This window comes from Gavia stellata, chromosome 20 (assembly GCF_030936135.1).
Source record: "Gavia stellata isolate bGavSte3 chromosome 20, bGavSte3.hap2, whole genome shotgun sequence".
NCBI classification, from domain to species: Eukaryota; Metazoa; Chordata; class Aves; order Gaviiformes; family Gaviidae; genus Gavia; species Gavia stellata.
This window is the reverse complement of record NC_082613.1, coordinates 8,735,439-8,879,617: the sequence shown is the minus strand read 5'-3', so window position 1 is coordinate 8,879,617 and position 144,179 is coordinate 8,735,439. Positions and strand designations below refer to the sequence as shown.

The 144,179-nt window shown below is 44.9% G+C and overlaps 1 protein-coding gene across 1 annotated transcript; it reads right to left on the bottom strand.

Annotated features, from left to right (window-relative positions):
* Positions 1–58,969: 58,969 nt before the first annotated feature.
* NFATC2 (nuclear factor of activated T cells 2) lies at positions 58,970–118,918 on the bottom strand. The gene is made up of 10 exons (XM_059827415.1): positions 118,768–118,918; positions 109,339–110,365; positions 107,801–107,969; positions 91,240–91,442; positions 88,901–89,073; positions 78,156–78,296; positions 63,083–63,138; positions 62,024–62,150; positions 59,777–60,472; positions 58,970–59,151 (listed from the first exon to the last, which is right to left on the bottom strand). The coding sequence occupies exons 1-10, from the start codon at positions 118,916–118,918 to the stop codon at positions 58,970–58,972; spliced, it is 2,925 nt and encodes a 974-aa protein (XP_059683398.1).
* Positions 118,919–144,179: the final 25,261 nt, after the last annotated feature.

Sequence of the window (144,179 nt, the reverse complement as noted above, 5' to 3'; positions counted from 1 at the left end):
ATGACATTTTCTGCACTGTATTCTCCACTTAGTAACATAGCAATAAAAATAAGTTATAAAATTCCAGGTGTCTTCCCCTTGTACCGCAGCAGGGAGCTTTGCCACTTCTGGTGTGCGGTAGCGGTATTTTATCTCTCTTCAAGAGCTGCCGTGTTTGCTTCAGGGCGAAGGGAAATATTTGGGGTGAATTGCTTTAAGTTATTTAAATTATAACTAAAAGTCATGATCTATATCAACAGTTAGAAACATTAGATTTAAAGAAAAGCTGTTTTGCATTCGTACTTTTAAAATACTTTATTACATGTTGATCTTTATCTGTTGGATTTATTTTGCCTGTTCTGTCTGCTCTCAGAGAGAAGACTATAGATAAATGTTTAAGCCATTCTGCAACTCAGTAGGCATTCATTCAGATTATCAGGTTTTCTATTTTTATTACGTTAGAAATGGTGACAAGCATATATCATTTACAGGGTGGCTGATTTCATTTCCAGTTTCTGTGAAACTGCTTTTGAATAAAAACCTGAAATTTAATCTAAAAATAAAAAAAAGGCAGCAGCTTAAAAATTATTAGTTAAAAGCTGTCTTTAAATACTTTAGATGCATCAGAAAAAAAAGCAGTAAGTTTATGCAAGCATGTTTGACGATTAAGACGAATGCATTTATGAATGAAGGGAAGTAAACTGAAGCTGCTGTTTCTTGTCAACGTATCTGCCGAAGTTTTGGAGCTAAGGGGGCTCAGCCTCTCACACCTCCTTTGTATGTGTAAATTGGAAGAAGAAAACAAACTTTCTTGTTTTTTCAACTGCTAGCTGGTTTCTTGATGTTAAATGACCTACTCTTGAACACAGATACACGGAAACTCAAATACACTGAACATTCTTTTCTCTGTGTTCCTACAGAAGAAACAATTACTACCCAAAGTAGAGCTCATTTACTCATTTAACTGTCCAGCTTCTGGGAGAATAACTGCCTTCAGGCCACTTGCTTGACTTTCTTTACAATATCAGCAGCAAAGACATGCTCTTTGAACATCATATAAATAATTTATATAAAATTTAAAATAACTGATATTAAATTTATGCCTCAATATAATTTGTTATTATTTCAGATTTACTTTTTAAATTTGTTTCTTTTTAAAACAAACACATGTGTTAAATAATCTGCTTTTTTTCTTAAATCTGTGTTTCATCTATTGTAGAGACACTGAAATTCCAGGAAATAATTTGATCCTGGGATTTGAACTGGACCTACAAGAAAACAGTAAAAGTTTTGGATTCAAGGCTATGATCATGGACAACTCTCAAAAGGAAATATAGAAAAATGTAGCTCAGGAAAAAGGCAGCCTGAAATTAGAACTGTTGTTAATACAAATATAATAGAACAGATTTAGATTTTAGTCTTATCCCTGGTGCTATTTTTGTCTATAAAGAAGCTAAAATGGGAAGTCTTTTATGTAATGAAAATCCAAATATAAACAATTCCTTTTTGATTTCTAAAGTAGATTTTTCTATTGCAGAAGGCATGATTTTCAAATTTGGTGTATCTCTATTATTATTATTATTATTATTATTATTATTATTATTATTATTATTATTATTATTATTATCTTTAAAATGAGATGCATTTGGCCCAATTTTTTGGCACATATAGTAGAACTGTTCACTTTTAATTACTAGTCTGTGGAACTAAACCCTGTCATTTCCCCTGTGTTGATTAGATCTATTCAAAAAGACCTGAAAATGGGATGGAAATGGAATTGGTCTATGAATCAGAGCAAGAACAGAAGAAGTCACAGCACTTGTGTGAGTATCAGTTCCCATATCTGATGAGAACACGGGTTGCTCTATTCTTGTGTCCTGTCTTTGGCAGCATTCTGCATGGTACCATTTTGTACCATCGTTATATTTGGACTTTCAGTGGTGTCTTTCCGGAGCTGAGGTACCTTCGCAGGGCAGTGCCACCGGGGAACTGAGCACTCCTGTTCATTCACAAAACAGAAAAAATCTGCAGATTTTGGAGCTGGAAATATCCCCAAGTTTATATGATGTGTTTAGTCCGCATGCATTATGCATGTCCTTAGCTGCACTGAGGGCTTCTCAGGAGATGCAGCTATAACTGCAGTGTAGCCAACTATTTATTCTTCCCTCTGATAAACAAATATATTCCAGAGAAGGCAATTTCAGCCTGCTGCCTGTGGACTCTCAGCCTGATCTGAGCAAACACTCCACGAGGAGTGAAGGACACTTGAGGGCTCTGTCTGTGCGGTTTGCAGCTCACCCCGGAGAGCTGCGAAGGTCCCGTGTTAATCCCCTGCCATCCAGATTAGAGCTTTTCAGCTCCTTTGCAGATTTTATTTTTTTTTAAGAAGCAACTTGTAGAGTTCTCTAATCACTACTGAAAATAGAGAACAGCAGCCTTTGGTGATGTGAGAGGTTGGAATGAGGGCCGTGCGCTTTCCTTGCTATGTGCAGGGAAGAGCTGATACACAGACCACCCTTGCAGAGCAGATCCCTCCCCACCCATTCCCGCTGCTCAGCATCCACTCCAAAAGCTTTTTTTTGGGGTAAGATGATGTATTATGATGGAAAAATTTCTTTACTGAGAGAGTGGTGAGACACTGGAACAGGCTGCCCAGGAAAGTGGTGGACTCACCATCACCGGAGGTGTTCAAGGAACGTGTGGACGTGGCATTATGGGACATGGTTTAATGGGCATGGTGGGGTTGGTTGATGGTTGGACTTGGTGATCTTACAGGTCTTTTCCAACCTTAGTGATTCTGTATTTAAACCTTCTAGCTTGCAAGTTTGGTCTATACCATTTCCATAACTTAGTGGATTCTGAAGAAACCTCCAGACTATCAGTATGCAAGGATGCGGGAGGCGATGGCTGCGAGAGGCGATGGCAGCTGCATGATAACCTTTATTCCTTTATCCCTCTCCTTTGTGTCCTGCCTACGTGTTGCTCTTGCTCTGACCAAGTGGTGCTCCACCCAGCACACATCAGGCCTTAGCGGGAGCCGTGCGTTAGCCAAAACCTGAGCAGGAGCTGGGTAAACAGACACCGAGGTGCCTGTGACTTCAATGAAACTGCTGCCTGGGACCGCAGGGAGGCCTGAGGCTGGCATGGTTTGTGGAGTTCTGCTTTGTGTTCGCCTCATAATGCTTTGTAAAGAGTAAAAACTATGTGTGCTTGCTATCTTGTTATTGCGCATAAGATAACCAGGGCTCCTCCGGGTGAAATGAGCTTCAGAAATGCATGCTTCTTTTCTGCTCACATTTAAGCAATAATAATTTATGAATCTAATTAGGCTCTGGTTTGCAAGAATGATGAATATTCACATTCTAAATAGTTAAGAAATATTAAAAATGTATGACAGCTTTATTTGTTCCAGCTCTGAGGATTATGGGTGAACATTTTCCTGAATGAGCTTTCTCAGCATCATTCAAGTGCTGAACTAGGAAAAAAAGGTCTGCCAGGCAGACCCGTGTGCAGTGCCCTGCAAATGCAGTCCATGTGCCCGCTCCAAAACCAGCAGCGACAAAATTGTGGCATTGTGGATTTTAGAGTCTCTGTGACAACCTGTTTCATTGCCATAGCTGATGTCCAAGTCATTTTCTAGTACATGTATTTTTAGGAACTGGATTTCTTAAAAGTGAAGTTAATGTTTTCCTAATAACCTCTCCTTATTTCTTATCTTTCTGGTACCTTTGGAATTTGTGTATTTGAGCTGGAAGGATTTGATAATTTGGATTTGGAAGGATTTGGATTTGGTTTCCAGAAATTACGTACGTACAAAAGGAAAACAAACATTTCTGCACCCCAGGAACTCTGAGCCTACTATTTATGAATGAAAATTAGATCAGACAATCTAGAACTCAGAATTTATAGATTTCAAATACCTTGGACTAAAAAATTGACAGCCATGGAAACCACCTATCTGCAACTTGAAAACAGAAAAAGAATACCACTTTTCCCTTTACCCTGTTTTTTTCTATGGTTGTTGTACAGAGGGCTGAGGTTCTGGATAAATTTAAGAAAATTGTATATTTTACTGGCTTTGTCCATCGTGTGAACCGCTTTTTCTCAGAACAGTAATTTTCTCACACTATGGCAGCTTGACTTCAACACTCTGACAGAGATGCAGCAGCATTCCCATTAGAAATTCCCATTAGAAACTGCCTTTCCAGTGTGACACAACTGGTAGCAAGCCCTTCGCACAACAAAGCTTGGTTTATAGGGTCTCAAACTGGAGCAAGATGCCTCGTCCAAAAGGGTGGAGCAATCTCTGAAAACCATGTTATGTTGGGCAAATCATGTTGACAGCGAGTGCCGAGCTGACCAGGTCCCTCTTGGCTGGTCGACGCTGGCTGGTTAGCATCTATGAAACGACAGGCTCTGATCTGATTAATTTTTCACCTAACTGGATCAGACAGACAAAATGGGAGCTTAAGGAAGGGTCATTATCCCTGTTCCATGGAGTGGGAAATGGAAGACAGTTACTCATTGAAAGTCACACAATAGATGTGTGGGTGCCAGATGCCGTAGATGCCAGAGTGGGATTTAAACGCAGATGTCCTGAGTGCCAGCCCAGGGCACTAAATTCATAGTTATCCATCCTCTCAAAAATCCAAGAAGGCTTTCTGATTGATTCAGTATTTAGAAAATTTTGGCTGCCTTAAAGTGATGCTTCAGAGAACCCTATAATTTACTAATGTAAAAGACTGTTTTTACTACCCCGTTCATCTCTTTAGGAATGAATTAGTTTAGCCTTCTATAAGGTAAGAGAATAACAATTAGGACAACTTTTCAGAAGTAAAAGTTACAGCACATGTCTGAAGTGACTTGCCAATAACACCTGAGATGTCTATTTTAGAAGCAATAATTCTGTTTCCACTCTGTACTGCAGAGATTTTCAGGTATCCTTCATTAATATTTAATTCCTCCGTTTTCCTCCATTCTTTGATGCATTTTTTTAACTTTGCAGATCATTAAAATTGTATCATTTTCAGATTGATAAAAACACTTCCTTATGCCAGAATAAATGGAGCGTCTCTGGTGGATACGATTGAATTGATTTACTAGCAAATCAAAGAGCAAAGGAATACAATTTAACAAGGAAGCCACTACCTTCAAAAAAATGGGAAAAAAGAAATCTGTAATTCTGAAGACTGCAAGTTTTGGAGCATAAATAACAATGGAAGTTTATGGAGCCTTTTGGATTAAAACGAAGGCCAGCTCCATTAAACCAAATGGAGCATTCCTAATCTGACTTGTTGACAAGGACACCCCTGCCTATTCCAAAAGGGAGTTTCAAATGAATCCAGATTTATCTTATGTTCCCAATAGGGGCTGGGCTGGCTCCAAAGGAAGTTATCCAGGCCAAAAATAAACAAGATACACATGAAGCGGTTTGTGCCACCAGGAAATCTTCCAGGGAATATGTGGAGAGGAGAAGGAAAGCCAGCAGAATCACAGCTTAAGATCTCTTTCCTCTCTCCTCATTATGTTCTATCTCTTCAGAGAACGTAAGTCCAGAGTTTCTTCCTCATGAGACCCCTTCCTCTTCTGTTCACTTTCCTCACCCTTGCTTCCCCAAGAAGAGGGCTTCATGTGCTCCTTCTCCCCAGCACTCAACTCCTCCCTGTCCTGCAGCTGCAAGGAAGCACCTACAGAGATCCTCAGTGCTGAAATGCTGATCCTGCATCTGCTGATATTCGTACTCACTTACCGACTTCTGCAACAGCAGGCTGGAGCTGAACAGCCATGCTTTTCCCAGAATTGTGTGTGTATAATTTGAATTATGTAATTCTAGAAAGCAAATTTAGCCTTTTCCAAGTGCTTTTACTGTGGCAGACACATAGTCACAGTAATTGCAAATATTGGGACAAGCACCTTTTGCATTTACATTTTGCCAAACTGGGACCAAGCTTTTAATTTGCTGAGAGACCCCGGGAGAGCTGTCCCGGTGGCAAACATTGTTCACTGCACCAGTCTGACCAGAGTCTGACGTGGGCTTTGTAATTTGCTGGAGCAGAGTCACTAAATTACACGCTGCTGTGAGATATATAACCCCACGAGACACAGAACAGCTCCTTAATACAACAGCCTTCAAAGTGGCATGAGCTCAAATACCACTGCAGAGAACACAGCTTCCCAGGGTTAGATACGATATTAGAAGTTCTACCCCATGAAACATTATAGACTCCGTTTTCAAAGGAAATCCAAGTTTGTGCCCGTAATAATAGCATGTTCAGAACTTCCTGCCAAAGAAATAGTCTTTCTAGCTACGTACAGACAAGCATCAGTGCATGCAAAAAGGAAGGCTGCAGAGTGTCTACTTTACCAATGCAACTCTAGGGTTTCAGAAGTGTATGCTGGACACAGGCAGGATGGAGACAGTTACAAGCTGTTTGACCGTGAGGGCCAGGGTATAAAACACGAGTCTTAGAAGGTTGCTTTATAGCCTGAACTGTAGATTTTGCGGCAGCCTTTGTATTCTGTTAGCTATATTTTGGAAATCAGAAATCTGTTCTAGAGGCGTGTGTTGCCTTCCATCTAGTATTAACATTTAAATTTTGTGTGTGAATCTCTCGTCATCAAAATGACAGCAGTCCTGCTTGTCCATGCATTGTGTCATTATCTCCAGTGATAACTGGATGATAATGGCCATATTCTTATAGAGCTTGATACTTGAAGGAAATATGCCAGCAGAATTAAATGTGAAAAATAGATTACCAGTGTCTCTTGCAGCAGTGAAAACTTTTGCAAAGAGATGGTGTAGTATATTGCTACAGTGTAGAAAATCATTGAAACACTGAAAATAAAATAGGTAAGTTATGATCAATGATTGTATGTGTGTATTCACCTCAGAGTCACATTGGCTTTAATAGCAGTTGTATGTACACAGGCACAGAAGAGTTTTTATCATAGATATACATAAATAGATATATTTATATATCTATATATGAATATGTAGATGTGTGTGCATATACGTATAAAAACACACAAAACCACAGCTGCTGGGTCTTCTCCTTTTGCTAGAATGTTTAAGAAGTCTGATAGAGATTTTTTCTGATAATATTACAGTATATCTCTACATGTACTGAGTTTTCTTTTGTTTGTTTGGGGTTTTTTGTAGGCACGAGGAAGGTAATAGGTAGCTGGTTTTGGGGATTCAAGCAGATGCAAAAATCTGAGGCTGGCCAGATCAAGATTTCAGCTTGAGAAGTGTGAAATATATAGCTGGATCACTCCAACAGTTCTAGTGCAATGATTTTGTTCTTGTCTGTCTGTAAGATGTCTTTCGACTTGCTCTCAGTCTTGGCAAGAAGCTCACATTTGGGGCTTTGGCTCTCCTTCCAAGGAGGAATATTTAGGCCAATACGGACACTTGAATCTCCCAGCCCTTGTAGGAACTGACAAAATTACGGGCAAGTTCCATTAAATGATACTGGAGAGTTTTGTTTTTAAAATTTATCTAGAACTAGGTCGTGCACGTGGAACTTAGGCTTGGTAGTCTGGAGGGGAGCAAGGAACCTGCATGCCTGGGGAGCGAGTTACCTGCTGGATTGGAGATGGGGGGTCACCACCCCTACGTGCACTGTCCGCAGCCCAGGGTTCACAAACTGTTGCTAGCTTTGGCCAGCAAGACATTAGCCTCTCCCCGGGGAGGGACGGTGACTCAGAGGGGTGTCTGAATCATCGGGGCTTCCCCTGGGCGAGGCAGGACTCCGGCACACCGCCCTGCCGCACGTCCGGGCAGGGGGGATGGATGGGGAAGGAGCTTCTAGCTCCATAGACCTGCAGCCCTGGGAGCAATCTCCCTCCTGAAGGACATTACACCTGTAGAGTGGCCACAGGTGAGAAACAGGATCAAGGTGACACATGGCATTTGTAAAAGTTGTTCCTATGACTTTTTTTGGTGTATTTGCTTTCAGGGTCTGTTTTCAGTTCACCGGGGCTACAAACTACGGCAGCTTCCCTGCAAAGTCTGCAATAATGTGAAAACAGAAATAAGCAGTGAGTGGCTGTTGCAAACTACACTGGCCTCCTGGCATTTTCGGCTGTTTTCCACCCACCCTTGAAAATCATCTCTGGCCCAAAATGGAACTGTGAGCTGTACCACATGCTCTAAATGAAGTGCTAATTAAATACTTCTACTTAATGTAGACAACATTTCTTTGAAAAGACTGTAATGTATTGCAGATGTCATAATTCCCTTAAGGAATGACGAAGGGAGCAATGTACACATTGCATCCCTCTCTAGGAGGTAGGGATGTAACCTGGGTGGTTAGCACTGATAAGGCCTAATGCTGACACAGCACTTGTCTGATCCAAGTTCCCACACACGTTCTCTCGCAGTGACCGTGGTATCAGGAATACTGTGGGTGCTTCCATCTGGATGCACTCTTTGATACACGGGAGATAAATGGTGGAGCCGTAGAGCTTGATAGATACTCAGAGTCTAAAAGAAAACAGGTAGGAACTGGCAGATGTTGCAGAAAGGAACCTAAATCTCTCTGGGTGGAGGCTCCAGACATGCTAGAGGAGCTGGCAAGTGGTTTCTGGCTCAGGCTGTCCCAGTGCAGGACAGAGCTCCACAGCAAAGGAACTGAAAGGCTTTGGTTTTAGCACGTGCACTAACGTCCTTTCTGGCAACAGGAGAAAGGCTGAAAATCCAGGTCCAGAGTAGCTGGAAGGCTCTGCTAAAGTTATTGCCATTGAAATCATGGTCGATCTTTAGGTTTCAGGGTCAACAGCCATCAAGCTCAGAAGAGCCAGATCACCCAGCTTTTGGGATATGCTTATGCTGTTAATGGACCATATGTTCAAGTCCATTTCCAAGTCCAGACTTGCCTATGAGCAGCTTGCTTTCACGCAAGCTCTGGCGCAGGCTCAAGTCAAGCTCTAGCTCTGTCCTGAGGGAAGAGTTTGAGCAAAATGGGTGTCTTTGTACAGACCCAGGCTCTCATCAGTGCAGTCTGGGTGGATTAGACAAAAGCAGGGCTGTGCATACAGGGGTTCAGTTTTCCAGCATGAATCCTAAACTTGGATGGAAGCACTTTATATGTATACCAGACCCAAATTACCACCAGGCCAACAGCTAGCCAAATGGAGAGAAGCGTGTCACAGAGCTTGTCCCCACGTGCCTGTGCTCATCACACACATGGCCTCTGTCCTCAGGCAGGCTCTGAGATCAAGCCCTCCTGGGTCATCTTTTGGGGGAGGCGATTTTTCTCATAATCCACAGGACTAGAAACGCAGATTGTCCTTTCTATGACAGTTTAACCCTTCGGGTATCTGAGGGGCTACCTGTGAGATGCTGGCACTTTGCCTGAGCTTGGTCATGAGGGATGGGTCAGAGAGAGGTCCCCGCTGCGTGCAGTGGGGCAGGAAAGGCAGCTTTTGGGGTATTTCAGCTGCAATGGTCTGAATACACCCCACACGCAAACAAAGCAAATAGGATGGAAAGAATAAACTAGGAAATCCAGTTTTCACGCAGTTATGGTTACTTACAGGGTTGGGAAAGGTCTCTGATGCTCCAGTGTCAGGATGGGGGAAAGAGCCTGATTAGGCAGAGATTCCAGTTGGGAGAGGAAGGAGTGTGAGTCAGGACTCCTGGCTTTAATTAGTTTGTGCTAATGAGCCTTGTTAGTGGCTTGCCTACTGATGAACCAGTTTGCTCTTCAAAATGGATGGTGCTACCCTATCTTGCTGAGATCAAATAACTAAGGTGTGTTAGTGCAGGTGAAATAATATTTGTGTAGGACTTCCAGGCCAGCAGATGAACGTTGCAATAGTGCCTATGTTTTGGGGTGTCAGTGCTGATGAATTAAATCTTACATTAACACTGGATGTGTGTAAGTGCAAACTGGAGAAGGAGCTCAGCACTGAAAAGTTAACAGGTGAAAAAAAAGTCCAGTTCTTTCTGTTTTCATTCTGACACACTTCGCTTTGAACTGCAGCCAGCGTGAACCACCTCCACCCTGATCCAGCCGTACCTCCTCACTGCACTCACGGAGCTTTTCCCCCCAGGACTGTGTCCTGCAGGTCTCCCCAGCAGAAACGAAACTGAGTATTCATAGATCCCTAACTGCAAATTGAACTCTCTCTCTTTTTCTTTTGAAGATTGCAGGCTTGTAAAGATCTGAAGCTGGTTTAGCAACCATTCTCTGCAGCAGGATTGTGCTTATTGTGCAATGTTGAAACAGTTATTTTTATTAAAAGAGTGAAGTCAGCATGTTTCCTTGCTGGTGGAAGGACCAATGTGGACCATAGTATACTGACTTTCTGCCTGCAGCGCCCAAAGTCTGCAGAGAAGGATGTCTGGTCGCCCTGGCAGTGCTGCTCCTGTCACCCTCTGCGCACTGTCCCTGGCCTGTCTCCACCCCAGCAGCTCTTCCACACCAGGCAGTTACATCTCAGCTGTCTCCATGCCCACTTTCACCTTCTCATTCCCAGGTACCGTGTCGGGAAAGGTGTGTCCTTGTGCCGTTGACAGCAGCCGGTAGAAGGCATGGACACCCTGGCACCCTGATGCCGGGACCAAACCAGCCTCTGGCAGTCCCACACTTGGGGCACAGGGAGCAAGTTGTTCCTTTGTAGGAGATCTGGGGGTCTGGACAGTTTCTAAACAAATGACTTGCAAGGTGCTTGGTGGCTCTAAGTGAAGAATTAAGGGTACAGCCACTGTAATCAATTTTTTGGAGTAGCACAATTCATTTATCATTCATCTCTTGGGGATGAGAAGGCAGTTTCAAGGTGGGATTCAAGTGCACAGAAGGGTCAGAGTTGCTTTGGTAGCTGCAGTAGGCACCAGCATGAGCCCGCAGGGAGCTGGGGCTCTTGCGGTTGTACTGTGTGAAGATACCCCAGGAGACACCAGAGTCAAAAGCAGAGAAAATCTTTGTTTTCAGAGTGACACAGCAATTAGCATTAGCTATGGTCTTCTTTTGCTGGGGCTGATGGCTCAGCAATATGGAGATAGCTTCAAAGAATTTCTTTACAATAAGAAATATGCAGCATCTTACTCTGTAGAGTATGAAAGCTGATCCTGTAAAAATTCATAGAATATTTCCACATTTCTTTCAAGATGGTTCTGCAATGTTCTAAGTGCTTTTTTGGGGTTGGATGCTCTCTTGGGAGAAAAAGAAGGTAGGAATCCAAGATGATGAAGAAACAAGAAAAAGGGGGAAGAGAAAGCAGATGGCTAGGTGGAGAGCTTTCCTTAATAAAGTATTATACAGTGAGGATATGAATTCAATTGCCTGTTGCTATTTATCACGACCACGTAAAATTCAAAGTACTTTGGTATTTAAATAGTTATAGATTCAGAGATGAGTCATGAAGCAGAGCTGATATTTTATCCGTGGCCATGTTGGTGAATGGTTTTCTAATGCAAGGATCTTATTTCCACTCTCTCTACTTTAATGGTATTTCTGTTCTCAGATTATTTTGTTGTAGATAAACAGGACAAAATGAAGAAAACTAATGCTTCTGGGGCTATCTATTATTATAAACTTAATTATTTTCATTTAAAAAACATACTGCTACACTCTGTTGCAGAGATATTCCAAGTTCTCACTCTCCAGAGAGAATTAATCAGGAAAGATACCTTCTGGCTCCACTTCTGTAGGAAACTTTGAGGGGAATTTTTGCTGCTGTTGGTGAGCAGGTCTCTGAGTCAAGACTCATTTTGTGCATCTTTTTGCCAAAAGACAATGTGTCATTTGTGTGATAGCCACTGCAAGCATCCTGCACAAGGGAGGGGATGTTTGGGAGTGCAGGGGAGTGTATCCAGTGGCATGAACCTAAAAAAAAGAAGAATCCCGCAAAGTTCAATTCTGCATGTGGAAATGGATACGATTTTCAATTTTTCAAGTTTAATTCTCTTAGTATTTCTGGGTATGGGAAGCTAGAATAGGCTGAGGTTTGTATAATAAATAGGATCATTCACATCAAATTTATTTTGATACAAAATGTTCTCTCTTGCCCTGAAGACAACTAGCTACTCAAGCAGCCCCTCCACCCCTAAAAGAATTTGTGCAGTGGTAGTTTTCTCTTCCCCCCAAAAAAAAATTTAAGTTTGAGAGAAGACAGATCCTTGTCCCAGGGAAAGTATTGCTGATGTTAAGAGTCAGGGACCCCAAACAGAGGCTGCTTTCGGAAGATGCATGTTGAGGATTGTTAATGCTGGAGAGGGAACTGACTCATCACATCATCAATTCTGCTCCTCTGCCAGTGCAGCACAAAACATCTTTTATCATCACGCTCTCTCTTTCTTCTTAATTTCTTTTTTAAAGGAGTTTAAAACTGTTCAATGTTCTTCTCTTCCCCTTTTCCAGCCTGTTGCTGTTCTCTGCCTGGTGGTTACAGTCTGGGGTGATGGAGCCCCCATTTGCCCTGTGCAAGAGGACTCTTCCCATCCAGGCATTGTTAGGGACAAGCCAGAGGATGAATTTCTTGGCTTATGCTTTCACTCCTAGCACTGAGTTGCACACATACCCCTTAGCTGTAAGAAAACTAAGCTTTCCCATCTGAGCCCTTTTTTCTTTTTGCTTGCCTTAATCCCTCCTTTCTCTTTGTTGCGGAAAGCACTGTTTATCTTTATGGGGACAGCAAGAACACTCTGGCCACATAATTGCCACGCAGGCTACAGCATGGTCCAGACGGTACCAGTTTGCACTGATATTTTTCTGGAGCATGCCAACAACAAGCGGCTGCTGTGAGAGCTGAAATTGCTGCTTTTTTCTGTTCACATCTGCATTTGATTTTCAATCAAGACTTGGTTGGTGAAAAGCCAACTAATCTACAGTGCTTAGGGGGTTTTTTTTGTTTTTGAGGGGCTGGTTTGAGCCAAGTTTAGTACCACAGAACTATTTTTTCATAGATTTTTTTTTTCCTCCTGAATTATAAATACTTTTGGATACAGACTGTTTCAAATGGATCTTATGGGGAAATTATTATTCACTGTTGTTTCTTTGTATTAGTATCTTATATATGACTGCTATGAAAGGCCAAGACTTTTCTGTGCCAGGTGCGTTACAGCACACAACAAAATGGCAAATCACATACCCAGGCCCTCATGGCATCAGGGGTGCTGCTGGGGCGATGGGTGCCTCCAGCTTTGTGCTCTGGAGCCAGGGAATCGGAAAAGTTTGACTTTTGTGAGAACCAGGGGAGAAATTTCTGCAGGTTTTGCATGAAATGCCTGGCATTTTGTTTGTGCTGGTGTCCCATCCTCTTCCATCTGCTGCTGTTGTGGCAGACAAAGAATTGGTTTTGTATTGAAGATGCGTGAAAAGTGGCTCTTTAATCAGAAACTTCAAAGGAACTGGAAAAGGATCCATCTGTGCTTCACCCATCTTAAGCTTTGGGGAACAAACCTGGTACCAAAAAAGAGGAAAAGGTCTTGGATCACAATGTTCTCACTTTTTTATGGCAGTTTTTCTGTGAATTACAGTAACAGAAAGCACTGACCTGTGACTAACACAGTCTATAGAAGGACTTCTAGTATTGCTTGCTGTCCTTTCTTTATCCAAGGCTCCACTTGATGCATAACACACTTTTAATAGAATTTTTCAAGCTGAACGTACAGTTACTGTTGAAAGGTGCTGAACAAATAACACTCTGAAACTACAGTTTCCTCTTAACGTGGGGAAAATTGGTTGGGGGCGTTGGCTGGATGGGAAGAAAGCAAATTAATCATAGTGACAAAGAAAAAGCATAAAAGGTAAAAGTAACTAATGTAACACAGCAGTAGTACTGTGAAACATTAACACCCACATCTCAGCACTTTGTACCTGTGTTTGAATCTGTGCTAGTGCAAAATCAGCGTAAAAATCTACCTCGGTCAGCCTGTTTTTATATTATCCCCTCTGCGACCACACCAGCATGGCACGGAGAGCCCAAGGCACTTCGCGGGGACCCAGAAACTGCGCTGCCGGGACCTCCCAGCCTGTGCGAACATTGCGATGTGACACGATGTTAGGAAGGAGGCAGTGTTCAGGAGCTGGGGGCTGCTCGAGGGGGCTGTTCCCCTGTGTCCCAGCGGAGGGGTGCCCCCCCCGCAGACCCCAGTCCTTATGGGCTGTTCCCTCTGGTGGTCTCTTTCCCATGGGATGAATGTGACCTTTCAACCTATAGGAGTTATACTCCTTTTTTTCATTGTTTTATGCAGATTTTCTATAGCTGGTGATTTTCTGACTGAAGGTGCAGGCTTTAGTGATGAAAATCTGCGGATTCCATCCCTCCCCTGCCTTCCTCTGCTAGCAGGCGTGATGTGCTCGCTGCAATAGTTCTGGCTTGTTAGAGAACCGGCCTAAATAGTTGAAAATACTAAATGAATGTGCGGTTGAAGGACAAAGTACAACCTTCAGCAGTCTGTGCTTTCTTCTGCTATATGGCAAAAGCTTGAAAGGGCCTTTAATAATGGACAGCTCAGAGCTAAAAATCTAGCATTCTTTTCTGGTTAGTTGTCTTTTAGCCAGCAAGGATGTTAACTACGTTCTCTGTATGCAAAACCTGCTAATTTCCCACCTACCTTCAATTTTCTGGGTCAGTCCCAGTGGACCAGGTGTTTAAAAATACGTAATAGTTGGAGGCTGAATGTGCGGCTGCAGTGTTTTTGTTTAGCCAGCCAACTGATGAAAGTTGGCAGCCTTGTTTGCACGGGGTGTTAAATACGGAGAGGAGCTGGATGCGCCAGTCAGCGCTGCCAGCAGCCGTGGCTGTGCCTGCGTGCTTGGGGCTGACGCCGTCCTGCAGAGTGACAGGCTCTTCTCTGCCTTACGTGGAAAACAGAACACAGGGAATTTTAAATCGTTACCTGTCTCAGTATTTGGGAGACAGTTTTAGGGAGCTTGGATAGCTTGATAGGCCTTATGCGGTGTACATGGTGGCATCTATCGCTGCCTTCCCTGCAGCGCCTGAAAACCTTCCTCTTGATATGGTTTGTGCTTACGTCCAGTGTATTTGCCTGCATATCTTAAGTAGGTACGAATGTAGGATGAGCAATTTTAGGTTTTTAATTGAAATTTCTTTCCTTCCTCCATGCTTGGCCTAAAATGGTTTTGGTTTTTTTTTTTTTTTTTTGGAAGGAAGGAAGGAAAAGCATTGAACTTCTGTTTACCTCATTTTGTTTGAACAGAGCCCTGTGTGTTAACCCTCCTCCGCACAATGAAACTCTGTACAGTGAAAATTGGCTAAGTGGGTCCTTATTCAGGACCATTCATCACCATGGCACAGCCTCGTGCAGACATGGCAGATTTACATCAGTGAAACTGAGGAAGAAAAGCAAAAGGCCCGTGATCTGAAGGAAGGGCTGGCGTTATTTATGAAGCGCCAGTAATGTGCTGAGGACTAGATGAAGATCTAATCAGCCTCGCTCTGCAGGGGTGCTGGTGGCAGGGTGACACACCACCGAATGCTGCAGCAAGGAGGACGATGTGTTCAGCAACTCGGGGCTCCTTAAAGGCACGTCGTGGTGTGTGTTTTGCACACTAGACTCTTCCCTCCAGAAGATGAGGCACACGTATGGGAAGTAAAGTCTCATGGTGAGTACAGACAGTAAAATTAGTTAAAGGAAATAGTGTTCCGGTTGCACTTGCTTGTTTGAAGCCTCAGGACCTTCACCAGGCCAGGAAGCCACAGTGGTAGTTTCAGATCCTAGTTTGCTCATTTTGTCCAAGCAAAATAAATGCCAACAACTGTCAGAGGGGATGCAGAGATGAATGGAGAACGTGCTTCTTGGAGACAGCAATTCGTCCTTCTTGAGGGGCTCAAATACATCCCTTCCCTGTCGTCCCTCTGCTGTGTTCCAGTGAGGGACCTCTGAAGTTGTAACCCAGGAACCCAGACCCACAAGCCAGGCTCAGGCTGACTTCATCAAGAGCATCGTCAGGATGCTCGGGGCTGGGTGCAGAGTGCGCGGTGTCAGCTGGCACCCGCTGCTCGTTCACAAATTCTCAGCTCTTTCATAGCAATGGCAATCCTCGCTCCACAGCCAAGTGCCAGGCCATGAGCAAGCCTTCTCCCACTCCCTGTATCCTGGTGGTTTTTGTTAAAGGAGAAATTGCATCTCTTGGCACCGGGCGAGATGAGAGTTGTTCTGGTTTCCGAGGCGTTGCTTTTCGGTGAGTGTCTCCAGCTGCTGCACTCCCCTTCACTCAGGGCACTGACTCATGCTTTTTGCCATCACAATCAGTCTGTTTTCATAAACAAAATTAAGTGCACTGTGTTTATTCATTAGGGAGATGTGAAGTCTCTCAGCAACCAAGAAATATGCTTCACGAGATGAACTCCCCCTCCCTCTTCATCCCTTTTCTAACAGCTAAGGGAAAGAAAAGGTTTGGGAAAACACTGGCCCAATGCTATCAGCGGGCTGATTCTGTGCCTGCTGATGTGCAACACCACGACTGCGGAGAAGGTATTGACTATTCAGCTGGGGTTTGTACCTCTCGGAGACAGTGCTCTAGAGAGAGATATTTAAAATCGCACAAAGATGAACAGGAAAAAATAGGACAGGTTAATGAACTAGTCTTTAAACAACGCTCCAGGTATGCACAGCGCAGATGAGGGGTCCCAGCTTGACAGCCAGAGAGAGAAGATTGTCTGGCCTGTGGATGGCTGTGTGCCAGCGGCTCTCTTACAGATGGTTTTGGGCAGGACTGCCAGGGCATGGGCAAAGCCAAGCGTGGCAGGTTGCCGGGTGCCCCAGTGCCTGTGCCAGAGCCCTGGTGGCACAGCTGCTTCTGCTGCTGTTATCCCTGTCGTGTCATCTCACCCCAGCTCCTTCCCACAGTGGGAACACAGCTGGACCAGCCCCTTAGCCTAAGTCGGACAAAATTCCATTTGCCTATGGTGCTGATAGGTTTTGAGCCAGATCTGCAGCAAGGTGAGGGGCTCAGGCAGCCTCACCATGCCAAGACTCCCCACTTCTGGGTGTCACTCCTCCCTGCTGCCAAGGCTCCTGCAATTGCTGTCATCTGGGATTACTGATATACTGGTGACACTGACGTTTCTTCATTAAGGACTGGACTAATGCCCGCAGTATAATTTGAGAGAAAAGAAAAATCTTCAAATAGTTAAGCCTGAAATAAAATTAAATCAGATGGAAACTGTATGAGTGAGTTCATAGCAACAGGATGGATAAAATGTTGGGACTGAAACAACCCCTGTGTTCTCACTTAGAACAAGTGTAAAGGCAAGTAGCAACCAAGAGAGGGCATTAATCATGTGAAGAGTCAGAATCCAATTAAACAAATAAATAAGCCCCCATAATTCATACAAGTTTTAACTCAGGCATCCAGATCAACAGATTCTGCACCTTGGTCAGCCGCCGTACTGCAGTGGGAGAAGTCCAAAATGCCAAGTTATGGAGCATTATTAAGATAGATGAATTCTAATGCGAGCTAAAGAAAATTAACTGGATTAGAATCAGTAAGTCTGTGCAAGGACACGTCTTGCTCATATCAGCCCACCAATATAAATTTACTCCCTAATGTACGTTGCCTATTACTGTATGATTTCCAGTGTGCCAGCGTGACGGGGTACCCGCTGGTCCTTTTGAAAATTGGTTTATGTTATGGAACCCAAACCAGAGACTTGCAAAGCATCTCCCATATGGAGTGCATACTTCCATTCAGATAGCTTTAATCCTGCAGAAGAGAATTTAGAAGAAAGAAGTAATCCCCAAACTAGTGGGGAGCAGCGAGGGAAGCTATTCAATTGGCCAGGTATAATGTCAATACAAGCAGAGTGTAATCCCAGCCTCTAAAATAGTGAGATCCGGGTTTGAACATTGATTAATAAAACCATATTATTACAGAGTGGAAAACTTACCTTGAATTTCCACTCATAACAACTACCCAGTGACTTCTTTATTAGTATGCAAATTTTATACCCATAGAAAAGCAATAAAGGTGGAATTTGCTGCCTTTGCAGCAAATATAGAAGGTATTTTGGCCATTCTTGAAATCCCACTTTCTACCACATACCATAAATGAAGTGAATACCTTTCACTTGTGCTTTAGAGGGATCCATAAATCAGAAACAAAGGACAGCAGAATAACAGGGTGGTGTTTCTCCTTCTAGTGCACCAGATACCCTGTGCCAACAGCAACAATGTCAACGTGATCTGCGGTTTCCATGCCAGACGATTCTATGGGACCTGAGCGCGGTGGTTGCTTACCTTCCAGTGCACAGAGCCAGCCCTCACTCGCCGGCACCCAATCTTCCTCAGGGGTCATTCCTCAGTAAGAGATGCTGGCAGCCACCTCAGGCTTCATGAATTTGGCGGGGTGGGAGCATGGATATTGATCTGGGCTTAGACTTCTGGTAACTGGATTCCGTCCCCAGTTATCATCGCAGTTGCTGGAGCTGGGACTTTGGATGAGTCCCTTCCCCGTGCCTCAGTTTCGCCATCTGTACAAACAAGGTTATAATATTTCCTTGAGAAATTTGTGCTGTGTGGATGAAAACACATTGGATAAACCGAAGGAATTTTGTAATTTTAAAATGTTTAAAATTTTGGAATGTTTTGATTTCTGTGTGATTGACAGCAAGCGCAGGGGGTCTTCTGGCTTAGGTTCCCACATGGAAAACTGGATACACTGATACGTGTAGGAGTTTTTTGGCTAGAAAAGCACCATGTCTTCAAAAGCGTGACCTGATGGACTGTCCTGCTAAATAGTCAAAAGCATGTGACTATGCATAATTCTTCAGAGGTGACATCTTGATCTGCAGCCATTCTCTCACCGGTGTGTCTACAAATACTGTTTCAGTACTCTTCTATTCCTGTTGCTCTTGGATTCTTTCGCCACTGAAAAATGCTCTGGGTAAAGTGATGGCCAGGCGGAATGCATAAGTCTAATTTTCAGCTCCCGCCAGGTCAACCTCCGGCTCTGACTGCTTATAAAACACCTGAGAGAGCTCAAACCTATGTGTCACATATTTGAACCACCCAGCTTTGGAGGAGGGAGAAGCCTCGTGGTTATTTCTGTCGCTGCATTTTTTTTCCTACCGAGTCATGATGCTTATCAGGCATCCTTGCTTAAAAAAAAAAAAACAAACCCAAAACACCCTTGTCCTCAGATTTTATTTTCATCCACCATACTGCCTTAAGTTCTCCTGATGGAGATCTCACTATGGGTAAGAAAAATAAAACAGCTAAGCCTTCATCATTAGTCTTATTTCAGAGGGCTTCAGGCTGGCCAGAAAGGTCTGGATTTGTCTGATACTACTTTAGGAAAATGGTTACAGTCCTGGACTGTAACCAACACAAAATGGATCTTGTTTAGATGTAGCTCCTTAGTTATAAAAAATAGATATTTAGCTTAACCCGTTTCTAAAGAATGGAGGGGTAATTGAGAAACAGTTAATTGTTGCCAAACCCACTCCCTGTTGCAGGAACCAGAGAAACCATCGGGGCTGTGGTCGGAGAGTATCAATTCATGCAGGGTACGATGATGCCATCCTCACTCTGGTTTCCATACCGCCTCTGGAGGCCGCGGCCGGTCCCCAGCCGGCTGGCCAGCTGCTGTTTGCTATGTAGGTTTGGTGGGGTTTTCCCAGCTGTGAAATGGGGCGATTGGCTCTTGGAGACTAACGGGAGTGTGCCATGTCAGGGAACGAAGAAAAAGGCCGGGAAGTCACGTAGCCATCGCAGCAGCTGCGCAAAAACTGGTTTAATACGGAGCTGTTGCAATTAATAGAAAAGGCGTCGTCTATGAACATCACCCGCTGTCCGGTGCATGAAGCACGGTGGCAGAGATCAGCCCAGCAAAACTCCCTGCTTTCTTACGAGAGATCTAAGCAGCACAAGGTGAACCAAGCTGCGTGGAAGGCTGGAAAAAAGAGGTTTTCCAGACAAAACAGTTTTCACAATCATGAAACGCTTCCTAGTCTTGGCATAGCTTTGCCAGAGCTGGGGAGAGATGGCTGGGAAGCCCCGGAGGGGAGGGCAGGGGTGTCTGCCTGCCCTGTGTCTTGGTCTCAGAAACGCTGGCCAAATCGCCCCACGCTTGGAAAAGTGTGTGCATGTGTCTGTCTGTTGAGGGGGGTAACTGCTTCGCCTGGCAGCGCTTCTTGCTGTCTTTTGCTGTCAGAGTGGGGAGGATTAGGGGAAGCAGCAAACTCTTCCACCAGCAAACGCAGCCCGATCGCAGGCCAATAGTGCAACATGCGAGGATGCGGCACGCAAGGGTGTGATGTGGGAGGGTGTGAAGTGCAAGGGTGCAGGATGTGACGGTGCAGGGGGTCTGCTGCCAGCGGGGCCCCTGCCTCCCTCTGCCCTGACTGCTGAACCCACCTGGGAAGCGTTGTCCATGGCCAGGACATCTCCTGCTCCCTCTGGCGCTGCAGCTCTGCCCGGCCAGCGCGGGGGTCTCCGCGGGGTGGGCTCCCATGTGGGGCCATGGGGAGGGTCTCCGTGGGGTGGGCTCCCATGTGGGGCCGTGGGGAGGGTCTCTGTGGGGTGGGCTCCTGTGCGGGGCCATGGGGAGGGTTGCAGGATCCGTGCGGCAGCGGGGAGCGCGCTTTCCCTGCAGATGGCAGTGATATTCTGTGCTGCAGCAAAACCTCTGCTGTATTTCCCCAGACTTTTTTTCTTGCTAAGGGAAAAAAAAAAACCCCAACCCGCCATTCAGCCTAAAGAGCAAATTTTGTATAAACTTTGCTTTGGCCCCAGCCTGCAGCCTAGAGGGAGCAGTGCCATTGTGAGGCAAGGTATTACATAGCCCATTCCCATATAAAAGCCTAGAAAATGCAAGATCTGTGGGCATGATTCAATTACATTTATTCCTTCAATTTATTTACGTTATACGATCTTTTTAAAGGTGAATGAAGACAATATGATTTCTTGCAAGAGCTCTGTATACACAACCATCATGAATCCTGATTTATAGACCTGTTTGAGTTTAGAATTGGGAAAAAGCAAAGGTGTAAGGAAAGAAAGGCACTGCTGCGCTGATGGTAGACTGAGCTAGTCACTGGAGACTTCAACTCAAAAAAGAAAGGTCTCTCCCCCCTTTTCCTTTAGTGAAGCCTAACGTGAAAAAGCTTAGAAATCAAACATCTGTTGGGCTTAGATTTCAGTGGCTTGCTTGTGCTGATATAATCAGGCATCTGACAAAGCTTTCATGATAATATTTACCTTTCAATAAGATTATATAAAGGGTCCATGAAAAATTTACTCAGGCCAACTTAAACCTTCAGGACTATTTGTCTCACCAGTGACGTAGCCTTACCAAGTATTTGATATATCAAGAGTGTCAGGAGCAGGTCAAAGCTGAGACCTTACTATCACTCTAATGAAAAATAACCTGCCAGTCAATGAAGCTTCACTTCTTTGACTGAATCATAGCCAGTGGCATAGAAAATATATAAATTCCCATCACTGTCATGTTCATGTACTCTTTCCTAGCATGGCGCAGAGATGGTATAGCCAATCTGTCACACTTTGTGGGGCCCAACAGACTCCCTGTGCTGATGCCTGGGGTTATTCCGCCCCAGGTGCAGTTCCCTACACTTGCCTTTGTTGAATTTCATAAGGTTCCTCTCTCTCCAACTCTCCAGCCTGTCCAGGTCACGCTGAAGGGCAGTGCAGCCTTCCGGTGTGTCCGCCGCTCCTCCCAGTTTTGTGTCATCAGCAAACTCTATTCTTTCATCCAGGTAGTGCTGTGCTGCAGTTGAGGTCCCTGTACGACACCTGAACAGACTGCTGTGCTGTTGGCTGGAGACATTAGAAATGCCTGTGCTGTGAAGCCACTTTATAAATAAGCCTGGAAACTTTTGGGAATTAACAGTAACACTCCACAGCTCTCATGGTAAGTCAATGAGGCCCCATTTCCCATGGATGTTTTTCTTATGCTGGAAACCCTTTAATTTTCATTTGGGATGGGGAAAGTTTGCTGGTAGTTGCAGTAAGCCTGCAACGTGTGTTCATCGTTCCTGCACACATTTCCAGAGAACAGATGAAAACTCAGTCCCGCTCCTTCACTTGCCATGCAGCACACATGCGGTCATCACTGCTGACTAGCATTCTTCCTCAGCCAGTTTGTAATTCTTCTTTCAGCTACAAGCAGATATGTATTTTGGTATGTAAAGGGCAGTGTTAAAGCAAGTGGCCTCAGGTGCTGTAGTCTAGATTAGGGCAACCGTTGCAAGGAATCAGGCAATAAGATGTGAGGTCTGTTATAAGGTTGGGGGCGGGGGGGGGGACACACATATACTTCCGAATGTTTGATGGCTTTTGATGCCTCAAGTTTAACTGGTGTGAACAGTTAAGGCACATGAGTTTGTGACAATTTCTGACATTGTCAAAAAATGTAAATTAAAGGCGGGGCGGGGGGGAGCATGTAGCTGGCAAAAAAGTCATTGATATTATCTGTCAAAACTAGTAAGAATCAAACTTGACTCCTTCTGTGATTACTCCTAGGCTATCATTAAAGGCCTGCCACAAAATCACAGCATTCATCTCTGTTCTGCTCTGCCGGCACAGAGGCTGTAATATTTTCCCCTCAGCCGCACTGCTTGCTGCTACCCTGATGGCTCCCACCGAGGGCTGGGAGGGCGTGTTGGTGCAGGCAGTCGCTGCGGCTTTGCTGGAGGGAGATTTCCGAAAGCTGACGTCCTAACCCACTCTAAACCTTCAGCAGTATTTCGGAATAGGCATTCTCGGTTGCTGCTCTCAGCTAGAGGTGGTGGATGGGCTGGACTGCTCCCGGGGGGACCTTTGAGTCATATTTCCTCTGCTCTTTCCTCGTGGCGCTGCTGGAGAGGGCTCGGGGCAGCAGCGGGGCTCCCCGCACGGGGCCGGCACAGACCCAGCTGTCTCTCACCTCTGACGGAGGCAGAGAGCCAGGATACATCCAGTGTCAAGCCCAGAGGTCTGAGGAGTTACACCGCGGTTTCTTACTGCTGGTCACTACCTGGAGCCCAAGGCGCAGCCTAGCCCTTAGAGCAGTTAATGGTGCCAAGAAAGAACTTCTTTAGTTGCATACAGCTATGGAGTTGTGCATAAGTGCTGCACTTGGCCAAGGAAGGTTGGTTATGCTTTTAGCTTGGTTTCTGAAGAAAAGAGGCTGGTGTGGTGAATGCTGGCTGCTTGCTTCCCATACCCCATCTCTGGCCTGAAAGTCCATTTCATCCAAAATCCCTGAGCAGAGCAGAGCTGAGCTCTCACAGGTAGTTAGACAGCTAATAGACTGCAATGCTCAAAAAAATATAGCCTTTTACTATTAATATTTCGCTATATGTGAGCAACAGATAGAGAATGTTTTTATTTTACATGCCTGCCTTCCTTGCTCTGGTCTGCCTCCATGCTCTCCCACTTGATTTCAGCTACAAGTTCGGTCCTACCGCCTACTGAATAAAGAGGTGCCTTTGTGCTGCAGTCACCTCTAGTGCCTGGATTTGGCCAACACGCATGCAGTGCAGCTCCTGCCAGCCTCTCCCGCCTCCCCTTCCCCCGGGCTTTTAGGTTAAGTGGTTCCTCACAACCTCAGCGATTTTGCCGTGCCAGCAGTCTTGTCCTTCGGTTTAGCAGGAGCTCAAATCCTATGCAGTGGTCTTCCCTAAATAAAACTATTTCAAGCCCCTCTACAACACGAGTTCACTGAGACAATAGCTGCTCGCAGGCGCAGACGGTCCAACTACGGCACAGGAGGTGAGCAGGGCTAGGGAAGATGAGGACAGTGTTGGGTGGGAGCTCATCTTTCCTGCAAAGCCCCCTTAACAGCAGCCCAGTCGAGCGTGGCCACCTGGGCAAACCAGTGATGATGTATTTAGAAAAGAATCTGGTATGAAGCTGAAAGGCGGCTTCTTAAATTGAGTAAATTACATTTGTATTAAAAAAAAAAAAGAACTTGTAAATCGCATATTTACACAATGGAGCACGCGAGCAAGCGAGCTCTCATACGAAATCCAGATGTTCATTAGAAACATGAATTTTTCTTCCTTGCTGCTACCATGAGAAGTAAAACTGGGGAAAAAAAATCAGCTATGTTGAAGGGGTATAAAGGAGTGAGTTAAGTCTGAAAAATCCAGGAAATTTCCCGTTAGGACTAAAAAGCTGGGATACTGTTGTAGTCTTTTAATTTGGACCCAAGATATAAATTAAAGCCAGAATATCAGGTCAGGTGCTCAAGTTCTCAGCCCTTAGCTGTGGAATTTCCAGGTTAAGTTACTTAAATTTTCCTGTTGCTGAATAAAGCTAAAATCCTGTGTGCCATATATTTGCTCATCATAAAATGTTCTCTCCTAGCCAGTAACAGCTTCTTTGCTGGCGAAGCCTGTCTGGTTTATGAGCTTCCCAGCCTTTGTACAGTGTACGGGGAGTTAAGAACTTCCACATGGCGCTTGCTCTGAGGCTTTTGGGAATAAGCAAAGCAAAGCGCTTGCTCTATGTCCAACAAATGCATCAAATATGGTTTGAATTCTCTGTTTTTAAATGCAAAGGATAATATTGATTTTGTTAAGGTAAATGTCTTTAATTGTATGCTATATAAACTTGACTCTTACTGAGACATAATGGGCTCTGGGCATTCTTCCAGCACAGCAGTATGAAAATGTATCTTTTAGTGTCTCCAGCAGAGAAATGCAGAATTAAGATTTAGATGAACAAAAATTAAATGGAGTACTCCCCACTTTCTAAAAAGCACATACTGATGCAGAAGGATGTTTACACAGATGGAAATTAATGCTATATTAAGGCCAAAACTCTGGAGTACCTGTTGATGTGGATTGTTTAGTGCTTTTTATTGGGATGGTGCTGGTGGGAATAGAAAATTAAATGAGGGAAAATAGACAATAAGAGAAAATGAAGTTCATAAAATTGTCACTGCATGAATCAGTCTATCATCTCATCTACAGAAACTGAATGGGATCTTGATGCAAAGGGGTACTGGGCATCTCATTAACAAAGAAGTCCTCCATGCTCCGAAATCCTTACGCACATCCCATTTGTGAGTCTTTAGGAGTGTGATGAGGACAAGACGACTATCATCAAGTGTGTGACTCACCCACTTGTTATTAGTTTATCAAATGCGATGAAGGTATTTAAGAATGGAGCAAACACTCATGCAGCAGATGATACCCTTTCATTTATTGCTAAACTACCATAGTACAGGCAATATATAAAAATATTTTACAGATAGCGAAAAATCATTACATTGGAGGTTAACAATGTTGTTGTAGGAATGTGAATGGTATAAACGCCTTTTCAATTCTTAAAGTTAGGCTTCTGAACATACAGTTTGATTAAAAAGACATCTGTTTTAGGATGATTTGAGTGATTATTGCTCACTCGTGTATCTATTAACATATGGTTTTACCTGAACATACAGCGTAGGGATTCAGCAAGGAGGCTTGGACTTCACTGAGGGGGGGATCACTTCATAATTACACACACACAAATATATAAGTCCCAATTAGGCCACCATTATTAAGAGACTGAGCTGTACCTTGATTCTCTCTATTCCCTGTCTCACCACACGCTACTTGTGTACTGATCAGCATCAGTAAAATGATGGCAGTTTAATCCTGGAATAACTGATTATTCCAACAACACATCTGTGGATTTCTGGGCTAGTACAAACACATAAATCATTATTCATTTTTGTGACTCAGTCATTCTAGAACTTTCTACCCAATTTTGCTATTTTATGAGAGTTACTGAAAAAAAACCCCTCAAAATACTAATTTTTCCCCAGACAACCACTTGTCTGCAGCCTATATGGTCTTTTACAGTACCAGCACTTTCATTTGAAATTTATTGCAATGTGGGTCAGGTACCAATTTATTGTTTTTTGTACCCCAGGAACAATGAAAATGGCTAAACAAATCTTAAACAGACCATAGTAGATTAGATACTGACTGGCAGTTAAACAAATTGCTATCAGCTATCACCCGCTGCAGTTATAAAGCAGCAGACATTAAAAAAGACAGACGTCAATCTTGCATCAAACGTTCAAAAAGTGGATTATTCATTCTGAACTGAGATGAATAAAGAATTATAACTTTCCATGTGTGATGGCAGATAGATACCTTACATTTACAGGTAAGAAATCACTGCAATGTAAACAACGAAGAGAACAGTTGATTTCTGGAGAATTTGCAATTCACCCAGTCTAAACCCAACATTGGCATCTCTTCCTGTTGCACAGGAATACGAAACATAAATAACAAACACTCAGAATTGCAGATGAACTGGAACATCAGATGATTTTAAGTGGTGCAAAATTTATGAAGATCTGAATCAATTTAAGATTTGAAATTAAAACAGTCATTTTCTTGAATCCCATCTGGCAGTTAATTGTTCCCTATTAAGTAGCAATTTGGAAAGGAATGCAGGGGGAAAAGTCAGACTGAAATATTTAGAAACATATTTCTGAAACCTTTAAAGCTGTCTTTGAAGTCTTTGGAAAATTCATCAAATACATCTTTTTTAGGACAATAACAATTCAACAACAATTGCATAGAAAATTAATACACTCAGAAAATGAAAATTGATCCTTTATAAATACTATCCTTAATCCAAAAGTTGTTGCATATTTGGTCAGACAAAAAGCATAGACACTTTTTTGTAAAGATATGGATTACAAAATATACTTTATAAAACATGCTAGCTATTTTGAGAACTGTTTTAGATATGTTATTAAGCAGCAGCATTTTATACAATAGAGAATAACATAGTGCTGGTTTTGGAAATATTCTACATTCAGAAAATGCTGTATTCCTACAAGAAGAATGGAAGTGATACATATTTACATGGATACAAACAAAGCAAGTGCAAAAACCATGGCTCTTCTACATTCTTTCTACCAATAAAAACACGTACATTAGACACTTTCATTCCATCGCTGTTGTTCAGGTGTTACATTTTGCTCATTCTCATGGAGAAAAACAAAAACGGGACTTCATATTTCATTGCAAGTATCTTCACGAGCAATTACTCTCCTGGCAAACTGTACTTCCAACACTCATAACTGACAAAAAAAATCTTCCTGATATCTGTCCGCTCCCATTCCACTCTCAGACTGTTTATGTATCATGAACGATGATTTTATTCTACGTATTCATATATTTGATGCAGAAGTTGTTTATAGAAGCTCATCCTGTATTTGCAGCCAAAGCTTGGATGGAAAAATAAAAGTAAAAAAAAAAATGCACACACACACAAAAAAATGAGAGAGATGAACTTTGAGTTCCAACAAGCCCCGTGTACTTCTCATGGTATAACTTTGATGGAAAATGCGTTAGAGTTGTTCACCCTGTAGACAATATATTTGGAGGCCTCTGGTACAATGGCAGGAAGGCACTGTGGTGAAACATTCAGATAACTGAGGAAAGACAGAATTTCCTCATGTGCAAATATGGCTATTTTCCAGATAAAGTGAGAACAAATTACTCACAAAACGGTATTAACTCTTCCAAGGTTAAGCTAATGCTTCTACAGAAAGAGAGCAAGTTGTATTAAGTAACAAAATATTAATACTGGAAAAACACTGCCCAGCAAGAACAGGAAATAATTTAGTACTGTATATTTTGAAGTCCTTCAGCCTAGCTATGTAATTTTAACATATCGGTTTTCTTTTAAAAAGCGACAACAATGCGCAATGCTATGTCTGAGGATACTCCTTTTCTCCAGCAATAAATATAAAGTTGGTTAAAGCTGTATTATTTAGTTAACGGTTGCATGTAAAAGCAGATAGAGTAACACAGCCTGACCTCATGTAGCTGTAAATAAAACCACTAAAATGTAGTCTATATTATATACATCTTAGGAACCCTCGATCCAGTAGCTGGCTTCATGTGCCTGCATAAGTCTGGCTGACTGGAGCCAATTATAGGATCGTGACCCAAGTTTGTAATGGGGTGTGTGTGCGTGTTCATGGATAATCATATGTATATAATATATCCATATAGAGATATATATGGTTATATTATATAAATATACATGTATATGCACCCACACAAACACACATACAGATTAATATCTATGCATTAAAAATGAGGAAGAAATACAGCTAATGTAAGCATGAGTAAAGCACTTGTAGCACATCTTAAAAAAAAAAAAAAAATCCTCTGCCCCCCTCTATAGCAAAATGCCTGAAAGAGTATGTAAAAGAGCAGTGGAAATCGTGTCTTTCAGTTAAAGAGTGCATGTTTCATGGGCGCATCCTGCAAAGCAGCTTCGATGGAGCATTGCAGGGGCTCAGGGGTCTGCCTGCCTGGGTCCCTTTGAAGGTCGAAAAGCCTTTGCTATGAGTCCACATTTTTCTTGTCTGCTTTATACATTTATGCATTATAGTGAAAAGGGGAGAAAGATGCTTAAATTATCAGTTTGGGAGAGTGGAAAAAAAACAAAAAATAAACATCAGTCCACATCACGAACATGCATACTGCAATGGCAACTGCAGGAGAAGGTTGCTAGTGGATTTGGTGCGCAGTTATCTGACTTTGAGATCAGCCATTCATCTGTATACAGAGGACTATTGACAAGCAGTTGCTATGGTCAATCACCAAATAATAAGCAGCAATATTTTTAGACTACATCAGTGCGTCTACGGATTTGAAAATAAGTTTGTATTGGATATTCTATTTAAAATCCAGCAAGAGAAAAATTTCTGTCAGTTATTTATTTGGGGATTTTTGGTTTTCTGTGAATGGGGTTTTGGTTTGTTTTTTAAATTTTGCCTATACGTTACAGGTTAGATCAGGGAAAATAATAGATGGTCATTTTTGGTACTTCCAAATGTGAATTCTGTGAAACCATGAGACATGTTTGGTCTGTTCTTTTATTCAGCTGCAGCAAAGAACTTCTGACAGGCAACTTTTGGCCTGAGGAATCTTTCAAAATTGTCCAAAACATTGGGCTGCATTAAGAATCCATAATATATGTCAGATTCTGGCAAACTGGCGGTTTTAAAACAATCCAAAATAGCTTATTGGAGGCATGTGAGCCAGTCAAAGTTCTATGCAAGTGCTGTTTAACGATCAGTAATTCCCCTGCACAGAAGTCATTTCAGCTAGTCCAAGCCTCAGTTTTGTTTCTGTCAGTAATAAAAAAGGCCATTTTGACCTCTGCAGGTAACAGGCTGAGGCTTGGCTATCCCGACATTCGTACTGATGCAACATGTGGAGCTCACAATATGAGCACCAGAATGAGGCATCCTCAGCCAGTGACTTTTTGGTGTTGCTGAAATGGGATACAGGGGACTCATTTTGTGACAGAAGATTTGAATCTCACGAAGTGGGCTAATGCCTGCTACCACTCACCGTCTTACACTAGCGCTGCCAGTGTGTGCTAGCAGTACTTCAACGGGAAAAGCAGCAAACTCCCCAAGCTGTGTTATTAATGCCAGTTTGGGATTTGCAATCGGGAAGGGCTCTGTGCTGGTTCTGGATCTGGGTTTGGTTGAATCCAGAGCTTAGAGCTGCTCCTGTGAAATTCAGATTTCAGTTTAAGACCCAAGATTATAGGTGAGACCTAGGTCAGGTGTTTTGGAAACTCTAATGCTTCTATCTCTAACTCTAAAACTGAAGACCTTGCAGAGTTTAAGTGCCAGCTTTTACTGGCAGAAAATATATACTTCTCAATACTCCTGAAAAGACTGCTGTTGAACCGAGCACATACTCTGCAGGGTTTGTGCAAATCTTTCTTGCACTATCGGGGAACCAATTATGCAGCTGCTCCGCTGGTCTGCTGTATTCATATAACGTAATTCCTGCTGTGAGCATGTGGGCACGCTGGTATTCAGCAAAGTTTACTGTGAAACAACTGACAACAGGATAGACTCACTGTGTTTTCTAGAATAGAGCTCAGGCTCTGCACTCTTAAAAATATCAGTGTTCCTCATTTACAAAACCAGAAAAGATTACTATGTATTTCCTACAATATTATGGCTATCTTTTACTGCACATTGATTATCCACTGATGATGCCTCTTTATCACACTGTGGTAGCAATGACACACCAAAATGTTATAAACTTGCTAGCTGTACAACTGCAGATGGCAGCGGTTATCTCTTATCATGATAAGCCTGTGTCAGTACAGTATATTCTAACACACAAAGCAAAACATAACAAACATACTAACTCACGTGGAAATTTAACCTTTCCAGAAATTGCTGGTAGCTCTGCAAAGCTAAAGAGACAAGGTGAATATAAGTAAGTGTATACTTTTTCTGGAACATATGGCTTCTGTAAGATGCAATTATTTTCCTTTGCAGCTTGTGTGGTTAAGTGTTACAGCTGCTAAATGAGACAAGTTATGAGCCAATAGCAGGTTCTATATGAAAAGAAACAGCAACCATTTATTAGAGAGAAAATATCTAAGATGTGTTCATACACTGCCTAAATATTAATAAGGATCAATCATAAAATCTTTGGATTTACTGTGACTCCTATATATTAATCTCTGTTTTATCTGAGTTTATTTTACCTTGGGACAGGTGTTACAACTGCTGAATTGCTCTTTCACCGGTTGTCTGTGAGCATCCTTCTCCTTCAAATTCCTATCCAGTCTGACAAGAAAAATGAAGAAAACTCCAGGATTCAGCTGACATCTACTGTTTGAAATACTGATCACAGTGCTCAGAGTCAGAAAAAAATGGCTTTTGATCCCAGGTCGGATAAAGGCCGAGCAAGCTTGGGTTGCCTCAGTTTCCTACAACAATAAAATTTCTCAGAAGGACTTTGAGACCTGGAGGGCAAGTCATTGTTAGTGAACCGCAAAATGTCATTATTCTTTTATGGAATATATTACTCTTTCTTCCCCCATTTCCCACCCCACCCAAATAAGCACTAATATATAACCTCCCTTGCTTTGTGCGGTGTTCAGGAGTGACATCTCACTTCTCCCTTATTACTAAGATAGATCGATACATAGATAGATATTTTGCAGCAGGCTTGAAGAGTTTCCTCAGACAGATGCTCTGTTATACAAGAACAATACGATCTTTGGACGAAAGGAAGGGTGTCCTTCTCAATGTTTACAGAGAGAGGTGGCGAGTTGCTTAGTCAAGGCTGTCAGCTTGATGCCAATACATTGTTCCTTGCATTGAATTGGTGCCTTGAGATGAACAGTTAAGGAAGCAGGAGGTTGCAGGGGCACTGGAAGGATCTAAGAGGTCAGTTATGGAAGGATTCGGTAAAAGTTGTCTCACAAATCTCTTCTATGTCTGATTTCTGGCAGGGAGTCCAGAAAACTCCTTCCTGATAATTTCATTAACTGTGAAATAAAAGCAAGAGGAAGAAATGTTAGAGCACTTTCAAAATCACAAGAAGTAAAAGCAATCCTTGGGCAGTTTGCTGTTAAGCTGGAAACATCCCCTCTGTATTTATAACATAATTTTATTAGAACTTAAAACTTTTAGTCTTATTTACCCAGATTAGGTATTTTTGGAAGGCCAGGGGGAAGGAGCAAAGAGAGGGGTTTTACACTGTGTTCAGCATGCTTCAAGTACCATAAAAACACAACTGAGAAGCTGTACCATGTGTCCAGTACAACCCTTACGTACACAACACTTGCCCTCTTTCACAGACATTTCCTTTACCCGAGGTTAAAAAAAATATAAATCTTTAAGTATCTGAGCATTTTAACATTTTCACTAAGCTGAAATAAGAATATTTTGAAAAGAGAAAGGCCAGGTTTGGAGGAAATATCGTGGACAGTGCTGAAAACACAGAGTTTGCAATTCAGGTGAAAAAGTTGTTGGTTTTTCTGTGGTTTTGTGGGGTTTTTTTTAATCTTGCTGTAGACCCTATCTGCTTTACATTTTTGTTATAGTTTGTTTGTAGATTATAGCACAAGCAAACTTCCATGCACCACTCTAAGAGTCTGAGACAGGCTTGTTGTTAATAAAGCTCAAGAGAAGACACTGAAGAACTTTGTTCTCTGTTTAAAAAAATGAACAATATTACATGTTCTATACAACAGCCATTCTCTCCTGCCTAAAGCACCCTTTGGTACCTCCTGGAACAACATTTCTTTCTCTTGTCAGTGGTTTCATTAGGAGAGACATGAATGTTTTGGTGCAAAACTCCAGAACTGCTTGTTTTGGGGCTCCATTTCACATGTAGCTCCTTGGTGTTGTATTCACCAAGGGGGTCCATGGTTTGGAAACTGTTTATCTACTTTGACAAACTGGCCTTAAAACCAAAAGACCAAATTTGCTAAGGTTTCAGAACCCAGATGTAAATTATTTCTCCCTGTTGATATTTAAAGGGTTAAGACAAGGACTAATTCAAACCAGAGAAGACCCTCACTCAAAACTGATTAATTCTCAGGTATGCAGCTGTTAAGACTTCCCCATAGTTAGGCCCATTGCTAACAAATGTTTAAGAAAAATTTTAATTAACATAGTATTTCACCACTTCCCATCAATTAAAAACATGGTACCCAATCTCTTATTGTGTCTGGGAAGGGGAACACATGTATTAATTTTTAGTAGTTATGACTAGTAGTTTGAAAGCTCCCTCCACTCTACATGCAATAGAATTTATCTCTGAGCAGGTAAAAAATCTATGTTTTACGCAAAGCTCCATGTTATTACTGTACAGATGTTTGCTGTGGTCAGCTATACTCCTCAAGGACTAAGTATTTGTACAGAGCACGGCACAGGTGCTTGACGGGAGGAGCAGGGAGCCAGCCCTCCGCATTTCCAGGTACAGTAAACTCTCCCAAAGGGACCCCACAGCATGTGCCACACAAGGCAGTTTCCATCCCTCCGTGCTCAAAAATCCCACTAACAACCCAGAGTTTAGCTCTTCCTAATTCCAGCCAGGAAATGCCTGATATCAATCAGATGATTGGTGCCTCTTGGAGAGGACATGGGCAGAACCAGCATGGCTGAGAGCAGAACTGTCCTCTCCTGCTGCCCAACTTTCTACCTGCCACCATCACCTGCTGGCTTCTAACAGCCTTTTGGGTGAATTCTTGCGAATAAAGCACATACGTGGGGTATTTGGTTTGTTGCTGCTCTGCAGTGCAAGCAAGCAACCAGTGGGAGGTGAGGTTGGTCCACTTTCAGGGAAAAAAACTCCTTCAGCTCAGTTAGAAGAGCTTCCTGTTTGCTCTACCCAGGAAATGAGAGGAGCAGGTCTTCAATGGAAATTTTTCACAGCCTCAGCTAAAAATAGCAGTGAGGTAAAAGAAGTGGGCACCCACTCTTACAGGGTCATTTCCTTTCTAAAAACAAGTGGGCTGAGACTGCAGGCCGATTTCTTTATCGACACATTTGTTTGAGCAGCCAGTGTACCAAAAATACCGTGTACGTTTCCTTTCATTTAATACAGCCACCACTTGTGGAAATATCGGAGCCAACAGTCATCTTCACCTAGGAAGGGTTAAGCATTAAGTGAAAAATGAGCAGATAATTAAATGGAGTTTACTAAACCTACAGTCTTTTGAGGGGTCCAGTTTTGGTTCTGTTTCCCAGCCTGAGCTTTAGGCAAAGTGAAATCCGTCGTGCAGCACCAGCAGACCGCGAGCCTGGAGCTTGGCCAGCGTGGGGACCTCCGCTTGCTGGCTCCGGGCAGGTTGGACAGTGCGGTAAAGGGCTTACTCAGCCTGCAAACTTCACTTTCCCTCCTGTGTGCTGCATGGGAGGTCAGCAGTGGGTTTTGTGGGCTGAGGTTATAGGGGGACTACAATCTGTAAAGAGCTAAAAAGTTGCAAGGGAACAGTATGAAACATTAACCCCATAGATGGGCTGCGGGACCATACTCGGGTACAGCTGGATGCTCTCTGTGTGAGCTCTTACAGGCGGCAAATTGGATTTTTGTTGTAAGCATCTGAATGACAAGGGAGCTTCTTGTTATCAGTTGGCCTGAACGTCCTGTAGTCACCCTGAATTTCACCTAAATCCATGTGGCGAGGGGAGTTCGGTGCAGTTTAAGCTGGGCAACACTAGTCTGGAAGCTCTAAGGGAAGGATGTGCAAGTCAATGATTGTCCCAGCACAAAAAGTCCTAATCTACAACCAGAGCCCCTAAATCTAATGAATATATAAACTTAACAGGAATGGATCCCAAAGCAAATATCTCTCTCCCAGCTTGGAGTCACCTCCAGACTGAGTCTAGTGAAATCACACATCTTGGTGATCTGCTCCAGATTTGGGAGCACATGGATCCAGATCCAGGTGTAATCTCAGTGACTTGTGTTTCAATAGTAGGGTGAACAAAATCAGCAAACTGAGACATATGAAAACTTCAGAGGAAGCTGAGATCATGTGCTGAACTTGCTATTCTGAACTCCCATCTATCTTTTTTTTGGTAGCATGGTTAAAATGTATCTCAAGTATCGGTTCTCATTATTTGCTCATTTCTAGCTGAGAGGAAATGGAGATGATGTGATTAATAAATAAAATATTGTTATTTAAGGTGCCTGGCATGTGGCAACCCTGCAGCACACTGCTATTGATCCATTTAATAAGAAAGAACTGATTAAACGGGGCCATGAGGACATATGCAAAGATAATAAAAGATTAAATCATAAAAAAAGGATATTGAAATTATAGCTGACATCAGCCATCCAGACCAAGGAAATGCCTGGGTAGGCCTGAATCCCTTCAGCATATCCTCTGCTAGATACTGCTGTTGTACGAGTATTACAACAGCCCCGGTGGCTGGAGATCCCCAAGTTAGCTGAATGCAAGAGGCTGGCTGAAATCATGGGAGAATGTCTATGTCCTTCTAATCACTCAGCTTTGATGAGTTAGAGTCAGTCTCTCAGGCTTCAGTCCTCAAAGACATTTAAGACTCTAATTCACATCCTCTCAGATAGAAGTCTGGAGTGTATTCACTTGTGGGATGATAGCGGGTTATATTAAATACCAAGCTTCAACTAGTAGTCCAGAGACAGAAAACAGTCTCCAATTTTCGCTGGCAATGGGACAGGCTCCTTGTAATTGATTATATACACGCACACACACTCATATGCATGCGTGCGCACACATTCACACACGCATCGGAATAACAGCTTTACTAGCGTTATTCCATGTGTATGTCTGGAATAACACCGATGAAGTCAATGCTGCCACAGCACTACACCCCTGGCAGCGGCTGGGGTCTTGTGCCTTTTGGGGATCCTGCAAGAGTGAGGGTCTCATGAAAGGAGGCAAAGCTCAGCTCCAGTGGGCTCCTCCCTGCACCGGGCAGGGATCCTCCACGTTCCATGTTTGCTCCGCTGACGCGGCCAAGAGGTGTTTTATACGCGAAGCCAACACAAGACACACAGGGAGGAACTGATGGCTTATCAGGGACTGAGGAGGAAAGTTGAACCCTGAATTTTTAGTGTGCCCTCAAAACGTGACCAGGCAAACCATAGTCCTAACGTGGTTCTAGCTGCTGCCTTGGAAGGACAGGATGCTTTAGCCCGGCATGCACAACCCCATCTCTCCTTCCCTGCCCACCAGGCCCCAGCTACTTCAGAACAGCTCTGTGGTACACAAGTGGGGAAGAAAAAGAATGAAAAAAAAAATTAAATTAAATAAGATTTTAAACCCTCAAGCCAAGTAAAAAGGGGCATGACTTTTTAATTGAAAAAAAAAAAAAAGAAGAAAAAAAGAGAAACACACAGCTGGAGAAAAGGCAGAAAAATACCAATTACCTTTCTTTTTGATTGCTTGGATCAAAGATCACAGTCATTCTTTTTCATATAATGTTTTGTATCCAGCTAAGGTGTGTATCTATCAGCTCTGAAAAAGATTTGCAAAACCATTTTTGAGAAAAAAAAGTAACCTTTGACCTGTGTTGCAAGGCCAAATGTTACAGTTTTCAGCTACTCTTTCATTTTGTAGTTTAATTTATTAAAAGGACATTTCAGCATATACAATACATAAGGCAGAACCTAACCGCTGACCTTTCTGTTTGCTCAGATCCAGCACTAGATTTTACTTTTTTCCCCTCTTTTCTCAACTGATATTATCTAAAAATAAGTATGCAAAAAATTACACTCCTAAACTGATCACAAAACATATGCAAAATGCTGGTAATTTGATCTGAGACTTCAGAGGCACAGGAGGTCCATGTGTCTTGTAAGTCAGGTCAAAGACTAGTCACTGCCTTTTGCAAAATTCAGTTGTATTATCATCTTAGAGGCCCAAATAAAACATGACACATTTATGCCAGATCAAAAGTCAGTCCCTTTTAAATAAGAGATCTAACCACAGTGGCTGTGTAAATTAGACTTTGCGTTAATTGTAAAGAACAGCAAAGATATGTGCAAAGAAATTATGAAAGTTACAGTCTTTGCTTCAGACACAAATAAGGTGAATTTTTTTTTCTCATAAAATGGCAATATTTAAAATTCTGTTTCATTTTTTTTCTGACTGATTTTTTTAGATTTCTTTTGAATTCATCATGAAAGCATTTGGCACTTCTGCAAAACCATGTGGAAATTAAAAAAAAATAATTGCAATATTAAGGAGGAAAAAGTGCTTCTTAAAAACTAAGTTAGTTTTGAGTGCAAGATTCAGACGTGTCTTTGCTGCTGGATTTCAGGTGACTATATATAGAAAAGAAATATTTTACTTGGCTCCCAAAGACCGTGCAGCCACGTATCGTACACTGGAACCTACCGCTCAGTACACAGCCTATTTTATATTCTGCATCCTGGAAAATCAGCTTTTGCACATGCAAGCAGAGCAACTAATTGACTGGTAAATACAAACTTAGGTGTACCAGGCACAAGGAGCCCAAACCCAACAAACTGTTTTGGGGAAAAATACTGGGGGGGTGGTGGGGGTTGTTTTATAAATCAACAGCAATGAAAGGCTTTTTTCTGGAAAATGGGGACGTATAACTACTAAGAGGTTCTTAGCTGTAAAGCTTTACTTTAATTACACGTCAAAAAAAGGGTTTACTCCTTATTGAAACAATGCCAATAGATGCACCCTGCCACTTTTCTTCCTTGTCCTGCTTGTAATCTATGCAGCCTGTGTAAACTATAAACCTCTTCAACACCATTCAGCCCACAGCAATCAGGTCATCTCCATTAATTAAGCAAACTCTTGGAAGAAGTTACTGATCTCAAACTAAGTGACAATTCAAGTCCCATGATGCATTTTCGCTATAATAGTTTCAATAGACTCAAAACCCATCAGCATCTTTCCATTAATTTAACATCATAATACAGACAGCTGATGGAAAACAGAATCTAAATAAAATGCATATTTTTGGCCAAAGCCTGTCCCAACTGAAATCAGTATCTAAACTCCTCGTGATTCACAGGATCTGGATTTCACTCACGACATTTAAATGTCCTTCCCTTATATTTCAGTATAGTTCCAGAGTGAGGTGCAAAAATAAAACAATCAGTATCTATGGTACTATCCTACCCAAAATCTTTAACAGGAAGCTGGGTGTGCCTGTAAGAAAAGAGCAGAAAATAAAGATAGCATTTCTGCTAAAAAAAAATTCAGTGTCCTAAACGCACTGTACATCAAAACACAAATCTGTCTGTGACACTACCCCAGAAATTTTAAGGATTTTCTAAGTACTTTCATTATTGTCAGTGTGCTTCCAGAAAAGATCAACAACTTACGACTACAAAACAACTGTGTTAAAACTGTCAGGAAAAAGCGTGACCTAGTGGTTAGAGCAGAGGACTGGAGAGCGGGACTCCGGAGCTTGGACCTCTGCTATATCATCATCTTGCCATATGGCCTTGGCCAAGCCCAAAGGATCCCTGAAGGACCAGATTTATTACACATTTGCTTTGGTCTGAAAAATGCAGAAAGACTGTGAAGTCACACTCAGGGACCTTAAATAATACATGCCTTGCTAACAGAAAAAAGCCTGAAATGATGATGACCTGCAGAGAATGAGCCTATACTAAGTGTGTGGATGTAGTAGAGCACAATCATTCGCAAAAGTCCCTACAGAGGGATGTTTTAAAGTCCTTAGGTAGTTTAGATCCCAAACTACCAAAGGCATGAGGTGCTGAGCTCACTTAGGCGCTCTAAAAATCCTAATAGGCAACAATTTAAGTTACCAACCTAAAACCTTTAAACCCATAAATGTCAGTCAACATTAGAGTGCTCAAAACCTCTAAAAATTAGGTGGTAAGTATTTCTATTAGGAAATTGAGCCAACATAATAGGCAACTGAGAACACTTTGAAGACAGTGACCTGTTCTGACTGTGTGGCATCTAAAGTCAGGAGAATAAGGAGCATCCCTCAGCCCTCGGGATGCCTTGTTCTGGGGTACCATTTGTGAGAAGCTGCATGGATGCTTTCTTCACTGACTGTGTGGGAAGTCTGGAACTGGTATCCTGAGACAGTTTGTAGCCTGAATAATTTCTTTTAGACGAGCAACCTTTTGGTTTTGTTTATTCACACGTACTCTTCAGACAGAGGTTGTTACTCTGCAAACTGTTCCCTCCAGCTGAGTTCTCCTCAGTGGTACAAAGCGAAGTGACCAAAGATACAAGGGAAGGAGAACAGAGCAGTTTGCAGCAGTGGAGATAATGAGAAACCTGCGCTGCTCTCCCTGTACTACCTGCCACGCACGGAGCTGTTGGGTGCCTGTCCTGTTTTGCCATGCTTCATTTCAGCTTGTTACACAAATGGTTACAATCTTGTAAATCAGTAATAAGTTGCACCTGACCCTGTAAGTGATTAGTAAAAAATCATTACACTTCCATGGCCAGAGGACTTTCACACAGTTAATCAGTTAAGAAAAGCACTCGGTGTTAACTGGTTGTTTAATTCCCTGGAAGGCCAGTTTATTGAGACCCTGTAGCAAGAAGACTGAAATCTTATATGGAAACAATATATGGGAGAATTATATTGCTTACAAATGACATACTCTCCTGGAGAAACAAGTGCCAAATTTTGCTCTAAAATGAGCTGAGTGGAGAAACTCGAAGGCTAAGCAGGTGCCATTTGTGTTGCTTTCAGTTATTTAATCCATTTGATCCCCATTTGAATTTATTGGAAATCAATGAGTTAAGTTTTCTAGGTGCCTGTTCCATGAACCAGCAAACTGGAGTTATGTGATATTTGCCGAACACACATGCACACACGCACAAGCTTTCTCATCCTGGGTTGTTGACTGGAACAGCAAGAGAAAGAGCAAGTTTTGCTCCAGAGCGTGATTTCCTGTTTGCTTGATGGATTTCAGTATTTAGTGGTCAATTTTTTATCAGAAGATTCTAAGACAGGTGCAAACCCTGCCTACACATCGACTGGAGGAAGAATCCGCATCATCTGGCAATCTGGAAAGTGCACGTTGAGGCACAATTTCATGCCCTTTCCCTCCTGCCCCGTTAGGCTTCCGCACATCACTGTGGGAAGCCCTTGCAGCTCACCTGCAGGCTCAGTCCCCCTGGTATAAAACCCCTGGAATTTAGAGAAGCTGCATCTTAGTCACTGCATGACTACAATGGGAAGAGGCACTCCATCGAACTTGGGTGTTTCTTTAAATCTCATTCTCAGCACCCTTTATCCGCCCGGTCCACAGCGCTGCACATACTGAATCTGAACCTGAGGGACGGCGCTCAGGGCGGCACCCAGTGCCAGGCGCTGCCAGTCTTGTTCACGGGTTACCTGACAAAGGACTGGCTCTGAATATTAATGCTGACACTGCCAGAAACTATATGAATATGAAGAAAAACTCTTGTATTATTAAATTTGCTAAGACTACGATAAATATCCTGTTTATTTATTAGATAAACCCTTTAAGTCTGTTTAGTCACTACATGTAAGGCATAAAGGGACTGGAACAAGATCTGATAGCTTTGTGCAGTTCTTCTACGAGTGTCAGCAGCTGCTTTGGGAAGCGTACCTTGCAAGTGGAAAAGTAGATCGGCCTGGGTGTGATGAGGAACTCCAGGCCACCGTGGATTTGGTTTGTAGTAGCTTTCCATAACAAAGTCTTTTTTTAACTGACTTTCTTTCTGCTCACATATATTTAGATATGACTTTCATTCTGCAGTACTCTGATGCCAGATAGTTTTGGCTGAAATTGTAAGGGAAGGGACACGTGTTTGAGTCATGCAGTTGGCTTTCTCTAGTTGATAGTTAGCAAGTTACTGAGAAAATATGAAGTTTGTGTTTAGTTTTAGTTAACATGCAATGAGACCAAGTAAAATATTCCAAGGAGAATACGCACATAATAAATAAATATACAAAAACTTATACCAGAAGAGGATGGAGTTCATTTTCTTAAACCACATTAGTTGGCTAAACCAATACAGAAACAGGCTGATGGACTGAAGCTTAAGAAACACAAGGCAAGAGCCTTCATTTTGTCACTCCTAACTCTTGATCTAACTCTGCGGCAGCTGCTGTTGCAAAGCACAAGGGTGAAATGTGCTCGCATCTATTTTTGTGTGCGTGGTTTGGACCTTATGAATTTGCTACATAACTGCTGAGATAAGCAGTGCCATTTGGTATTAAGACATATTTCTTTTAGATTAAAAACAGCAAAACCAAAGGAGGTTGTTGATGATTTTTTCCTACAGTAGCTTGCACCTCATGGTTTAAAAGCTAATGAAATTGGTAATAGATACCACAATGCCTCTAAAATAGTAACTGCCGGCAGGAAAAGCATACAAGCGATAGCACTATTTATTCACATGTCACTTTGCAGTTTCATCATTCTCCTAGACTTAACCTATTTACTAAGAGGCGACATGAGTCATTCAGCGAAGTGTTTCAAAATCAGAGACAGAAGAGAGAATGGATGGGAGAAAGCTTTTTTTTACAGGAAATAATTGGGGGGTAGGAACCAAAGAACAGTTACAGCATGTTCAGGATTAGCTGAAAGTAACAAGAATAGGCAATGCTGCTGCTTTTTTTATTTCTGACACAAAGGAACTAGCAGAACAAATATTTAATTGAGGGGAAACAAACCATTTAACAAATATTTAATTAAGGGGAAACAAACCATATTACCCTTCCCTTCGGGCAGTTTTGCAGGGGATGAACAGTCAATAATGTAATCTATTTTCCTCCCTTGAGCACCAGCGCTTATGTCTATTAATCCACAAAAATATTTACTGGCTCTAATTCTCTGGCATCTTATCTTCTGCTGTGTCTTAACTTTGCAAGCATCCCTGCTGAAGGGCTTGTGGATTCTTGCAGAACCCAGGCCTCTCCAGCAAACCAGGTTTCCCTCCAAACATGTCTGAACTGAATTTTGAGCCTGGTTCTCAGGAGAAAGCAGCCGGCAGAAAATCACTGTCCCAAGGTAACAGGGAAGATGCACAAGTGGCCTACAAACAATTTTGCCAGACAGACCAAGCTCTCCTCTGGAACAGGCATGCAAATAGCCTTCTGCTTGCAATTACTCTGCTTTCACAAACAACTTCAGAACAGCAAGAGCAAAAAAGGCATATGTTTCTTATGTGCCTTATTTTAAAGAGGATTATGGGCAGTAGGCACACTGTAGTGAAAAACACTGAGCAGGGGAACACATGAAATCACTTCTGCGTACAGATTATTTTTCTATCATGACTCCATACCCTTCAGCAAATTAATGTTTGGGGCCAGATTCTTCCCCCCTTTGTGTTAGGCACTGAATGGTGAGGGCTGTTTTAGGAGCCCTGATATCAGGACCTGCCTCTGCAGGTGACAGAAAGCGATAGGCAGGGCTAGAGAAGTCTGCAGGTCTTGAAATGCGAGTCCAGGACAGCTGAGTGCTTAACTTTGGGGCTACAATTATGAGTCCCAAGGTAGCTGGAAAGAATCCAGACCATTAAATATTTAAGTAGTTATTGACAGAGTGTTACAATTCACATATAACAATGTCAAGGAGGTGCCACATACAAGATACTGCATGTCTGCCCACATCCATCTGTTTGCTTTTATTTTGCACTTTGACTGGAAGTCCTTTGAGGCAGGAAATGCTTTTTTTCCTTTGGAGTCAACACAGCATCTGCCACAATGGAGTTCTCATCCATGCGGGGGTTTCTAACATAAAATAATGTAATAATAAAAATACTACATAATACTATGGAGTATATGTATAAATCAGAGACCATTATGAACCAAGAGGGAGAGCTAATTATAAGAGACACCTATAACTACAAAAAGGAGTGCAAAAGACTATGGGGAGCAGATACTGTAACTGACTTTGCATCTCACCTCAAGAAGGCCAGCAACCTCTGACAGTAAATAGCTTGAGAGAATAAGAAAAATGTATATGCATCATCCAAAGACTTAAAACTTTCAATTTGACTCAATGGCACAAACGATAAAACTTTTGTTCTCAGTATGAAAAGAAAAGAAAAGGGGGGATATAAATTACCAGAAATAGAACTGAGCTCCTCGATGCCCAATAGCTGTTGAGGTGACTATCTTTAGCTGAAGCGCAGCCGGCGCTATTGAGGTTGGGCAATTCCCAACCTCACCACAACAGCAATAACCTACATTTGTTCAGAAATTAGCCCTCAATTATTTGCAGACCTCCCATCCCAATTCCAGATCAAGATGTAGGAACAACCACCCAAAGAGACTGCCCCAGGGAATCCTTCCCAGGATTTAATGATGAGCCATCCCAAATTTTCCAACTATGAGGTCTGAGAGCTGTGTGTATCCCCATGCAAGCCAGGCAGGAGGCGAAACACTATGCTCACTGCAGCATCTCAGGGGCATGCTGCAAGATGCTGCAAGTACCTAGCAAGACCATCCTAATCACTCCCAAGTTCTCATGAGCTGTAGGACAACATTCTCCTTTATACGTGAGTTTGCACAGCCAGCTCACGAGCTCTGCATTTGTAGCTCATATTGAACCTATTAGTTTGTATTTAACCATCCATTGCTACACTTCCTGGGTGAATTCCAACCAAACAATGAAAGCTTTGGAACTGCATCGTGATAAAACACCCTCTTGACTAAAATAAAGATAAAACTTGCTTACGTTTGATATGATCTCATCTGACTACAGAACACATTCAGAAGCAATTGGCAGGCCATCCCCTCGGCTAGGAACTCGGATTGAATGGGAATACTGTTTGTCCTCCAGTTGGGGAACTAGCCACAGACAGCTGGAAGACACACTAGTAGCAAAGTTGAAGGCCAAGATCACTAGAACTCTTTCTGAGCGGTCTTGGAAGGAGAGCGACTGCCAACACAAATGAAATGCCCCAGCTAACACACACAGCGTAATAAAGCTGTATGAAGCCACCGGATATCTTCTGCAAGCCAGATTTTTAAAGGTAGCTAACTCTCAACTAAATTACTGTGGATTAGACACCTAGCCACTTTTTAAAAAATCAAATACACAAAGAGACAAGCATGCATCACCTCTCAGAATGTGTCCCAGACTGCACCCAGCGTTTCCCTGACAGACAAGATGGAACAAGCGCTGGGGAACACCAGTAGAGAATGGTCTACGATAGGAACTGGGGGTTGTCCTTTGGAATGCCGAGTAGAGATGGGAAGGTTTTTGTACTAGTAAGAGCTGACTCACCAGTGGGGAGGTAATGCTGACTCCTTGCACGCTTCTTGCAGCATCATCAAGAGGAAGGCTCACAGCGTGTCGATGCAGCACCATGATGTGAATTCACCATCGTCACCACCATGGAGCGACACTGCACAGAGCTGCCATAATCTCTTCTCTAGGACATGGGAACAGCTCTTATGGCTGACTACCACCAGCTGCTGTGCTTTGCCCCAGGCTCAACATGGAGGAGAAGGACAGCGGAGCAGCCATGGCGGGGAGAAACCCAGCTGGAGCAACAGGACGTCTGTCCATCCTAACCCATGCTCCCCCATAACTTGTGAGGATTGGAGACTTGGCTGTGGGCTGTAGCATGTGCCGTAGAGCCTGTCCCAGCCAGCTCTAGCTCCCACAGTGTTCCTCGGCACTCCAGGACTGCCTGGCAGTGAGTGCGGCTGTAACACTTCGACCCACACAGGAATTGCCTGCTGGCCACAGCATCGCTGAGCCCAGCAGCAGCAAAACAGGCAGATGCATGGTAAAGGGAGGGAATATTCTAGGTACTACAAAAATGCCACATCAAGAGACCTAAAAATGAAAGTAATTTACTCGTGGGAAAAGATAAACTATCCAAGAGGCTGGGTCTTCCCCCTTTTCAGCCAAGAAGTTAAAATGCACTCAAGTTTAAGTGGGTGGTTAAGCCATGGTGGCTTCAGAGCAGGCTTATGCTACAGTGGGTGCTGGAAGAGGGCAAAAGGAGCATCACAGAACGGAAAACTCCCCCATTTTGTGCTGACAGAGACCAGTGACCTTGGGAGAGCCCCATCAAGCAGAGATCGGTTATGTCTCATGGCCAAGCCAGCAGCCAACATCCCTGCGGGGCCCGGCAGCATGGAGGGTGGGGAGGGAGCGTGCTCTGCCTCAGCTGTGCCATGGGTCACACAACAGGGCTTTCCTCTCAGGGGGTCCCCTCGACATGACTGTAATCAACACGAAAAATAATAGCACAGTTTATATTTGGGCTGCAAATCACCACTGTTAATAGTGACAGCCAGCAGAGTCTCCAGAAAGGGTCACTGCTGACCCTGGAGGAGATCTGAAGGATGATCAGGATAGAGAGGGCTGCAGCCTTTTGGCCACATCTCCAGTGGGCACTCCCCACCTTCTCATCACTTGTGCTAGGTGCCCCAGAAACATCCCCCAGTTACATTTCTTCACCCGCTTGTGCAAGGCACTCAGCCTGGCCCTGCCGTTGCGTAGGGGCAGCATTGGAAGAGGGGCAGAGAGTAATGTGAGAGCAGCTGGTTTCGTTTGGACTTTTTTTTTTTAGCTTGATTCAGAAATGTCATCTGCATCCAGCTGTTAGTAGTTTGGAATCTGCTGGGTTTTGTTTTCCTCGTGTGATTCAGCACGGCTGATGCTCCAGCTGCAAAAGCCTCAGCAGTCAGGGAGCTTGCTTAAAGCAACTATACATGAAAGCCCATGTCCTGGCCAGCACTTCCTCTGCTGGGAGCACCTTGGGACTCCTCTTGGGGCCTGGGAGCAGCCTCCTCATCACTCTCAAGGGAACAGTGCTTGACTCCATCACAGCTACACCAGATGAGAGTGTGGTGACCAGGAACTGCACAAAAAGGTATCTACATCAAATGATGTGGCAAAGAAAATACTTTAGTTGCAGCCAACAGCATCCTGCCCCCACTTCTGTTCCTTCTGAAAGCATGGCAATGCTTAAACCTTGAACTGCAGCATAATAAATACACTATAAAATTATAAACTTTCAAAACACTATGGCATTGCTATCCGCTTTCAGGTTTTCTGCTTTTTTGTAGAGTTTGTTTTTTAAAATCCCATACTGTCATGAGTATAATCTATGTTACCTATAAAAAGATGGTGATTCAGCAACAGGGCAGGTTATACATGAATAAGGGTAATGCCTTTACCCCTGCACCTTTTCCTTCCAGTATGCTTCTCCCATGCTCATTCCAGTTGCCTGCTCTCTCTCAAGGCCACAATAATCCCCTCTTCTTTCTCCATACCCCAGAGCAGGCACCCCTGCTAGAGGTGGAGAATGGCTGGATCCAGAGTGCCTTGAAAGAGCAGGAGAGACTGCAGCGTGTGATGAGGAGGTTGGGGCTCGCTGAGACTTATTTCCAAGGAGCAAACTTTTAATGGGGTTTGGTTTATACACGCGAAAACATGGTGATTAAGTAAAGTTAAGGGACGAGGCTTTTTTACTTAAATAATTTTTCTGTTTGACAGCTGAATCCCAAGTCCCCCATTTTTATCCACACAACTCTAATTCCATGCTCACTCAGTGACACAAACAAAATCACCCATTACTGAATAGTCAGGTAAATACAAACCACCACTAAATGTAGCCTGATCACGTAATTGGCCTTTACATGTCTTTCCCCTCCTGATCAATGATGGAAACAACGTTACGTGATTAATAACCCCTAGTGATTATATTTACCAAATAAGCTATAGAAGAAAGTATAAACAACACAAAAGTGTATTTGCTGCAGCAGAGGTGTTCAGTGGCGTGCTGGGGGTGCTTCCCTGGCAGGGCTAGGACAGTCCCGTGAGGCAGTGATGCAGTGCAGGGCCGTGCTCCTGCGACCCAGCCTCTGCGTGCCCAAAGCCCTGGGGGGAAAGGGGTAGACAAAATCCTCTTTAGAGAATCCCTAACTCCTGCAGATGATAAGCATGTTGTAGCTGAAGTTAGACAAAGAAGAAAAGAAAATATATTGTGTGGGCTGTTTGTAAGGTCACTAAACCAGTGGAGAAGGGATTACTTTAATTTCTCTTTCACCTGGAAAGAAAAATAAATTGAAAAAACAAAATAACCCCACCACCTCTTTAAAGGGTTGGAAAAAACCTGTCTGAGAAGGGAGATAGTTGAAAACGCCTCGTTGAACGCATGCTGTTTTCCATCCCCCATAAGCAGGCCTTAGTGTGTCTTCTACCATGGCTGGCCTGGATGCAGGCGTTTCACAGCGTGGGAGAGGCGGGACGAGGAGCAAGAGGATGTGAAGTTTGCTGTGCTGTCCAGAAGATGAAAACACTAGTCCTGTTTATAGAGGGAAACCCAATTCGTCAGCCCAAATGAATTCCTGTGCTAATCCATGCAGGCTTCATGTTTTCCACCAGCCTCAGCCACTGTAAAGACTATCTTTAGGAGGCACAGTGTGTTTGGAAAGGAGCAGCTGGAAAGAGGGGACATTTATGCCAGCTTGGAAGGCTTTCTGGTATGGAAAAAGAGGAATGCTCTCTTGGGTCTCCCCACAAAATTAAAGCATCTTCATCCAGAGCAAAACGATGCCAAGCACAACAAACAAAAGCGGCTTTCCCCAACTCTCCTGGGCAGCCTCACTCCAGGGTTCACAATGGTTTCCATAGAACTTGTTTTGCTATCATAACAAATTCGATCTATCCAGGCGTGATGGCGCGCACTGTTTTCTAAAGAGAAGAAAATTAATTTCCTCGTGTATTTGTCTGCCAAAGCATTTTTGTCTAGGTGCCACAGACAGGGAGTCCCCAGATAACTAGTGCATCTGCCTGTCGGCTGAATGCAGCGTACATCTTGAAAAGAAAAAGCCTCAAGAGGTTTTGGTCCGTGTGGCATGATGCAAGTTACCTTTGCTGCAGAGGCTGGGGGAGAGGCTGCCCTTGGCTAATCACTTTCTCGTTCCTTGGCCTCTGATCCTCCAAGCTGAGCTAGCCTCAGCGCAGTGTGCCTGTGGGCGGCAACACGAGCTTCCTGTAATAAACCAGCCATCAACTGTGTGCATCTCTCATTGCATACATGGGAGGAAATGAATGTCTTCTTATATTGACCACAATCTGTTGAAATGCTAGTAAATATTACAGTCTAACTCTGATTAAGGGCTAAATTATTTGCACGGCTGGGGTATGCTCCCCAAGACCAAGAGCTGCACTGGAATATCACATGCAGGAGAGGTTTCTTCCAGCCTTTCTGCAGAGACACGCGCACTCAGCAGTGTTTTTTGAAAAGCAGAAATGTTTTTCTGCATGACAGAAAAAGTTGGAGGAGCATGTAATGCTACATCTAAAGCAAGACCATTATCAGAACAGCCTGAATTTTTGGAGTCTTAATCTTGATCTAAAACTTGCACTAGTTTTGAAGATGGGAAGAGCTGTGAAATGTAATCAAATATAAAACAGAGGTCCATAGATATTAATTTCTAAGACAGACATAATAATAGTTTTGTGTGCCCTTTATTTTGATAATAGCCTATAAAATTTTGTGTGCTTTTTATTTTGATAATAGCCTATAAAATTTATACTGAAGAAAAATCTGTATTAAAATCAATGGCATTTTTTTAAAAAGGAAACATATCTGAAAACATAGTAGAAGTTATCTGAAGACATGAAGCTGCAGGATGACCTCAGAAGAAGAGCTCTCATGTAACCCAGCCTACCTAGCTGAAAATCTCACCCTAAGGTTTGCCTGGATCAGTATCTTGGGATGCTTTCCAAGGAAGAAGACAGCACCCCACTCAAAGCAAATGAACATTTGTGAAGAAGAAACCAGACAAGAAAAAATTAAATGTAATTTTAAGGAAAAAAGGCCCACAAAACACAATGTAATTAAAAAATATAGCTGCTAAAAGTCCTCCTCCGATTTGCCTAGGTTCTGGTTTAAACCAAGCCAGTTTGCTCACTGGACCTGCCCAATGCCTAGAGTGGCCAGTGTTTGCAGACTATTTCCAGCCTTTGCAAACATCAATTTGTACAAAATTATAATTACTTCATATCATAGTCACTTCATAAGTGACTTGAACTGGGGGACTTCCCTAAGCCCTAAGGACAGCTTCCTGGGTTGGTGATCATTTACCTTCAGAAATGCTGGGCCTTATTTTTAAGTGGCTTTGGCAGACCCATGAAACATATGATTAAAGCACAGGGACGGCAATGCCCTGTGTGCCCCCAGCAGTGCCCCTTACCTAGGAAAGCAGCGGCTGAAGCCACTGTCTGTGGGCAAGCTGGATGCACCACAACCGCACAGAACGTCTGAGGGCAGGTGCCTTTCAAAGTTGGGACCTTCACAGACACTTTCAGAGAACAACCCTGCTGCCTCCTGGTAAGAATCGGAAACCCAAAAGTGGCTGATGAAGACCCAGCACGAGCACCGGGAGGTATTTGATCATAAAGGGAATGCAATGTCTGGTACATCATCCAGCTTCCTCTGGTCTTGTGGCTACGGAGTCTCCTGGAACTGAGCTCTTACAAAATAACCAACGCTGTGTTGCTCATAATGACAGATATTTAACCCAGGGAGGTTTAACTGTCACAATACTTTCACCATTGACTCCCATACTTCTGAAGTGGCTCCCCCTTCATTTAGTCGTTCTCACTCTTTCCAAAGAAACTTAGAAACCACCTAAATAAACCAGCACCAATTGAGACATTGCAAATGTCATAAGAGTCATTCATGTGTCTCAGTATTTGTCCTACATTTGACTCGATTCATTCACGGATGATGAAGTCATTCATCATTAAGAAACCAAACCAAACCACACCACACCACAATTTGGGAATCTTTGACTAGACTCCCCTGGCAGAGATGATCAGAGGGAATGATTGCAAACTCACACTCCTCTAATTTACTGCTGCTTTCACCCTGGCCCAAATTATTCTTTGCACGTTAAAAATTAAGGTTCAGAGTCCTTGCACAAAGGCAGAGCAAGTCAACATGTAAGCACTGAAAAAGGACTAAACTATGGTGTCACTTTGCTGTGATGTCATCCAACTATTCCTGCAGGAACTCAAGGTTTTCTGGTCATGCAGTACACACTGCTTTGGTGCACAAGCAGGTCTGGCACGTGACCGCCGTGCTGCCAGCACCCTCCCACCACCCACGAGTCAAAGCATGCCCAAATGTACACAGCTGGGTGGAAGTAAGAGACAATCTGCTTTGACCTTTACTTCCACACCTGACAATTATCCATGCAGAAAAAATTCTCCCTCAGATGTAAACCTATCACTCACTTCAACATCCACGGGCAGAAGTCAGTAATACTCTTCTCACTAAATCTAGTTCAAATACAATTTCACTCTAAAGAAATCATGTTTGTTCAGCTGAGGGCAGAGTTTAGCCTATGTTTTGGAGTGCAAAGTTTCCAAATTAAAAACCCACAAAAGGACATGGCTTGATTAAAATGGGAACTGTGTGGATTAGGAGAACCTGCAGGAAGATGGAGAGTATTAGACCAGTTTCTCACTGAGTGAATTAGTGTTGCCTTGCTGAGTCACATGGGCATCACTGTTGAAGCCCTTTGATCCTCAGTGGTTTTAGTCTAGTTAACAGTAGCTGAAGATTTAACTCTTTTATACCTTACAGTGGTTAAATCCAACTCAAGACCAAGTTTTCAAAGTCACTGTTATCAGACCATTAGTCATGCAAATACAGAGAGATCAGAGTTTTAATTGCCAAATAGACTAGTATTTCTAGTAGATGCGCACCTAAACTGGAGAATATGAATCTTTGCAAAGTTGGGAGCATTTGGATTCAGGGTTTTTGTGCAGACCCCTTTTAGAGAGAGGATCCATCTGTGAAATTCACAGCTGGATGTATGCCCAGATTTCTGTGCTTGCAAAATTGAAGCATGGGGACTTGGAGTGATGATTCAGAAACAACTGCATTGTTTATACATTTTAGGTTGGCTTTTACCTTCCTCTGATTTCTTCTTGGTAAACATAGAAAAAGTTGTATTACAGAACAAGAAAGACTGTGAAAGCCAGCTGAAAATTCAAATTAGGAGCTAATATGCTGAGAAGGGAATTGTACGGTCTTCAAGTATTTGCTCTTCTTCCCTATCTCTGACTCTCCTGCTGGCATGACTACAGATGTGCTGCTTGTTTTTCAAATCAGAGAAGTAGGAATGACCTATTAGGTCATCTAGTACCTCTTGTAGCCAGTGCAGGATTATCTTCTTGTACATTGTCCAGTCTGCTTTTAAAATTCCTCTAAAAACATACTGCATCCAAATTAGAGCACAGAAGTCTCTTGGAACTGGTGAGTAAGCAGCACTATAAAATGACTGGGGAGTGTAAGGCCATACCAGCTTCTGCTGGGCAGAAAAGTAGCTCTCGCTACTTAGAGTTCTCATAAGAAAACTAACTTTGATGGGAAATTCAGATGATTCATCCTCAATTTTTTATTTAAAAATGGCCAGGGATTTATAAATAATAATTATTATATTTTAATAAGAAACAAAGTATGCAAAGCAGGTGTAAGAAAAATGGATTTTAAATTAATCACTTACAGATCTTCATTCTTGTGAGAGAAAAGATCCATACAGACAAAAAGTCCCCCATCAACTACCCATGCTGCCTGGCAGGATGTGACCTTAACTAGAAAAATTCTGCTTGTGAGAATAATGCTGAGACTCCAGCCATTTTTCTATAGTAGAAGACTTTATAACTGGCTTTCAGTTTGCACCATAAACAAACTGTATATCTTTAAGATGGTTATTCTTGCCAGGCATTTTATTTCACAATAGTTAAAGAAATGTGCAGATGTTGTCCAAACTTTTCAAAGCAGCAGGACTCTTTGCAGCTGCTTGCAAGATTTCAGAAGTGCAGTTCAAAAATGGCTCAAGCTGCCTTTTCGCTAGCCATTGCAGGAGAAGCTGAATCCTCCCAAGTATTATACTGCGCTTTAAGGGGAGATAAGACCCCTACCCTTTTCCCACCTTTGCACGTTCTTAACACTGTTTGTAATAAATGAAACTGTGAAGAGCAGCAATGCCAAACCCAGGCATTCAGGGTTCATGAGTCAGACCTCTAATAATCATGAGATTGGTTTTAAAATCATGCAATCAACCCTCCACCCCCAAAGTTGCGTCATTTTTGTCTGCCTGGATTTTGAAAGACCAAAACACCAAGGTTCACATTTTTAATGTTTTTGGTTTTTCTTGGATCGGACTTGAAAAGATCACTATGAAAAAAATAACTCTCGTATTTTGCTGCAGTCACCTGCACAGGGACTTTTAAATCACTGTATTTCAAGACTCACAATGAAATTGTGAAGAACTAGCAAAAGCTTCGAGCTGCCATGTGGATGTAAGCCAGTTCACTGATCATACTTATTCAATTACATTGTGCTAATTTTAAAAGGGAGGTAACAGGATAAACTGTGAGGACAAATACATACTTAGCTGCAGGTTCCTTATATAGTTGTCAGGGATGGTACAACTCCTCTCAGCAAAGCATCTTTCTAATAAATGAATCCAGCCCATTGCATCATCTTTGCTGAAAGTTGCTAACACTAGGATTCATTTTGAGGTGGTCAACATACAAAGTAAGCAGGCTGAGCTTGTGCAATTATTGCCCATGTGAAAATCCCTTATATTACATAGGCTGTAGCTACCCCTACAAGTTTAGCCAGCTTAGCAGCACTGGCATTGCTGGTGGAAACCCTTCTTCCAATGCAGACATAGTCATCCCAGTACAAAAGCCTTTCAGTGAAACAGCTGGTGGTGGTTCCCTGACTTGGCATAAGCTGTGCTGATTCCAGTGTTTTTACACCAACAGAGCTGTGTCTATACAAGGGCCTTTACCATAATAGCTGTGTTAGCAAAATAAATAAAAAAAACCAACCACCTTAACCAGCATAGTTATGTGGTAAGCTGCCTAAGTGTAAACCAAACCTTGTTAAAGGTTTCCAGAAAGAGCTTCTCTGGTTCAATGCAAAATGGTGAATTTAGCTCCAGAAGGAGTTAACCCCCTTTCCTGCTTTGCACAGTTTTGTTATAAGCCATTTCCTATCTGCACATTTCTTGCTTCTCATTTCCAAAGCCCCCATTTTTAAAAAAATGTTCTCAAAACAGTTACAATTTCAACTGAACTGAAAGAATTTCTGTGTGAAACACCCAGTGTCACCCCTAGCTGGCAGGAAGATCACTGATTCATTTTCCTTACATCCTGTACTTGCTCACACGACAGCTTTGCTCTGCCTCCAGACTTTGCCCTAAGAAATGAGGGTGTTTCTAACAGACATGCCTGTTCTCAGTGACAGGTAGCGTATTACTTGCCAGCAATCAGTCGTGCACTTCTAGAAAGCAGGTAGTATTCTTTGATATGTACAGTATGAAAGGAGTGAGTCTGGTGGAAAGACAGAAAAAAGAGAGAGTAGCTCTGCCAATCCCTTCCTTTAGTGCAACACGTGTTTTAACAACCTAGGGCATGGCCAGCAATGCCCCAGCTCCTGCACACCCGGGCGACAGCTTCACGTTCCTTTGGTACCCCCATGTCTGTGCGAGGGATGCAGCTGGGGGGACCTGGCAGCCTCGGATCCCCTAGGCAGTTACAGTTTTACCGGTGACTTTTTGCATCACCTGCGGCAAGTCACTTAAAAGTTCTATGCCCTGCTCCACCCATCTGCAAGAGCTGGGGAAAAAACTTGTCTGCTTCCTTCTGCAGTGGAATTATTTTAATTCATTACCGTTTCTCTGCACTGGATGAATAGTGCCACTGGACTGAAAACTGTTACTGTTATTATCCCTTTAAATTGAAAGTGGATTGAAGGAATAAAAGTAAATGTATGGTCTATTTTGGCAGATGCCTTCCAACAGATGGGTGTCTATGGTCTTCTTTATAAGAGCTGTCTGCTGTCTGTGATTCAGACCGTCTAAGGAATGCCATGAGTGTAGAGTAAATGGACAGCAAGTCTGGGAAACGACTTTATTGTGGTTTAGAAGCTTTCAATTCTCAACTGCATGAACAAGTTCTTTTTTTCAAGTAACTCTGCCAGTATTTCAAAACTATCACTGCAAATTGCTTGATGCCTTCTGAAAACTGAGTGCTTTCTGCTGATAACAGTCCACTGGTTTAGCCTTCAGACGGTGGCATGCCTTCCACCAGCAAATCACTAGAATTGGGGTTTATTGTCTTGGTGCATCAGTTCGTGGTGGGACCCTGCCCACTGAGGCACGGAGAGAGCATCCACGTACCCATCCTGCAGTGTCAGTTCTTGGCGGCGATGCCCATGGTCTCCTAATGGAGTCTGCATGTTCGTTTGAACAGGAAACGCTTTGTAACACAACTTGCCTGCGGGCACTTACTGCACCAATTAAAGATTCCTGAGCTTGAGAACAAAGAGGTGCCAGTGGAACTATGGTTTTAATCACTTGATTTATTTTCTTCCTTCCTCCACTGCTGATTTTGGATGTATGGGTTTTTCTTTTTCTCGCTTTGTTTTGGTTTGCATGTTTTTAGGCAGCAGAACAGCCACTCAGAAAGACTGCTGGGGAAAGAGCAGTCTTGAAAAGAAGCTGGATTTGTCTGCATTTTCGAATAGCAAATTGTTTCTAGAGGTGAAGAAGAACATCAGATGCCAGCCTGCCATAACAATACAAATACTTAGATCTTATTCAGGTACACAGCTTTTTTTCTGAGAATCCATGTGAGTTTTAGTAACATGAATGAGTTAAATGCTTAACTGTACTAGAGGGAAGGATAACAATATAATTCTTAATAATGGTAAACTGAGGTACAGGGAAGTTAAATACTTTGCTGAAAGGCCAAGCTCAGACACAACCCAGGAGACCTTCCTCCTGATATACTGACCTTTCTACTTCCAGCCAACAGACCACAGGTTTTTGGGAGCAGAACCACCTTTATGTTCTCTTTTCATATTGCCTCTAGAAAAGCAAGACTCTGGCATATGACTGGGGCACTTAGATCCTAACGCAACACAAACCCGTAATAGCAGTGATCCAAAAATAAAGCATGTCGTATACCCACGGAGTGCTGTAAGGTCCCAACAGAGAACAGAAAATCTGGAATAAAGTGAGTCAGAGCTTCAAAAATGAGTCTGATGAATACATAGATTTGCTAGAGTGTTTGAGCGAAATGTTTTGGAGAATGTACATGCTTCACTCTTAGTCAAACTCTGCCTGAGCAGAAATGACCACACCTTCTATGAAAAGTAGTTCTAATTAAAAACAGAGCATGGCTCTTTTTGATGTAAATTGTTGCTCTAACTGAACCACAGCCCATTTGCAACATTCAAATTCACTCCTGTCTAAAATGCCAGGAAACAGGAACATTTCCCCCTCTGCCCTGTATTGCTATTTTACTCTGTGCACGGACACACGATGCAAACAACTACAAACCAAACTAGAACATGCTCCTAAAGCCACCATCTTCTGTGCTTTCTGGGGATGAAATCAATACAGTGCTGAGAGAAAAGCGGCTTCTCTACAGCCAGGCAGGCAGCCGGGCCCCTGGCCCCTGCTAGTGTGGCTCTGCGGCTCTAATGCGCGGAGGGCTTAAAACTGCCTTCACCGTGCAGCTGAGGTTCCCCCGGCACAGGGAAATCCCCAGCTGGCAGCAAGCTGACAGAGCTGGCTTCGTGCCACCCGCTCCTCCATCTGCTGTGCAGGGGCTGGAGAGGGCGAGCAGGATGCTCACAATGTGCTAGCACCCGAGCCAAAGCCCTAAGGACCACGCCGGCTGCAAGGGGGGAGCCCTGTGTCCTGCCTTCCCTCCTAGCTGTACTGACCCTCTCCTTTCATCCACACATGCATGCTGGTCTCCCCAGGAGCACGTGGGACCAGCGTGAATGCAGAGCGGGCTGCTGCACATTGCGGCGAAGGTGGTGAGAGACCAAAGCTGGCAGGAAGAGCTCAGTCCCCCACTGCTGCTTACTCAGGGCTGCACAGTAGCTTTGCTTCTCAGGTCCCCAGGAGACCCGGGGTTTCCTGGAGGTACACCCTGCTCAGGCTTGTGCCTAACAGCTACCGGCCTAAAGAGAAAAAAGCTGATCAGAAAATAAAGATTCTTCCTGAACGTACAGGAAAGAAGGGATTTGAATTTCATTTCATGCCACTGTGGGGACAGACTGGGGATCTTCTTGGTTTTGAATGAAAGAACACAAAAAGAAAATGTAGGGACCTAACACACTCCGAATGGTCTTAGATGATACCCATGGTTAGAGCAATGGTTACTGCGGTGGGGAGAAAAACTGCACAAATTAACACATTGCTCGTAGCGAAGGTGATCGAAAGTGCTGGGTGATTTACAAGCACCACATTGCACACCCTGCAGATCCATTTTCTAAAGAAATATCTGCTGTGTCTGAAATTTTCTGTGAAATACATGAGTTCACTATAAAACATCTCTGCTGATCGGCAGTCTGATAAACCACTACACAAGCATCTGCCCTGCTTTTCTCCTCCCCATTAAAGATTACTGGTGCACCAAAAATAATTTAGAGCTGCTGTATCAAGCAGACAGTTCTGAGTGTCAGATGTGGTTAGATAGTTACTATTTGAATAATGACTATCATTTTTCTTTGTAAAGTAAAAAGCACACAACATGACAGCTGAACCAAAAAGAAGAACTAAATCTAAGGAAGGCAAGTTGATAACATTCAAGACAAGAGCTACACATCCATTATTTGTATATGGAAAGAGCCTAACACCATACTTGACACTCAGTCTCTACAAGGCACTTCTAGATCATGTCGCATCTGAGAGCTTTAGAGTCTGTGATGCATTTATCCTCCTATTGCTCTTGTCACACAATCCTCGTATCTCTGTGTCACAGATGGGGAACTGTGGCACATGGCAGCTGAGTGGCTTCCTCAGAGCTTCGCAGGAAACCTCTGGCTCTGCAGCATGAGCACGGGCAGTCCAGGGCACGACCAGTGCCCCAAGCCCTGGATCAGCCTCTCTCTTCATCCTGCCCCACCAAGGGATTTTTGGAAGGTGCTGCAAATAACTAATTTTTTAACTGGGTTTGTGCTTTAAATAGTAATTTGATTGCTCTGAAAGTCCTGGAAGAACTAAGTTCTATTTGTCAACATATTTCTGTGGTTGCTTGTGTAACTTTTACCATTGTTGGTGGTTTTGGTTATGAACAATATTAAGATGAGGCCTTGGCTGAAACGTGCTGAGCACTCTCTCATCCTATGGCTTTCACTTGCATTTGAATAATCACTGCTTGCCAGCATTAGCCTGGACACCAGATGGGTCCTGAAGTATGTCCTGACCTTGGCTTACCTTCACTCCCAAAGTACTTCCAACAGTAATGAATCTCTGAGGCAGAGGTGTGTAACAAAGGTTTTTCTGCCAATTTTTCATGAATAGTCCCTTCCCCTGGGGATTCATCTTTACACAATATTTTATATTAAAAAATTATGGATTTTTTTTTTTGGACAGAGAAATATGGACATATATGGAGGAATATGTATAGGAAGGTATACATATGCATGGCAATGTCTAACCTGCATCAGTCTCCCTAATGGCTGCATTCCCGAATCCAACCTATATGACTTGATAGCTAGAGCCTTCCTTCCAGGAACCACACGTTTTGTAATTCTGTCAGGGGGTGGGGGGAAGCTGAGAAGTTGCAAGGGGGCTGTGTGTGCTGGGCTGGGCACCTCTTGCTCTGAGGTAGCACCGGTAAGAGGAGAATAGGGGAAAATACCTCCTTCCAAGAAAGCACATGGCAGCTCTCTACATCTACAATATGGTCAGAAATGAGCTACAGACATGCTGAAGTTACCATTAAGGTAGCCAGTATGGATGGTACCAGTTGTACAGCTACTGCACAAAGAGGTCGTCACACATGGCAAAACCCACCTGAGAAGATAAGTAAATACATGCCATCACCTGCCTTAAGGTCCGTGCTGGTTTGGCTACACTGTTGGTGCTATTCAACCTCGAGAGCTTACAGCTTTGTGAACCAGCTCTTATCTTTACAAGGCAGGAGGTAAAGAGAGGTTAAGTGTGCTAAGTCCCCAGTATTATGTGCCCTGTGGAGTAGTGAAGGCTCTGAGCAAAGAACAAACCATGGTCTCAGGAAGAAGAACAAATACTCTTTTTTTTTACAGCAGGGAAGATAAGAAAATAATGAAGGATCCTGTCAGCAGTGGCAGGAGAAAGCTGGAAGAGGGAAAGAGAAATAACAACTGTGTTAGCTGTAAGATGTTCTTCTCTGGTCACTTCCAGGAGAGCTCAAAGACTGGGACAGCATACCCGCTCTGAGAGGCAACAGCTTCAGGAATGAGGAACCAACAGAGCGGGGCTTCTCTCAGGTCACTCAAGAAGTTTGTGGCAAAGCTCAGAATAGAAGCAAAGTCCAGAATACCAAGGCTGCGTATTAAACATGAAGGCAGAGGACAAGAGTTGACAAGAGGAGGTCACAACCATAGAACGGGACGAAAGCTGGATTGTCAGCAGAAATACGGAGGAAGAAGAACAAAGAAGAGGGAGGAGGAAGATGGGGGAAGGGAAGAAGAGCGAAGGGAAGCGAGAGACACCGAAACAGTGATTGCCTAAGAGTCTGTGCATCAGTGGCAGTGCAGCGCACTCATGCCAAGCCTGGCTGGGGAACCATCATCTCGGTATCTATCTGTGAAAAATCACAGCAAGACCTAACAGCTTACTTTATCTCAGAAGAGCTTTCTGGATAAAAGGGATTTGAGGGTAAAGCTTCCATAATCCTTTGGGTTTGCTTTCTTTTAATACTATAAAGCACAAAAATAAACTTTCTAGTCAGGAAAAATATGGCTTTTGTTATGTTCTGAGTCACTTTTCCCCAGCAGCAAACAAAGTGGCTTTTCAATTCAAGTCCTGAGTATTTCCGAATGAAATGTTTTGCAAAGTCCTAAGTAAATCACAATTCTCCAAGTCACACTTCTAACCAATGTAAACTCACTGAGGTCAGTAAAGAGACTGCACGGGACCGATCTCGCCTGGCCTGAATTGGGTGGCATAATTGATAAATTAATCTCTAGTTGAAATCAATTCAGGATGATCCAGTCAGTCAAGCAGAAGCCTGGAATTTCATTACTAACTTGCTGCTATTCTGCCTAATGGCTCCTCTTAGCACGGAGATCAAGCACATCCCTTGTGAGCTACGCTATAGTTATATGTTACTGGCCTGATTCAAAACCCAGTGAAATTAATTTTGCAGTCCATTTTGGGAGTTCATTTAAGTGAACTTTGGCTTGATTCTGAAGTTTGCTAGCTTTAACTTCAAGATTCCTTCTTTTTTATTTCTTTTACAAGGTTTGTACCAAGTATTTTTAGAAACATAGAAGAATCTCTCAGCTTCTTATAGTAAAAGTATCTTAAAACACAGTGTTCAATTTTATTATTAGAAGAACTATCTTGCCTTGTTATCATGCCCCATTCCCTGAATGGCAAGTGGATTTTACTTAGCTATTTTCTTGCAGATCCAGCAAATCTCTGAAATCAAATTCACTGTTAAAACCCAATTCAACACTCCTCTTCAGACAAGGGCACCTGTAAAACCTCTCCAGATTTTACTGTGGTGGCACCAAAGCTATATCAACCACATTTCAAACACAGACTAATGGAAAAAAACATCCAAACTCTAATCTGCCCACAAAAGCAGCAATGAAGACTGTACATGATACAGCCACAGAGCACTCAGTACCTAAGTCGAAGAAAATAAAACTTCCATGGGCACAATTTCACAACTCTAGGTGAGATCAAGCCATGCATGCCATTGCCCAGACTGAGAGGACAGCAGCAGTGAATATATATGAAAATCAGGTCTGTACTTCATGCATAAGAACACCCTATATTTGCAGCAATATATCCAGCAACCTCACTTTGCTCCCACTAAAATCAATGTCGGTTTTGCTACTGGCCTTTATGATTGCAGCGTCCAGCTGCACTATTAACTCTGCACTGATTTCCTCCTGCAAGGAACATACTTTAATAAAAGAATCAATCAACCAGATTGCCAATAGCTGCCTACCTAAGAATAAGCAGGATATGTTCAAAGAAAGCTTTACTCTAACTTATGTTCATTCCTAAAGGCTAAATCTGCTGGGCTCACAACAAAGAAACAGCATTGTTTTACTTATCAATGTCCTACTGTTCATCCAGAACATCTGCAATAGTTTTGCCTGCAGCACTACCCCATTCATTACAGGCCTTGATAGACTGTTCAATGGGCTTTTTTTTTGGTACAAAATGTACAAAAGCATTTTACAAAGTGGACTTTGCCCTGATATGAATAATAAAAAAATAATTTAAAAGTGCATTTTGTTTCAGATTCTCCATTTTCCAAACTAACCCTTGGCAAATGGAAACAAAATGGCAACAGCTTGAAACCTGACAGCTCACACCATGGCACGAAGCAAGACAGAGGGTTTCTGCAGAACACTATGTTTTTTGCTCGGTTGCCAAAGTGCATTGCCATCTACCAAAAATGCAGTTGATGAAAGACCAAAATGCAGCATGAGCAAACAGCAAATATCCACACAAATCAAAAGAAGGCCACGCTGGTTTTGTGCAGAGGAACAGGTGGGATTTATATGTCCTAAACTTCCTCTCTCCCTCCAACAAACCAACCCATACAAGAGAAGAGCGGTGCTTACCGTCATCCAGATATGCTTGGTCCAGATTCTGTTCCTGTTTAATAGTGACTCCAGCTGGTAACACTTCTTTCTGGTCGCTAACCGGTGGTCCATTTTTTGCTGCTCGCTGGCCTGAGGCTGTCTGCTGCTGAATCACGGTAGGATATGAACTTGGACTTAACCTTTGTGCTTGGCTGACCTGGGGCTGGCTGGATCTTGCAACATTGGACGTAAAATTTTCACAGCACATGATGTGCTGAAATTCTTGGTGACTTCCACACCTCAGCTGCTGGTTGGTTGGAGAATAGTGAATCACTGGAGAAGACTGCTGGTTGCCTGGAGAGTGGTGGAGCACTGCTGAAGCTTGGCCTGGAGACCCAGCGTGCACCAGCACTGACCTATGGGCATCTGAAATAGCAACCGGTGTAGCCATCAAATTGGATTGCTGGTAGCCCAGTTGGCTCGGGCTAAGGCTCTTGCTTCTTTGGTATATTACAGCGGCTGGATTCTGCTGATGGTATCGAGAATCAGGAGAAGAAAGGCCTGAGCGCAACTGCTGGCAAGGAGCCATAGTGGCCACAAGACAGGAAGGGGATTCGGTGACCATTGTATGCTGTGAATAGTAAGGCTGTGTTACTGTTCCCAGACCACTGTGTACTGTATTGCAGATTAAGGCTGGATCATAGTCATCAATGGGCTCTGTTTTGATTGATGGTACTAGAATAAAGCATGCAAAGGACATTATTCGTAACAAGCTGATGAGAAACAGAGAGGTTTTCCTTGAAGTAATATGAGATTTAAGCCGTTTACAAGATTTGCATGTGCGAGCTCCTATCTCGCAGGCACTGAGTTTAATAAATCACATACATGCAATCATGGCAGAGTGTCACTTGAAAGCACTCTATACTAAGATGTTCTTTAAAATCTTTAATGATCTGTTTAACCAGGAATTTCTGAAAATTGAAAAAATCAATACTTTAGCTTATTCTGGAACATAAGCAAAATAAGAAGCCATAGATAGGTGTTTCTTGTAGTACTTCCATCTCAAAGGAAGACTGAATAACTAGAAATCCTATGACATATACAACTCCTCTTTTTCTGTCAAACATTTAACTAGTGACCAAAGGCACAGTTGAACTATTTTAGGGCTTTCTTTTCAGTTCCTTTGCTACATGTAACTTCCCCAGTACTGAGAGCTGACGATCTTTTCTGACACCATCACTTAAAAGACCATGATTTTAGTGAGAGTTGTGGGAATCTTGGTGTGGATAAATGATAGCCCTCTACAGACAAATTCTCACATTTCTAATACTTTTTTTGTCAAATCTTCCCCAAAACTCAGTACAGAAATACCATACAATGGAAATCATATAATGGTCATGCAGCTGGTTATTTTTTCCTTCTCTGAAGTGGTCTGTTTTAGGGATCACATTGAGATAGTGTTGTACTTCTCAATAGTATTCCATAACAGAACAATTCAGCAACTATACGAAACCTTCGCATTGGTGATATCCTATACAGTTCATAAATTCATGGAGAGGACCAGAGACTTTTGGCCTGGAGGAGACCAAAATAAGAATCAGAATGAATGTTTGCCCATCCTTAGAAAACAGTCAAATTAAGACATCATTTTGAAGCTTGCAAAAAATCTGGTACTGTTATTTTATGCTTTCTGGTTTCCACAAACACAATACTCTGATGTTCTCACAATATTTTTCTCCCAGCCAAAGCTCAGAAATTCTGGGAATCTCATTAGTAATCCTATTGCATTTACTGTGACATGGCTCACCAATTCCCAAGAGGAAGAACATCAGAAAAGCATTCCTATTTTTCTCAACCAGCCTCATTCTGAAGAATATACATTGCTCGTCTTCCTCCATACCAAGCCCTTGTTACTTTCCCAGATCTGATGTTATCTCACTGTCATACACGTCAGCTGGGGAAGGCAATGCTCATGGTTTTCACAGGGTCACATCATGTCACAGACAGAGTCTGCTCCCACTGAGGCTGTTGGCAAACTTCCATCAAGTGAATGGGACAGCATCAGCCCATTGCCAAGATAACTGTCCCCTTAAATTTATGGGAAATTCCTGATCATAAATCACATGCATCCTTTAAACCAAACAGTTGTTGAGTACTTAGCTGCACTCAGCTGAATTAAATTAGTAAAATTTAGATCCTCAAATAATGGCTAGAAAACAACATAGCAGAAAATAAAACCTTGCTCATGAGAACTAGGCAACAACTTGCTCTGTCCTTGAGAATTACCTGGGTGATAGGTAAAATGCTGGGGTTGGCTTCTTTTTCTTTTCCCATTGATGACGTAAAAATTCACCTTCACAGCTGTGCGAATGTGCTTGTTACGGTACTCTGGTACTTCTACAAAAAGCATGCTCTGAAACAACGGAAGGTGACAATACAGAATTAGTAACTGAGACTGGCCACAGATTCTTGGGTGCATCTCCCCTGTTACGTGTCCAGGCGTAAAGGAAGAGAAGTCTTCCTATTCATCCCTATAAAGAAGGCTATGAAAAGAAGAAAGGAAAAAAAGGGCAGATGGTGGAAGGCTAGAAGATTTTTGGTACTAGGAAGCTGGTTTCCTTGTACTGTGTTCTCTCTGGTACATGATGTTGTCGTGAACTTGGAGAAAGAAGTCTCAGCTACAAATAAAACACACAGAATGGTGACAAATGCAGAAGCACTGTTAATCACACTGTGCTTGATAAACAAGTATGTATTGCAGAATTCCCTCTTTTTGTTGGAATAAACTTGATTATTCTATAGGCTTTTTACTTATACACAGCCGGCTCCCACTTCCATGGAAACTAACAGTGAGTCTCCAGTTCTCCTGCGCAAGGGCAGGCATGGCCCATGGCAATGTAAGTGCTAGCTCCTACATGGACTGAACAACTACAGTAAGGTCCCATTAAGCAAAGTGAACAAAGAGGCTCATTCCCTTGAAAGATCAATGTTCATTTTAAATACTATAGTACAAATCCTGTCCTGCAAAGTACAGAGCACCCAAGACTTCCATACAGGCGAAAGGAAGTCAGGACAGCCAGCATCCTGCAAAGGACTGGGCTGATACAATAGAGTCTTCTGCAAGAACACAAAATCTAGCAGTTATTCAATTTGCTGTGGGTTACTGCTAAATGAATAGTTTCTTTTTGCAACACATTTACTGCTGAAGCATTTGACATTTGCTCATCACAGCAGTAAGATAGCTGCTCTTTCTGCTTTTGAGACACTCTTTGAAAACTATCCCTTCAATACAACTTGCTGTCTGAGAAGCCCAAGAAGAGGACATCCAATGTTTGGCATACTTACAGGCTGGCTCTTATCTTTGTCCACTGTTGCCTCCATTTCCCAGATCTGCTGCCCATCTAGAAGAATATCACAATATTAACCTCACTGTATTTTTTTTAAATCATAAAGCTTGACTTAAAAAAAGGAGACAAATTAAGGGCATCAAGTTAGCAGAGCTCTCAAAATGGACTTAATTTCAAGTGCCTTCCCAGTCCTAAGCAAAAACAACAGCATTTAATTTAAACACATCATTGAACACTTCTCTCGCCAGGAAAAGGCTTACATACGTATTAAAATTAAATGTTTAAGTAGAAATTAGCCGAACAGAAGAATTAAATATTTAGCACAGGTGCAACATCTGCTTTTTACCAGACTTGATTTCAGCCAGCCTGACTGATGGAGGGCACCAGAAGGTCAGATAACTCATTAATGGTCCCATTCTGTCAGCAGCTCAGCAAACTTTCTGCTGTTTTAATTAAGCTAAGATCACATGGCTCCCCACCAGTGTGGTAAGTGGTGGAATGGCCAAGGAGGTGGAGGAAGGACTAGCTAAAAATCCAGCTCTCATACGGGGTGCACAGAGATGGAAGCAAGCAAACTGAGCCACTTCAGGACTGAGTTGTAGAGGTGCTGCACAGTGAAACTGGCAGATGCTCTGAATTCTCACGGGAGCATAGTTTTTTCTAGCAGCAGTTCAACAGGGACAGATTCTTACCGTAATTGGGAAACCATCTATATAGGGTGCTCGATTTCTGTTACGCATGCCCTCTTACTATTTATACTCGTTTCTTATATGTGCAATATGAAAGCTCAGCACATGATATCTAGCAATACATCGCCTCTCATCAAGGAACAAGCCCAACACCTCCGACTGGATCTGCATCTCCGCGCTGCCACCCCTGCGGGCTGTGAGGGAGCGTCACCGGCAGCCTGTCTAAAGTCACTGTAAAGCACCCAATATTCACCGTACTCAGTGTAAGCCACCTCAGTGCGTGCGCAACAGCCTCTACCTCTGAGCACTGGGAGTCTTTCTGCTCTTAATTACATCCATGCAGCTCGTCTCCATTCTGAGTTACACAAAATTGTATTTATAGAGGAAAATAAAATTTGATCCCTGTGTATGGCATACCATCAAAGTAACCTCCATGCTATAAGAATACATCAGTAGTGACAGGACATTTGTACACAGACTGGGTGCTTCATCTGGCTACAAGTATTTCTTAAATCTACTGTCGCCCACACTTCCCAGAAACATCTTTTAGCAATGCCTTCCTTATTACTTCTTTTTTTCTTTAGATTTTAATCTCTACCCCTTTGATTTTTATATTCCGCTGGGCCTTTTAGCCAAGCAATTTGCAGAAGAAAAATACCGATGGGAAAAAAAATTGCCTCATACCTTTCTGAAAGCTTGATTTTAAAATGAATAGGGGACACGTACCCAAACGAACAGACCCGACTTGAAATACTGCAGCCGCAGGGCTGGTGTTTGCTTTAGAGAAGGGGAGGCAGCTCCGGGGCGCATTTCTGCGGGGTTCCCCAGCCTGTATGCCCAGGTCTGGCAGGACAGGGGTGGAAGTCTCCTAAGAACAGTCCTTCTCACAGGACTTTTTATTTTTCCCAATTCTTGGAAATTCTGCAAGAGCTGCTTTTGTCCTCTGTTATTTAAGTACTTCTGCTTCTGGCAAAAAGGGAAATGAAAGAGTATTTTTAAATGCATTTTGCATTTTTTTCTGTTGTTTTCCTCTTTGTTCTCCGCTCCGTGCAGACAATGAGCTGACAGATGTGCTCGGCTCTCCGGGCAGCCTCTCCCGGAGAGCAACTCGAGCTGCTGCTCCGCGTCCGGGCCGCAGCCCCAGGGAGGGCCCTGCCTGCCCCCGCTCCCTGTCCTCCCCGCCTGGGGGTCCCTCCCAGCGTGCCCGCCGCACCAGGCAGGACCTCACCTCCCCTGCACCTCAGACACCTCTGCCATGTTGTGGCCCCTAAACACGCACGAGGGAGAGAAGGGTTTACCCTGAGTCCATCGCCAACAGCATGCCCCTTCCTCCCTCAGGCGAGGCCGGCTCCCCAGGGCGTTTCGGCAGCGTGCCTGGCTTGTGGTGGGGCAGGAGTGGGCACGCAGCGCTGGCTGGGCCTCCTCAGCCCCGCTCCCCGCGCCCTCCCGCTGCGGAAGGTGGAGGTAACCGAGGAATAGCTGGAAGTTTGGAAGAGCTGGAAGTTTGGCTCTGTCCATCGTTTACCTGTGAGGAAGAGCCTCCCATGGGGAGAGAGAGCCCAGGCCTCCAAACACCTCATGCCACTATTGGCACGGCATACTGGTGCAAGGAGAAAATGCTAAAAAATTCTGACTTTTTTCTTTTTCTTTTAAGTGTTTCAAGTTCCCCCACAGTGAGTCAGTTGTCTTTTCTATGCTAACGCGTGGATTAGTGCCGGACTGGGACTGCCGGAGCGGAGACGGCCTAAGCAAGCTGTGTAATTAGAGCCGGCAAGGCTCTCGCCCGATTTGCTGTTTAGCCCTCACGTCCCAAAGGACCACTGTGCAAAGGAATGGAAAATATTCCATTATTTAACAATAAGCGTACGCTTTGGCCACTGCTCTGGACTGTTGCAGGTTGAATCTATACCCCTATTAATGCAGCTAACGCTTCCCCCCTAGTTGAAACAGTAAACATCTCGGGGAAGGAAGAAGCCAGCAAATACCGGGGGGTTAAGCCAGCAAATACCAAATGCATTGTCTGATGACAAGGAGGCAGTAAATACTTAATGGGGAGATTCCTCTCTAGGTGATCTTTGTGAAAAGAAGCCATCATAGTATGTGTTAAGGAACCTCCCCACACCCCCCAAAAAACCCCAGAAGATAATTTTTTATAGTTCTCTGATGAAAAGAGGAGGGAAAAGGAAACAACAAAATACGTCATAAAATAAGAGCTCTGATAGAGAAACACATCAGGAACTGTCTAAGCAATGCAGTATGAAGATGTCCTGACAACAAGGACAGCCAAGCAGGAATATTTGACATTGGTTTTGCTCCAGGCAGAATGTTTTCATCTTTGTTTCTGTACTACTAAATTCAAACAGTCTGTGCAGATATACCAGCAGTAGCTTCACAAAGAAGGTAGAAATCAAAAGGATTTGTTGGTCCAAAATGCATAAAATAAAGGAGAAACGGGCCTCCAAGTCATCTGCCGTATTCAAGAGGCCTGTGAAGCATATGCAACCACAACCACAGTGGATTTGATTTAGTAACCGAGCCACTGAAACTGCACTAAAAGCTAATGAAGCCAACCATAAAAATCAAATGATGTTTAGGCTGAGTCCAAAGTCTGTGGGGATTAAGAGTAAGAACAAGAATAAGCCCAACCAAAAAAAGAAATAAACATATTTGGGGTTATCATTCTAATGATGATAGATGCTTCTGTTTGGATATATTCATGCTCATGGCAGCTAAACAGGTTTCTAACAAATCTGTCAGCAGCAGCAATCCCTGTTCTTTAAGCACTGTTGAATATAACCACCCTGCAGCTCACTCCCTGACCTTTATGCTTAAATATGATGTGGCTCCATCTGTCTCACTGCTTCACTTTTATAGTTGCGAATGTACAAACTTTAGTTCGAGACAATCAATATTTGCTTTTCCTTTAACCCCTCTGGATACGCACATTACGGTGAGCTTTTGGCAGAAGGATGAGGGAGGCTGTGAATAAAAGGAAAAATACAACTGCATTCAGAAACCTCTCTCTACTTAAACCTATCCTTTTTGCTGGTAATGAAAAGAAATCTTTTGATTATGTACACTCAGAGAGTTAATGGAGAGCAGGAGGACTAAACTGAGAAGTCTAAGGCCCATCTGTAGGACAATTTTAGCAAATTTTGATCAGGGAAAACTTGCACCAAACTGTCAACACATTTATCATCTTTAGAATGTGCATAAATGAGAATTTTTTTAGAAGGAGATTGAAGTGGATGTTTGAAGAAAGTCATCAGCAAAAATGAGATTTTTATTGTAAGGATGTGCTAAAAATCATAATGTGGATATGATGGTAGAGCACAGCCCCTAATATAAAACATGCGTTACAACCTGGGTACTCAGAAGTAGGCCCTTTCCTCCAGTGCCAGTGTTGCAACCCAGGTGGTGCCTAAACACTACGGATACATTATGCTTTGAGCAGAAGGTTGGGCTTAAAGATCTCCCGAGGTCCCTTCTGGCCTTAATTACCCTGTAATTCTGTCATGCCTCAAACGGGACAAATGACTGCTCCTCTCCCTGCTTGCAAACCGAGATTAAGCCCCATCTTGACTAGTAACTTTATCTAAAGTCTACAAGTATGGAGAGCTGTTTATTGCATATAATTAAACCTACTTCAACAATGGAGAGGTAAGAAAACTGCAAAAGAGCAACAGCATCTTTTTTGCTGAAGATCTGTAAGAGCGTGAGCGCACAGATGCAGATGGCGTGTGCTCTGCAAGTCGCAGTCAGTGCTGGGCTGTCCCAATAGCGATACGCGCCAGCCAGCGCACTGCAAGGATGTCCTAGTATGTGCGTGGATCACACTGGAGCTAGGTGCCAGGTCCATGTGTGTGGTGTGTCTCAAATTCTACCTCCACAATGGGGAATTCAATCCGCACCTCTGAAAAGAGCAGTAATTCCACTGAAGATGATAAAATATTTTTGGATTTAGACCCTGAGGTCTTACCAGCCATGGCTGCTTCATGCAGTATTTTTACTGTTGTGGTTCCCTGCTCATTTAATGGTTTGTCTTAGTTGGCAAGTCTTTAACACCACAGGTCAGTGAAATGTTTAGGAAATAGAGGTTTTTGTGCTGCTTCAGGGCTATGAGACTTAGCATTAAACCCTGATGAGAGATCTGATTGTGTCAGCACTCTTTGGAGGAATGAATGAGTTGTTGGAAGAAAGTAATTCTACCCTCTCTAACTCAAACTGTGATCATACCAAAAGTCTTGCTTCAAACTTTGGGGAAAATCAAAACGTCAGTCTGCATTAGGAACATTTTGGGTGATTCTCTGCAGCCCCTTATAGGGCTTTTTTTAATTAGCCAATTAAAGGTTTTCTGAACCAGTTACAGCCTTTACACATTATTCGCGATCCCTTACTCATGACTTTGGGGTCAGTAACTAGCAGAGAAACAAACTTACTGCTTTATTTGAACAAGCATGACTGATGGACTGAGAGGTTCAGGAAGTTTTCTTTGCAGTTTTCTCCAGTTGAAGACTAAGTATACTATTGTGCTGATTCTGTATGTGATTCTGTGTCTGCATGTGATTTTATGCTTGAAAATGTACATTGCTTTTCAGTCAAGCATTACACAAATTACTTAATGAACAACCTGTTACCTTTCTCCCAGGCAGCAAACCATGCTAGTTCCCCAAAGAATCTGAGCCTGGTATCTCGTGGGACAGCTGCCCCAACTACACATTTCTGCAGCGTTCCCTCTGAGCTTGCAATGAATTGTCCCTATTCACTGTGTTTCTTGGAAGGTCTTCCAAGAAAGCACAACGATTATCTCTGTCAGGTTTTATCAATAGATGACAGGCATCTCTGGAAAAGTCAAGGTTTTCTAGAGTCACCCCAAGAACAAAGTAAACAACAATGAATGCTTCCTAGCAGAACAGATACCACTTCTGGGATGCAGAAACCTTACAGGCAGGGGCACACTCACACAAAGTCTCTGCTGCTCTTTTTGGGGATGAATTCTGATTTCAGCTGGGAAGTTAGTTACTCTGCTTCATGTCAGTGCAAGGTTGCTCAGCAGCTGGTCCTAAGCAGTTGTCTCTTTCTAAGCTTTTACTTGAGAACAGTTTTCAAACTTTAGAGCAAACACAGCATGAATGAATTTACAACTCAGAAAAGTAGAGCTATTGAATTTTTCACTGAGCTTGATTTCCATGGATTTCTTTTTCTTTCTGAAGCAAGGCTGCCCACTGCAGTTAATGAAGCTCTGTTTATGATGAGCTGAGGCCAGTGCCTTCATTTCACTGAGGACATAAGTTTGAGTCACCAAGGCCAAAGATACAAGTCAAGGTCTGGGAGGTAAAAGGCCAATGGATTAGTCATCCGCCATCCAGCCCAGCCCCAAATCTGACATTTTGCACAGTGAGAGCAAGTCTAGAGGAGATTTCTCCCCATCTATTGTTGAGGAATTCAATTCCCACTAAAATAAAACAAAAACACAGTAGTTGAGTAGTGAAGCAGCAGGGGCAGTCTGTCATTGCAGAGCTCTTCCAAATGATTCCTTACGCCAATTCATCAAAATAGATTCATTGTTTTTTTAAGATTATACGTGTGTTTGTGTGTGTGTGTATAAATTATTAAACAAAAGCTCCTCTCAAAATAAAACCACTGGGAACCTCCATGTAATAAAATGAGTCACACCAGGATGCGATGACTAAGTGGGAGAATAGGGAATTCCACTCCCCATGCCAGCTTTCTGCATGATCAATTTTCTGTCAACAGGTGATGGGAGCTTGTCTCTCTGCCTTTTGTTTATTCCAAGAATTATTATTATTTTTTAATATTATCTTTAAACAAGTAAGATTCAAGGCTGAATAATCAGGACCAGGCATACTTCCACTAGGCGCCCCCATAGTAAACAGTGAGCCAGGGAATCCAGGCCAGTAGTGGCTGCCTGTGTTAATAAGGATTTACCAGCTGTAAAATTCCAAAATCTTGTGTCATACGGGGAAACCTTCCAAAACACTGGATTCCACCCTGTCTCGCTGAGTCTCTAACAGCTATGGCAACTCCGTTTCTGCAGCCACACTCTTTTGCATTTTTGTGTGTGTGATCCTTAGATTTTTTCCTGTTTTTCAGTGTTTTTCGGTGATCCCGTTTAATGTCTGACAATTGCCTGTGTGATTATAAGAACACCTGGGGCAGGCAGCACACTTCAGCCAGGGGGTAAACCTGTGAGCAGAAAGGTTTGCTGGGTTTTCAGCAGCTATAATAGCAAGGAAAAGCAGAAGATGTCTCATTTACCCTGAAACTTTCTAATTTGTACAGCAAAAAAGGGCAAACTCTAATCCTCCTGATTAATACTTGTTACTCTTCAGTGTTCACAAATGGTGGGATGCACTGAGACACCTTCTTCTTTTGCTTAGAAAGAACAAACAAAACAGAAACTCAAAGAGAACAAAACCTCCCTGGTCCTCCCCAGTTCTGACATCTTTTTGCAGAGAGAACTACCAAGCAGACCCTGTGCTCCTCTTTGCTGCTGCCTTACTTTCATGCACTGTAAGGCATGAGGAGGAGAGATCAACCTGGAAGGTGATCACCTTTAGCAAATGCAAAAATCAGGTAGGCCTCCTGACAGAGACATCTGTAATTTATTCCCTTGGTTCATCCCATCGCTCTGCAGGTTTAGAAAGGAAAAGATATGCATCCAGCTTCAGATGCCGGACTCCAGCCACAGACGGCGTGGAGCAGAGAAAGCGTTCTTTCTAAACTATCAAGAAAATAGCAAGATTGCAAATTTATTTCATATACTTTCTGTAGAACGTCACATGTTGTGAACAAATTGAATCATTTAAGATTGCAGTACCACTCTCAGTTTTGCTAACTCTATAACTATTCCCAGATATTTGTGCTTTTTTCCTTAGCCTTTCCCATTAAAAAAAAAAATAGTTTGGTTTCTTTTCCCCAGGTGCTGGACTTTTGTCTCAGGTTAAGAAGCCTTAAAAACCTACATTGTAATGCATGTTCAGTAGTGTATTGCTTCTGTGACTGAGTTATCATCCTAGTTCTAAGATATGTCACATTCCTCTCAATTCTCCATAATTTAAACCCTCTATTTCAGTTCATTAATTTAGAAATTCAGTGAGAGAACTGGAGCTTGGAGCTTGCATTAAATATTTAAGTTATTTACTGGGGTCAGATATCAAACATCTCTTTTGGATGGCTCTGGGGGAAAAATGAAAGTTTTTAAAAAAATTTTGGTGTCTTTTTTATCTTTAATTCGCCTGAGAAATTTGCGTCATTAATTTTGCATCATTAAGTTCAAAGAGATAATTGTTGCAAATAGTTTGCTATTTTTTGCATTCCCAGGAGTTTTTTGATCATTCATGAAACTGTCAGACTACTAACAGGCATTTAGCTCCCTGTTTGGGGCATGATGAGAAATTTCAGACTTGACACGACAGAAAAGGGAAACATTACTGTAGACAGTCTTATAATTTCCTTTCACATCTCCCACAAAGGACCACGATCCTCAGCCCTGGTTCCTCACTATCATCAGAACCAATATACAAGCCACCTTCTATTCACATTATACATGCCATAATGCCATCCCATCACAGTTTTCTATAGTGAATTGTCCTGGCCAGAAGACTGTTTCATGTTTCAAGTCATTTGGCTGATTTTGAGCAGATGTATATCAACTTATACAATTCTAAACCATATTGTATAAGGCTGTAAAAGGCATCTACCGCATAGAAAAACACTTGCAATAGTGGCCAGTATGTGCCTGAGGACTCATGGGCCTGGGGCAGCACCTACTGTGGACTCAGCCTCCCCAGGAGCTTCGGCTCAAAGTAAAATACCACCTCTTTTAACTCCTTGCCTGTCAAGGCTGCCCCACTCTTCCCATTGTGGCTCCAGAACTGATTGCTGAGGACTCCCCCACCCCTTTAATAAAGGATTTACCCCATTTCACTGAACTCTCTGGCTGCTTTTCATAAGCAAGTCCCATGCCCAAACACCCAGAAGTATTGAGCTCTTGCTGCAGCTGCAGGCCAGAAGGGAGTGATGTAAGAAACTATAAATTTTTTATATTTTTAAAAACAATTGTGCAATTTGACTATATCTAAATATATCTTTAACAAATCTTCACTCTCCCCAGCTATAAGTTGTGAATATAAAACCTTTCTAGGGAGCTGTGATTTCCTTTTAATTTTTGCAGGGAGAGGTACAGGAAGATTGATAGCATCATTGGGTCCAACTTATTGTGCTTTATAAACAAGACTTTTTCTAGAAAGTGGAAATTCCAAAACCAGAAAGCGCTGCTGTGCTTATTTGCTAGCTTGTGATGCAGCAGGAATTCTGAAAAGTGCAAGTTTGAGAGCAAAATCCCTATGAAGCCTGCTTGATTGCTTCTAAGTGTGAAAGTAATATGTTTCAAAGAAATTAAATGGTTTGCCCAGAGTTAAAATAAACCACGCGTCTGCAATAAGAGATGTACAAAAGTGCTGGAAATCAGAGACACTGTGAAGTAGTACAGATATCATCAGAATAGTTATTATCAATGTTGTTATTCCAGAGATAGGCAAGCCATTGCAAGGGATGTAAATGAATATACTGGGATAAAACAGGTACATGTGGCCATGGGCGCTTCTGAGCACACAAGTCAAAAGTCACTGCAGTTGGCATAGCTGGATGCGCAACGAGAACCCCATCTCCTACAGTGATCCCCGACAAGAGAGCAACACATAAATATATACCCGAGAAGCAGAGAACCCTCAACATCAAAGAGGATGGGCACAGGTTGGAGGCCTGATGCACACCTCAAGCAGCATGATACTGCTCCTGCTGTGCACGAAGGCATGAATGCTACTGCCGTACCTGAAGCAACAAACTCTGTGAATCATATTTCAGATATTTTAGTAAAGCTGCCAGGTATGCCAAAGTGGGTACAGGACGGAGCCAGGGGAGGTACAAGATGGAATGAGAGGGAGGGAAGAAGAAAGGCTCGAGGGTCCTGGTGCCCTGGGCACCAGCACAGGTCCCACAGTTCATTCCTGAGGTACGGAGGCAAGTGCCTCCATTCAGGCACAGCATTTTGGGCACTATGCAGCTGAAAGCCTCAACTCACCACTGACACACTGAACACAATGGCCCTGATCCCGCCCTGTGGTGACCTCTCCTGAAAGCAGCAGACATTTCAGTATGTTCAAGCTCACCTGCTCTAGCTATTAGCATCCTAAGAAACCACTGTCACAAAAATATCATCAGGGTGACAGACATGCAGGAACTCAAGGGAAAAAGAAACTAGAACTCCATTGCTTGAATCTAGAGCTAGAAAGATTTATCTTTGTCAAATGGACTTTGAGGGTCCATGCTTCAGAGGCCTTGACAGCTGCATCAGTTCAAAGGGCACAGAGAGCACCACCTCCTCTCTTTACACTGCAGGGCCAAACTGAAAGATTTATGGTGGATCTACTCCAAAGATGTACGCTTTCTGTTTGGGTTGTTCCTCCACCACCCACATTGTCCTAGCGATGATTCATGATGTCCATGTGGCCACCATAAGAGTTTGGCAGGGGAAAGCACAGTCCATTTGCACTCTTCTCCCAGAGAAACACAAAACTACTCTATCACTCACAGCAGAGCAGCAGTAACCAGTACACAAGTGGGAGTAAACACAATGCAACCAACAACATGTCTGACTTGCAAATAATTATATGACAATTAAAACAAATAAAAGGGGGAATTCCAAACCTTTTATTTTTTTAACTGTATTGTAAGAACTGGGCCCCAACCAAACACTAACACCCTTGACCTTTAGCATATTCCAAATCCTTGATAGCCATAAGACTGCTTTTCAAGCTCTCTCTTCCAGATCAAAATTAAAAGAATACGTGCACTTCAAAAAGTTCTATCTATACAGTCCGATCTAGTTGCTTCCCCTGACCTATTTTTATTTAGCCGGTCTCAGTAATGTGCCTCTGAGTTCAGATCTTAAAACTCCTTCAGGCAAACTCTGCTTTTGTGTGCTGGACTGACGCTACCAAATTCATGAGTTCCCCTGGCTCACAGCAGCTACAGATTACAATCTTTCATCAGGAAGAGATAACCTTAAAAAACTCAAAACTATAATGCTTGCATGTTGGTAAACCTTATCATCAAGAAAATGAATGTTATTTATGCATCAGCATTTCAAACACAAGTACTTTATCCCCTTGCTCACACACAGAGCACTGAGCTCCAGCCCCTTCGGTTCGCTTCCTGCTGCTATTTCCTGTCGCAAGCCTAAAATGAGAGACTTTTACAGACTTCTCATTGGTGAGCTCATTGCAATACTTTGTAGTTCGCATAATACAAGGCAGTTATTTTCATAATGACATCCCAGCGTAATTTGGGGAATATTCTTTATTTTCCAGGTATTTCTAGGGAAAAATATACATATCTGTAGTGCTGTGTAACAGAGAAGTAAAAACTGTTCACTATTGCTCTTAGAAGCATGTTGTATTTCACTCACAAATACAAACAGTTCTACGTTTCTCTGTGTTGCGTGAAGAATTGCCCACAAGATCCAGAGGAAATTGAATAAGTTTTGAGAGTCCGCCTGAGGGACCAAACCTAATTTACAATCGTGAGCCCCAACAGCAGTTTCCTCAGTTTTTTAAGGCATGCCAATGGCCACCTTCTCAGCACCCGCTTCATCGCAGACACTGATCCAGACCCCATATTCAAGGTACACCCAGATTTTGGCATCTATGAAACAATTAACAGGAGAATGTCTCACTGCATGAAGATACCTGCACAAAGGTTTTGGGGGAAAAAAGAGTCTTGCTACTCTCATCTTAAACCCTGAACAAACGAGCCAAGTCAGGGAGCACTACAGAGTACGACATGCCGAAAGCTATTAGATGCTTATCTACATTGCTGCTCTCACCCTTGTCGTTACTAGTAGAGCTAAAACTGGTGGCAAAAGTGGGAAATCGAATACCACTTGCTAGCACAGACAAGGCTTGTGAGCTGTTAAAATGAAACTCAAAGAAAACCATGTTTCCCCTGCGAGCTGGTGCATCTTCCTGCCTTCACAAAGGTGTGATTCTTTCACAGGCTCCCCCGGGCAGCGTCACGCCCTGGAAGAGGGCACAACAGTGACAGGGTCACACCAGCGATGCACTATCCACCCACCGGGATGTTTCTTGTGGCTTACTTTGCTTCCGAGCAGCTTATCAGTGCTTTTTGCAAGGTGCTGTGCAGATTGGATCTGCAGTGAGCGAGCTCCCGGAGGCAAGCGCAGGATCCACCTCCTCCTTCCACCCAGTGACATTTCTAATTGATAAATTGGGCTGCAGAACTGGCCCTTTTTGTTTGGCATTCATGCAGTCTAATGCAATGACAACTAAGCGTGGCCATGGTAGTGACAATTAAAATTGTCTGCAGTGTATAATAAGGGGAGCTGAAAGTCACAGGTTGGGACACTCATTAACCTCTGACAACCCAAGCACAAAGGCTTAATTCTCAATCTGCTGCAGTCAGCCAGAGTCAGATCAGCCTCTGCATGATTTGCATATGCAGCTCAGCTCCTTAACCTTCCTCACCTTAAGACATACCTATTAAAGAAAGCAATCTTCACCTTAAAAGCACTTCAGGGCATATCTGTAAGAGGTATCGCTGCATTATAAAACAGTGCATGGATTCTCAGAGAACAAGCTCGCCTCCAGCACGGAGCAAGTCCCCCAGATAACCCACTGCAAACTACACAGACTTCTGATTCTGACCAAAGACTTAACTCTGGGCCTCCCATCCTCTAAATTCCCCCTCTGCCAATCATTTATTCAAAGTCCAGCAGACTGAGCCTGCCTGCAGAGGCTGAGGGGCGGCGGGGAAGGCAGGATATGGAACACCAGTGTGCAAATCCCTGCTCCAGACTGGGCACTGCCGCTGGGATAAGTCATGCCTCTCCGTTACCAGGAGGTAAAAGAAGAAAAAAAAAAAAAAAAATGCAGTTTCCCCAGCAGTGAAGAAAAGCTTTAGATTTAGTGTGGAAAATGTTGTTGTTCTTTTTACTTTCTAACATCTATTCCAGCCAGAGCCTTCTCTGCTCTTATATGGAAAGAGGGGCAGGGTGTTTTGGATGTTTCCTCGAAATGGCATTAGGAACTACCTCCTTTTAGTGTATCATCTCCTTTAGTTACTGCAAAACATTCTTGGGACAGGTACTGTCACGGGCTGCCAAGCATGTTCCCATGCACCTTCACAATTCGCTGACATCGACGGAACAGTGGCAGCACAGTGGGAAGGAATTAATACACGGGCTTAGAAGGAAATAAAGGGTGCCAAGAAAATTGCTTTGACTGCACAGGATCATCTGAACCTTCACAGTTCAGAAGCCCAGAGCCTTTCATTCTTGCTGTAAAATAGCATGGCTTGCTGGTGGTGTAGGAAGAAACTGGGACCCACAGCATGCTTCCCCGCCCCCCACCCCATCACCAGCTGATGCCCACATACATTAATTTTTGGCTCGATCCTTTCTTTTTGTCAAAGGCATTGCCCCATAAATCATGCACATGCTGTTCACTTGGGCGATGCAATTTCTTAAATCCTTTGCAAGTCACTGGGTATATTGCTTAAGCTGCCTCTGCCTTAGTTTACCAACAGAAAACTTAGGAGCAACATGTTTTCTTAACAGCACAAAGGGACTGCAAAGTTTACATAAAATAGGCTGCTGCTCTCTCATACTGCACAGTCCTTTGTCTCGCTGAAATCAACAGGAGTAAAGGATGGCAGAGTCTGGCCCTTCATTTTTGCAGAGTGCTTTTTTGATCCCTGGACATTGTTATTATCCCTGCAGAGCACATTATTTAGAACACAAAAAATCAAGCCTAACAAAGGGTAAGTTAAACAAGTCCAGACCATTTACAAAGAAACAAATGTCCGTTTGCAAAGGCCTTAGAAAATCCAATAAAATACACATACTGCTTAGTGAGGTGAGATTAAATGCCTGCATGCATGTGATATTAGAAAAGCAACAATTCGGCTCTGAAAAAACAGGTAACTAACTACAGCAGAATGCATTTGTTTGCATTTCCTCCTGTAAACAAGAAAACCTGGATTTCTGCCACCCATCTTCACCATTAGATCATGCTAAGCGTATTTTCTGGGGTTAGGTATTCTTTGAGTTAGAAATCAAGTGATGTTTTTTATAGCATGCCATTATGAAAACACAATATAGAGAGCTCAGCAAAGGCGATGCTAGGCAACTAAATAACTCCCAGTAACTATTCTTTATTCCTATTATTTATATTCATCCAACACTAGTCAGGGCTTGGGACCATCTTGCACTGGCTCTGCGCAAGTCAGGCAAGTAAGTAGACAAGATGACAAGAGAAGAGAGAGACCGTACAATCTGCCACTCATTCCCCCTTCACGGTTGCTCAAGAGCTAGCAAGATTACCTAAAAACTTTGGCAAAACATATTTTAAAATAAGCAGCTCTACTGGAAAAAAGTAGCATTGGGCTGTAACAGGGGACTTTTTAAATTGAATTGAATTTTATTTGTTTTGCTACAGTCTGAGTCTTCCTTTTGTGGATTCCTCTCTCGAGGACTCACTTGGGACCAGTTGTATATGGTTATAGAGGTAAAGCCGGTATCTGCCCACTCAGACAGTGGGACAGATGCACAGGTATGCACAGGTTTAGGTGGCTGAATGATTTAAACTGATGCCTCAGCTTGTAACGGTCATGGTGGGGAAATGCAAACCTGCATGCATGGAAGCAGGGCAAATTTCAATGATAAGTTTCAGGGGTATGCAGTAAAGCTAGAGACAAATCCTTCAGAGAGCTAAGCAGCTTAAAACTGTTCTTTTCAAGAAGCAATATGGAAACCATCAATGTAAAAATATCTGAAAAAAGTATGGAAGATAAAGCGATGTAATACTGTACCTCAATATGTGTATAAAAATAATTTTACTTTGATATAAAAATACACATTATGCACATTTTTCCTCAAAGACTTCTAAAGGGAAGAAAATGCAACCTTTGCTTGTAGTTCACAACAATAAAAAAAGTTTATTTCAATTATGATTTCTACAGTAGCGTTCACTGAACATGAGACTGAATTAGCATAGAGGAACGTGTAATGGTCATCCCATTTCTTTGATAACATATCCTCTTCCTGCTGATTCCCAGAGTCTGTATTCTTGTGAACCAGTAACACAAATATTTGCTCCCAAGTCTAATTTTACTCATGTGGTTAAGTCAAGTGATTTGGTTTTACTTACATGAACTTGAATGGGATTACCCACTCAAACAGAGTTAGTCATGAGCACAAATCTTAGGATGAGACCGTGAGACACAACAGCACTACAGATTTGCCTTATCCCATTAGGGAAAGTCAGAAAAAAACTGCCTTACCTGATGTTTTCTCTGTGAACACCACCTTGGACTCTGCTGTGAAATTTTGTCCAGTCAGGATCATCTGTTGTCCTCCATAAACAAGGCAGCTGTCAATATCTTGTCTTTCAACCATTGGAAGTTCATGAGCAGACCTTTGGGCTGTGAACAAATTGCAGACATGAATGAAACCAACTCTGTTTTACCAGGACTTTCCAAATCTTCCCAGAACTATCCACAGATAGATCTTGTCATCGTTACCATCCGTTGACTGCCAAAGCAGCTTCTCCAGGGTGCTAAATTTAGGTTTGAGAGGGAAAAATAAACTTACTCAAGGCATTTTATTTGGAAACATTCAGGAGCTGGCTGCAGCATTTCAGCTGTGCTGGCCTTACTCCTTGTCCTTGAGAAAGGACAGCTTGGATGAATGAGCTGGAACTTGCCCATGTCTGTTTCCAAATAAATAGCCAAATTTTCAAGTGCAGGCACACTACAGCCCTGGAGCCCAAAAATTCCACCTGCAGAGAGGATTCCACTGAATAACACTGAATTCCTTCAGAAAAAAAAATAAAAAATAAAACCCTTCTACAAAAGCCCACCACCTCCTACAGAACAGGCACTACATCGGGCCTAGAACAGTCCATTTGCCAACAAAAGCACCATCTCCATGTGCAGGCACCGAGCCTTGTGTACACAACAGGGGCAATCATGAAGCCGCGTTCACATCGGCGAGCAGGGGGGTCACACCAGGACTCTGCTGCAGCCTGGGCTTTTTGCAAGCATGTTTTGCAGAAGCCTGAACGTCTAAGGAGCAGGGCCCTGTCTTACAGACTGAGTTTGATTATAAAAGGCAAGGAAAGAAAAGGTAGGGTAGAATCCAGATGGGCATGTACATGATCAAGGATTTCTATGGTCTTTACTGTTCTTGGCCACAAACTTCGAGCGTGACTTTGGCAAGTTCTCTCTTTCCCCTGACAGAAAACCAGGATAGCACCATCTCTCCACCTACTTTCCTCTCATTCCATTAAAACAGCCATTTGCATGGTCAGAAAAGCTTCAGAGAATCCTCGTCACCATCCCTGCAAGCCCATTCCAACTGTTTGCTAACAAGCGTCAGGAGCTAAAGAAAGTGAAGACGCGAGAATTGTTCCCTACAACGCAGACAGCTGGAAAATATCATGAGCTTCCCTGTGACCAGACCAGGTGGGCAGCAGTTTGGGTCTGGTGAACTGCGAGTTCATGACCTGCACTCAAACTCCTCCAGATTCATCCACCCCAACTGGAAGGGCCTCTAGAGGATGCCGCTCATCTATTTAACAGCTGCCTTGGCTGGATTTTAACTTTCTCTGACAAAGAGCCTGCTCCCAAGCGACCCTGAGCACTTGTGTCTTCCCTTCACTGAACACCGTTGGCTGCTGAGCCAAAAATAAGGAAATATTATCCTATAAGTTCAGCGCTGGGCCTCTGCTCACACACAGGCAAGGCTGTGCTTTCTGTGACCTGGTCCCGGCACCCTTTTACTGCTGTGCAACCTTCAGAAAGCTGAAAACCCAACAGCCCTCCGCTGCAGCGAGAGCTGTACAGATTCTCTCACCACATGAAGAAAATGCTGAGTATTTGGTGGGAAAACACAAGCGTTAAACCTTTCAGACAGGTGTCTGTAGAAGAGGGGAGCAACTTTTCTAGCAAGGACAAGCTCAGCTGAACCCTTTCTGCCAGTCATGACACAGAGCTTTTGCTCTTGTTAAAAATATAGATAATTCAATATTTATAATTTTCTTGTGCCATTTGAGAGGCATTTTTTAAAGTCTATTTAAAACAACCTTATGACTCATTGTTCCCTTCAAATATATAACAACAGCTGGGCTAAAACACTGCCAATTAAGAATATATATTCAGATTATTTTCAGAGAAGCTGCTAATTTCCTTCATATGGCTGTATGATTAATTCCTTTCCCTAAATACTCAAATTTTGATGAGTTCATAATTGGATTTATCACAAAGACAGATTTGTAACCTCACAGGCTTAAGACTAAATAGCAATCATCAAAGACATGTCTACAATAGTCAAGAGAAAATGTATTTAAGCTTTGCCCTGAACACTGTTTATTCCTATTCAATCCCCAAATTTCACTTCCAAAGCATCCCAAATCATCAAAATTCCAGATTAACCTATATCTCCTTCAGACTTCAGTGTGTTAATAGAGAGCTTTGTACCTGACATCCCACAGATCAGTGGTTCCCAAGGCTTTTTCAGGACGAGGAAGAACAAATTTTAGCCTGGAAATAACCATCTGACTCATCTTAATTACATTTGGATCTAGGCAAGTTGGAAATCACTGCTGAAGACCAAGCGTCTGTCCAACTTCCATAAAGCACAGTGTTTGTGTACGCTGTGACCTACCAGGGAGCCGGGGAGGACAGCCGGTTCACCGGGAATGTGCATCCCGGCTCTTAGGAAATGCCAAAGACCTTTCCCCCATCCTCAGCCGAGCTGGGGCAGCCTCAGCAGCACTGCCTGGAAGCCTGCGACGGGCAGAGGTGTTCTGGGGGTATCCCGATGCAGCTCCATGCTGCCACGGCCCCACAGCCAGCAGCAGCCAGGCTGATGCAGAGCTATGTTCAGGGCATGACTACAGCACGAGCAGGCTATAGGCATCTCCAAAACTGCTTTCACCCTGACCCAGGCTTGATCACACCTGTAGGTGTACAAAACCCATGTGTGCTTTATATGTGCAGCAGAATAATACCATTTGGAAGTGTTTCAGCCGAGTTTCTCAATGCAGACAGAGTGCTAAAGGGAAAGGTGGAGGAACACAAGTACCTGCTGAGCGCCAGGTTTCCCCTGCCCTGTTTTGCCTGCACTCTTCTCCTCCCACTAGGTGGTTTACAAACCCTTTTCTAAAAAAAAAAACCACTTTCCATTTTCCAAGATCATCTTTTTTTTACCCAGGCCTATATGAACGTTTCACCCCATTCCCCATTTCCACCAGTAAGGAGGCTCAAGGTTCAGTGTGGAGCTGCCTCAATAGGATTACTTTTTTTTCCTCTGCAAGAAATATTAATTGCCAATAAATCCCCTTCCTCTAAGGCTCACGATGGGTGGACTGCATGCAATAATTTCACACTATTCCTTCTCTTCCCCCAGGGGTTGGCACTTCATAAAGTGACCTACAGCTACTGGAGTTTATGAGCTTTGAATAAACAAAACGCTGTTGATTTAACCAGTTGGGGTGTTTACTTTCAATAGCAACAGTTACTGACATAAGGCAGCAAAGCAAATGCTATAGAAATACTCACACTTGGCCTGAAGCAGTGTGTCAACCTATTAACAGGGGACATTATTTTTCTATTTTATTTGACTGTCTGCAAATCAAGATGTCATGGATGCATGGTGCCAAGAAATACAATGCACACAGCGACACAAGAGAGAAAGGGAGCTGCTGTCTCGGAGTGCTGCACCACCTCCAGCGAGCCTCAGCCTGGAGGGAAACAGCCCCTGCGCTGCCTCCCCTGCCCGCACCGCTTGGCAGGCCTGCTGCTGCCCACAGCCCACCCAGGCTCACGAGCACGCGCTGCAGGGGCACAGGGCGCTTGTCAGGGGCTAAGCCTTTATCCCCTTCCCTATGCCAGCAGATGGAGGACAGGTTAAGATGACCTAAACCTCTGGGCTGGCAGGCTGAATGCTTCACAGGGGATGCACAAGCCTGGAGGCTGACCGTAAGGAAACGTGCCAAGGCAGGGCGAAGGTGTTTCTTGCTTCCCCACCTGCCCGCAGCATCCATAACTGTTGCTTTTTCAGTAGAGAGGCTATTTGGTTTCTAGGGGAGAAAAAAAAAAAAAAAAAAAGGGATCTTTTGAGACAACTGGTTACCTGGATAAGTCTGTTGCGGCTCCAGATCTCCCCCAGGAGAGTGTTGCCCATAGCTGCTAGCAGGCTCCAAGTGACAACCTCAGTTGCATTCCCTAGTGTGCTCCTTAGGTAATCCCAGCTCCACCTGAGAGCACCTTTCCCTCCATGCCGCCCAGCTCTCCCTGTCAGCACTCCTCCTGCACACATCTCCTGGGATGAGCAGTTCTAGCCCTGCCTGACCATTGTGTTTCCTTCTACCAGCTTGGAGGGCTTCCAAGCGCTGCCTTGTCTTGCCCAAAAGCTGACTCGTTTTATGAGGAGTCTTAACTGAAGCTCTAAGTCTCTTAACAGCCTCTGGAGAGGAACTGTCTCGGCAATTTCTCTCCCTGCATGTGCAATAAGAGTGAGGGCTGGATTGGGTAATGTAGGCAAAGCAAAAACACTAACATGATCTGCCTCTCGGGAGGAACAGGCAGAGCAGCACGGGTCTGACCGACACTTCCAGAGTGGAGATACTCTACAGTCTCAGTGCCGCCTTCTGCAGAGTGGCTGGAGGCCTCCATACAAAAGTCTGCATAAACAGAGGCCAAAGAATAACTGCTAGAGTGAAATCTGCTCCATGCCATCTTTCTGACACCTGCAACTCTGGATCCAGAGCTTAGGTTTACCCGTTGTCCCCATAGCTGACCACAGTTCAGGAGAGATCTTATCCTGGATGATCGCAAGAAGCAGGATCGAGGCTCACCTGCAGCTCAGTGAGGACAAAGCTAGCGTTACTTCTAATTACCACTAACTGCCATCACAAGCCAAGTAAACCAAAAACCGTGGCTACTTAAAAGAGGTGGGGTCACGACCTGCACCCCCAATGCAGCAGTCTCCCCAGGGCGAATGTCCAGGTCCCTCTTTAGACCCACCCGGTCCTTACGCTGCCTGGGGCAGCCCCAGCTCGCCCCAGCTTGCTGGAAGCCTTCAAGCTGTGACTCACCACCCCTGACATGTCTTTCCAAACCCCCAAAGGCCCTTGGCTCCAGCCACTGATTTCTGTTGGATATGAGAAGAGCAGATAGAGCTGGGTGTCTGACGCTAAAAAAAAATCCCAAACCCTAGAAGCAATAGCAGAGGCATAATTTGTTGTGGGATTAATTCTTCCACCTCAGCGCAAACCTTAATGAGCCAAAGTAAATATTTCACTCCTCCTGTCACACTGTGTTTATTTACCACGAGCTGCCTGCCTGAGGTAGGACTGATAGGAGCAGAGCTCCTGTGCCCCATGTTTATCCAACACATTAATGTCCTGGGAGACTTTGATCCCATCCATCACACGCTGTAAGCACCCTGAGCTCTCTGGTGGGAGGAAAGGCAAAGGCTGGGGAGCTGCTGTATGGCAGCCAGGGGGGGACCAAGGGCAGGAGACATCTCTAGCAGGCAGGTAGATATCAGTAAGGCACCCTAGAGAGCAGCAATCTTCTAGTTGAGGGATGGGATGAATTACCGCCTAGTAGGAGCATGGGGCAGTGGAAGGCTTAAGTGAGAATCAGGTAAATAAAGCAAATTTCCAACCCTCATGATTAGATGGGAAACCTTGAAAATGTGATCTAAACGCTATGAAAAGAAGAACCCAGTATGAATGACAACAGTTTCCAAGTTGTTGCCAGCAAGACTTAATCAGCAGTTTGTGCAGAGCCATCCAAGAAAAAAGCACCAAAAATAGAGGGCTTTTCTGCACCTCCTTCTCGGCACATAATTTATTTTATGATGTCCTTGCGAAGGAGGAGTGACAAGCACTGATGGCAGCAGTGTCAGATAAGTATGATACTTTCTATGAACTGCAGCCAGCTCACCAAACCAGCATGTGATTAATGACAGGAAAACCATGGCCTCGGTTCACTTCTCTGTCGATCATCTCTGCGGGTATGCACAGCATTTCCCTTTAATCCCTTGCGGAGGAGATCTGCTGAGCTTAAATTATGCTCAGAAATCCATGCTCTGTGTAATACGCTGGGGCGCTTGCTTTTACCAACAGCAGTATTGCAAAGACAAAAGTAAACAGACGTTTATCCTCGTCGCAAGGCTTGCAGCCTGCAGAAAGGGCACACATTTTCCTTCTGCCTGACTCAGACTTTCCAGACTGAAATCTTTTGGTTGCACATTAAAAGCGGCAAATGTTGTCAGAATTAGCTTTTAAATTCTGTGCTTTAGGAGAGAGAAAAATTTTACTTTAGAAAAAGCACCAGGTTTTGTGTCAGCTGTTTTTATGGCAAACTATGTGACTGTCTTGAAGTTGAAATGAAAGGGGGAGAAAAACTCCTTTAATTCAACTGCTATGCTCATAATAATCAGAGTTATGGTTAAACTTGCAAATGGGTATCTCCCAAGTGCAAAGAGACCATTCGTTTCTGCTTTTTTATCTCAATACACTAGGGCTCCTTCTTGCCTGCCATTGTATTCCAACCAGCACAGCTCCCGGCTGAGGAAAAGCACTCACTGGTTTGCCAAGACAACATTCTTTTACATGACTAGCTCTTTCCTCTGTAGTCATTAATGTGTCACATATCATAGGCTCAGATTGTCTAATATTATGGGAAAATCTACTAGAAGGAGAGAAAAATAAAGGAAACTTCCAGGGAAATTGATTAAAGGGAAATAAGATATTTGACCCAATTTAGTGGAACAAAATACGGTCAATAATAGAAACTATTTAAATTCCTCAGATGGACACACAGTTCTTTAGTAATAAGTTTTGTTTGTTTTGTTTTTTTACCACCTTGGAATATCTATTATAAGAACAAGATTTTAGACTCTCTCTCTCTCTCGTGCCAAGTGCAATCGTTTGCATTTTAAGGGATTCATGAGCACAGCTTGGTATCAGCAAACACGGATTATATGAAACAAGAACTGAGACACTTTGGGAAGGTTTAACCAGGATCCATTAGAATTAAGACTGTGACACAGTGTGGATGACACTACTAAGCCTTACACTCTTGCCTCCCAGACACTTGCATAAAGCAGTTTTGGGTTGCTGACAGCATGGAGTAAAACAAGCTGCCTTGCAGGTGCTTGTGTGGCTACTCTGAACTCCCTCCAATGCTGCTCCTTCCGTGCTCCATGGATGCATCAGCCAAGGATTAGAAACACAACTCCAGAGATCAATCACTCACTAAGAAATGAGTTTCAGCTCATAGTGAAAGGTAAATCAAAGCAAATTAATAGAACTGGTGTTACAGAAATTGTCTTAAAGGTTTGAAAATAATGATCAGGTCTGCAAATACCAAAGCCCTCCATGGGCTATTCACTGAGTGGCTTGTTATTAGGGCTGCGTCTGAAGGGACAAGTTAACAGTGACCCTCCACGCCTGCAATCTCACCACCTTCTGTGACAGCAGCTCTGCGATAGCCCTGCCTGGCCCAGCAAGAGCTCACCTACATGAGCTGGTTTATGCCTGTGCCTAAAGCACAGACCTGCACAAGCAGGGATGGACATTCGGGCAAACACAACTGCAGTACGACCAACGGCACCGAGGTGTGCAGAGGTGCGCAGGCAGGGAGCTGGGCCAAGCAGCACGCTGCTGCATGGACCCATCAGCTGTGGATCCCGGGGACATCTCACGCCATGCCTATGAGGCTTGCTGCCATTTCATGGACTCGGCATGGAGCAACACTCAGGAGAAGGGATTTTTCTCTCACCTTTCCAGCACCACACCTACAAGACAGTGGCTTTTTATCCCTAAGTGATGGCCTGTTGCTACAATTATCAGAGGGCTTTCAAATGCCTTTGCCTCCTCAGTGGCTTCAGAACAAATCAAAAGGCAACAGGAGAAAAAAGCTGCAAGCTGCTGAATGTGCAGGCTTGTCTGGATATGAGGTCCATTTTAAGGCATAACTGATCATTTAACAACATATCACCTCCTTGGTCCTCCCACACAGCTGCCTGGGGAGGAACTTGCTCCGGATGATGTTTTGAACCTGTGAAATCCCCTCCTAAAACTTGTCAAGTGCTGAATGTGACACAGATGAGGTGGAACCAAATCGCCCCATGAAAAGCAGATACTTCACAGTTCTTGCTTCATTGCAGCTAATGATCTGCTGACACCGGTGGGAGTTTTTAGCCGGGATCGGCTTCTGCTGAGGAGAGCACTCAGATATTCTGTTGGTAGCAACAGTGCTCTCAGGGGAACCCCAGTGGTAGGGAAATGGCCAGTTATCTTAAAGCTGCTACTTACTAAGGCTTTCCCAGCGAGATATTATTCACAGCTACCAGACAGGAGAGATCTTACAGGAGAGTCCCTGGGGACCAGGGTTCCCAGGTGGCCATGGAAAAAAAAAAAAAAAAGAAAAACAAAGAAAGGAAAAAAAGAATGCCAGCAGCACACGAAGGTGGGACACAAGGAGAAAATGTGATGGAGCCCCAGCGTGCCCCTTCTCGGCAGGGCACCTGAGCTTACCTGAGACAGTGAGCTCTGCAACGTGTGCAGATTGCCTGGGAGAAACTGAGATTGTCATCTCTAGTGTGATTTAGTCTGCATTACTAATGCTGGCTGAACCAACTAATGTTTTTAACCATCTTCCCAGAACTGGGCTGAGATCAGGAAGTGCTACTGAAATGCAAAAATGTTGCTAAATATGCAACATACATTCTATATGGAAGAGGCTTATTACTCCAGATCACTTTATACTCTGCTTCCATGAGTTCAGAAAAGCACAGTCCTTAAGATATCTCTCCAAATTGCCGGTATATCCAGTATTCCAAAAATAAAACTTTTTTTTTTATTGGAGAACAAATGCATTTTTTTCTTGTAGGAGCTTTGCTGTTTGCTATGCAGCCAACATTTTCATATTTTAATTATAAAAAACATAAAAATAAGTCACTTACACTGATATCTCCACTCTTGGCTTTTTTATGTCCCTAAGACTCATCAAAGCAAACACATCTCAGAATAAATGCCTAGACATCTTAAACGAGCCTTGCAAATAGCAGTCATTGCACAGGCAAATTAGGTGTGCGCATACAATTCAGAAAAATGTGATCTTATTCTGTAAACCATGACCGGACTTCTGCTTGAATGCTCTTTGATGATGAGCACAAATACAATGTGCAGTTGTGGAAGGGTCTTAGAAATGCCTGGCTAACTCTTTCTGAAAGAGATATTTGCTTTTCCTGTAGGAGAATTTGCATAAGGTGGCTGTTATCTGCGGGGCTCCCTGCATGACCCGGGGACCATCCACCCTCTGCTCTGGGCTCCTGCTGTTTTTCTGTACGGTGGATGTCGGAGTTACACCTGGAGTTTCCCCACCCGAGTAGCTCCCCGCTGCCTGCAGGAATGGGCTGTTTCCACTCAGAAAAGAAATTGAAGGAGAAGCCAGGTGATCCTTTGCCGCAATTCCCTTCCTAGCCACAGAAGCTGCAGTTTGCTGAATGTTTCCTTTAACAAATGGGCCTTTGTTTCAGCAGGGACATGTTTGGGGTGGAGGCCACTATTGTTTCAGCCATCTGGTCCCATAAAGGATCGTAACTGTTTCCTATGGAGAAAGGTGGTGGCTACTCCCACTATGCTCCCTTCCCCATCACCGTGCCCGGAGACTTCATTCAGCTGGTAAAATGCTCTGATAGTTCGCATCTTCTCATAAACATTGCCAAGAGATAATACGTATCCATCATCCTCTCCTTAGCCTCGCCTTTTTAATTTCTACTGTTTTTTTCAAAGCTGCCATCAATAACTCCCTAGTCACAATTTCTCTTGATTTCCCATCCAAAATTGGCTGCTTTTTTATTCTAAGCAGTTGTTATTTAAGTAAAGCCTGCATCTCAATAAATAAAACTCACACATGAGAAACTCTTCAATGACTTTCTTCACATGACTTATGGCAAGACAGGTTCTGCTAAAGGGGTGAGTCATTCAGCAAAGGGAGAGGAAAACTGTTCACTATGTATTTGTGAAATCCCCAAACCGCTGAAAAGGCACCATTTACCAACAAAAAGCATCACAGGATGCACATGAACCAGCAAAGTGGGTGGAGCCCTTCCAGAAATGACTGCGACACAGGAGGCACCTCGTCGGAGGCCTCTCTTTCTCAGGATCCAGTACGTTAAAATGAGTGGGAGGTGCAGGTTTCTCAGCTTACAGCTTGTAGGATTTGCCCCTCAGAAGTCAAAACTGCAAGTTTTCTTCTGTCCCTCAGGGGAATACCAGAACAACCCGGGCTTTCCCTGCTTCAGCTGCAGCCTCCTGAGCTGCACACCCCTTAGCATTGACATCTAGAAAAAGCAATAACCAGGATGTGCCCGAGCCTCAAAATCAAACCTGTTTCTCCATTTCAGTTGTGCTCCTGACACAGCTCAGGTCAGAGGACTGCGGTCACTCCTTTGGCAGGCAGGACTGGCCACAGTGCTAGGATCCGGCCCAGGTTTGAATTCAAAACCACCAACCACCTGCCAGCTTGTGGATAACAAGTTCTCGTTGTGCCTCCACTCAACATAAAATCACTCCCAGGAAGGCAGGCAGCTTGCACACTCATGCGCAAAGAGGGCGAATGTATATACGCCCCTATATGCACACCCACACTGACTCCCTGCTCCCAAGAAAAGACCTGCTAGCCAGAAAGAACCAGCAGCAACACACTAATAAATAAAATTTGCCAAAGCCCCAAAGTCCCTCGCTGTCCTCACAACCTCTAAAGACCGTGAAGAGCAACCTGCTGCCAAAGCTTGTTTCAGGAAAGGGAGTGCATGTAGGTAAGAGCCGCCGGTCACTCAAACAGTGGCGCAGACCCAGGCAGCGCAGGAAGAGCGGAGCACCTTGCGTTTGCCTGTTTGAGCACATCAGGTTTTTTCCCCCTCAGTGCTAGCCTGGAGCAGAGGAACAAGACGATCATTGTTGCAAGTGACAGAGAAGGAGCAAATCTCAGGGGTTACTTACAGCATTCAATGGGGTTCGATGCCGCTTGCAGAGAAATGATCCTGCCGTTGGACTCGGGGATGTGCACTCGGAAGACAAGCCGGACGCGGGTGTTCTTCCTGCCGATGTCTGTCTCTCCCTTGCGCAGCTCAATGTCTGCATTCCTCAGCTTCAAAATCCCTGCGCAGTCAATGCTGCCAAACACACACGCCGTTTAGCTTAACATTTCTGCTCTCAAACAGCTTGGAAGTAGGTGACAGTCAAGAGGATTAAGCGGTTTTTCTTCAATCCCTGGGTTAAGAGCAGCTCCAAATACTTGTTCTGCTTAGGATCTAGACATTGCCATTTCAGCAGTTACGGGGGAAGAAATCCCAGACACGCAGCAAGAAAGGGATGCTGCTGGACCCCTCCCTGAAGAGTCTGGGCCCAGTGGCTCAGCGTGTCCCAGGCATGTCCCAGCCGAGGGCCATGGCCAGCCTTAGGGCTAGGGGTGGCCCTTACTCTGGGGACAGCAGAAGCCACTCTCCAAATACTATAACCCTGAGTCTTATTTCCCTCCTGTGCTAAGCACAAGAGTGCACACGGCAGCACCCACCGCAGTGCACCAGGGCAGGGAGAGTGAACCAGAACAAGGAGTGCACGCTGGGGCAGGCAATAAGCTGAGCCTGTGCCGGAGCCTTCCATGAGCTGACGGCATTAAAGCCTCCACCAGCAGCTCTCCAAACAGCTCAGTGCCCAGGGACTGCGCAGCAGCTATTGTCTGCACGTGGGCAAATTAGTTCAGCTCCACAGGGAATCACAGCAGCTGAACCAGCTAATTGCATGCACCATCCAGGCACATTTTCCCCACTGTTTGTAATGCAAGCACTGATTTCAACTCCAAAGCAGGAAACAGATTGCACTCCCCTCCTTTCAGACAGGGTAGGTGGTACTGCTAGAAATGGGCTCTCCAGCGCTGGCCCAGGTCACCATGTCATCCTCCAAAGCCCTGGGATGATGTTCCCAGCCAAGGCAATAGCCTGGCATTGCAGAAAATGGTTCTCTGCTCCCATTCACCATGTCCCTGCACAAAGGGAGGACGTAGGGAGCAGGATGGGGCTGAGCAGCAATTAGGATTAGGATTGCTTAAACCAGCATTGCAGCTTAATATTGGTGTGCGTAAGTGCAGGTTAACTTCTTAAGAACCTAGTGTAACCTAGCAAACATGCCTGTCTATATTAAGAGAATGTGCCAATTAATATTTACAGAATCCGAGACCTTTAGCTCAGCAATAGTCCTCAGAGGGAGCACTGTTATTAGATGGACACTGCCAACCCATTTTGATATCAGTTTTAAAGACACACCATTTTTCTTTTTATGATATGAATTAAAATCACATTTTGGGAGGCATAAACCCCAAGCTGTTTCCTACACCCACACTGTTCCTTGCCATTGCATGTGTGCAGGGGTTTATTACTCCAGGGTTACTCGTTAGGAACAGACAATCATGTTCCATTCAGCACTTGGCTGCTTAAGTTTGAGATGTGGACATTTATTTATTTCCTTCGGTGCAGAGGGAAGGAGAGGCTTGAAGGAAAGGGAGGAATGAGGTATATTTTCTGAAAAAAGATAAAGAATGTGGATTTTGCGATGAAGTAGAGGGGCTTAAAAACATAGCTTCTCTGCCAATTTTGTCAGTATCCTCTGAAGGATGGAGATATAGCTCTTCCCTCTGCAGAGCAATTGCTCTCAAGCTGCCTGGCACACATTCAAACCTGAAGTTTCAGACTGGTGCCCGATTCATCCCTCTGCCTCCATAAAACTGGAAGGAGTAATACAGAAAAGATGTGCCTGTACTCGCTTTTCTGTTAACCTATTACAACAAGAGAGTGCAATTTCATGTCCAGAGCACTTGGTTGAGTTCAGGAGAGATGTTTTCTATTCCATTAAATGTTGTAAAATGAACCATACACCTTTTCTCCACTGTCTACTGCTCCTTGCTTCTCATTGCATCACTGCAGCATAAGGACTTATGATTCGAGTCTCATTTTCCATAGTGCCCTACAAAACCATTCTGAATTTGAAGATGACAGATGATTACAATACAGTCACCACAGCAATTGGGTAAAAAGCAAAAATGCCTGCACAGTCAGCTGATGAATGGTAACTCTTTAAGCAGCTTTAACCCAGGTGCTTGTAACTGTTGCTCATGTTTTGTAAAAAGGGTCTTAAACTCATATATCATCCCGATGCTTTGGAAAGGGGAGTCCCTCCAGAGCAGACTTCATTATTCATTTAAGTGACTCCTTTCCACAGGAGAAAGAACTTCACATGCCAATTTAATCCTCCTCAACTTTGCTAATAAAAAGAAATATGCTTACGTTGCTTTCATGTTGTTTTTGGGCTCCAATGGGATCTCTAAAACTTTGGTGTTGCCAATGATTTTTTCATAGCTGGTGGTGGTGACAGTTTTTCCTGTAATGCGATGGACTTGATAGAAAGCATGAGGTTTAAGTATCCGTTCGTCTGCTGTCCCAATGAAGATCTGAAGACCCAAGGGTTTGTTCTCCATGTAACCGTGAAGCTGGCAAGACATTAAAAATCTATTATCACACACCGGGCTTGCAATGCCTTCATGTCAGGAAACCAAACAGATCACAGACATATCTACACATATGGAGATATATATATAGACATAAAGATATGTGTAGTACAGACTCTTTCCTACTCTCAGAGACAGACATCCTCTTAAGAGAGTATTTGCTGGAGTCCATGATACATAGGGAAGGGAGCTAATGGAAAACATGTAATTAATGGCTATAATATTAAATATGTCAAGAAGGAAAGAAGAATATGTCAAGAAGAAAAAATTCCAGACAAGTTCTCCATTACCAGAAATTTGTTGATTGTCTCCAAAACAGATTTATAAATCCCCTCAAAAGATATATTTTTGAGTACACTTGTTTAATTTGCAGTGACTGATTCCTAAATGAGGTTCAAATTATTTTTCTCTGTGGGGTGGATAAAGCTGCAAAGCGGAGTTGACTCCTCACACCTGCAGCCCTGGGCAGTGATTCCTGCTTCCCATCAGCAGGAAACACAGTCAGGACAGAAGAAAGTCGCTCGCTTGCATTTATATATGTGGTATATACATGGTACTCCCATATGCACCTTCTCCAGAATTTATCAAAGCTAATGGGAGATGACCATTGACATAGGGGGCTTTAAATCAGTCCCTATGTGACGTCCAACTTGCAAACCCTAGTTTCTGTCCAGCCTTATATTCAGTAAAATGACTTTGCCTCAGCTCAGCTTGTGATTCCTACTTCAACTGCAGTTAAAAAAAAAAAAAAAAAGGGTTTTCCTCCCTAAACAGGAAGTATCTAGCGAACGTGTCTGCAATTTTGAGAACTGAAATTTTAAATTATGTATAAACATTTCAGAAATTAATGATCCCTGCCACATCCCTTTCTCTGGCCTTGGCACGTGCAGTCTTGCCCCAGCTCACATCCTTGGCAGGATTGTCCTTCCAACCTCTCCCTTTGCTCTAGTCACCCTGAGCTTCACATCTCTCCAGCTTCCCCTGTCTCCCTCATACCAGACATAAGCTGCCTGCCTTCGTCTTCAAAGCTCTGCTCTTCTCTTTGCCCTCTCAACTCTCATTTTCTACCCAGTTATCAACACCTATTCCCAAACTTCCGAAACACCAGCATCACCTTCTTAAACACTCACAGCATTGCATTTTCTGCCCAGCAGCTTCTTCCCCCGAGGAGGATGTTCCCTTTTAATATCTACATCTCCACCCTACAAATCTCCCTGTCTGCAGAATTCTTAAATAGTCTTAAAAGGAAATATGGTCTTGTTCTCCTGAAATCACTTCTGTGGACCAGCATCAATTCACTGTTCTTCGAAACTCGTCCTTCCCCCAGCTGTTGGTTCACCTTCAGCCATTCCTCTTGCATTGCATTAAAATACTACCTGTACAGGTAGAGATGGCATTTTTGGTCTGTAACTGTACAGTACCTGGCAAAAGGTGGTCTTAGTTGACCTTAGAGACTGGGGCCTCTAGGCTTCAAGGACGTAAACAGATTCTTCTGTACTAAATAACATTTTTATAAACAGCATTTGCTGCAAGAGAAGCAAGAAAGCCAGAATGCCTCCATAGGCCAGGAGACGAGGAAATTTCTCCTTCTTTATTAACAATCAAAATTACAAATCAAACCATTCTAAATTTCTCACATAACCAAAAATGAAAACCAGACATTTATCTACCGCATAGCCAGCGATCTAGCTGAAAGGGAACTTTATGGCCTGAGACATGCTAAATTTGTTTTCAATTATTCTGTCCACATACAAAACCTTGATGAAGCCATACAAAGCAAATAGTACTGGAAGATCAGAGAAAAGGAAGATTAAGCTAATGGTATTCATGGCCAAACCATTTTTTTTTCTTTTTTCTTTTCACCAGTCAGCAGGAGGTATCTTTGCATAGAAGGATTAATTCCCCCCTGGAAGGGGACCACATGCAGCATCAATGCAATCCTGGCAACCTTCCTCCAGTATGGCAAATGTAAAGCGACACTCACTCTTCTGAGCTATCATTACTCATCTAGCACATATTTGCAAGGCATACAAAGACAGGGTCTATGCCCCAGAGACCTTACAACCCAAGGGCCCGAATTTGCAGCCTCCACTTACATGAATAGCTCCATTGAAGTCATCGGGCCTTAAGTAGGGGTTGTGCAAGACAGAATTACCAAATCCAGCCCAGCCGCAGCTCAGACACCTACGATAGCTCACTCGCATAAGCGCTTTGGGAGATTGCGAGGAAGGAAAATGGGGTACGAGGCTTTGTGCAAACATGCCAGTTGGCTCTGGGAGCGAGGTGGAGGAGGAGTGGAGCTGGACTTCATGCACAAGGGTTGGTATTAGAGAAGCAGCGTTGCCAAGAATGTGATAAATATGATGGCAGTCATGGGGAGGTTTAGAAATGTATAGAGTGCATAGAAGATTAAAGGCGACAGAGGTCAAAATGATAGATCTACTGGGAACAGGCATGAATGTAGGAATCATCCCCCATTTATCCACGGAGGCCCATTAAGCCCAGGTCCTCTGGGAAGCGTACTGAAACTCATCCCAAGTATGGTACTTTCAAAATGCAAGATTTCCTGGCCTTCAGTGAAAAGCCACTGTATGACCAAAAGCCATCTTGTCTTTACAAGGGGAGAGGGAGAAGAGAGGAGTAGTTTTTAAGTACTGAGCATGTTTATTGTCATGCCTGACAGAGTAATTCTTTGTGGATCCAGCTAAGATGACGAGAGGATCATTTGGACTGGAACAGTTATTACAGCGACAGCAAAGCATCTCTCGCTCTGCTCTCTGTCTAGGCAGAACAAAAATCCCAGAGTTATAGGTGGAAAAATGGGATGGAGGAAAACAGATAATAAATTACAAAAGAAAATTTGCCTCCAGTGAGCACAGTCAGTAGCAGCTGTAACAGAACTGGCCACGTACACAGTTTGTAATACTGACCACCTTTAAAAGTAATTTTAAGTGGTGTTTGCTCACATCTAGAATGAGTTCCCAAGGCAAAACTATTCACGGTCTTCTAATAATATGTATGTCTGGGTGTGTGTCTGTATAAATGTATACGTACTTAGAAAGGAGAGGAATTGATTGCCCGTTTGTACGGCAATGTTTGTGTCATCTGCTGGACGAGGGGGTATAAAACACATAGTAAAAGGCCTTCTGGTCCTCTACAAGACCAGATTTTAAATCAATTGTTTGATCAGTGGAAGAAAGTAACGTAAGTATTTTGTAATTTATGGCATTACGGCAATGCTTTAGGATTACATCACTGTAAAATCAGAGTAGCATTATAAAATGCAATTACAAAGAGAAAAATATATGTAAAAGAGTCAAGTAACCCTGTTTAAAAGGGGGTGTCCTTATCTTGAGTTAATTGATTACATTTTAAAGGATAATATAGGTGATCATTTACCGTAAGCATTTCCATCTACCTTTCACTTGCTAAGAACATCAGGATGACTTAGGAACAAAAGTTGGACAGCCCACAGAAATGCTCCATTAACTTTAAAAGCAGAGTTTTACACCCAGCTCTGCCATCAATTTACTCCATAGCTTCAGTCATGTCATATAACCTCTCTGTTTACTTGTAGCAGGGGAACAGTGATGCTAACCCTACTTTGCAGGGACAGAAATGAGTTAATATTTTGTGCTGTATTTTTACATAGAAAAATTCATTGTGAGCTAGAATGAAAGAACACATTAAAGCTATGTTTCAGATATATGCCTCTCCTCAAAACTGAACTAGGAGAGACTGTTACTTTCAATAAACACTCACTGCCACTATGCTAGGCAGCTGCTTTAGTATTTAACCATAACACTGATCTTTTCTTTGGCGTAGGAAAGAAGGAGCAAAAGTGACCCTTAAAGAACCCTACAGAGTAGTGAAGGCTTAAAACATTTTTTAAATAATAACTTTGAAATTCATTTTTTCCTCCCTTAGCAACAACCAAGCCGCTCAAAAGCCTCAGTTTTTCAGTCCTACTTGTCTGCTCATCCCACGGGAAGGGAGACGGCAGCTCACCCCGCAGCTGCCCGAGGGGGGGGCACAAAGCCCTGCAATGGGAGTTCCAGTAGAGAGGAGAACAGAGGACCAGCCCCACACCAAGGTGTTCCCTTATTCTTTTTCACTCTTCTTTCCGCGAAGGAAACGAAATCATCTGGATTTCAGTTTCAAGAGAGTGAGAATCAAGAAAGATTTATGAATACAGGACTCTGGGAGGAAATATTTTTGTGTATTATAAGGTGACCTATTCACAATAAAACTCCCCCAAACTGTATACAGATCGAGCTGGAAAAAACCCAACTCCTTTGAGTCACATTTGCCACAAGGGGAAGGAGAAGCCAGACATGATGTGTACCTTTCCATACTCTATTTTGGGATTTTAAGATCCTATTTCTTTCAGTTGAAAGATTTTTCTTAAACTTTGCTTCTGCCTAACTCTTATAATATTAACATAGCCAGACATGGGCTGGTCTGTGACCTGAGGAAATGCAAAGCACTTTGGCAGATAAACAAATAACATCATTCAGAAAACAAGGAGACTTTTCTTGTTTGGTTTGCTGCTATGATTGGGTTTCTAAACAAAATGGAAATGTGTGGCATGATTAAAATCATCGGCTCACCTCTGCATAAATAAAATTCATTCATTCTGCACTCCATCCGTGGATCAATATGAGTCAAATTTGGGAGAAGGGGGTATTTAAGTGCCATTTTCAGAAAGGTATGTGTGTAATCCCGCATGCAAAAAATGAGCAGATGTGCCTTTAGCTGCTGTGTATCAGCAGCTCCGTTACCCACCTGAACACAATTCCTGTGACAGCACTGGCAACCGCAGCCATTGAGACCACACATTAGGCATATGAAACAACACAGGGGTTTTTTCCCTGCGCTATTTAAAAACTCAGGTTTTCTTACAACCTGAGACCCCAGCTCCAAACACACAAGCACTGAAAGTCCCTACCCCAGTGTTCAGATGAACCAAACCCTGCATCCGCGCAGTTGGCATTGCCTCTGGCTGCGGGGATTTAAAAACCCAAGTTCACCTTTGCTGTGCTGCATGAATAGCAAATCTCTTTGCACAACCGAAGCCTGCAGCACTGCTTAGTTATGTTCTCTGGTAACCAAGTGGTAAATTGACAGCAGAGTCAGAAAGAAAGGCAAATTCCTTAAAGACTCTGTAGGTGATCACCTATAGCTACAACATATGCATATACAGAGGGAATTTAGTGAAGCCTTTGGAATTTAGATCTTTGAATCTTCAGCACATTTACTTGAGTTTAAATATTATTATATTATATATAGACATATTATTAGCAAGAAGAAGGACGATTCCCAGGAGATAAGTATGAAAACTTTTTTATTCTTAAATGGGGAAGCCAGGGCAGAGAGGTGCAGTGATTTGCTGGGTCCCACAGGGGACAAGCAGCCAAAGTGCAATGAGAAACCCGAGGTCCCCATCCCGCCGTGCTCTGCCTTGCTGCAGGGGTTGCCGACCTCATTCTGCAAATGGCACAAATGTGCGGTAACACTACTCGCCGGCCACAGCACCTCGGTTTCCACTAGTATTGCAACCTTCTGCCTTTGCCTTTTTAATTGACAGGTTTCAGAGCCAAATTTCTTAGGGGATTTCTAGATTTCTAGACATGTGAAAGTCTGCATGCAAACAGTGATGGGCTTTGCGAGACAAAAGCAGGAGCATCTGCAAATCTTACAGACACCTTTGAAGAGTCCCAACTAGAACATTGCCCTGTGTGATACAGACACCGATTGCCTTAGAGAGTAGAAGAGAATAATTTGTTTTCCATTCATCCCAACAGAGTTTTGCTTGTCAGGAATTTAGGTCTTTCTCCCCTGGGAGGTATAAAGCTGCATCTTTAAAACTGATTGCACACATCTTCCTGTCTAGACAACGCAAGCTACTGCCAGAAGGAAAGTATAAAATCAGGGATGAATTCACTAGTCTTGGTGATTTTATTTGCTAGAAAGTAATCAGCTCTCTTGCTTGTTTCAGCTTACTGTAACATGAGGCTTCGTCCATTAACCGCTGCATATTACTTGCTATCTCCCCATGGAAGTCCCTCGAGCTTCCTCCCGAACAGGGTGTGCATGTGTGTGGCCAGCTTTGAGAACAGCGCCGGGGTGATTCAGATAGACCGTCCCCGGCCGGTAGTGAAAAGTGGGAAAACAGAGCTCGACTGGCAACATTCAATTAGAAGCAAATACAAAGCCGCGTGAGAAATCGCTTCCTCCTACTGCTTCCCTTTTCCTGCTGTACACAAGAAGATAAGAAAGCACTGAAAGGCTCGCCAGGAGCGGCACGCGGTTGGGGCACCGGCTGCCCTAGGATGAAGCCCCAGTTCACCCAACGCCCACCTTCCTCTAGAAATAGCGAGAGGCTGTGGAGTTAAAGCTATCTCTCAAAGCTTTTGGCACCACAAACTGTTCCCCTGCTCAGACTCTTCATCAGCCCCAAGGCTGTTTTCCATGCCAGCAAGCGTTTTCGGACACTCCGCAGCGGACAAGAGGAAGATGTGCTTGTCAGAATAGCCCCTGCTTGGCACAGCCTTTCTGTCACGCCTATTCAGCTCCCTTTCTGGTGGAAGCAACTTTGCATCTTGGATTGATCATTAATTCTCATCATTAATACCCTTTGACTGCAACAATTTCAAGGACTTTTTGCGGGGTCTTTACTCAACAACAGTGCTATCAAGATGGAAAATTTCACTGTATTGTCTCAGGGAGAGTGGCATATCAATAGCTGTCAGTAATTAAGACAAAGACCTCATCCAGGCACCGTATCGTGTAGCGGCTTGCCTGCCTGCTTCAGTTAGAGCTGACATTCAGCAACAAAATTGAATCTTGTCACACGCTTTTGTTCAATTTAATGTACTTGGGACATAGTAAAAGAACGCAAACCAGAAGGAAATCTCTGCCTCAGCTCTTTTTGCTCCTTACCGAAACAGTCTAAAAAGGCCTCCAAAGATAATCCTTTGAACATCTGATCCTGCTAAATGATGAGTTTTTATTATATACAATTTTAAGTGTTTCTTATTTTGGTGACAATTTTGTCAAAATTCCAAGGACTGAATCTCATTTGCTCTGCTGCTCCTTACAGTAAATGACAACCAGACTCCCAGTGTCTAACTGGGATTTCTGCTTTCACATGGGGTTAAAATACAGGTCTGGGACAGAGACAGCAGCTCTTAGGAGAAAGCAGTGGGGGGTTTTGTTCCTGACCGTCCTGACACTGACCTTACATTGCAGCGTAAGCAAGTTGTTTCCTCTCTGTGCCTCAGTTTCCCTGAGGAGGTGGCAAGCAGAGCTGCTGTCTTATCACCTAACTTTGCAGCTCGCTCTGCCACAGTCAGGTCATCCTTCCCAGCAGGGAGGTGAGGCAGTGATGCTTCAGGTGCGCTCCTGGGAGCATCACGCTGTGCAACTGAGATGTGGCACAAAGCTTGAAAGCAACCATGCTCAGAAGGGGGAAGATGGGACAGCAGTAGCAGCAAGAGCATCTTGGAGTTACTCAATTCAGCCCGAGATGATTGATTTGACTGCATTGAACCAAATCCCCAGAGCTGAGCCCTCTGCCAGGGCTTAGTGCCAGGCCTCCTGCAAGGCAGGTTTGGGGTCCAGGAACCATACCGTGGCCTTTGCTCAGGCACTGGCTATTTGACTAAGTGTCAGCCAGATTTTGGAAAGGATCTTGGCCAAAAAGCATTTTTGGAAAACAAAACAAAAAAAAAAAGAAAGAAAAAAAAAAAAGAAGAAATAAAAGCAAGCCCCAGGAGCCTCTCTCCTCACCAAGTTCTTTCTTATGCTGAAACCCACAACACGAGGCATGCTCAGAGAGAGAATAACTCAGGTCTGCTGGAAGCATCAGCTTTCAACAGTTGTTTCAGAATGAAACAGAGACCCTAGAAAATTTTCACCGAGCAGCAGCAGGCAGGAGGAGTCCGGTCCCTTTCCCCCCGAAAAGCCATGAGCCCGGCGAGCACGAGGCTCCCCCCAGACGCGGGAGACCCAGGTGCGAGTCCTCGCTTGGCGCAAGGCTCTTCCAATTCAATAGACACTGGTCATGAGGGAGGAAGGGAGGAACTAGAGGCTTAGCTGGATGGTGAAGCCTCTGAACAGAGAGCTCAGATGTGAGTTTACAGGACACTATCCACCCTGCACGAACTTCGCCTGCTGACACTTGAGCGCGCCCTGAAGAGGATGAGTTATGTAGGCGTTACTGCTGCACTGGAAGTGTACACATTCATGGCAAACAGCCATAAATTTGAACTCTGGTTTACTGTGCACTGACTCCCCCATGTACAGTCCTGCAGGGAGATCATACATGAAAGAGTAGCCTAAATCTTGCATATGCCTAATCCAGGCATATTCCTAATCCAAGGAATAACCCAGGCTGCCTGCATCTCACAGGCATCACACTCAAACAGGTTGGTATACTCTCCTTCTCCTCACTTCTGCCAAAATTACTTTCCATCAAAAGCAATGTATTTTGAACTGGGCTCAAAAGTTTCAATGAGAATTTTTCATTCATCTCTAACTCAAAGCAGGTTGGCCCATGGGAGAATCCCCCAGCTCCTTCGAGGTACATGGCTCACTGATCATCTGCCCAGCACCTCTGCACCCCAGCTGCACCCCAACTGTACCACAAAGTGATCCTGCCTGTCCTTCTCTTAGGGGTGAGCTGCACTCACTCAGCCATAACACCTGGGTGACAGCATCCCTTTCACACAAGGGGGATGCAGACCCAGTTTGAAGACTTTAAGAAACAGAGGATGTAACTTATCTCTGGTTAAATTCTCCCAGTAGCTAATTATCCTCATGGTTACCCAGCAGTTCTCTTCTTGCATTAGTTAGAGAAAGCATACAGGTCAGCTCTTCCTCTAATATTGGTTTATTAGCTATCATATTTGATATTCCCTGTTTTTCAGTCCAGTCTCGCATCTAAACAAAAGCAAATTTCAGGCTCATCCATGTTTTCTTACACTATTTTTGATTTATCTAGCAATTTCATTTCCTCAGTGGCTCCACTGAGCTTTCAGATAGATAGCTCTCAAGGTACAGCCACGCTACCAGTACGCTAGCAGTGTAGTGTGAGGAGTACTGACTGACCTACCCTTACATTCAATGGGATATTCATTTTGAAGGATGTATCCAAAATCTGCATGTTCAGAATTGCACACCTATCCCTGCAATAGCACATGTAACCACAGTAAATACAGCCGCAACCCAACAGCTCAAAGCTGAAGAGGCACCTACAATCATCACAGTTGTGCAAACAAGCCCCGTAGTCCTGCAGGTAAATCAGGCGTGAAGCCTGCAGTCGGTCTGCCACACGCTGTTCTTGAGTTGGGGGCAGAAATCCCTGCAAGAGCCAAAAGCCAACGGGAGCCTGCGCGAGGCTCCCGCTCGCTAGAAAAGGGAAGCGAGGCCACGAGAACGATACAAAGATGTGGCACAGCACGACTCCAGCACAGCCTGCCCACAGAAGGGCAAACACACAGGGCTTCATCCCGCACCTCGGACTTCCCCTTCGCTGAACAGGGGGAGTTGGGAAGATAGGCAGAAAACAACAAACTCAACTCCTCCGATGTGCCCTCAACAGTAAACCTTCCCGGGCAGGCCTGCTTGTGAGAGTGTGAATCACGGTATCAAGCTGTGATTTGGTTTTCAGTTTCCATCAAAGGTTCTGGTCTCGCTAATACGCAAAGGAATTAGTTGAGTGTTGGAAGTCACACACAGTTAAAAGCCAGGGCCCCATGGGAAGCCTAGGCTAGAAAACAATGTCTCCTTTGACTTAGAAACCACAAGAAAACACATACGGCAAAATTCAAATATAAAAGGAAAGTGGAACGAACGTTTGTTATTGTAAAGCAGCTCCTGTGTGCTCCATTAACAACTCTACCATTCCAGCTTCTTTTTAATTAAAAAAAAAAAAAAAGGCAGTGAAAGTCACCCAAATTTTAAAAATTAAAACCCGGGGGAAAGCTGGGTCGGCTGTGCTGAACAGGAGCCCCTCTCCGTACAGCTTTCCTGCATTGAAGAGGAGAAGCGAGGAGGAGACCAGCACACACAGGCATGCAGCGCAAACTATGACGGGTCGGGGGTACCCTGTGAACCTCCCTGGTGATTTTAGGACAGCAGCAGCAGGCAGGGACTGAAGTCTCAGTCCACTTGAGGTATCTCCCCCTCCTGCTGCGGCAAGAGATGAGGAAGGAGGAGTCTCTGATGCTCTGACTTGAAGGAACTATTCCCTCCTCTCTCCCAGCCCTGTTACTCATTTTAACCCACCACGCTTGGCTAAACAAAGACCCCAGAACTCAGCAGCAGCCAAGGCAGGTCGCAGGGATGCTGTCTTCCCGGCTGCAGGGGACCACGGCTCTGGCGTGGGCAGAGGGAGCTGCCACCCATCAGTGCGCGGTGGTTGGGAGCCTGTGCGAACCGCGGGCTGAGCCCCGCCGGCGGAGGAGGGCCCGAGCGCTGGGCTCCCGCTTCCTGGGGAAGTGACCGAACCGCCGAGCTGTTACCTAAAGGCGAGAGGCAGCGGCCCCGCCAGCCACTCCAGCCACCCAGACTGCTCTCTGCAAAGGTCCTGAGCAATGCTCGCCTCGGACGCAGGCTCAGCCAGTTCTGTGCCCATCTGCCCGAGCATCCGAAACCTCCGGCTGCAGGAAGGTGCAAACTTTCTGGCTGAAAAGTGAGTCTTAACCCCCGCCCAAGGCAGGGACCACTGATGCTCTGGGCAAGGTGCTGCCTTGGAAAAGTGGGGCCTGAGTGACCAATGTCCTCAGCTGCTTTCGAACGCTGCAACCTTGGGTTGTGCTGAACGGATTCGATTATCTGACACAAGCAGTGGAAAAAAAGCAGGTTTGTGGATGAAGAACTGAGTTAATAATGCAGTGGAAGTGAGAGGAATAAAGTGAGACATGCAAGTGAGTTACTGATTACTTATGGGCTGGTTTTCATTCAGAAGTATTTGAGCCTTTTGTAAAGGTAAGTTAGAGAAGCAATACATCAGGGGAAGGATTTGCTAAGATGGCAATAAAAAACCCCAAAATGCCAGAGTTAGGCACACTCCTTTGAGAAAATGACTACAAAATACTGTGCTGAAGGGCCATGTAAAAAACTAGGTTCCCCAAGGATTGTTTACAGCAAGGTAAGTCCAAAACACACAGGTGCTTGGGGAAAAGAATAGAAATTATAAGAAAAAAAAAAAAAACACAACAGAAGGAAAAAGACTTATGTTTACTCTTTGACCCCAAAACTTAGCTGAGTTCTCATAATCAGATTTTTAACAAAATAATATACCTTGGCCTCTCTACAGTCCATGGCAGATGCACATCTGAAATTGATGCGCTGTGTCACTGGTCTCAATTATATGAGGTGAATGCAGCAGTAAATCACCCATTTATCTAGCACCAATTACCTCCAAGGACGCCAGAGGACTTCAGAATGTGGGAAGATTATGATGTGAAATGTGTTTGTCTCATTTATACCCATGGGCTGCAACCACTTCTGATGAAACAAGTACACATCATCTATCCAGAGTATGTGGACAATCATTTACATAAATCAACTGCTCATCTTCCCTAAAAGCTTTTCCTGTCCCTTCCACTTGCCTTGAAGGAAGGACAAGGGTTTTGCTTACAACTCCCTGAAATATCACACAATAGTGTGAAATATCATTTCCATCTTGAAAAAAAAAAAGAATCTGGTTTCATGCAAAACAGTAGGACAAAACCAGAACCACTAAGTTTAATGAATATCTTCAAAATAATATTTTCATAGCTTTTAAGAGATCATAGACTCTGCTTGATCATGGGGTGAAGCTCATCCAAACTCAACCTCTGCCACTGAAAAGGCCTTTCCTTCCCATCACTGCCTTAAACAGTTTAAAGACAGAACAACCTTTGCTAAAGAACTGAAAATCTGTCTCTTCCTGAAGCAGAGAAGTTCTTATTGCCACTGTGGGCAGGAGGTGAAAGACACCTATGCCAGCATCCAGTGCTACTCAAGCCGTACCACATGCCCTGTTTCCCCTTGACAACAGGCTAGTGAGCAATGCCAACAACCCAAAAACTGTAATTTCCTCTAAGAGGTGGGAGTTCCTAGAAGGATTATTGAAAGCAATGCTGGGAGAGATCTCAAAGAATCACCTAGTTCATCTCTCCTGTCCCAAGAAGAATTCAAATATATACATGTCCTTCCTAGCAGATATTTGCCTAAAAGCATGCAAAGATGGAGATTTTTACCCCTCTGGGCAGGGCGTGCTGCCGCGGGGTGAACTTGGACAGAGCTAGGTTTGGATTGTCACCTCTATCCCAATCACACCCATAAGCTCTTTGCATGGGAGCAGTCACTGCCTTTCCTAATGGACAGTCTCTTCCAGAGCCTTGACTGGAGCAGTTGGGTACAACAAGCAGCTGTCCCTCAACTTTGGTGAAAAAAAGTTGGAAACCAACCATGCCTACCCCTCCTCTGCGGTCTCAGTGACCAGGTGGACCTGCAAGATGGTAGGTGCGGGCAAACTTCAGCTTTGTCCTTGCTACGCAGAATTTCCTCGCTGTTCTCAGCAACTTAACATCTAGGGGATACTCAGGCTGGCATTTAACTTACATCCCTAAAATAGAAGCCCGAGTTTCTCTATAGTTAATAGCAAGCTGCAATTTCCTCTCAAGAGTGACTCAGGACACCTAAATTGGGAGCCTACGCTTCTCCATGTGACTCTAGATGGTCTCTGAAGTTAGATGGCGTGAACATTACATGGCATGCATGGCTTCTCTCTTCCTCCCCCAGGCAAACAAAGTAAATGCTCTCTTCCATGTGGCCCATCTAGCCAGAGGTTTTGATTAACCAGACTCTTCTCCTGCCATACTTGGAGCACACAACTGGTGCAGAGTCTTGTGCACAAACTCTCGGGGCTAGACACGTGAAGAAGAGGAAGCAGCATCAGAAAGATAAACCACAAGATAAGGCCTGGAGGATATGAGATCTGCTGGTCTGTAGCTTCAGAGAGCCCGAAAGAAGAAACTTGCATGCAAAACGCAGTTTTCAAAAAATTAATATTGCAGGCCAACACCATGCTGCAAAAAAAAGCCAACACCTCTTCCTCCAGAAGGTTCAGCTGGATAATTAGTCACGTGGAGGGTTAATTCAGTGGAAAATTAGAAAATGCAGAAAAAAAAAAATTAAAACCATGTTATGTTTTAGAAAAGATAATCAAAATAGTGGAACACCAGTCTATCAAAAGTGGTTGTAAAAGGTATGGGACATGAATGGGACATTCAGTCTCAGTATAAATCCCACCGCTTTGAGGGCCACTCCCACTCAGGGCCAGCTTGGTTTCTCAGTATTTAAGTCCGAGTGTTTGAGACAAGGCAGTGGATTCAAAAAAGTTGCTATGGAGAGGTCCTAGTGCTCCAGAAAAACCCCCAGGGCGGCGTGTTCCAGTCTGTCATTTGAAAAGTGCTGTGGGTCCCCAGCGCCAGGAAAACCCCAGCCCTGTCACCCCCGGGTCAACACTGCCATTCCTGCTCTGGGGCTGAACACAGATAGAACCTGTTGAAAACTAATTTAATTTAATGTCCTTGCAGCCAGCTGCCTTTCTCTCATATAAACTTTCCTCAACACAGCATCTACCTTTTTAAAAATCTCTCCTGTTTAATTTTCTCTCTTTCTGTACTGTTTGCATCTGACAAGAACACGAAAGTTAAAATGCACTGAGGGGAAAAAGAAAAAACAACCTTGAAGCCAAATAACTTATGACATGAAAGCTTTGCATTTTACTAGCCTTCCCGAGTGTCAGACGCCATAAACCATACAGGTGCAACTATCTCATTGCTCTGCACCCATATGCACCTTGTTATGTTAAAGTGAACAGAAATCCAACAAATACTTCCAGGTTTATAAGAAACCTTCGTAAAGAAACTGTCCATTTTTTCCCCATATGCAGGCACAGCTGTGCAAAGGCACATCTGCTCAGGAAACTAACATGGATCTTTGAATTTATAATTTCAGATCCTTAAGCTTGATAGCAAATTATGATAAAACTAGGAATACCAGTTCCTGTCTCCAACAGAAAATATAAATCCCTCTTTGACTGATACTGATTACAGGAAGGAAATAAAGCACTTGTATTTCCCCATGTCACGAGAAACTCCTTCATTGCAATAAACATCCGGTTGATAGGAATATCTTGGGAAGGTAAATGATACTATATTTGTAAGCAAACTGAGAAAAGAGCAAGTGCTGATTGGCCTTATAGTTCATACATCCATGTAGCTTCAAACACACCACAGCACGCTATGAATTTGTCAGATTCATAAACTAAAAAGATTGCATATATTAAGTTATGTCAAATGTGATTGCTATTTATTATTATCCTGCACCCTTTACTCAAATATCCAGTCCATACATGTAAGTCCAGCTCAACCGAAGTAAACAAATTCATTGATTTAACAATTTATGGCTTGATTTTAAAAGGGGGTGAGCCTGCAGGGGAATATCTAACATATGTTTGAAGTTAAGCACAAATCAACCCAGTGAAATTAGCGGTATTGATCCCATGCTTAAAATTAAGCATAAATTTCAACATTTTCCTGGTTCACGCTTGCCATAGCAAGTCCTGACTGTGACAGGAACATCTGTAGGATGCACCCCGACTTCACTTAGTGAAAGTTGTAGCTGTGGCTGATCTGTACAGTCGCCATACATCATTACCAGCAATATCGCCCTGACACCTCGCAACCCCGACGAAGAGCCTGGCTTTCCTTCCTGAACGGCACTGGCTGAAACGAGGAGGAAATGAGTGAAAAGACTGACGTGGCCCCGAATGCCTCCAGTGCAGCTACTCAGCCATTATTTTACATTACCCTTTGAAAGGTGAAGAAAAGCCCTTCACCCTCCACAACAGAATAAGGGTTCAGCTCATCCACCTGCCAGGTCAGCAAAGGGCCAAATTTTCTTGCCTCCATCACTGTCAGCTTGGATTTCGTTCACTGATTTCAGCGGGGTGACCTCCCATCTCACAAACATAGCTAGGACCAGACCTGCACTCTTTAGAGCAACAGAAATGATACCTCAAAATATAAAAAGTTGCTTCTGTAGTGACACCAGCCCAAATCACAAGGGAGCTCCTGCCTAAACTCATTCACCCTTTCTCTGTATAATTACAAAGCTGATAAACATGTCCTCTCTATATCTACAGCTTTATAGAGGCCAAACTTTTTCTTTAAATCACCCCCACTGCTATGTAATTATCTTGCCCTGCTGTCCCCTTATCACACGGCTACTACAGCTAGTACAGGTTTCCCCAGGGTGGTGTACACCCAGGACAAAAAGAAGGGAGCGTTACCACGGATGACAAGCAGAACTGCTTGCGAGGGGGGATATGGAGTCAGCAAGTTACATATAAACCAGGCACTAGATTGAAATGGATGTACTGAGTGCCTGAATACACACAGGTGAAATTCTCTGACCTAAATTTAAATGGGCTTAAAATTAGAAGTTCTACCACACAACCAGAGGACAGGAAAAAAAGGAGTAAAATTGCTCAGGAAAAAGCAAATGCATGAAAGCCATTTCTAGCAAAAGGCAGCTGTTAACTCTGGGGAAACTCCAGTTTAACATCCATACCTTCCGAATCCAGCTCCCATCCAGGTTAATGAAGGTTGCTTTGCCTTTCTTTAAACCTCGCGCGAATGTGTAGCAGTCATGTAGCGGAGAGGAGCTGAGGTTAGATACAGCCAGAGACACAGGCAGCAGCTCTGCCACAGGGACTTGCTCTGCGGGAACCCGGGGGAGCACGGCTCCAAAACCCTCGCTCACTGCTGGCCAGAGGACGTGGCACTGCAGATCTAGCATGACCTGCTAGTTATTTTAAATCTGAGTTGGGTAGGTCACCAAGCTACGCTGCGTTTGAAAGCCAGGCTTGACGCCTGTACATTTTGAACGTCACAAAAAGCCCTAGCTGACACAGGTGAGGCTGTTCTCAAGATAAAACGGGCTCAGCTGGAATTCAGGACAGCTGGACATCTCACGACAGAGCTGGGTCACAGGAGGTTTAACATATAGCCCAGAAAAAGTGGCAAATATTTTGCCTATGTTTCTGAGCTTTCACAAGCTAATCCAAACCAACTTTACGAATGTCTAGGACTTCAGCACAGTTCAACTTCAGACACTTTATGCACATCTGTGCATATCCCAGCCAAAACCAGCACAACATCTAAAAGCACACCCAGGTTCACACAGTCCTCCTCTTTCAGGGTCAGCCCCCAGCAAGACTTTCAACAATGAACTCGCCCCCCACTTTTCCTCTGCGGAGTTGTTCTCCAGCCCCTTACCTGGACGACGGGGTGGCCTCCGGTCGGCGCCTTGACGGCCCCTCGGCTTCCCTCCGTCTCATAGTGCGCCCGGTGGTGGGGCTTCGGCTGTACCTCGATCCGCAGCTCGTAGGAGCCAGACTGGCTGGAGAGCGGCCACTCGAGGGGCGGGAGCGACTGGACAGGCAAACTGGGTAGACAGAGATCACACCAGCTGAAAGTCTTTAGCACTTATTGCTCAAAGCCCTGACTCCTTCTTCCTCCAAGTACCCCACCGGGGGCTCTCATTTACAAGTCTGCTATTAATTTCAATGAGAAAATGCTGTCCTGCTCATGTTTAATTACAAACTTTGCTGAAATTCAGGACGAAAACAGTAATTTCTGAGGGCCCATCTCCTTGCAGAAGGAAATAGAAAAGAATATTTCTATTTCTTAAACAGAAACATCTGTAGCAGTTATATTTTTTTAAAGATACCCCTCTTTTATCTAGCTTTTGCTGGGAGTCTTAAACTTTGATCATAGAACATGTATTGTGAAATATTAACTCCATTTGCCATTTCTTACCAGTTGCATAACTAACAATACTTATGATTTCCATAAATAATAAAATGCACACTAATAAAATGCTAAATATTCTTACCTGATACTAATTCTCCTGTTACCAAAATAACGAGAGTTTATCACACGAAATGAAGACATTGAAAAGCGCAACTAGAGCCTGCACTGGATTTTAAACAACTCTGACTTTGTTAGTACAAACTGCTGCCAGGACTGATCGAACAAGCCAAGGGAAGTCACTCGCAATTGGTGTTTAGGAGATCAGGAGCAGCACGGGATAATGTCAGCGTGGGGACAACCTTGCTGCCGAGCGGGATGGCAGGGCTGACAGGGTGCCAGCGGTGACTGCAAGTGGAGTCACACATTTGGCAACCTCTGTCCTGGCAGATGTGCAACGCTCAGGGTCCAGACCTGCGTGCCGCCGGGTGCTGCCAGCGCCAGACAATGGAGGGAGTTGATGAGGGTAGTGCCAACGGCTGAGATTTGGGTTAAATGACAATTAACAAATTAACAACCAACAATAAGGCACTTGGGGTTGACCGAATGCTCAGTCTGACTTGGAGCAGTGTGCTCTATTTTGAATCAGGAAATATTTAAAATATTTTCATCCTTGATGGAAATTTGTAAGCGAGACATTCCCTGAATTTAGAAAAGCAATCAAACCATTTTCTTTAAAAGCAGCAGGATGGGACGAGAGTGTTTATTTAGCCTTTGTCAAAGGCTGTTTGCAATCTGCTTTTTAGACAAATAATTTGGAAAATTGAATTTTCCATATCTGTGCTATCAATGAACCACTTTGATGATGTTTCTTCCAAACACAGATTTTTTTTCATCTCTCAAAATCGTAATAGATCAGGCTCCCATTAACCAGTGCTGTCCCTGAGCACTAAGCTCTGGTCTGCAGCAGGATCTGCCCAAGGAAACACTCCCTAGAGATCATCATGCATGACCAAGGACATCATGCCCTGAGAAAACACACAACCACAAGAAGCATTACATACTTGCAGATAGGTATTGCAGGCACCAGTTGCTTTGTCCAGGATGGAGGTACCAACAAAATTGATTCCGGGGCTGAGTTTCTCCTGTCCTCCTGCTCACAAGGCCCGTGGAAGTCAACAGTCTGAAAGACGTGGCATGGAATGCTGTTTTTGTGGGAAGGCATTGATGAAGGATCAGGGCTGGTTTTCCAAATTTTCGTGGGAACGCCACAGGAAGGATCCGTAGGAAGGCTGTTCATAGCATCCATGGAAAGAGAAGCGCTGGGCAACTGCGTGTAAGTAACTGAAGAGTTGTCTTCTCTCAAGGGGATGCGAGGAGAAGATTGTGGAGAGGGGGTCCTTGACTGTCGTGGAGAAGTGGAAGGCAGCTGAGTACTGTAGAGCTCAGTGCAAGAGTACCTCCGTTTTGCACCGGGTGATGAAGACCTTGAGTTGGGACAGGGTGATGGTGAATGTCGTCCCAAGCAGGTTTCCTCCGTGATGCTTGTTCGTGGTGACATTATTGGAGAGGTTCTAGGAGAATAATGAGTATGGATGTTTTGAAACTGTGGACAAAGGTCATCACTAGGACCATTATTTGGTGAAACACATGGTGATGTGCAAGGAGATACATTTGTCTCTGAAATGAAACTTGCAGAGGAGCCGCTACTAGCTGGGCTCAAACACAGTGGTTCTCTGTAGCCCTCAAAGCCAGGGACAGGCAGGGTAACCCTTGGGCTAGTGGTAGCTGTGTTTGACTGATGTTCTACCAAAAGAACATCTGTGTTTCTGCTGCGGAAGGGACCCCCTGTATGAATCAGTTCATGATATGGAGTAATTTCAATCCTAGGGCTCGGAGCAGAGGCCCCTGCAGCGTTGGCAGGGTGTGTAGGTGTTGTCCCTATGCTATCTGGCTGTCCATATCTGCCCATGGGATCTGCAGAAAGGCTAGAAAAAGGCAGAGGGCATGGCTTGAGGCCACAGTCCAAGACATCATGAGCGTATGTAACTCCAGAGGGTGGGCTGTTGGTTTTATGTGGAGTCGGTTCTTCTGGAAAAAGAAGGGTCTCTTTAAGACTATAAATATTATTACAAAAGCTGAGCAATCATGGATTAAAAAAGTGCATATTTATAAACTGGTTGTGATCTGATATTAGGTAAATATTTGTTTAATTCTTTTTAAGTGCAATTAATGCTTGTGAAAAGTACTGGATTAACAGCCAGGGAAGCTCAAGTGCTCAGAGCAGATGCAGCATGGACAGATGCGCTGCAAACACCTCCACACCACCCGGCCGGGCTCCCTCTACCTGAGCCCTGAGCTAGAGGGATCACACGGAAGGGTCGGCGACCGGCCGGCTTCTCTGCCCATTTCAGTGCTGGCCTTCCTACTCTTTCTGCCAAACACACCCCTTAGTGCCAATTGGGGTGTTGTGACTTTGGTCAGCTTTTGTCAACCAGGAGCTGGACTGAGACCATCACGTCACAAAACCACTTCCAAATAGGTCTACGTAAAACCAAAAGGTTGAGGCCCAGCTTTTGGTGAAGGGAGAAAAACCTTTCTCACACAGCAAAGTCCAGCCAGAAAAGGCTTCATGAAACCAAAGCTGAGCTCAAGCTCTTAAATTAAAAAGTCAGTTCTGTGTGATGATTTGTTTGGCTCCGTATCATGTCACCAAGTTTTGGTGACGGGTTTCACACGAGAAAGCACCAGGTGATCAGAAAACACAGCCACAGATATTTCTTAGAAAAGAAAGAGTGAGATAGAAAGGATCCAGCCCCACGTTTACAGGCAATCACTTTCCAATTTCGGCTCAAGGAACATTTTGGCCAGAGATGGATTATAAAATACACAATAACAGGTAAGTGTTCAGTGCAACCCTCTCTTCCAGCACAAAAATCCTCAATTTTCAGAGATTCTCAGTCTTGCAAACCGTCCCCAGGTTCCAGAGTACGGGGATGCTTCTAGGCAATGTAGAATTCCCACCAGCATGGCTGAGCCCAGTTCTGGTCTTGTCCCAGCACCCCGTCGGGTGCTTAATGCCAGCGGCACCCGAGAGAGCCGAGTCGTGCCAAGTATCCCCAGGACAGACCCCTCAACATACCTCAGCTCCTGCAGCTTCCCCAGCCTGGGAGCTGAATAATAGTTGTCACTACCCAACAGCATGGAAAATATTACCAGGATTTTCACATGTTTTTAAAGATTTCAGTGTATCCAGCAGGAAATACCTGAAACAGCTCCACAGTTTGAGATTAATTAGCACTATCTGCTCACCCTTGGGCACAGATCAGTTTGTGTCATAGGCGAAAAGGGTTTCATTTAAATATTTAAATAACTGTTCCACCATTTTCTCCAACTCCTACACTACACGAGGCAGCATTTCCCATAAGCAAATAATAATGCACATAAAGCCAGGTAGGAGCTGGCTGCGCTTTCTGCAAAAGTAGCAAATGATCGTAGTGAAACTTTTACACGCAGTGAGATTGTGATTTCAGGGGTTTCTGTTCATTTTCAGTTTTAAACACTTATTAGTGTGAAAGCAAAATCCTCCACTGATTTTTGACTGCCACTTTTTGCGCTCAACGTTTTGCACAACCTTCCACAAAAAGAAAAAAATGTACCAGGAACTGCTGAGCCCTCATGCTTAGTGGGAAACCCCGACCAGCCAACCAAACAAACCAGCACACAGAAAGCCTATGTGACGGGATGGGAGACGACTGGGAGAGTCCAGCTTGCAGATTTCTTAAGGTTCCCTCTGGCTTTTAATCCTAGCACAGAGCTGTTTTGGGGATGGGAAAACAGCAACGAGTAACTGAATTTGGAGCCGAACATATTTTTAGCATCGTTGATCTCAGATATCAGAGCTTTGGCATTCACAGGATTAGTGTGTCATTCAGATCACTCAAACTCTGACGCATCGAGCCTAGATATTGATGCTACGATTCACTTTGAATAAAACTCGTCACTCCTTTGGACTCGACAGAGCAACACACCCCTCCGCAGTCACACAACACATCACTCCCACCGCTTTCAGAAGAATCACTCCCATTTAAATTGATGCAAGAGAGCAAAATCGGCAGCAAGCAGAGCAAGGCTTGACGCCAGGACTTGAGGCAGGATTCGTACAGTGATCAGCAATTGCAGGACAGCTCTGCAGGCTGAACAGCTTCACATCAAGGAACAGCGACCATTTCAGTTCCCCATTCAACGCACCTACAGGGAGAGCTGCCCCCACCGTACACATTAAACCGCATTATCTGTGCCAGATAGACACCAGGTAAAAAATTACAACTCCTCACAACACATGTTGAGCAGCAAAGCTGGCATGTATAGGTTTGTGTTGCGGGGTATGGGGAAAGCAAACATATATTTGTATGTGAACGTGTAACTTTTAAAGTCTTCTGAATAACAAACACTCACCACCACCCACACTTTCTGCCTACTAAAAATTGGGCTTTACGTAACCCAAGTTTTCCTTGCTTTTCTCTGAAATATTGTGTTTAAACAAGCAGTTTCATCCTTGGCATTCACCCTCGGAGAGGATCCACGTTCCAGATATTAATAACAATGTTTACGCACAACAACAAGCTGCAGCATGCCCTTGCCTCCATACAGCACTCCCGCAGAGCACTCCTCTGCAGTGCTTTACGGGCCGTGCAAACCGGGATCGCTCCCAGGCCCTGAGCGAGGCAGGCGCCCTTTGCCAAGCAGACTACACCCACAGCCTTCTGTAGAGCAAAAATATTTAGTTTCCCCCACACGGCAAATTATCAATAAAGCAGGCAGCAGCACAAGAATGTGGGCAAGACTGCAGACGAGAAAACCTCGGCTCTTTTGAAGAGTGCCGGGGGAACCGTGCCAGGCAGAGATGCCCAGAGGCGGAGGCTGCGTCTGGGGCAGGGGAGAGGCTGCTGGCCCTGACTCATCGGCTCGGCTTCCTCAGGACCTGGGGCTCGGGGGGTTTGGGGCGATCTCCTGAGTCCCAGCCCTGCATAACTTCAGAGGTACAATGAAATCACTGTCCCTGGTGCTATTGCCCACGCCTGTGACGTCAGGGACCGTCGCCACAGAAATGCCGGTGATGCTACAACACGAGGCTCTGACCTTACCGGGGAGGGAAAAGGGGCGGTTGGGTAAAGCAGAGAGTGCAGATCTCCGGGAGTAAAGGGCTTTTCCATCAAAATCAAGAGAATTTCTGCATTTCGCTTCAGTAGGACTGGCTGACCCACTCCCGGCCAACTTGGCCAACAGGCAGGTTGGGGTTTGGAATCTGCTTGAGGAAGGGGCAGACCGGAGCCAACATCCCAGCTTCCCCCGGCAAGCACCACAGGAGTTTGGGTTTGTAAACAATGCCACGCTCCTCCCTCCGAGAGGGGCAGCGAGGGACAGGGAGAGGTTGCTCCCCGGCAGCCCAGCTGCTTTCTCACTGCATTTGCAGAGACCAGTGGGAACGTGGAGCAGCCCAGGGCACGGGAATGGCTCCAGGCAGACGGCCCCAGCAATACCCATGCTTCTCCCTGAGCTGCCAAGGTGAGCTTGGTTAGGGTGGCAGCAGCTGAGGACAGCGAAGCTCACACTGCTGGCCCTCTGCCACGCTGGGGACGGCAGGAAGCAGCCCTGCCGCCCTCCAGCTGGGCTCCCCAAGGAGACAAGAGGCCATTGCACCCCCTTAGGAGAGAATAATTACGTGACAGATCAGCCTAGCAAAGGTGTTTTTCAAGAACTGAAGCAGCTTTGAAACCTTTGTGCAGGTGCCCCAGAGGTACACCTTTGCACCCAAGGTTGTGCCACCTTCAGGGGTTCATCTGTCCCTGCATATTGCATCCCAGAACACAGAAATACTCCTGCAAAGGACTGTCCTCTCCTCTGCTCTTCTGATGGACATCTCGGTGAGCAGCACAGCAGCTTCAGCACAGCTCCTCTGACACCCCCCTGCACGTGCAGTTACAGTGCTTCCCCACCTCCCTTCACTCAGGCATTTCCCAGCCTGAAATTTCGCTGCTGAATCACCCTCTGATTCACTACCAAAAGATCCTTCTTGTTTGAAAGGGGGTTAAAAGAAAGCGAGCTTCACACCCAGACAACACTGGCACCTCGTCATGTTCTCAGTCAGCAAACAGCCTACTCCCCTGCGTCACCCAAGCCTCACGAGGAGGGAGTCCTACCTCCCAGCCCCCTGGGATCCTGCCCGAACTGCCTCCAGCTGCCAGCTCTTATTCCCTTTCTTCCACAGCCTTCACCCAGTTACTAGTTCACAAGGCCATCCCACAGTAGGGAATGGAAGCAGGGCTCTGCATCCCCGTGTTGTAAATAAACAGCAAACCAGCTCCTGCAGCCGGGCTCAGGACCTGGGCAGCCTCCCAGGTGGGTCCCTTCAGGACTGCCCTTAGCACTGATCAGCTAGAAGAGTTAAAACACAGGTGAAACAGATCAAGGGATTTAAGTTTCCCAGGGCTTAACCCTTGATTCAAAAAACTCCTTTTCACACACCTCTGAAAGGCAGAAAGGAAAACCCACACCAGGACCTGCTGGGCTCCAGAGGTTTCCCAAGCCGGAGGGGACGCACACCAGTGTGTGCGCTCACGGCTTTGCAAGAGCCCACCCGCCGCTGGGTTTGAAACAAGGCAGGAACTTCAAAGCTGTTCAGTCAGCCAAACGTGACCTTGCCAATTAGCATGAAATTAGGGAATAACAGATCACCCGAGCAACTGCATTCCATGATGGGTTTATACAAACCATCATCTAGGAAAAGCTAAAGATAGACACGTGCAAGACAAGGGAGCCAAGGGAAGGCAGGGGGAGAAGTTTGGTTTTGACCTCACAAGTGTTCGCTGCAGGGCAGCTCCTGGGATTTAAACAGCGTTCCTTATTTGCATAAGTAAAGAGTCCAAATTTTTTTTAATTACTTTGCTTATTGTCATTTGAAGGGGCCAGTCCGGAGCTTTTTTGCATTTTTCAAAAGCCGAGTTGTCTGTTATTTACACTTGCTGCTTGGAAGCTCAAAGTGAAAGTTGGTTTCCTGAGTGAAATCTGGTATTCTCTGTTACATGTGCCTATTTGTTTCTTTACTGCAGGGCTGCCGCTGAACACTGCCTCCTGTGTTACTGAGCCAGTCACCAGGACTGAGCTGCAAGCATTTTCTTTTTTTTTTTTGCTTTTAATAGCTTTGTACTGCGGAGAAAAAGAAGGAACGAGGCAAATGATACAGGGCTTGACACCTACAAGACATGGCAATGTCCTTGGGAGCCTGTCAACATACAAACAAGCATTTAGGGGAATATTAATATTTATAGATGCTCTCTGCTTCCCCTGTCTGTATTACACATACATAGACCTTGTAGATTCACATCACCAGATGCAATGCAAGAGTCTGCTGAGCTGCAGCAAAGGCTTAAGCCTACGAGAAAACACTTTCCCATTTGCATTCTCACCTGTTGTCTTAGAGCAGGATTTTGCCTGGAATCTTATCTAAAGGTGGGGCTTGTTGGGATTTTAAGTTTCAAAACACCCCTCAGAGGATCAGTTCTCAGAAGGGTTAACCTCAAATATTAAAAATTATGTGGCAGCTTTAACTATCAGTGGATCATCGCACAGTGAACACAGAATAAAAATACATGAAGTGAGCTGCTGACGCAGAGCAGTTGTCCGGCTTTTCAGTAGTTTGTCTCTCTTAGTGGCCAACAACAGGTATTATGGAATAATACACAAAGCAGTTATCAGAACTTACTCATCTGAGAGTCCTAGTTCAAATGCTCATTGACTTTCTGTCAATCTTCCCCACTAAGAAACACGGATATTCAGCACCTTTCAAGTCTGAAATAAGCTAAAACTCAGGATACCACTAGCAATACCTCCACGTGTATCTCTCAAGGGAACACTTCTAACACATTTTTTTAAAAGGAGACAGAAAACATCTTCAATGCCCAAGTGAAATCACAGTTTCAACCTAAGAGCGCAGGATACCCGCTTTGCCCAAACTTCCCAAGGCCTGTTCGCCTGGGCGCATCTCTGAGTTCAGCCTGCTGAAGGCAGATGTTTCTGGTTTGCAAATGCTGAGAAGAAGATAGCTAATTAAAGTCTGGCAAGTAAGGGTAAAAGGCACATGGAAAAATGGCACTTTGTACAGCACTCCTGCTTTTGGAAATGGTTGGCTTAGAGAGGAATATCTAATATTAATAATATTGACTGTAGGATTTTTATTTACCCTGTTTTCCCCTGTTGCTTTTACAGCAGTCCATGTTCCTGTTGTCTCAGGCACACATAAGCATTACTGAATGCCAACCGCTTTCAGGAAGGTTATTTCTGGCATTTCCATGGCAACAAGTTGTGATATAGATCCTACTTTTAAAACACAAGCTTAGGTGGATACTGTCAAATCCCAGCCTTTTAAAAAATTGTTTATCAGAAATGAACTTTCATCCCAATCCATTCCTAAAGCCCCAAATTTACATTTTTTCCCTAAAAAAAATTTATTTTTTTTTTTAAATCACTTTTAGCATGTTTACAGAGATTTGTTATTACAGGACTTGTCGTGAGCGGTGGGTGGAGCAGGCCAGACTGTGAGGAAACCAGAGCCTCTTTAAATGGGCTTTGAATGTAGGAACCAGTGCTGGGATCCACAGACACTCCTATGGTTTTGGTTCCATTTTGAATCCCCCACTGAAAAGGACTTGTTTTCCCAACTGCAGTTCAGACGAGGCCAGAATCGCACATGAACAACGAGCATCATTTACCACCGGCATGTGGATAAAGCCCTTTCTCGAAATTTGAACATTTTCTGTTCTCGTGTAAACACGCTTTAATCTTTTGTACATTAAAGGTCACGGATGTATACTGGATTGCTTACAGACTCTAGCTGGTGCCTTTTCAAAGCGAGAGAGAATATTCTCCAGATTACAATACTCGTATATATGGTTGTGATCTTTTTTTTTTTATGCTAATGATTTCCATCTTTGGAACAAACAAAATTACTACTAATTATGGTTTCTAGTCATTCGAATGTGGAGAAAGCTGGCTCAAGAAGGAAGTTACTTCTACTACAAGCATACACTGCTCTGCATTTATGCAGTTTGAAGATTAAACTTTCTAACCCCCACCTACGTACTATGATATCTGTGGAACTTCCCACTTGAGGCTTCACAGCAGTAGTCTCTACTATCAAGATGTGAAAAAAAACCCCAGCATCTGAAGCTTTCACTGAGATTTAATGTATTTTCATTAAAATCACTGACCTCCCCCCACTGTAGATCTATTTTAGCATGGTTTGATCTAAATTAAACCTTGAAAGAAAATTCAGCTTTGTACATATGATGACATTAACCATCCTCACTCAGCTTTGATGCCGGTGCACATCTGTCTATTTAAACAAGTAGAGAAAGAATAAAACTCAGTAACAACTCTCCATTTCACTAATGATACCACAATTCAGGCCTAGTAGGTCTCCTCCTGCACCATCCCCTAGGAACACAACATCTCTTTCTTCATATGCCCTGGAGAAATGCCACCTCTCAGCTGTGCAGAATCAAAACGAATGCATCTTAGAAACAATATCCCAGCAATTCTTTCCTCTGGGTCCTGTCTCTTTTAGCTTTGTCTGGTTTACACAAATCTGTATTTTATGGCATAGGAAGTATTGCTTTTTAGTATCATCAACAGATAGAGTTACCATTTAGAAAGTCAGGGAACACTTGTCACAGTGCTTTTAGTATCACAGACTTGCATAAACTCAGAGAAGTGGGAGAGCAGTCTGCAAATCTTTCTCTTTTTTTGTTTTTATTTTAACTTAAGCTGATGGTGTTTGGACCCAAACTGGAAACCAGATCTCCTCAGCTCCTTGCCATCCAAGCAGGACGGTCAGACTCATCGCAGGTAACTAACTCCTCGGGGATCCTACACCCTGTGCTCAAGCTGCCTTTCTGAGTTTCCAGCACACCCTCTACCATGATGATGGCAGTCACAAGGAGAACAACCGAGCTGAGCTCCGCTGCTTCGCCTCTCACAGGCGCGCTCTCACAGCCGGCTGCGCAACCTCCTAAGGAACAGGAAGGTCCCACGGCCGCTTTCAGGTACTCCATCACCTGATGGGGACCACGCCACTTGCCGCCACTGACAGTGGCCGTTCGCAAGCGCCCGCTGGCTAAAGCAGCACCGCAAAACCCCAAAGCCCAGCCCTGAGCACAGCCCCTCAAGCAGCACACCGCCCGGCATCCACCGCCACGCCGGTCCCGGGCACTCCCACCGGCGCACATGCCCGGCTGCAGACCCAGCGGGGGGCCGCGGCGGGGCTGACCCCGGGCAGGGCGGGGGCCCGGCAGCACCCCGGGTCTCCACCGCCCTCCGAGGGGCTGCCGGAGGGCGCAGGCAGCGCCCGGCCCGGCCCCCGGCGCCGCTCGTCCGGCAGAGGCGGCCCCGTCGGGGCGCGGCACCGGCTCCTCCTGCGGCGGCTCCTCACCAACCTTCGATCGGCTTCAGGTAGTCGTAGTCGAAGAGGATGGAGAAGTCAAACTCCTCCTGCGGGCTGCCCTCCCGGGCCGGGCCGGGGCCGGGGCCATGCGCGGGGCCCCCCTCCTGCGGGTCGGGCTCCGCAGCCTGGGCGGCGGCGCTCATCGCGGCCAGAGCCCGCCTGGCAGCGGCGGGGCGGGGGGGGGGGCTCGCCCGGGGCTGGCCGGCTGCCGGCAGGAGCCCGAAGTGCGATAACCGCCGCGAAACCTGTCGGTATCCTTCCAAGTGGAGTGGAGAGGAGTTGAGGGAGGAAAAAAGAGGGGGGAAAACAGGCAAAAAGAACTCCCGGGGGTCGCTGGGGCGGGCGCGGCTGCCCCGACGGCGGGGGGGGCGGGCGGCGAGCGCCGGCGGCGGCACACGAGGGGGATCGGTGCGACGAGCGGTGGCAGCTTCCTGCTCCCGAGCAGCCACCTGCCGCCGGGGCCGCCCCCGGGGAGGAGGAGCCCGGCCCGGGCCGCACCGCACCGCACCGGCCCCGGCCCCGCCGCGGGGGAGAGGCGAGTCCCTGCGGGGGGGATGCGGGCAGCGGCCCTGGTGGGAGAGCGGAGGAGAGGGCCAGGGCAGGAGGGAAGTAATGGCCTTGCACAGGGATGGGAGCCTCCAGAAACCCCGTTCAGCCCCCGCTCGCTGAGCCGCCCCTGCCCTGTTACCCTAGGTTGGGCAGGACTTGCTGTCTGGCCCAGAGCCGCCTCCTCCCCAGCAGGCAGGCCCCTTTCTGTTGAGGTTTCCAGGGTCTCCAGCCCAGGTGCTGCCCTTGCCTTCTCCAGGCTTCATGTGTCCCGCGCCACGTGCGCCTGCCTCCCACCGCAGACTGCTGCGAAGGCAGCAGCAGCAGGTAGGGTTCTGGGTGCATCTCATTCTGCAATCACAGGCCAACCTCTCTCAACTGGAGCACCTTTAAAAACATCAAGTCCATCATGCACAAGGCCTCTGTTCTCCTCCTGCCTTGCTCACAAACAGTGTTCCACAGAATGGGCTCTTGCCGCGTTCCCTGCTGACCACAGTGCCGGTGCTGCCAGCTTCCCCAGGTACCCTCGGCCACCTTCGCCACATTGACTCCATTCATCAACATCTTCCCTGGGCCCTTCACAGGGTGCTGGTCGCTGCCTCCCAACAGCCTTCTACCCTTCCGACGGCTGCTACAACCAGCAATGACTTCACTCGTGGGTAACTGGAGATCCTAAATTTGTGTGTTTAGAGCATCTGTGGTCAGAAGACTCTGTTCCCTCGCTTACCTCTTTGTATGGTCCCCTTTATTAGTGTACGGACGGCTGTCACCGGGTCTGTGAGTTTGAAAAATGCTCTTAGTCTGTAGACAGGGAAGGGAGGCAAAGGCAGAGGGACCAAGATCATTAAAAAAGTATTTTGGTGTTTACTTCAATTTGTTTTTATTTACTAAGCCTGCTGCACGACAGCATTAACTACGTTACAAATCTGACCCTAAGTTACTTGTCTAAGGTCACAGAAAGTCTTGTTTCATAGCACACATGAACCAGAATCTCTATGTTTAGGTTTATACCCTGTCACCTCTATCATCAATGTGGCCAGCCAAGTAATGACAAATCACCTTCTCATCACACCCTTTTGCTCCATCCTTTGCCAGTCCAGAGTGCAAGAACTCGGACTTTTCCTGTGATTTGAAACGAGTTTCTTCACTGAGCTTCTGAAGGAGCCCAGCAGCCAGGGTTGTACCAGCCGGTCACCCCGCAGCAGCTACTGGGGGACGTTAGAGGCACCTATTGGTGAGCAGAAACACTGCACGGCGCTTTCGGGTGCGCGAGGGGAGTAAGGGGAACGGCAAAAACCGTTCTTGCAGCTGCATGGAGGCAGGAGGGGAACAATCAGACTGGAATTAGGCCTTCATGGCATTCATTTGTTACTGGAAAGTGCCGAGGGATAGGGAAACCAGAGTTGCAGAAAGGGCAGGTGATCCTGCGGACGGGATGTGCCGGCGTTTTTACTCAGGTATTTACAGAAGGAGACGGTGAGCTGGAGATACCGGGAACCCTACTGGTATATTCTCTCTATACGTTTTCTGCTGGAGTGCAATTTCAATGGAGAGGGAAAAGCCATTACTCCATATTCACAGCCACTGGATTAATGAGTGATTTCACTGCGCTCGATGCCATACTTTAATTCAGCAGAGATTGAAAGGACAATATTTTTTCTCAGTAATGCATAATATACGTAGTAACACAATAGCTTCCTTGGACCAAACCGTTTGAACTTTCTCCTGCACACGCTGCCAAAACGACGGGGAATGGCGCTTTGCTGGGTTTCCCCATGGTCAGCACACAGCCCCGGGCGCACGTGCACACGCATGTGCAAGCGGCGTGAAAAGGCCACAGGCTGCATCTGTCTCCTCTCGTGCAACATGATGCCACTGCCTGACCCGATGTGGCTCCTTGCTTGGTGCAGGCACCGCTGAAGCCAGTTTTGGAAAGGATCCAGCGCTCGCTCTGTGGTTGAGCTGGAGACCACAGTTAAAGTCTACCTCATCTGCTGCAGCGATTCTTAATACTACGCACGGCGCTCACTCTCTGTAGTTTCGTAGTGTCTGGTTCGGCCAGAGCCAGGGCCCTGCTGCCGCGGGGCACAGAGGGGGAAGCCAGAGCAGCCGGTGATTAGCGGTCTTGGCTACCGGCATTCAGAAATGAGGGCACCCCAGAAAGCTGCAGATGGGGTTGAGCTCTTACCCTCAGGAACGTGCATGGGGAATGGAGGCTGCCGGACCTTGGGGAACATGTGCTGCTCTGTCTGAGGGCGTGATTGGTTCTGAATTGTTTAAATGTGAAGAAAACATATATTAAATTGGCCTATTTATATATCTGTTCGAAAATGATGCTTACTGTTTGCTGGAGCACCAGCCTTTTATCGTTGGCCCTTGTATTTAAAATTCATTAGAAAAACCAAATATACTTGCTGATCTTGGCTTAGCACTAAAGAGAGCTGTCATCCTTGCAGCTAACAACACATGGAGCACGATTGGATAGCAACATTTGTATTAGCCACAAAAAGAAAAGACACGAACAGTAACATTGGCCTTTTTAAGTAAGATACGGGTGATTGGCAGAAGAGCATGGGGAAACGACCCCAATTTCTGCTAAATCTTTATCCGATCCTTTATCCTTTAGTTCCTAGCTCGCCTGCAATCCATTAAGCATGTGAAGTTTCAAACTTATCCTCAGCTACTCCTAGAATTAGTAATACTCCACAAATGGAAAATGTACCTTTTGCTTTCCAAGATGACCATGTCATTCGAAATAGTTTCACCGCTAATACATGCAATCATAAATTCTGACACTGGCGAGGAATTAGGGTGACAAGACAGCAATGAGAAAAGTGTTAGAGAAACGTAGGAATTAGCTCAGCTTATAGGATTCAACCCTTTTGCCCAGTGGACAGCTTGACAGATGTCAAGGAGCCATAGCCACCAGGCATACAATCAACTGGATTCCCTCTGCTCCCTTCTGCAGCTCGCAGGGCACATAAGGACATTGGTCCCATACGACGGCTACGGCATATCGTATAGGAACAACAGTTTCCACAGGCTTTGAGTGCACAGAGGTGTGAGTTATAATGCTATACTCTGTGGGCTGTGTTGGAAGCTACCACTGTGTTATTTTGAGCAGAAATGGTGCAAATCCACAAAATATAGATCTGGCCTAAATAGTAGAGATGCATGAAACCATTACTAGGTGCAAGCAGCTGCAGAATTCAGCTCAAGTGGCAGCTGTAGTTTTTGGAGCACTCCAAGGGCTGAGCGTAGTTTAGTTTAGACCCAAAACATGCTCTTGAGCCAACAATGAGAATAAAACATATTGTTTAAGTTTTAGCTGTTATAGCTACATAACTGACAAATACTGCCCACAGTCTGTCATTAATAATTAGTGATGAAGAAAAGGCAGGGAAACTACTAGACTTAAGTAGACTGTGGATTCTTCAGCTCAATAGATACACTCAGAAAAAGCATCCAGCCACTCCAAATCAAAGGAAAAACCCAAACAACGTGACAAACACTTCCTAATGCTTGTTTTCCATTAGGGCTGGAGTGAAAGGCTGGAATACGGTGTCCAAAGACCAGAAATACTAGTTGGTTTCCCTAAATCTCAATCTTTTTCATATCAGAAACACTTCCTTTCTACAAGGATCCTCCATTTATTTCTCCCGTTACCACCATCAAAAGGCCGACATGGCCACAACCCCCGGCCACGCGTCACAACTCCGCTGGGGTGCACAGCACCCACATTAGAGATCTGGGAGTCAGCATTAACTCCTATTTTTTTCTGTAAAGCTGTTTTCATGAGCCAAAAAGGTGTTTCAAGAACTTAAGCAAAGTCTGTCCTTGGCAGCATTAATAAAAATTGCAGCCACGTATGCTTGCAGCAGGCTCTGCACAGAGCAGAACTGGAAATACATTGTGCTGCCATTTCAGGGAACTGGAGAATGGAAGGAGTCCTTTTCCACATAGTTGGATCAGCGCTTGCCTTTGGCAGGGTTTTGCGTTAATAAACTTTAAAAGTATGTGAATACTGGACTACCTAGGTACTAGGGGACGAGGAATCCAAAAACAAAGCTAAGAAAGAGTAGTTTCTAGTGTAATATAAACTATGATTTAAAATGTACTTAACATATTTTTCTGTGTTTAAATTTTCTGCAGACCTAATTTATCATTTACTATTTACAGTTTCTACTTATACTGTCCCATTGTATTCCCTGTACCAATAACTTCACTAATGCAAGCGATCGGATGACGCTCCGAGCAGAAGAAAGTTTTAGACGATCTGCTCAGAAATACAGTGACTGTGCTAATTATCACGTGGCCCACATTATATATAATTTACACTGGATCTGTAATACTGTAACACCCTTATATTAAACTTTTTAAAAGAAAAAGAGGTAAAGTGGATTAAAAATGCTGCACGTCTATTTAGCAGCTAAAACCCAAAGAAAGTACGAATCAATGCTGTCTTAAAAATCTAAGTGTTCTAATGGTGTATGTGGCAGGCATTAGAAATTTAACAGGCAACTAAAACTTGCACATGGACTTAATCCAAGCTCTTTAAAATGAGCTCAGACTGTGAGCGACTAGTTGCTTGGTCTGGAGTGTGGGGAGTGCTATTAGAGGGGAAAAAAAGAGAGAGAGAGAGAGAGAGGGGAGAAATATTCTGGTACTTCCTTTGAGAGACACACATGCACACACGCTACTATTCAATTTTGGGGTCAGGTTGAGTCAGAGATATTACCCCCCAATTTTAGGCTTAAAGTGGTTTGGCAAGAAAGGACAATGGAAAAATTGCTCATATCTCCATGTTCCCATTAAGTTCTGAAGTCTGCTGTGCAAACCAAAGGAATGCACATATCATAGTTTAAAAAAATAGATTAAGCCAGTAGTGGAAAAGAAGTTCTAGGATATTATTATCCTTGGCTATTTTCAAAAAATGAATGATGAAACATTTCAGTTAGAATATCTATTGGAATGTTATAAAAGAGTGCTCCAATTATGTCAGCGTCCCATCTGTGAATATGATTCCTGCCCTGTACGAAAGACTCAGAAATAATTTGCTGACCGGTAGCTGGTGTAACTGTGTCCCGCAGAGCAGGCTTACAGATAGAAAGGGGCTACCTCGACTGACAGAGCATTTACGGATGAGGGACAATAAGATGACACAGGGACTCATGCCCACCTGATGAAAATCTCTGCCGTGGCTGTTGTCTTGCTGACACTTGCAGAAGCACAGCTCAGGGAGCAAAGCTACTGAAGCATCTTTTTGCTAGCAGGGTGTTAGGCTATGCAAAGTCTTCCTTTGCCATTCTGAGCCTGCTCTAATCATAAAAGGGGACTAGGGCCTAAAATTATTAGCACATCATCATTTACATACCCTGCATTAATGAGACTCTTGCACTTTGTTGTGGGTGCAGAAATCCTCCCAAAGCCAGAGACTGATCCCAAAAGTGCCATGTGCTATTAACCCCTAGCAGCTCTTTGTGGAAAGGTTGGGAGCAGACTTGTGACACGAAGGCGAGTCAGTGCCAGGATCTGCTCCCATCGCCCCTATGCCACTGGCAGGAGCAAGCGTTTTGTATAAAGGAAAAATACATGCTGGTGCCTAGGAGCATATTCTTTTTGGAGCATCCCTGGGCTCTGTTGTGCAACTGACTGCACTGCTCGTCTGGCTACTGTGGTCTCAAGTATTTGATCTGAAAAAAAAGAAAAAATCAGTGCCTTTCATTTTGGGCTGTGACTGCAGGGCTCTGGGGAACATCTACTCTGGGGAAAGCAGAGCTGCGCAGCAATGGAAGGAGCTGTGGTAGCTGCCGGTGGAGTGCTGCCTTGTGCTTTGATCCTATAGCAGGTGACAGCGGGACCTTGCCAGCACTGAGCAGAGCAAGAAGTCTCCTATCTTTCCCCTTCCTGCTCTCTCTGCGGCAAAGCAACTTCTCCGGGGTGTCGTGAGAGTGACTAAGAGCAGCTGAAGCGCTCAGAAGAGAGGGAGTTCTGTCCGGAGAAAGCCGAGGATACACGAGGCAGGGCAACGGCCAGATCCTAAGGCGGTATAAAGCCATCCAGAGCCTTTCCATTGGCCTGTCCGAGAATTGGACTCCCCTTTGGGTGGCGGCGGGGCGGGGAGCGCGGCGGGCAGGCTCGGCGCTGGCCGGCCGGAGGGCGGGGGGAATCTAAAATGGAGCGAGTGGATGGGAAAGCGCTTCCCTTCTCCACCTCCTGCCGCCTCTCCCCGCTGCTCCCCGGACCGGTAGCCCTGTAAAAATTGCAACTCACCTGCGCTTCCCGCCCGGCCCGCGGGGCGCGGCGCCGAGCACCCCGGGGGAGCGGGCAGGCGGCCGGGGCTGGGGGCTGCCGGGCCCGGCGGGAGCAGCCGGGCTCGCTGGTCCGCGGGCGCTTTACAAGAGCCGGGCTGCGGGCGGCGAGGGCTTTCCCGGCGCGGAGCATCCTCCGCCTGGCTCCGCCGCTGGTGGCCGCGCCGGCCCCGAGGAGCCCAGGCACGGCCGTGCCCGGAGACCCCCTCCCTCTCCGCTAACAGCGCTCGGAGGGACGCCCCTTCCCCCGGCTCCCTGCCGGCGTTGCACAGCCGCGGCCGTGCCTGCAGCCCCCTCCGCGCCCCCAGGCAGGGCCGCTCCCGGCGCCGCGCCCTCCCCCGGGCCCACAGCCTCGCTCGCCGCCGCGGGGGGCGGACGGAGGATGCCGCGGCCCCTCCTAGACGGCGGCCCCCCGCCTCGGTGGGGCCGGGGCGGTAGCGGGGAGATGGCCGCTGCGGAGGGGGGTGATGGTTCGGGCCGGAGCGGCCGCGCAGGGGGCGCGCACTGAGCGCTGACAGCGGGGCAGACTCCTCCTCTCGCCGCGCTTAACTCTTGCCGCCACCGGCACCGGCACACGGCGGCGGCCGCCCCCGGCCCCCCGGCGCGGCTCGACCCCGCCCGCACGCCCCGCGGGGGTGCCGCGGCCGCCGGGAGCCGGGGGCACCCCCGAGGGCAGCGCGGCCGCGGAGCCGCCACCCCCAGCCCAGCGCTGCCGCGGGCTCCGCCGGGCCCGGGGAAGCCGCCCGCGACGCCCCGAGCCCCCGAGCCGGGCAGGCGGCGGAAGGGTTAAGCGGCCGGGAGGTTAGTCAGCGAGACTCCGGGGGTGACGGCTTGGAAGAGGGGAGTCCCTCTGGCTGAAGTTTAAAGGAGGTTTCTCCAGACAGATTTGTATCGCCTTCGCGGAGCGCCTCAAACCAAACCTAAAGCCGGTCCAGTCCCTTCCCCGAGAGACCTTCTCGCCACGAACCCCTTCCTGCCTCGCCAGCCGAGCTGCCTGCGAGCGAGCTAAAGCCGGCGGGGTAAAGCACCCGGCCGGGGGGAGACCTGGAGAGACCCCCGGGGAGGGAAAGGCACAGGAGGGCACACACACAGCACCCGGACACGCAGCGCGGGAGTAAGACCCTACCTTGATCCATAGACCTCATGATGTGGTGGTAATGTACCAGCCTGCAGGCAGTTTCTCTCTGCATCAGGAATTTAAAAAAAAAAAAAATCAATAGCAGAAAAAAAAAAAGAGAAAAAAAAGGAGAAAAAAAAAAAATCTTCTTTAAACCATGTTCAACCAGTGCCGCCCGGACAGAGGGAACCCCTCTTGCTCGCCTCCTCCGTAAGTGTTTGGAGGTGCAAAGAGGGATCCGAACTGGGCTGAGCTTGTTCCTGAAGTGAAGTCAGTTCTCTGCTCCGAGATGAGGGTTACTAGAGAGGGAAAGGCCACTTCCTTCCCTGCTCCGAGTGTTTATAGTCTTTGAATGCTGTAAAATAACGGGATTCCCTCACTGTTTCCTCCTGTTTATCCCAGTGCCATGGAAACCCCTGGATCGCCTCCATCTCCCAAACTGAGGGCTTTCCTGCAAACTTCACACTCAGGAATCCATGACGTCTCCCAGCTCCGGGCCAAGGCAGCTCTGCGGCTTTCTCAGTCTGCAGCACAAGCACTTAATTGTTGAGCAGAAAGTTAGAGAGCGAGAAAGAAAGAAATATGGATGATGTTAAAAATCCCAGTGTGTGCTTTTTAAACAAAACTTGCAGGAACTGCAAAGCCTTTCAAAGCAACGGGGCTTCTGTGCAGAAGTTTTCCTTCTTCCCAGCAGAGACAAGCTCGGACTGCTGCTGCTTTTACCTTTGAATAAATCATTCAGAAAACCGAAGTCCCCAGCTTATATTTACGTCTTTTAAATTCGCCAGCACCTTATTAATACCCATCTTGTTACTGGCAGAGGTTTGGGCTTCTGATTACCACTGGCTCAATTCTTCATACAGAAGACGAAAAGAAAAAAAAAAAAATCGGTTAATTTGTTTAGTGGCATTTCACAGACCTCTCTCTGTTTCTATTTTTAGATCCATTTAGAAGAGAGAGGAGCAACCCCATGGATTTCCATTGATACACGTGGAGCTTAGCAAGAACGAAATAGCCAAGGAAGCCTCCGAAACCAAGACAACCCGTGTGTGTTTACACGTACTATGTATAAACAGGAAAATAAAGCAAAAGAAAACAGGAAAATAAAGTCAAAGATGTCATGAACTGTGTGCTGTCTCGCAACGTATAGTTTTCACTAGCGAGTTAACGAGCATCTGCCTCTCGCTGCCGGGCTGGGCTCGGTACCTCCCTGCAACCGGGCTTGCACGCAGCTTCTCCAGGAGAGATGGGGAGTCCTCGTCCGCAAAAGGCTTCTTCGGGGACGGTGACAGCTCTGCGGTCCCTCGCTGCTTGCAGATAACCCCCAAACGCCGCAGCCTACGTTTTGAGCCGGGGTGGCTGCCGGGGTCAGCGGGAGCCCCGGGCAGCGGCGGGGAGTGAGTCACCGCGGAGGGACTTGGCGCGGAGCTGCGCGGAGGGCTGGCTGGCACCCGCACCGCGTTTCCATTTTTCACTCCCTGAGTCCCAAAATCGACTCGAAGGAGGTATCACAATCAAACTTTCTGCTTCTCGAGTTTGTTGTCCTGCAGGCTAGCAACTGCAGGCAGGCCAGGGAAACTCAGCGCACCTCACTTTCCTAGCCCTTGTCGGTTTTGGACGTGCCGAGGCGGAAATACCTTTCCCCAGCTCCGCGGGCCCGTTATGCAACCGGCTTCCACCGACCCCCCGAAGTGCGGGGGAGCCCCGTCCCGGTAACCCCGCGCCCCTCGGCTCCCCCGGGGCCGCCGCACCAGCCTCCCCCGGAGCCCCCGCCCGGCGGCGGCCGCAGTGAGTACCCCCCCCCCCCCCCGCTCAGCCCCGCCGGCTTTTGGGGAGGCCTTTTTCCCCTCGTCCCCGCAGAGGCTGAGCACCGGGACCCCGTCGCTCCCCCAGCAGCGGCGCCGTTCGCAAGCGTCGCTCCCCGGCCGCTCCCTGGCGGAGGTTCTCCCGCCCGAGCCCCGGGCGCGCCCGGGAAGCTGCGCCTCACGCCTGGGCTCGGCCTGGCTGCTTCGCCCTTCAGGAGCCCGCTCAACGGGCCGCGGTGAAGGCACGATGCGCGGTACTGCAAAGAAACCCCGGCGCTGCCCCCGCAGCGGCCCCGGCCCCTTGGCGGGGGGGTCGCGCCTAAGCTAATGGGCGCGTTCGGTGGGACCCGCTCTTCGCATCAGGTGCGGTAAAGGCGGAACCGCGCGATTCCTTTTCGAAGCATTAAGGGGAAACCGAGGTTGCTTTGCTCTCCAAGCAAAGCAGTTGTTAATTAATTATTAGGTGGGAGAAATCAGTAATTTCGCCCGGCTTCCAGCCCCACCGCCCAAACCCCTCACTGTGGTCACCCCAGCACCGCCCGTTGTAATTGCACTGGGAGATGCAGAGAAGAGGGCCTGGGGCTTCAGGCGAGGGGGAGCACCAAAGCGGAGCTGGGAAGGGGCGAGCAGAGGGAGCAGCCGGGTGCGGGGGGGACACGCACACAACCTGGGGGGGCCGAGGGCACCGGGCCCTGCCAAAGGGCATCCCAGAGCGAGCGGAGAATGGGCGACCCCGACGGAAAGCTTCGCCTCCTCCCACGCTGAGCTATAACCGGGGAGCAGTCACAGCTCAGCGGTTATGGCACACAGGTTGGCTTCCCCAGTCTGGACCGTTTAAAAATACAATGTCTTTCTTTTAATAGCTCAGTTTGATCGGCTCCCGCTAGTTCACATGACAGGGTTTTCCTAAAATATCTCCTTCCACCAAGTTTTTTCCAACTTAAAAATGCTGAATCCTGCTACCCAAATTAAACTCAGTGCAAAGTGAAAAAAAAAAATAAATAAAGAAGTGAAAGAGGGCTGGCGGCTGCCTCCGGACTGCTAGCATTCCCCAAACCAGCATATGACACAACTGTAAGATTTCCAAGGCTTTTGGAGAGTTCAGCGAGAGAATCGTGTCCTCCACTGGCTGCAGCTTCCCCGCTGAGTTAAACTTTCCTGACGGAACCTTTCTCCATCTGGCTCCGGCTCCCAGCGCGTTGTGAGCGGCCGCGGAGGAGAAGGGGGATGTAGTTCAAGTCTTATATAACTGTGCAAGCTGGATGCGGGGGCAGAGACTTTCCCTAGAAACGAGAGATTTTTATATATATATAGTTATTTTTAGCTTCCTTTTTCAAAGGAAGGCCAAATACCTCCGACTTTCCTTTGCTTTCTTATTTTGGTATCACTAAGGGATTTTATTTTTGGAGGTAAGGAGCTATTAATAGCTAATATTTTTAGCTATTTATTCCCTCTTTAGGAGAATACTTCCTCTTCCTTTCAGGGGCGCATTCTGGACCGCATCCCTACCCCTCAACAACAGACCCACCTCCCCACCATGCCCATGGCACCCCCCGGGATTTGCCAAGAGGAGGCCCGGCTTTTGGGGCAGGGGAGGGGGTGCACCTCCTGGCCCCGGCCCGCTCCCTGCCTCAGGGGGCAGGTTTGGAAACCGCCGCTCGCCCCGTCAGCCGCCCAGCCCGTCCCGAGCGCCGGGCTCCCGGCCGAGGGGGGCTGAGCAAGGCGCTCCCTGCCCGGGAGAGGAGAGCTCGGGCGGCTGGGGAGAGCGGGGCCGCCGGGGAGGGCCGGCAGCCGGCCCGGGGGGGCTCCGGGAGTCGGGTCCCGGGGGGGTCCCGGCCCCGGGGGGGGTCCCTAGCTTCCCCCGGCAGCTGCCCGGAGCATCGCCCCGCCAGCGGGCAGGGCCGCTGCACCTCCCGCCTGGGGCTGAGCGCTCCCCGGCCGGCTCCGCGCTGTTAATTGGCAATAAACCCGAAATACTTGGTTGGTGGTGTGGTTTGTTGGTTTTTTGATTTTTTTTTTTTTTTTAATTTCTCATGCTCTCCAGGAGATAAGACATCAAGGCTTCCTGAGGATGTGCTCTCAGGCCATTGGGGCAGCTGCCCGGAGTTTACCATCATAGACTTCACGGAGACATCTCTGTTTTCCACTTGCAAAAGGTATTTCAGGCTCACAGCAACAAGAAGGATTTTTGACAAAAGCTTCTCACCCTTCCAAAGTAAACACCGTTCTCCCCGAACCTGCCATCGCACACACGGCGCTCCCCAGCGCAGCCCCGGCACGACTAAGCCCTGCGGCAGAGCTGTGCCCAAGCACCAGATTCGCACCCTCGGGCTGCGCCTCCGCCGCCCCGCACCGGGACTCCCGGCGGGGGCCAAACGACGCCGCGGCTGCGGCTCGGCCCGCTTAAGTAACGCAAACCGGCCCCTCCCTCCCTTTTCCTACCATCCCGGGGCATCGCGGCTACGCGTTGCCAACCCAAGCTTATTTCTGACAAGGCACTTGTCTATGTAACATATTCACTCCCTTAATTAAGTTACAAAGGGAGGGTCTGATCTTGTAATGAGCTCCACGGGGCCCGGGGAATCCACCCACATCAGCTCCCCGGGACTGGAACTAGAACTGCTTGAAATTTTCCCATCAAAACATTTTTTCCAAATGAGAAATAGCTTTTCATCTGAAATGAAAATTGGTTGAAATTTTCTGGTTTTTCAACAAAACTCAATAAACTGAAAGGCTATTTTTTGAGTTAAAGTAGTTTTTTTTAGTTGGGGTTTTTTTCTCCCCCCCTAAGAACTGGCTTTTAGTAAATGGATTCCGTTGGTGAACATTAAAAATAATTTTTATAAGTGAAGAGTGATTCTTTAATTTATTACTTTTTCTTCAACAAAGGCAACCTCCGAAAACAAAACCACAAATAAAAAAGATATTGAAGAAAGTGTAGAGAACATTCTTCCTCTTCCCCCTCCCCTCGAAAGTTTCCTGTAAAGGAAAAAATAAATGTCTTTCAACTCACTCATAGAACAATAGGGCCCCGCTCTCGCTGTCTTTACTCAGGCAGCGCTTGAATTAGTGTCCTCTTATGGGACCGGGAGGATGTAATTAATTCAGCTGGCCTGATGCGATACCACCCCGGGCCGCCCATCCCCGTGCCCGCCCCCCCGGGCAGCGCGGCCGCGCAGGCAGCGGAGCGCGTTCGCAAAGCCGCCGCTCGAGTCCGGACCCGTCCGTACGCGGCTGCGGCCGACACCCTCTTGCCAGGTTACAGGTGAAGGGAGCACCCCATCCGCACCTGCGGGAAAACCTCCTCTGAGCCTCCGCATCCTGAAAAACCCCACCTGGGGGGGGTTAGCCCAGGGAAAACCGGTCGGCTGAGCCTGCTGCGGGGGGGGGGGCCGGCCCCGCGGCACCCTCCGCCCCGCCCGCACCCCGAAACACCCCGCAGCGCCCAGCGCGACTGCCGCCTCGCCTCTGGGGCCGCAGGGGCTCGCATCCACCTGCGAAGAGCCCGCGTTGATTCCCGCACGGGGCATTGCAGAGGTCCTTCTGCCCGAGAGAGAAAACGAGGCGGGACGGCCCCTGAGCTGCGACCGAGGGGACCAGTCTGCCCGGGGGGGCTTTTTCCACGCCCGGCGGAAGGCAAACCCCATCACTCAGCTGAAAATCCCAGGCTTTACAGCTATTCCCCACACCCACGCGGGGAATGAAGCGGCTGAGGCACCCCTCCGCCGGCCCGCGGGCGCGCAGGGCTGCGCAGCGGCGGGGGGGCTGCTCCGGGCGGGATGGGGCAGCCGGGAACAGCCAGGCCCAGGGATGGAGAGCCCGGCAAGCAGGGTTCAGGGGTGACAGCTCGGAAAGAAAAGCAGTACCTTGGCTTACGGGGTTGTAAATGGCGCCAGGTCTGCTCCGAACCCGCGATGCGCTGGGCGCTCTGGTTAAGCAAACTTGTGCAAAGAGGGATGTTCCTGCACCGTGATTTATGCTTTTACCCAAACATCGAACGTTTGCAGGGAACACTTAAGCCCTCCAGATTGGCGCTGCCTTACAAACGACTACCCATGACTAGGTTAGTAGCTCCGAGGGTTTTTGCAGGCGAGCACATAGGATAAAATTGAACTATAACCTTTTCTTAAAAGCAAGACTAATTAAACAAATAAGAACTCTGGATGAGCCTGTAAAGACGTTAGTTTTTTGCCAAAGATATTTTCTCTTTAAGATTATGAAACCATAGGGGTTTTTTCCATTTTGTTTTCCAAGATTTTAAGGTAAGGTTCAAAAAAAAAAAAAAAAGAAGAGGCAGCCAAATAGAGCATTTACTTGCAGGAATAATTTGGAAGAACATTAGTCACATTGGGAGTTGGAGAAGTGCTTCTCTATGTGGGCAAGGCAAGTAAACAACACACTACAATTTACCTGTTTCTTGTAGGGCTTGAGTCACTGTAACCGCAGTCACCAGGCCACGCGGTGGGAGCAGGTCTTCAACAAACAGCCACGCACGAGAAATGCCAGTTCTTTAACTTCTTAAACCTGGATTTTTAGCCCCATCAGAAGTTGCTACCTGGGAAATTCCCATTATTGGTCCTATCAGGATTAGAACTGGCTCGTGAACCTCCTTCCGTCGCACAGTGCAGGAAAAAAGGGAGAGGAGGAAGCTATGTGTGCTGGCTAACACCAGGCAGCGTGGATGCGCAGGCGCCCGCCGGCTCAGCCTGCAGCAGCCCTTGAGCTGCTCCGTCCAGTGCCCTTCCCTGGGGCAGATGGACACTGGGGATCCTTTCCTGCCCGCTCAGCGAAGCTGGATACGACAGAGACCCTGTCCCCTAATTTGTAGTTGTTATGACAGTACAAGGAAACAGCGGGTCACTTTTGCACACTGCTCCCAGCTCACTGAAGAGTTTGTGGAATGAAAGTGGCATCATTAATTAATCGTTATTTCCAGCTATTCAACTCACCTTCCCCTTCCAAAGAGCCACTGTAGAGAACCAAGGGAGGAGTTTGAAGAGGTGCTTCTGACTGCAGGTGATCATGAGCATTTTTCCCCGGCTGTTCCTTTCAGGAGGGTGGGTTCAACATCCCCCAGGTACACATGCCCACACACCAGTGGCTCCACAGTTCTCAGCATGGACCTTCCTCCAAGTACCATGGACCTTCCTCCAAGTACCACACAGCAGCAAGTGCCTCTCCAGCGGGGCTGAGTGGGTGTTTGCCAAGCTTGTGGAAAGGGAAAGCATTCACGGATGAAAGCTAGTCTGGGAAGGACGTAGCAAACCTAGACCAGGAAGATGACTGTGAAACCCACTGGGCTCACAGAACACCTGCACTCAGATGCCCACACCTATCAACTGCTGACTCAGCTGGAGAATACAGCTGTACTGGTGGGTAACTCCAAAACACACCAAATCAAAGTCACACCGCTTTCTCACTGTATAAAGTGATTCTTTCATGCAAGGTCAGAGCAAATTGCAGTTTAGAGTGATATTCTTGTATCTAAAGACAGCCTACCAACCACTATCAGGGCACTGGCAAAAATGCGGGTATAAATAGATAGCATTAGTTTCAGTTACAGTAGGACATAAGCTGGTTTATTAATAACAACAACAATGAACTAATCCAATTAGAGACCTGTACATCAGGTTTGGGATTGAAACACTGATGCAGTCATTCGCTATATCATATGATGTCTAAACTAAATAAAGATAACAGAGAAAAGTTACAACTGTTTTGAAAAGGTGGTTTAATCCCTTTAATATCACCGCCAGGGCAAGGGAATCTGGTATTACAACCTGAACACAATTTACAATTCATTACTGGGGCTCTGGCCACACCCAGCAGCTAATCTAGAATTTCACACATTTAATGAACTTCATACTTGAAATATGTAGTCCGTAAAATCTGATTTACACTGTTGTTAAAATAGTTGGTGTTTGAAAGAAAATATATTTTAAAGTATGTATTTGTGCACAAAGTTTGTTGTGTTTTTTTTTCCCCCTAAAAAACCCAAACCCGATCATTAATTTACCCCAAAGCATATAAAATGTCCCCTAAAGCGTAATTTCTAGTGCAGTATTTCTTTCAGCACCTCAGATTTACTCACTATGTTTCTTCAGGAGCAACTGCATTTAGTTATACAAAGGAGCAGAAAGCCCCCACAATGCGATTGTAGGTACTTCGGTTGGTAAGTTAACTTGACAAGTCAGTTCGTGATGGAGTCCAGGGTCTATAATTAGTCCTTACCTGCCACCGTCATAAAACCGCTGCATTAGGTCAGTCCTTGCCTGGGCCATACAAGAGGTACCTTGCAATCCCAGTTCATTCAAGCGTGTTAGCTTTTTATTGGATGTTAACACCTGATATTTCCTCCAGGCTCTGGTTTTACTGAAGGCTTTGTGGCATTATGTGCTTTGGAGCTGGAATGGCAGCAGGAGCTGAAAGAAAGAAGAGCGGGAACCCGTATAAATCACCGCCCTCCACGGTATCCTGACGGTGAAAGATCACAAAAGACACTGAGGCTGTTGAAGGAAATAGCTGTCGTTCATGTGTGAAATACAAGATGTTTCTTTCTGTTGAAGGCTATTTATGGCAAACACTGCACCTGTAAAAATTAGTTCCACACTTCAGTAACAAGGACTCGCAGGAACTAAACTCGGACTTGAACAAAACCTGAGGATTGTGTGAGGGTGTGGATGAGCGTGACCTGACAGTTTACACCAGCCATGGATCTTCTACCAAGATACCAACACAAAGCACTTCTGTCCATCTGATTTTGGAAGGATTTTCTCCTTATGAGTTAGTATTACAAATACCAATTTCACTTAGAAAATTTGTTTTCTGGATAATTTCTCCTTGTATATAGGAAAGATGAGAAATTAAAATCTTATCAACAGGAGGCTTGAGACTTCGTAGAAGCAAAACTGGGCAGCTTTGAATCAAACTTTAGCCTATAGACAGTTGCCTGAGAAATTCTGGCACTAGTTTCAACCTAAAATTTAAACCCCCACTTTGGTTAATTCATCTTGATCCAGCTAAAAGGCAGCAATGCATCTTGACAAATAAATAAAAGGATACCAAAGATTGGAAAGGGGCATACCGGGAGAAAGCAAGACAGATGAGGCATTGATGACATCTAACCTTGGTCTTTTAGAAATTTCTTTTTCATTTTACAGCCTGGCTGTCAGGGTGGAGAAGGTCCAAGTCCCTGTGCCACACTGCGCATGATTGATAAATGCTTCTTTGGAGTAGCTCACCGTAGATGACAATAGTGTAGATCCTGTTTAAAACCAGTCTTCCCCTTCTCCAGGGATTTTACTTACCTTGGACACAGACAACTATAAAGGGAAGAACCAGTGTTAGTTTCCAGCTCACAATTTAGGCGAAAAAAATTCATTGCTCTTGTTTAATTTTATTCACCTTCAATATTAAAATCACTTCTCTGTTTGTCATTGGGCTTGAAGTAATTGTTCCAGGCTAGAATGAAGCCAAGATGGCATACTAAATAATGAAAGCTACATCAATAAACAGCAGGATGTAACTGCTCCAGTTACATTTGAAAATTAAATTAAGAAAAGGATCTCATGTGCAAATCAAGTGATTTGTAACTACATCTACACGCACAGGCAATGTGTACACACAGGGAAATCAGGCAGGAGCACCGCAAGGGCTGACACCCACGATGCTGCCTGGGGGGAATTCGGGAGGTGAACCTCGGCTGGGCAGGGTGGTGCTGGGGTTTCCCCGGGCTTGCTAACCACCAGCGCAGCTCCGACAGCGAGAGCTCTCCTCGCTCGCACTGCAGGCTCACGCCAAGGAAGCCTTGGCAAGAGAGTAGTTAAAAAGCTGGCTGCTCTTCACTAGGGCTCTGAAACAGAACCACAGAATCACAGGGTTGGAAAAGACCTATAAGATCATCAAGTCCAACCATCAACCCAACACCAGTATGCCCACTAAACCATGTCCCAAACTGCCACGTCTACACGTTTTTTTGAACACCTCCAGTGATGGTGACTCCACCACCGAAACATTACAGCTCACGGTGTGCTGGGTGTCACACATAAGGAGAACAGGACAGAGCCTAATAGAGATGCAGCTGGAGAGCAATAAACATTTCCAGCAACATCTCCAGGGCAAAGATCCTACCTCGTAGGAGCCGAGAGGACCGCTGGCAGTGCCCCTGCCCTTGCAGCAAGGCTGACGAGCTGCTTCACCATCTGCTGTGGTCCAGAGTTCCCTCCTCAAAGGTCCTATCCTTTAACTCTTGGAACAAGATCAAAGCCAAAAGCAGTAACGCATGGTAAGCGCAACCCATTCGAGCTCCCAGTTCCAAACCAGCGCCCTGACCTGCCCAGGAGAGCATTGACATGCGGGACCTTCCTGTCCAGAGCGACAGCAATGGCTCTGCCTGTGCCGGTCCAGGATGGCAGTCACCGCAATGGCAGATGCGGGACACAGTGATTCACTGGAAACCACCGCGTTGGAGCAGAGACGCTGTCTGTCAGAGGGAATGCCGATCCTTATAAATGTGCCTTTTATTCAAAACCTTAATATCAAATTTGCAAAGGGTGCAGAGGAATTCTGCCTCTGCGGGCAGTACCCCTTGCCTTTCCCATAGGCTCGGCACCGAGCGGTGTTTCTTTCCATGGCAGTTAACACCGTTGCTGCTGGAGCAGGTAACGTGCTTCATTGAGACCATTACATGGCATTTTATATAACGGTATCACTGACAAATGGCTTGTTCTCATTTTAAATAGGAATCCCAATCAACAGAAATTTGCACCACCTTTTGACAAGTCACAGACTGGTGAAATCTGCCACGGTACAAAATGAATCCGAAGTGCCATGTCTTAAAAACAGAAAAGCCAGCACACGACAGATCTGTGTCTAGCGGCACAGAAATATAACGCCTACAGCAGAGCTACAACACAGCTTTTTCAGAGCAGATGTGAAACACATGAGTAAACATGCTGTCTGATGAAATCTCAAGCACGGAGATACCCGCTCCCCACGTGCCCACCGAGGTGTGTGCTGCAGGAGTACTTCTGAGCTGACTAAGCAGAACCGCACAGTACAATCAATTCACCTCTACTTATGCTCTTAATTTATATTGTGGGCAATTCTACTTTTATACTGGTAAACAAGTTTCTGGATATGGTTAAGCTACTCAGTGTACATTTAAACTAAAATCTGTTTCACATAAAAGGACAAATGAGAATGACTATTACCCCCATCTTTAATGCGCTAAATTCTTTTGCACAGATTGTTCTTGTTACTACTTCTTTCTGTGAGAGAATCTGAACAGCACACAATATTCCTCCTTACGTGCACAATTACAGCAAGCCAAGAGAGGGAGGCTTTAAAGTGGGAATGCAATGATTTTAAACCCCTTTTTTGTAACCCACTCACTCAATAACAGTTAGGTCTTAGGCCACAAAGGGAGGAAGAGCAGCAGAGGGAAGGACGTTCTTCTGAAGGCCAGATCCTGCAAGATGCTGATCATCTATAACTTTAATTACAAGCAGCACAAATTCAGAGATTCACCATAAAACCTAGAGAGCCCCACACCACCCAGAGAGTTTTATGGCTGGGAAATGCCAGCTTTTGGCCCAAGGAAACCACAGCATCAGTTTTGATACTGACCTTAAATAGGTGCTGGACCAGGAGCTCGTGCTGCTAGTAACTGCTGTCGCACTCAGCAAAGTTGCTCCTGGCATTACCTTTTTGCAGTTGCAGTGATGCTATTTCTGCAGCCAGCTGCTGCTCACACTCTCTGAAACTCACCGCTTTCACATGCGGTTGCAAAACATTTAGCACAGATGTAATTCAGATCTGCAGTTCCAGGTTTAAGATGGAAGAACCCAACAAAATTTTTGGATTGGGGTTTATCAATACTCTGTGTAATAAGGACAGGTTTTTTGAAGCCTGCAATCACATCCCTAACTTAAAAAGAGACATCTGAATACTCTGTGGAGTAAGTGACCTGCCTGTAGGATTGAATCCATTGTTTAAGGTGGGGAGAAAGTCTAATTACCAAAACAAGAATATTGTTCCACACTCCATGCTCTGCCATAGACTTCGGGTACAGCCCGGAGACCTCAGGTTCTCTCTGCCCTCATCTCCTACCTGTGGGAACGGGAGCAGTTACCTTCCTCTAGTGAAGATTTATCATGACAACGATATTTAATGCCATGGCAATGCAACGGAGAAGCATCAGTGTAGGTGCACAGCTGCCATGACTTGAGCCATCAGAAGGCAAAGGTTTTCTTCTCTCCAAACGGTTTAAGGTAAAGGGAAGCTTCTGTACACCTGCATACAACATGTAAGGCTCAGGGCCATAGTAAGACACCCAATTACCAGCCAGCACCTTTTTTTTTTTTTTTTTTTTTTTTAAGAAGAAAAAAAAGACACACTAGTGCATAATACAACCACAATTTGAAAAATAAGGCCAGGCATTCTTTGGTAAAGACTAGGCTGAAAACTTATCCCAGGATGCGTGATCTTCCAAAAATCTGCCAACCCCTGCAGTGTTCAAACTTCTTGTATGACCACAGCCACATGAAGAATGAAATTAAACCCCATGGAAATCTTTGACATTTCTACTATTATGCAATGTTTGGGTGAAAAAAAAAATTGCAGAAATTCTCCTTCCCTTTCCAGAGTGAGTTTAGAAAAACTATTTCTAGCTTTTTTTAATTACACATTTCACCATTAAAAAGAAACCATCCATAAATTAAAAGAACCACTAACTAGGGCTTATGTAACCCATTTAGAGTGGGAAATTGGTAACACTTGGGAGTGAAGTCTGTTACTGTAATTTCTGGAGTCTACAGCATTCATTTGATGTGTGCAAACATCACAAAAATTGTTTATTTAGTATTTGCATTAACTATTTTATACGAAAAAAGTTAATAATGAAAAAGGTTAAGATGCTGGCATCTGTGTCTTATAGCATCTAACAGACAATCTTTAACAAATGTTTAAAGATCCGAGGGATAGTTTATCACTGCTTTAGTGAAACAGTCTCCCAAGTTATAGCTTTACTTTATCCAATTCTATTATTTTTCGGGTTTTTTGAGAGTGTTTATGGCTCTGTTACATTTTTGGTAGAAAACTGTCGTACTGTGTTCGTAATCAATGTTATTGAAGTTTCTCCTGCGGAGAATATTCAGTGTTACACTCCTGCCCCTCCCTCCCGTTTCTGACCCCGAAGCGGGGCAGCCAGCCCTAGCCGTGGGACTGCTGTTGTGCCGAGGCAGTTACTTCACCAAACTTTCAAGTGATGAGAACATTCCAAAAATAGCTGTTCCTAATGCAATTGCATCATTGCTTTTCCAAGAGCAGCATATACATGTTTCAAACAAAGACTTTTTCCTAATTCACAGCAGCGGGTACCAGCAGGAATGACATCTTCTCCCTAGTTGGGGTTGCACCAAAAATTGCGAGGATGATTTGACCCGAATCTTCCCGACTGAGCTGAGTCTCTTGAAACCGAATTTACAAATTGCAGGGCTTCTTTAAAATCCTCGGGACAGTTGGCTACTGTGGGACTGCCCGGTTGTAGAAAAGGCAGCAGCAAAGCAGCAGCCCGGGGCTGAAGTCCCACCTGGCAGTCACAGCCTCCAGCCCTCTTGCTGGGGTGAGCCGGAGCGGCGGCAGGACGGCAGCGGGGCCAGCAGCCTGCCCGTGCCCAGCCGCAGCTTCTGTGCTCCACACGGAGCTAATCCACACCATCAAATTGCAATGACAACTTGCAGAAAGTAATCTTGCAAGAAGTCACTAATAAAGTGAAAGGCAGCAAAAGCTTACACTAATATGTTAAAAAAAAAAAAAAAAAATCAACAATCAACACCTCCCTGCCCCCCCCGAAAACCCCAAACCCTTCCTGTTAAGACTGTTAGAAAACTGTTTATAACAAAGAAATTAATGAAGCAGGTCTACACCGATCAGCAGAAAGTACTGACCCCTTCTTGGATATGCATTTCCCACATAGAAAAGTTAAAGGGCCACAACGCAACTTAACCTATATACTTACAGTTCTGCCAAAACACATCTTGGATTGATAATGCCAGGACTAACTTGGGTGCATCATACATGGTGTAATGGATGAAGTAAAGAAGTTGCATAAAATTTATTTTTCCACCTTGTTTTACAACATTCCCTTTTAAGTTTTTACACATCTGCAACATATAACTCCACAGAACAATAAATAATTGGCATTCATATTTCTCTTGAATCAAGAATATTTACACATTGTGTAACTAGATGACAGGTACAAAACATCGGTATCACAGTATATATCATTTTGACACCAGAATCCATTTCCCCAATTAAAAATTAAATTAAATTAACATTTCTTTTTTAACAATTAAAAATGTTCTCAAAGGCATATAAGTACACAAGTTGTAGTAGGCAGTAGTAATGGACCATATTGGCAAAGCTGTAGAACCCAGGATTTAATGCAAATCAAAGAGTTTATTAAATATGAAATAACAATAATAAATAAAAAATGAAAAAGCCCATCCAGCTCACCCTGAAGATTTTAGTGGGCACTGGACTGGCCCCAGCAACTGCGGAGATGAGTCAAACCCCATCCGAACAGTAGTGTGCAAAGAACTTGTGACGGTGAGCTGCATGCAATAGTAGTTCACATACCTGGTTTAGAGCACTGCTTGTGCAAAACAAGGATTTATGATGCATCAGATGGTACAGCAGCTTTCTTCAAAAGACAAAACCAAAAGACAAGCTCTAGGGATTCACACATCTAACTCTCTGGGGCTCCCTGACAAACTCAGTTCAACTATAGCAAAATTTTCCTCAGCAGTTGCAGAGGACGAGAGAGGCTGTCACAGCGTTTAATTGTGATAGTTCAGTAGAGACAGAAAAACAACGCCTTTGATGCTGCTCAGTTTGGTCCAGCCACAGCTGTAGCTCTCAGCACGTAGTTCTCAACACCGAGGGGACACCAGGGATGTCACTCATCACTCCCCAGCCCACTTCTGATAAGACCCTGCGCAGATTTAAGCTGCTGCTGTCGAATAAAGAATGTCGCATTTCAATTGCACTATGAGCTGAGCAAAACAAATGTTTCAAAGATAAACGGGACAAGCTCTATGGAGGAAACAAATATAGAAGTAAAAAAAAAAAAAAAAAAAGAGGAGGGTTGTGACACACCTGGAATTACCACAGAGATGCAAGAAGAGAACACTGCATGTCACAAAAACTCCACGTTAACCAACCACCGCAGCAGCACAGCACAGAGCGTTGGCTTCCCTAAAGCAGCCATGGGAAGCAAGAGCACGCTGTGAGACACACACCGCTACCCTACAGCATCACTTGGAGCACAGTCCCAAAGCACACAAGTTATATGAACTGCTACAGTACATAAACCAGAACAAAAAAAGGAGTAGGAAGTAAGGCTACAAACAAGATACTACATAGAAGAAAACAATCCTTCACTCCCAATAAGCACAAATTATGAGTATACTAGAAGAAGATTAAATTAAATTTCCAGTAGAGAATCCATTTATTCAAATGTACAGTAAGTATGAACATATGTATTAAACTTTGCTTTTAAAAACAGTTTTTAAATAACTTAAGAGAAATAGACTGCAGACATAAAGTGCTAAACTTGAAAAATGGAACAATCATTCCTCTTTCCTGCTGTTTGTTAGATGACAGTTTTAATTTTCTGATTGCTTTAAAAAAATGCAGTGTATACCCAGACAGAAATTACTTCCTGGATTTACAACCTTGTGCAAAAAAACTAGCTGCAAAGCAATATAATTCGCACCCCAAAACACAGCTACAGATTACTATCAATTCCACTAAATATGTGTTCCTTATTAAAGTTATGATTCAATAAATATAACAGAAATCACAATTCACTCCCTTTCTTGGTGTAAGCTAATATTTTGCAAATATGGTCCACTCAGTGTAAACTGTATTGACTTCAGGAAACAGTGAATTCTACCATATATACGTCTCAAATATTTACATACAGTAGCATGGCACTGTTATTCTTGCAGGACATTTAACTACCAATACACACTAGATAGGGACAGGGCTTTACAAAGATGTGTACTGCGACGTGTTTGCCAACGGACAAGAGGGACTTGACTTCTCAGTCACAAGAAGTTGCCGAAAGAAATTCTTGATTCTTGTATTTAAATCTACTTAATTCAAATGCTGACTCGGGACTCCAGAACACCTGCATGGCCAACACTATTCAGGAGCTGTAGCAAGTCACAATAAAGACAACATTAAGTGTCTTTTTGGCGAAGTGGCATAATTCACAAAAGGCTGTTAGCCCAACTCCCCCACAAATGGGCTGTTCAGGCACTGCTTTTCCTTCACAAGACAAAGCGCTGAGAAGTTTTGGACTTCTAGGGCCTTTCTCAACATGAACATGAGTATCAAATGGGCAGAAATATATATTAGTATTATTTTTCGGAAAAAAAAAAGAGAAAAAAAGGAAAGAAAGGCAAATTTTCAAAATATTATGAAAAGGTGAATACTAAGATTTTTCCTTAGTCAGTAGGATGTCTCTAAAGTTGGTTGCTATTTATCAAGACTTCAGAGACAAGAGTCTAATCAGAAGACAGGCACAAAATAAAAAACAGTGTGTTAGATTAAAGAGCATTTGCTGTTCTTGTTCCTGATGGATTTTGAAACATAATTTTCTAAATCGAGAGGGTTTCCCCCACATGAAGTAACGACAGGGTCATACGGAATTGCACCTTCCACTCACCCCAAGCCACGTGCATTATGAAGCATATCCAATTTTTCTTTAAATCTTCTGGAGCTTGCTTCCCCCCCTCTTTGATATATACTCACAGGAACTGAGAGCAAGGAAGGCAGGTCAGGTTGTGCAAAACATTCCGTGGAGCAATTACCACACATTGACCACACAAGCCACGGCTATCTTAGATCTGAAAATTCAAGACGTACCACTATGGGTCAACACAGACTCCAGCTCTCCCTTTAAAACAACACTCCCATTTTCCGCTGATTTTCACACCAGACCTTTTAATGCAGCATTGTGCTGCTTGCGACAGTGGAACGCCTGTAGCAATGGCAAGAGAAGCTGGCAGCCCATTAAAGAGGTTCAGCATGGCACAGAGGCGACCAGGGAGCTTCTGCTCCTCACACCAGCGCGGCTGCCCTGACCTGGAGGGCTGCCTTGAGAGAGGAGAAGGGAGCTCAGGCTCTGGCCTCTGCCGTTCCTGGTCCCTCCGTGCAGCCGACCAACAATGGCGCCAAGCAGTGCCAGCTCCGATGGTGGTTTTTATGATGTGGGAATGAGACAGCAAGCAACTAATTTAGCACAGACTAAACAGCCATTAGATGAGGATGGCTGCCACTAAAAGCTCATTTGATCCGTTTGATGCACGGACTCAACGGTAAAAGGTTCCCATAACTCTCTGTCATTCTCCCGAGCAGCCTAAGTAGGTGTTGCTCTCCTCATGGTGTTAGAGTGTGGGCCAATGCTTATTATAAAAACAGAACTCATTGAGTTTAATTTTCGAAAATTAAAAATCAGTAAGTAAATTTGCTCTGCACATGAGCCTTACGCCTCTGTATGAACCCCACTCCTGCCTCTGTGATTCAGGTTTGGTTTTTAGAGCAAAGCAATTGCAAG

Excerpts from the sequence above, each read along its gene's own strand:
- NFATC2 (XM_059827415.1), bottom strand. The coding sequence starts at position 118,918 with ATGAGCGCCGCCGCCCAGGCTGCGGAGCCCGACCCGCAGGAGGGGGGC. Across the intron at positions 107,970-109,338 it reads CCTGCAATACCTATCTGCAA|TTTGCCTGTCCAGTCGCTCC; the intron begins GTATGTAATGCT and ends CTGTCTACCCAG. Across the intron at positions 89,074-91,239 it reads AAAAACAACATGAAAGCAAC|CATTGACTGCGCAGGGATTT; the intron begins GTAAGCATATTT and ends TGTGTTTGGCAG.